The following is a 144,179-nucleotide window of genomic DNA, read 5'->3' as shown; positions in this document are numbered from 1 at the left end:
ATGGCTCTAACCAACACCGCAATGGATTGGAAATGAAGACAATGTGAACGTGTAGATAGATTTACATCTGTTTTTATACAAAGCTCCACTTTTAGAGATATTCAAGTACAAATGAAAAATCAGAATTCAAACGTTTACTTCTGAATACTACTTGGTTGCAAATCCTTAGCAGCCTGACGTCTGGAACGTGTAAACATCACCAGACACTGCATTTCATCCCTGTCAGGCCTCGACTGCGATCCTTTTGCTCTTGGGGCATTTTCCCTTCAGTTTTGTTTTATCCTCAGCACCAGTCTTTATAGTGGCACAGTCATGACTAAGAATTGTTGTATAGAGTCTCCGCGAGAATGTAAATTAAGCAAACGGAGCACATCCATAATAAAGCCTGAAAACATTACAGGCGTAACCTTAACCCTGCGACAAAATATAAAAGCCTCATAATGCCATCCATCTTAATGACTTTCACGCTAGAAGTATGTTATGCATTTGCTACTCTTAATAGATCCCACATGAGCCGATGCCCTCTGAGGAGCTAGCACTGCATCAACAATATCCAAAGGCCCACTTTCATGAGCACTTCTGCGGTCCACCATAAATCCTTAAGGACAAACCCTATAAACCTCTCCACCCTTGAATATTTAGGGATGCCTGATCCTTCTCTGGAGTGACATTTTCTGTCTGGAGTGCCGCAACCACAAAGACAATCATTTCTCTTCCAGAGGGGATGTGCTCTGTTACGGTTCTGATAGCTTGAGCATAGAGACAAGGCGTTAAGAAATAAAAAAATCTGTGTCATTGTTAAAAAAAAGATTATTGTTCTTCTTCTTCATAACCTGTTTCATAATTTCAAATTGACAAGGCGCAAGAGAGTTGTCAGAATCGATTACGTGCATGTTGAATTGAGGAAATACTGAGGAGGTAAAAATGCTGCAACTTGGAGACAAAAACAAGAAAAATAAAATCAAAATTCAAACCCAGATCTGTGATGCAATAAATAGTTGCGCATGTGTAATGATGTTTAAATCCATGCGTGTTGCATGCAAGGATGTTAGTTTTGTATGACTTAAAGGGGAAGTCAACAGCAGCATTTTCTTTACAATAATATGTTCTATGTGACCCACTAGTCCACAGGTGTCAAACTCAAGGCCCGGGGGCCAGATACGGCCCGCCACATCATTTTATGTGGCCCGCGAAGACAAATTGTGCATCAAATTTGTGTGTCATTACTAGAATTGCAAACTGTCTTCACTTTTAATAATATCTTTTTTTTTTTATTTGACCACTAAAAAAAACTTTTGTGGTTCACTCCCCCCTATAATGGTGTACTGTTTCCTATTGTGACCAAAATACTGTGAGGGCTCAATAAAGGCCTCTTATAATGCCATTTATATGAGAGCAAATACGTAATTCATCCGACACAAGACTGATTTTTTAATGAACTGGTTATAATTTGTAGTCTATATATTGAGAGTGAATAATGCAAGTGGTATATTTAATTGGAAAATGTACAAAAAATTAAGGAATATACTGCATAATGTTGGAAGCACACGAGCATAGTGGCTGTAAAAGGTGACCTAGATTTTGACAGGCGTTCAAATCCCATACTGCAAATACAATGATTTTCTTGTCCTCATTAAACTGTCATTTGCATTTCTTGCTTATTTCTCTTCAACGCGCATAAGTGTAGCAGGCTGTAAAGAGTTGATCAGCAGGTGGTTTGGCAGGCAATAATAATAATATCCTGCTCCACTAAGCGTGAGGTTTCCATTGACAAATGTGCTTGCAGCCTGCAACGACCTGCTGTTTTGGTATTCTGGCCCGTTGTGATATTAACCTTGTAAGACTGACATCGGTTTTCACAGAGTTTGGGAGTTTAGAATGTCCTTGTTGGTGTCATGTGGCGCAATTTCCCCACTTTGGACTGTCAGTGGTGACTAAAGAACGAAAATTAGTTCAGAAGTGACTCGTGTAATCTTAGTTCACTGCTTTGGTGCACTGGTGAGACATGAAATAGCATTTATTTTTTTGTCTCAACAGGCTATTGTTACACAAATTAATTAAAAAAGCACACGCCATAATAATAGTTGTAGTCTGTATTCCTTAAATCATTCCACATTAGCATGTGTAGATCAGTACAAAGACGACAATGGCAAAAGGAATCTTGCTTAAATGATAATAATTACAGAAAGAAAAAAAAACGAATGCAGTCCCTATTTAAGTCTAGTTTTGAAAAAGTCACAAAGTTCCATATCTAATTACTGAAGTTTTTGTCAACCTAACTTTCAAATGAGACAATATGGCAAATACAAGTCACACAACAACAAACAAACACCAAATAAAAGGCGTTCTGGCGGGATGCAGCTCTGACTCTCCTATTTTAGCACAAAGATACAGAAAAGATCAAACAGTGTCGAGTTTATTAGGACCCGAAGTATCTCTGCTAACAACCACACCATAAATAATTTAAAGCTTTTATCCGTCGCAGCTTCACCAAGATTGCAAAACAAGTTGGCTGGGATTTGTTTGTCTCTGAAACACGAGTGTTTACATGCACTGACAGAAACAAAATGAGTATGAGGAAAATTGAAAGGGGGTGGGGGTCCCTCTGTGCTCTTAAAGCTAGAAACACTTTTGGCTGTGGTGTACCTGTCACTTTGCGAGGAATTCATTAATCACTGATGCTGCCAGAACGCACCGGATGATTAGCAGAGGTTGCTTAGTGATCCCATCTTTTGCAGCTTTACAACGCTGCACACCAAACATGAAAAGCCAAGCGTTTGAGAGATAAAGGCTGGGTTGAAAAAAGAGAGCACTAATCTAATTAAGATCTTGAACACTCAATTAGCCTTGAGCACGAGAAACAAATGGCAAATAAATTATTTAATTACAACAACCAGCTTAACTGCTGCAAGAAGGAGCACTGTGTGTGTGGAGGAATTTGGAAGACCGATTGGAGGGGCAGGAGTTCAGTGATGAGTGTGCCTGCACTGAGCCTTGACTGTGTTTATGAGCGTGAAAGTGCATGAGTGCAATGGAGCAGCAGCCGGGTTTATCCATCCGCAAGGCCCCCACATGGTCAGGCCCAGAATCAAATAACTTTTTCTCATGAGAGCCATGTTCTGAATGAGGTCACCATTATTTATTTATTTTTTCTTAGAAGGAAAATTGTGGTTTACTATGTCTCACCAAAAGGCAGGCAGACAGACACTCATGGTTTCTATGAGGTTTGACTTGAGTACGCATTTAGTAGTGCGGTGATGGAGTTGGCCTGAGGTTCTCGTGACTGTTTTTCACTTTCTGTTGTGTGTCTACAGTGATCACTTCTTCTTGAGGTCAAAGTTGATTCATGTCCTCAAAAGCTGTTTGAGCCCTTTCTTTCTGGGGAAATCATTATTTGTCTACATTAGTAATACAACTTTTATATATTAGTAGAACAAGTATGTCATTAAATGATAGCCTATTAGTTCTACTAACATAGATTGTCCAGGTTGTCCTACTAGAGTGCAGAAATGTCATCCAGTAGTGAAAAATCCTACTGATGCGATTATTCGACTAGTGCACTAAATTGTAAGCAAAAGGGCATAGACCTTGAGATGCCTGTTGAGAACTTTGAAAAAAAAATGCTTTCCCTAACCCGTGATAGGCACAGCAAGTTACAATCACCAAAGTAGGGGCACTTGAAAAGTCTCCTGGTGTTATTATTGTACTTTCAATTGCCTGCATGAAACCAACTGTTTCATTTTCATGTGATCAATTTCCACATGAATAAGATTGGATCCATGAGGCTTCAGTCCATATTTGCTGAAAGTGTCCAAATCAAGACTGAATAGATAAGTCGGTGCTGCCCTCTAGCGGGGAGAATAGTTTGCACATGTGAATAGTCCCAGCACACCCATAATCCCAATGTGGACAGTGTTATGTTTTGGTTTTACTTTTGCTGTAAGTGCTGACTCGTGTTTCACAACAGTCTGTTATTTTCATTTTTCAGGTTATTTGCTAATTCTAGTTCTTGTCATAGAAAATGCCAGTTTTGTCATTATTGTTTTAATATTTTCTCATAGTAGTTCCCAGTGGTCATCTGATGTCAATTCAACATCAATATGACATCAAACTTCAGTGTTTGATGTCATATTGATATTGAATTGACGTCAGATGCTCACTGGGTTTGTTTGCATAGTCTTTCTATGGCCAGAAGCAATGCAATTCTTTCCCATTGTCAGAAGAAGTATTATTATTATATTAATGATGTAATCTGGTAGATAAAGTAAAACACGAAACTTTTCTGGTGTTGGGTCAAAAATAGAACCGGAGTTGTAAAACAAGGAATTCAAAAAAACGTTTTCAAGGGTTTAGATCAATTATTATTATTATCATTAGTAGTAAGTATTTGTAGTAATAGTAGTAAAAGTAATATTATTATTACTATTATTATTTTTACTGTCAGTTGTCAGACTACACAAAATTGTTAGTGTCCTATAGTGTGATGTTTGATCAAATTTGGATAATCCCAATGGTGCTTGACTTTGTTGTAAATGGGTTTTGCAGATTTGTTTTCAATATGGTAGTCAACCATTGTTAGACCATATGGATACAACGGAAAGAATGCACATATTTTCTAAACACGTTAAGCAAATAGTCACTTGTAATCGCATTCTAATTCCTCCCACATGCAAGATGGCCAGCAGCTACGTTTAACACACGCTCGCACGCACACCTCTGAGGCATTTGCGAGTCTAATAATGTATGCAATAGGCCAGCATTTCCACAAGCATTAGTGCAGATGGCTGCTATAATTAGCAAAGCCACAAGCGTATTTGAGAACATTTCCTCCAATGCTGATATAGTAAATGTCAAAATGTGTAATCATTGTCATGTTAATTATTATCAATCAATACATTTTCTATAGAGCTCCTGCTTGGGGTTATGGGTAAACTGGACCCAATCCAGTCTGATATATGGGTGAGAGGCGTCGTGCACATTGCCAGAGGGCGCTTGGTTGTCAACTGGTTTATTGAGTGCCGTTCATAACCTTTCATAGTTTAATGTCTGTATGGTTGAAAAACCAGGAGCTTGAGCCACTTGTAATTTCTTGATCCTCTCAGCAATCCTATTCTGGTCCCTCAACCTGATTTAAATGGAGACTCACTGGTTTAAATGACCAAAAATGTCTCCTTCAAGTCCAATTGTTAACATGCAATCTTTCAGTGAGCAGTGTAGCGCACACTCATGTGGCCATTTTCAGGTCACAGCACTGTGGATGAGAGGTCGTCAAAAGAACATAGAGATTTTCAGGTGTGTCAACAGGCCTACTTGGAGATTTATTTGCACAATTGTGGCAAGGGTGGAATAGCTATCACCTTGTGAGTCAGCTTCAATATTTGTTGTGCAAATGATTTCAAAATATTTCCTTTTGGTCATAGCCAGGGCAAGACATCTTTCTGCAACGAGGTCAAGCAAAGTCACATGACATTTTGAGGCACTACTCATACAGTGACCATTCTGAAAGATAAAATCATAATAATAATGCTCCAGATCAGTGACGTAGCTTTCCAGCAACTTGATCTGTTTCTACTTCTTTGCATTTTGCACCTTGAGGGATTTCACCTCATCCACAACCCATGGACGACTTTCTACTTTATTATGACTTCAGGGAGAAAATCCTTATTGCCTTCTCAGTTTTCAGTTAACTAAAATTGTTAGGCTGTACAAGTGCACCACCGGCAAACATGTAAATTTTTATATTAACAATTCGGTGTATGCATCCTTGGGCTCCTCACTTTACTGCCCTTCCTGATGTGCAAATTCCAGGTCAAAGCCAGGACAGCCGGTTTCAGTATGGCACCAATGACGGTAGACGAAGAAACAAAAGGAAAGGTGAGGAAGCGGGGAAAGAAACAGGAACCAGATGAGCCACAAAGTCAAAAAGATGATGGGAAGCCAAAGGAGCAGATTGTGGAAATGGGAACCATGTTGAAGACATTCACCTCAAATCAGCACCATGTGTCCTCCGGACCCTTATTATCCCATAAATGAACCTATGTGAAGCAACAAAGTGCTTTGGAACCCTGCAAAAACATTAAGGAGGCCTTGCTTGTCTCGGCCCCAATTCAAGATCGGTCTGCTTCCTCTGGGGACTAATGGAAATAAGAGAGCCCCTGGCCTGATGCCCTGCTGGTGTTGCCTGAGTAACCGACCATTAATGACCAAAAAAAACAGTTTGCAATTAGACAAGAAAAACAAATAAGGCACCGCCCTTATCACAGAGTTGATCATCAGAAATTACCTAGATGGAAAGATGGTTTGTAAAGGCCCATTGCTTACTGTATGTAATCGAGAGTAGTACTTCAACTTCAAAATTGTGTATAAACATACTTGTCACATTATCCTTATAATTCTGTTTTTGAAGCAGTTTCCTGACTTCCTTGTCATGCTGGATTGACCTTCCAAACAGCATAAGTGGGCATGACCTCCATGCTATTTCTTGAGCCTTGCCAAGCAACTACGACATGACCACAGGCTGGGCATGTGTGACACGACCAGGAAATGTGTGCAGCCATAAATCACACACTAAATATATTGTCTGTGAAACTAACAACATTACGCTTGAATTGGAAATTGGAATTCAAAAACAAAAACAGAAAATCAAGCAAGGGTTGGTTTCCCGTCCCTTTGATTCAGGTTCTTCTTAGAGTGGTTCCATGTACTTAACATGAAGAAGTGGGAATGAAAATGACTTGTAAGGAGTGTTGTGTTCTTCTCCAAAGTGTTCTTGAGAGCCAAAATGAGACAAAGTACTAATGAAAGAGCAGCACATTTAACAGGATGTTAGTGGTGGAAACTGCACAGGTTTAAACCAAGGCCACAAGACTAAATAGCACCAATAAGGATTAAAAATAAAGTTAAGTAAAAGCCAGGGAAAGTATTGCATCAAATAGACATTGTGTTGAGTGTCCAGATACGCTCCAGCTGATGAGTATGTACTGGTGCTGTCAGCAAGCTTGTTTTCAACTATTTGAAATAGTTTACAGAAATCGTTTTGATGTGATTGAATGATAGGAATTTGTTTGGAATAGCTTTGACCTCAGTTGAAGAAGGAACGTCGTGTATGCGTGCGCTTTGATGAAAATAGACTGAGATGAGATGGCGAGCATGCAGGAGACAAATCAATAAAAACACAAGTTGAAAGAGGAAAAAAGTTAGTGCCGCGTGCCAAAGAGCTACTCACTCTCATTCCTGGGTTGATTACATTTAAAGTGAAAACATATGAAACTATCTTCCCATGGACCTGTTTATGTGAATGTGCGTGTGCGTGTGTGTGTGCGCATCCCTGCTGGGATAGGAAGGACTATGGAAAATGGGTGGATGGAATAGAAATTTCCACCTGGATTTATTGAGGTGCAAATGTTCAAATTAATACTTCTGGTGATCAACTTGTCTGTGCGGAGGAACTGGCAATAAAAAATAAACCAAACACAAACATAGTTGCTATGTTAGGCACTTTTATTAATTATAGTCTTAATGACTCACAAACACAAATATTTGTATTATCTGCTTTACATAGTCTTGGTTGAAGCTTGAGGGACTAAAAGTCTATCCTAAAGATCTGAAGAAATCAGGCCAAAGTATAAAAACAGAGTTTAAGAGGGTTAGGCTCACAGGAAAAGACAGGAGTGCTTCAAATAACACATTTTTAGGAGGTTGACTAACCATATCTTAATGGATTTTGTTTGATTCTATTTGAAAATCATCCTATACGGTAAGTAACATCTGAGTTGTGCCTTTCTACTTCCAGACCTGCTGAACGTTGCAACTGTCACACTTTAGTAGAGTCATTAAAATAGTACAAAGCATTGAAAAAGTCAGTGAAAAGGCACAAGAGACTCGCTCAATCATGAAAAACAAAAAACACTACACCCTCAGGGGACACACGCGGCCGCTTCGGGGGAGGAAGGCGCTGCAGCCGTTGTCCTGGGGAGCTGCCGGAGTTTTCAATTTCCATTTTCTTATGGACAACTTTTCAATGTTTCTTATATAAGCAGCTCCCAAAGACGAAAGTGTGTCCACCTCCCACACACAGAAGTTAACATTTTATTAACTTGGCCTGCCAAGTCTGACCGCTAGAGGGCACTCAGGTTTCAACAAGGAGATAATCAGCCCAGGGATGAGAATGGCGAGTGTAAAAAAAACACTGAAAAGTAGCCAGGGGTCTGTGGGGGCCAACCGGGGGTCGGGGGGGGGGGGGGGGGTATGATGCTGTCGGCGGGCGGGTGAGTCGCCGAGGTTAACGTTGCCCGGCCAGCTGACCCTCGCCCTCCCCATATATATATAAAAAAAAAAAATCTCAATGGATTTACACGATTGACGAAAATGATACTTTCGACGGAAAAATCCCGGAAATCCGCGGATCCGCGGAAAATTCTCATCCCTGGCAGCCACCGCAATAACTACACAGCAAAAGAATCCATTTCTCATACACACACTCACACACATACACACACACACACACGCGCACACACACACAAACCGACGTGACTCAAATCTAACATTATCCACAACAACGAACCACTATAATTGCCAGATGATACCCTCTACAATATTGGTAGTAAAAGTAAAATTATTAAAGTAAAATAATAAGTAAAAGTCCAATTGACTGACAAACAATGGTCAAGATAACAATGGGCAGGGCCAACAATCCCAAATCTGTTCAACATTTCAATGGCACCGATATTGTCCAGCAGTAGAAACTCATAGAGAAGCAATTGCTTGTTTTTACCACAACAAAAACGACTGGAAGAGACTGCAATCATGATTATCAAATACCCCAAGTTAGCCTAGCTTCCATTTTTTCTACTGTTAGTTTCTAATTTCTAGAAGCCCCCTTGGCACATGTCAGCCTTGGTACTAAAACGGTATCTGGATTTGGCGCTGAGACTTGAGATTTTCGGTCGTGATATTGTTGTACTGGTTATCTCCTGAATAACACAATATGTAAGCACACCCTTTTGCCCTCTGATGAAATCACAATCAGGTTTACTTGGAAGCCAATGTGCCAATAGCTATACTTGACATGAAATGGGATTCAATAACAGTCCATTTGAAGAGCTATCATCTGTGTGACATAATGCAGTGTGAAGCATGGCGGTGTCGTGGAAGTGTGAGAATGTTGAATTTGAGTCTGCGGGCGGGAGCATAACATTACACTGAAGAAAGCTTTAACACACAAACTCCTGTCTCATGCGGATGATCTGTAGCAAGGCAGCTTGGACGTCCTCGTCCATGTGGCCCTACAAAGATAGAAAATACACTTACACAAGAATGTCTACATTGTGTAATCATTAATTGTGAATTTGAACCATTGGCTTTATGCAATGTATTTTTTATTTTTCTCTTTTTTTTTTGGGTAGAAAGGGTGTAAGAACTATTGTTTTCCCGTTACCACTCCTTTCCCCAACATCTTGCATTACAAACTTGAACATATCCCATCCTCAAACATGGACAAACAACCAAGAATCCAACAGTTTTCACCGGTCATGGAAAAATGCATTTAGAACTAAATGGAAAATAGTTCTGCCAGAATAGAAAATCAGGGTAAGAAGCTATGTATCAGATTACGATTTGAGTTGCATCATTAGGCTTGTTGTGCATGCGACATATTTTACATATGACTTATTTGTGTGTTACACAAGATAATCTTTCAAGGGGAAATTCAAGCTGCTCTGCTGTATATTTGTTTTGCACAGAGAACAGAGAACCAGGTTACACATGCAGGCATGCAAGGAGTGTGAGCTGTGCAAACCTCACTTTTAGGAAATGATACTAACCACAATGTTGTATGACAAATAGATAAATAAATAGGCACATAAATAAATAAATAAATAAATAAATAGGCACATAAATAAATACATAGGCATATAAATAAATAAAATAAATAAATGCCATTTGTTTGAATGCTGGTTTGTCTATATGCCCGCTGCAATTGACTGGCAATGAGACCGGGGTGTAATCTGCCTGCCTCCAGTCTGATAGTATCGGCTGCAACTAACCCATGACCCCAACTAGGCAATTTTGACTAAAAGCATTTTCTACATTTATATAATGTATTCAATGTTTAACGAAGTATATTTTTATTTCGTGACAACTAACCTGCGCTGCACTGAGGAGGTGTGTTCGATAAATGGAAACCACCTCTCGGTGTTGTCTCTCAGCATCCTAAATGAACAGAGACAAAACACAAGATTAGTACTGCCTCAACGGCTACATCACCCAATATTAACTTCAGCCAAACATTTGTTAGATAAGCATTGGCTGCCAATGTAGAGTATTTTTTACTGACAAATAAATATGTTCAAATATACTTGCTAATTTGCTTAAACGCACTTGGAGCTAATTTCTACAAGCATAGCATTTTTCCCGTAATGCTATGGGGTATTGACTTGTGCACGCGTGAGTTGAAAATCTATTTTGTTTTAAGCATTTGTCCTACATTATACCAATATGTTTAAAAATTAAGTAAGTAAAAGTGTTTATTTGAAATGTAATTTACTAAGGATCCAGTGCATGATTTTCGGGCAGCATTTTTTTTTTCCCATAATGCAACGGGCAATTTAGTTCCACATGCGCATGCCCAACCACAATATGGGGGAATGCAGAGTGAGAATCAAGCAATGCAGCCATTTTTGAACATATTGGCATAATGTAGCCCAAGTGCTTAAAACATAATAGCTTTTCTACTTGCATATACACAAGTCAATTCCGTATGACTTTACGAGAAAAAATGCTACGTTTGTAGCATTTAGCTCCAAGTGCATTCGAACAAGTACGTCTGAACGCATGTCAAAAAATGTTAGCAATGATGTACATGAGTTACTATCTATCAATGAGTCAAATACATGCCATGTCTTGTGTGTTTTGCTCATTGACTCACAGCCAGCTGTTGCTGTAGGTTCTTGATCTGGGCTTGGAGGGTGTCGATGAGCTGCATTTGCCTTTTGTTAGGGGCGTTGCTCGTGTAGGCCAGCTGGGACAAACCATTCAGTGCTTGCTTCAGCCGCTCCACGTCCATCAGCAACTCTGTGATCTGAGCCAAGCAGAAGCGTGAAGACAATGGATTCATTACACAACCACCCAACAGAAGGACAAAACATATGCAAGTCAATTTAAAAGATGGACGAAATAACGCGCTCTGATCCTTGATTCAACTGTTACCTTCTTGTCTTTGGCTTCGGTCAGCTGAGATGATGTCTGAATCCTTCTCTGAAGATCGCCAATGGTGCTGAGTGACTCATCATATCGTTCTTTCAGCTCCCTAATTTCTCGTTCAATGGCCTGTCCCTTCTCACGAACAGCATCCAACTCCCTCTTGGCCTTGCTTTCGCCCTCCCTTGCTTGAGTTGCCTCCCGGTGGACCGCTTTACATTCTTCTGTTAAACTCAACAGCTTGTTGGTCAAGTTGGTAGCTTCCTCCTCCAAATGCTGTTTCTCTTTCTTCATTTGGGTCATATGTTCTTCTTTGAAGCGAAGCTCTTCGAGAGCTTGAGTGGCTTGAAGAAGTTCAGATTGTAGGGCTGAAACGTCCTCGCCCCTCTGGCCGCTGTTCTCCTCCTCTTCTCGGAGCGCTATTCGAAGCGTCGAGACTTCAGTCGCCAGGGCTTCATTGGCCTTGCTGTGCTCCTGCAACAGAGAAGCCTGTTCTCTGTGGAGTTCCTGAATTTCCTTCTGCAGAGCGCAAACCTTCTGGGCCTCCAGCTGCTGAGCCTCTCGTGCTTTCTTGCAACCGGCTTGGGCATGCTGCATGGCGTCATGAAGGGCCTTCAGCTCAGTGTCATAGGTTGCGATCCGTGTTAGCTCCGATTTGAGACGGTCCTGAAGATTCTGGATTTGAGTGTTGCACAGGGCGTTCTGGTCTTCAAGCTCAGCCTTTTGACGATTTACCTCATTGTGCTTTTCTTCCAGACTGGTTAACTTGAGAGACACTGCCTCGTAGCGACCCTTGAACTCTACCTCGTATCCCTTGCGCTTCTCATCGGTGACAAGAGCAGTGTCAAGTTTTTGTTGAACAGATTCAATCTCAACTTTCAGTTTGTCTTTCTCCAGTTTGTTATTCTCTCTTTCAGACTTCTCTCTGTTGTACTTCTCCTCCATTTCCAACAGTTTGGCCTTCAACTCCTTGATTTGGGTGTTGTACGAGTTTTCTTTGTCCTCAACGGCTGCCAGTGGGACAAACTTGGACTGAATAGCCTCCATGAGAGTGTCGAGTTCTTTCTTTTGAGCTTGCAATTCTTCCGTCAGCTTCACATTGTCCTCCTGGGCCAGCACGTGTGTGTCTGACAGTTGGCTTGCTCTATTCTCTGCCAGTACAACAGCATCACCCAGCTTTTCTGTGATATTCCTGTGATCTTTCACGCTCACGTAGTCGGTTTTCATCTCTAACAGAACCTTTTCCAACTTTTCCTGTAACTTGGCGTTTCCTTCTTTCACATTCTTTAATTCCTCTCTACATTCTTTCCCTGCGGACTCCAAACTTAAATTCTCAGCCTTGACACTCTCGAGAGTAGCGGTTAGTTCTATCCTCAGTTGCTCATGCTGTCGTCTCGGCACATAGTCTCCCTCTAGGCTCTGTTTCAAAGTCCGGCTCTGTGCTGTCAGCTGTTCACACTGCTTGTCTCTGTCGTCGCAGCTCGTCTGTAATCGTTCAAATTTTCTCATCAGTTCGGCATTGTGAGTCTTCAGGGCTTCTATTTCACTCTCCCGTTTCTCATTGGTACTTTGCAGATTGTTAATATTCTCCTGGAGCATCAAGCTCTCGGTGTGAAGCAGTTGGACTTGGGCCTCTGCTTTGCCAAAACGTTCACTGGCTTCCACAAGTTTGTCCTCCAGCTCCTCCACAGCGGATGCCATCCTCATGCGAGCTTCATCGTGTTCCTTCATGGGGATGAAGTCCACCTCAAGCCTGCAATTCAGCTCCTCCAGCTTCTCTTGCAGTATCTCCCGCTCTTCCTCACTCTCCTCCATCTCGTGAATAAGTGCCTGGCTTTTTGCCGTTACATCATGTAGCTTTCTCTTCAGCGAGATATTCTGCTCTTCCAGGGCAGCCTGAATCCTTTGTTGCTCCTCAGTGGGCACCGCCCCTGCTCCCCCCTGGGTCGGATGATCCAACTTCCGATGGAGCTCCGCCACCTCCTCGAGGACACGATCATAGTCGTCTCTCAGCTCAGCAAGCTGTCGTTCCTTTTCATCTACTGCATTGGTCAGTAGGTTTTTCATGTTGTCAAATTTCTCGGCCGGCACCATGTTGCTCTGCTTGGATTGAGCTCCCTTCAACTGGGTCTCCATGGTGAGGACAGTTTCTGAAAGTTCATCTCTCTCTGCAGTCACAACTTCGAGCTGTTCGTTTAACCGTTCGGCTTCAGTTGCCAGCTGGCTTTCACTGTTCTTGTACTCTTCCAATGCCTTCTCACTCTGTATAAGACGATTCCGAACACGACCCACTTCAGCCGAAGCGCCTTCATACTTGGTTTTGACATCCTGAAGCTGAGCACGAAGCTCTTCTGTGGCCTGGCCTCCCAAGTGTTCCTTCACTGCAACCACATGGGCCTGCAGTTGCTTAACCTTGCATTCCGAATCAAGCATCCTCTTCTGGACATCCCCCAAGGCATCCTCGAGTTCTTTGACTTGCTGGTCACCTTGTCTCTTGATGAGATCGGTGTTCTGAACGAGTTCTTGGTACTCTCGATTTTTTCGGCTCAGAGCCGCGTGAAGTCGCATCCTTTCCTCCTCGGTTGTTTGCTGTTTCCTTTTTAGCATCTCAAGCTCATGTCGGAGAAGATCGCGCTCACCAGAAAGACCTTTCTCTAGTGGTCTACACAGTGAACGTGACGTTGCTGGTATCTGGAGTTTCTGCTAGGAGAATTGAAAGATGCATGTGAGACAAACTGACAACCCACATATGTATCAATTGTAAGTAACTTAGTTTACCTGATCCAAATCCAGGCTATAAGCTTGCTTGACCAAAATGTTCTCTTTTCCTGAAGGACAGTCCAAAAATTAATTAACACAATTTCAAGCAAGTTAATATCAACTAGAATTGCAATTTCGGAAGAAATTGCGTGTGAAGGCGAAGGCAGATGTTAATTTACAAACGTTAAGCGTTAAAAATGATGAGCGGGAAGAATAGAAAGGGAAAATAAATTATTGTGAAATGAATGGTAAAATGTTACAAATACATGTTACAAAAAGGTACAAATGATAAGGGTTAAAAATGAAATGTTACAAATGTTACAAAAAAGGTACAAATGATAAGGGGGAAGAATAAAGAGTAAAATAAGTTATGACGCCCAAAGTGGGAATCGAACCCACTACAGGAAACCGGCGCAGGTTGACATTGCCATTGTGTTTCCAACTGAGCTAATCAGGTTCCTACCTCAATGATGGTTGAATTTGGTTAATGTAATGAATGTGTTTGTTGAATGCGAATGCGTAATCAAAGTGGTGGAAATTTCTTAATGTAATGAATGTTGAATGCGAATGACAAAAGTTACAAATGATAACCGTTGAAAATGATAACCGGGAAGGATAAAGAGTAAAATAAATAATGACGCCCAATGTGGGAATCGAACTGACGCGGGTTTTGATACCACTCGGGAAAGATGCTCGTGTACTGGAATCACTTGTGTTTCCCACGAGCTAATTGAGTCCCTTTCTTTTAGTGGTTGAATTTGGTTAATGTAATGAATGTGTTTGTTGAATGCGAATACGTAATCAAAGTGGTGGAAATTGCTTAATGTAATGAATGTTGAATGCGAATGTTAGTTACAAATGATAAGCGTTGAAAATGATAAGCGGGAAGAATAAAGAGTAAAATAATTAATGACGCCCAATGTGGGAATCGAACCCACTACAGGAAACTGGCTCGGGTTGACATTGCCATTAAGAATGAATGGGGAAATAAATGCACAAATTTGCTAATTACTTAAAAACGGTAAATGTTATGAAGGGGAAAAAAGGTGGCAAGGTTGCCATGAATTTTTGGAACGTGTGAAAGTTTGAACGAGGTGAATTGGTTGAAGCATGTGGGAGTAGTTGGATGTCAAAAAAGTGGGAGGAATAAGTTGTTTAATAATAACTAGAATTGCAATTTCGGAAGAAATTGCGTGTGAAGGCGAAGGCAGATGTTAAGTTACAAACGTTAAGCGTTAAAAATGATGAGCGGGAAGAATACAAAGGGAAAATAGATAATTGTGAAATAAATGGGAAAATGTTACAAATACATGTTACAAAAAGGTACAAATGATAAGCGTTAAAAATGAAACGTTACAAATGTTACAAAAAAGGTACAAATGATAAGCGTTGAAAATCATAAGGGGGAAGAATAAAGAGTAAAATAATTTATGACTCCCAATGTGGGAATCGAACCCACTACAGGAAACTGGCTCGGGTTGACATTTCCATTGTGTTTCCGACTGAGCTAATGAGGATCCTTCCTTCTTGCTGGTTGAATTTGGTTAATGTAATGAATGTGTTTGTTGAATGCGAATGCGTAATCAAAGTGGTGGAAATTGCTTAATGTAATGAATGTTGAATGCGAATGACAAAAGTTACAAATGATAACCGTTGAAAATGATAACCGGGAAGGATAAAGAGTAAAATAAATAATGACGCCCAATGTGGGAATCGAACTGACGCGGGTTTTGATACCACTCGGGAATGATGCTCGTGTACTGGAATCACTTGTGTTTCCCACGAGCTAATTGAGTCCCTTACTATGTCGTGGTTGCAATTGGTTAATGTAATGAATGTGTTTGTTGAATGCGAATACGTAAGCAAAGTGGTGGAAATTGCTTAATGTAATGAATGTTGAATGCGAATGTTAGTTACAAATGATAAGCGTTGAAAATGATAAGCGGGAAGAATAAAGAGTAAAATAATTAATGACGCCCAATGTGGGAATCGAACCCACTACAGGAAACTGGCTCGGGTTGACATTGCCATTAAGAATGAATGGGGAAATAAAAGGCACAAATTTGCTAATTACTTAAAAACGGTAAATGTTATGAACGCGAAAAATACTGGCAAGCGTGCCATGAATTTTTGGAACGTGTGAAAGGTTGAACGAGGTGAATCGGTTGAAGCATATGGGAGTAGTTAGATGTCAAAAAAGTGGGAGGAATAAGTTGTTTAATAATAAAGTACAATATCAATGTGTGAAGGCCTTCGCCTTCACACAATAAAGTAGAATATCAATGTGTGAAGGCCTTCGCCTTCACACAATTACGTGATGTAGATTTCACGTGTTTTTGTTTGTCTAGCTTTATTTTCATGAAAGACGAGTAAGTCAAACCTTTGATCACTGACTGTCCAGAGTAATCCCCCTGCAAAAACAATACATTTGGAGTAAGTGAACAACACTTATATACTATATAAAAAAAACATCACACAATAAAAGAACAACTGAGGGAAATGCACTCCAACAGTTTCCTATCAAGAAATATCAAATGATCTGTATACATTCACAGACCATGGTGCTTTTGAGCTGGACCTTGACAGTCTCCAAGCCTCGTGACCCTTCTGGTTCGTTGGCATTAAGTAACGCCTTTAATTGCTCCTTCTGATACAATGAAAAAAAAACAAAAAAAGAACAAATAAGTTTAACAAAAACAAATCTTAATTGTCCTTTTAGAAGCCTGTGCTTTTCAAACAATTCTCAAAGGGAGAACAAAATTAGGATTACATCATACTTCATTATGGTCATCTCGGTGCTTTAATGGGTACTATTAGATGTTCTGCACTGGTTTTTAAGGGACACTGGTCGAATAGACATTTACAAAGAATTGATGTCATTTTTGGTTTTGCTGGTTTGCAATCGCCCCGTTGGTGGCAGGTTTCCATAATGCATAGTACGAACAATCGCTGTAGCCGCTGGCTCGATTCCGATGATGCGTCACTGGATTGTTCCTCAATCGAAGGAGGATAGTCCTATTTGTTTTGCGTTGGTCCACAGTGCTTGTGTCAAACACGTGAGGCCTCTACCCACATTCTCGAGTCACGTATTCGATGAACATAGGAGCATGCAGGACAGTTGTTAAGAAAATATATTTTAAACTATCAATGTGCATGAAAAAACTCTTCACAAAAAAAAATATATATCAGCCTCAACAACCATGAAAATGGAAATTTTTATTTGACATCGTACCTCTTTGTGAGTGTCTTCTACTGTCTTCTTTTCCTATAAATACAAGGAGAATTAGACAGAGCCAATGAAGGGCTGCTCTATTAAAACTGTAATTGTCTTACTACCACAGCAAGATATGATGAAAACATTGCCACAAAACAATCTTATTTCCTGATTGAAGCCTGGAAACTGCGGCTCTGTTTCTTCACACAAAATAAATATAGATGAAATGTTAAGGATATTCAGATTCTGGTTGAAAGTAAAGGATGAACTTTACTTTACTCTCTAAACTTTTGAACAGAAGCGCAATCCAGGTTCAGAAAAAAAAAAAAAAAAAAAAAGAAAAAACTGCACATGTAGCTAAAGCCAAAATGTGGCAGGGTTTTTACTTTTTGGACTGGATTTGACGGCTCTGCTTCTGAATGCATATCTAACAGATTGTTTCTGTACTTTTTGTGCATCCTGATGTTCTGTAACAAGGACACATAAGACCCAAAGCAAACTAGCAAAATTAGTATCCTTAGCTGCCAAGTGCTTATTGCGGTTAAAAGAAAAGGATTTCCAAATTGTTCGATTGCATTTTTGTATCACTCAACAGTACAACTTCAGTGAGGTTGAACTTAGTACTGTACATTAATTTATCCACACACTTTATTTTTGTTTTTCTGTGTCTGTCCTATGCAAGCAATGTGTCCATGTTACGACAAGCATTTACCTGTGTGAGCTGTTGTTGTAACAGGTTGACCTTATCAAACAAGGCCCTCTGCTCCAATTGTGACTTCCTGAGACTTTCCTGCAGGGACTCATTCAGCCTCTCCAGGTCCTGATATATAAAACCAGTAATAGAAATCGCTCACAACAACTTAAACCAAATCAAATATCAGTGGCTCAAAATTTAAAGAAAAACGACAAGAGTGACATCAGATACAACATATTGATTGGCTGCAGAATGAAGCAACATGAAAAAAGATTGTGCTTACGTGTATAATATGATCCTTTTTGTTAGCCTCCATGGTGTCTGTCACTGACTGCTGAGGAAAGAACAGTTATGATTATTACTATTTTTAAAACAGCAACATTCCTGTAACAATCGACACTCAAGCAGCATAAATGCGCACCAAGTCAGCTTGAAATTGAAAGTAGTTGGAGACTATTGCATGTGATCATAATAGGAATACTTGTAGTCTGCAAGCAAAAAAAGCCTTGAAGAGCTTTTGAAATGTCTGAGTGCTCTCTGTTAGGTCCCTATCACCAGCAATGTTCCCTCGAATTTTGCACGCGACTGGTAAACTACATAATTATAATGTTCCTACAAAAAATTCAAATATATAAAAATAGAGTTTATCGTTGGTTAGAGATTTGTATGACTCATCAAATGAGACAGAGTTTATGAGAATAAATTCAATGCCACTTCTTTTATTTCCTGAATTGGCCCAAATTAACTTAATCAAAGTAATCGTATATTTTTTTATTATCAAAATATATAATGTGAAAGTTGACAAGTATCGCTTTTCAATAACAACATGAGTATGAAAAAAGATTAAAAAGATAAACTACATTACAGCTCTGGACTGAGCCAGTCAAATGGCGCGTTCAGAAATTCATTTAGATAATTTGTACGGGGTGAATATGAAAAAGCAATCGCCAATACAACTCAGGTTTGAATTTTTTTGAATGCACTTTAATCTGTGCACTGAGAGAGTGAGAATAGTGTGCGATTTTTGCATGCATGCATCTTTGAGAGAACATTGACTATGGGTAAAATGTGTTTGTTTTTTAACGCCACATTACCTGTCTCCTCCATTGTTCTACTTTTGCTGCCTCTCTTCCTGTAGGGTGAAATAAATTTCAGAATTACTTTCTGTTAAGCCAAAAGGAAAAACATTGCAACCGTGAAACATTAAAACATACCACTGTTATGACATCACATTACATTTTTCAACATTGGTATGACTGTCCAGAAGAGAAACAAGGTGACTCTTACTCACATGACAACTTTTATCTTGCATTAATATGAACGATTTCAATAGTAAACCCCAAACTTCCCAATTACTATTTACTGTCTTCATATACAAAGCTATTTAGACCACTGTTTTAGTGAGAAAGTCTCTTTTATGCCCAGGACCTAATGTTAAGGCCAAGTAACCAAAATGAATGAATGTTTGAATCAGAAAATCATTTTTAGAGATTAAATTTGATTATAGATCACATTAATGTTGGGGTAAGAAAAAAAAAAAAAAAATCGCAAAAACCAACAACATTTGAACAGGGGTGTTTGTTTTCACATCGTTATGTCTTGATGGACATCGATGCTGTGCTTCTGCAGAGCTCCAATGACTCACACATTCTCACCTTTGTTGGCTCTCTCGAGGTAGCCTTTGACCAAAGTAACAAGCTCTGGATTCTTGCTGAGGCGAGCGTAGTGGAACGCATCATGACCCAAGCTATCCACGTCCTTCACATCAGCACCACTCTTCAACAACACCTCCACTGCGTCTTTGCAGCTATACTCACAACCCAGAATGAGTGCTGTTCTAAAGTTGACGAGTGGGGGGGGGGAAAAAAGGGCTTCAGCAACAACTAACTCAATATGACAAGCAATTTAATTACAAAATATGCATAAATATTAATTAACCTAACCATTTTGCTCGTCATAATTTGAAATTCTTTTGGCACAAAAAATGACTAGAAAATACGAGCAACATTTTAGCAATATTTTACTACGTCAGTAAAAGAAAAAGTGTCTATTCATGCAAGCAACATTGATTCCTACTTTTTTTGTTTGTCTCGCATAGCGATATCAGCCCCTCGTTCGACAAGGAGTTGACAGATGCGTGGATGACACATTTGGGTTGCAAGCACCAGAGGAGTCCTGCCATCCTAAAGAGATGAATGACAGACATGCCATATTTACACATGCACGCCCAGGAAGTGTTCCATTAATGTGTAGCAACAACAGTCTTTCACTTTGAAACACAAATGTTCATCAATCTGAGTGTGGTATTTCAAGAGACAAGTTACGTGCATTTGAAGATAGAATTAAGATTTCTGTATGTTCTTAATATTATACAGTTTTTGTATTCCATAGGTATGTTCGATCTAATTCATATTATAAAGAATATTTTGTTATGTCAGCCAGAAAGAATTGTAAATATTCTTTAACTGACGGACCGGACCGACCAACCAACTAGTAGGTAGCTCATTTGGACTTGGTCATTTCATAAGTAGTGTGGGCGGCCCTGCTGTTAGGTGTCAAATGATGTTTGGATTCTTACAAAATCACTGGCATTGACAGAAGCGCCACTGTCGCAGAGAAGTTTCACACTGGATGAGCAGCCTGCCATGACTGTGGAGAGAACAAAATAACCATCCAGTCAGTCAACTCAAAACGACTAACACATACTGTACATCAATTGCTATTAGCTCAAACGTTCAACAAATATACATTCCTTATAATGATGATTCCTTACCTTTGCTAAGTTACGATTGTGATACGTTTTGTTCTGAACAACTCATTATTATCAACTAGAATTGAATATTCTTACCAGCATCATGCAGAGCTGTTCTTCCTTGAAGGTCCACATTCCCAACTGGACAGTTATGCTATAAGAGTAAAACACAAGCTTACAAGAGCTGATAACAAATTACCACAGTAATATTTCATCTTGCACTTCAAAACTATGGTCAAGTGACATTAATGACCATCTTGTACAGGTTCACAGAGTAAAATTGAAATTTTCCTTTGATGAAAGTGAATTTAGGATATTATTGATAAACTCTCAAGAGGAAATTCATTTGACACTTTCACAGAGAACCCCAATTCATGCACGCAGAGTTGTCAGACTGAAAGGCCATGCAAATAGGGCAGCAACTCTTGAGGTGGCTGGGTCAGTGCCTTGCTCAAGAGCACGTACCACAGTGGTCAGGAAGCAGACTAGCATCTCTTCAACAACTATTGGCCTTTTTATTTTACTGTGGCAGAATGAATGAGAGCCATGAACCCACCATTCCAAAATCTTTTTTTCAACTAATGAACAATCACCAACAACATGCGATTTTGCGATGGGATGTTTTAACACTGAGAGAAGAACTACGTAAAACATGCAAATGTCAAATAAATGGAAATGATTGCCACCATCTTACGAAAAAGAATGAATACTGATATATATTCAAATTTACCAACTCAGTGTGAAATTGCAGCCTGTTTATTTAGTGTGAGACAGAACCATGATAGGGACATAAACAATACCGCAGAAAAGGCTCCTGATGCCATTACCACTTCTGTCTCTCTTATTGTACCATGTGCGAAAACACGCGGTCACAAAAACAAACACATAAAAGCTTCCATACTACTAACATTGTAACTGCATTCCATTGTCGTCGCTGTAGCAGAAAATGTGCCAAAGGTTCTATTTTGGGTGGGTGGCAGTGAAATGTGAGGCATCAAGCATGTCAAGTTAGGGCAAGTGGAACTGCGATACTATGCACTAAACATTTCAGCCAACAGATTTAGTCACCACAAGACATAGTGTTCCACTCCAGTGAAGAGGACCTGCTATGACAGCCATCAGATCAGAAGGAGGCCTGATGCTGCTGGGTAATTTGCCAGTCAACACGGACCCATACGCACTATAAAAATCCACTTCTCTCTGGCAACAAAGGCCAAAGTTGAGCATCGTGCTCAAATGACCACTCAGGGTAGGTAGTGGGGGTGAGCAGGTTTGCTGGGGGAGTTGATTTTAGAGCATCTAAGGGGGAGATCCTAAAAGACGATGACGAAGTTAGACTGAGGCAGTTGAGACTGAGATCGTGCGGCTATGTTTGGAACGATGACGGCACCCAGAATGGGCAGCAGGGCTTGTCAACACTTTGGAAATCAACAGACATGCCCTCTTAAATCACTAGCCATGAGGAAAAGGGACATTTAGGAGGTGGGGGCTCCATTTCAGTGAGGGAACAATATTGCAGCATACAGCAGGCAGCAGCTACAACTGCCAGTTTATTTTTGCATGAATTATTCAAATAAATTGAAAGGAAAAATGCGCTGACTGGAAGGTCTCACCATCAATAATACACATTATAAAATTCAAAACACACACACACACACACAAATGACCCTTAAAATAACACCAACATCACTCTACCTGCAGGAGTTTTTGCACACACAGCGAATGGCCATTTCTTGAAGCCAGATGAAGAGCGTTTTTACCTACAGAGTCAAATCACAAATAGGAAAAAAAAAACAGCATCAGGAATTGTTGGGAAATGGAAGTAGTCTATTTACAAAAGCATTTTCCGAGCAGTTATACTGTGTTTAAAAGCAAATTCAGTTCCAAAATACGAGCAGATATTCTCCCTCAATAATTTGAGGTTGCATGATCAGTAATATTGAGAAAAATAAGAATGAAGTCAAGTAAAATTATTAAACTGTTGCTATTCATCATTGGAGCATTCTATTAGAGGGCAAAATTATATACTGACTTGCCATTTCTTGAACCCCTTTATTGAAACCAACAGTGCCATATCGAGAAGTAAAAAAAAATACAACTGGTTCATGAAGCAAATTTGAAGCTTCATTTTCTTACTGGTGACTCACCAGTGGCATCAGTTGCAGTGATATCAGCACCGTGTGCCAAGATGAGATTGAGACAGTCCAAGTGTCCTCGTGTTGAAGCCAGATGAAACCTAGGAGGAGAGAGAAGAGGAAAAATATGATACGTGATGAAACCATGGCAGCAAAGAAGACTACATGAGAGCTGTCACGTTCAATGCGTGCACACTTTGTATAATCTCCTGACAAGGATTCCAAAACGATTATGGGAGATTGCAAAAGGATAATGAGATCAAATGCACAACATGTCTTTAATCACCACATTGGAGATTTAAGATTTGTGACTCTCTGCAGTGACTTAACCCAAAGCAGCAAAGTGACCATTGGCTGCTCAGAAAAACACCCGCACTGTGTAAACTGACCTCAGCCCATAACACATCAAGTCACATGAATCTGTTTATACACTAGCCCCAAGCTATCTGCCAAGGCGACAGCATGGCTGTCACCTCAACACCCATATGAGTATTAAAAGCAGTGAGGATGGCCCCCGGAGGACGGTTCTTGGGGGAGAACTGGAGGGTCCCTCCCTACCTCAATGAGTAAACACCTCCAAAGCAGAAACTAGTTTGAGGAGGGGGGGGGGGGGTATACAAGTCATTTGACCCCATACATAGAATGTTAAGACACCACAGTGCTGCCAAGCATGTTAATAATGGAACATAAAGATATACATAAAAGCTGAAATCAGATCCATGCAAGCGACCCAACAAACCGGCTTCATAAAAAAGCTAAATATAATTCTGAGCTTCAAGACCGCCCATTCAGTGATGTCATTTTGTCATCCTACATGTTATTTGGGCACCTTTAAGGTCTGCAGCCTAACAGGGTATGGTGGCTATTTTTAGACCGCCTGAGACATGTTAACCAGAGAAACTACTGGAAGTAACTCTCCCTTTAGGATGAGGACACTTCACCTTCAATAACCTGTCATGTACACCGACTTGAAAAATGTCTAAAAGTTGTGTATTGAAGTTGATTTGGTAACTCTCATATTCCTCTCACATTACCTGTGTCAAAAATAATTGAGTGACAACAAATTGCTTGTCAAATTAATCACCTTGTATTTTAATAACCAAGTAATTGTATAGAGCCATTGTTTAAATATATTGTCCAACTCCAAACCTGATTTCAGGCTTTCAAAAGAAATAATTCTCAGATTTCTCACGTTCTTCATGAAAGCAGGCTGATTCATCTTTTGTTTTTAATCAAAATAGGACATTTGCAAACGTCTTCTTTTACGTTGGAAATCGATGACTATGCATCCTTGTTCGATATTCCTTTTCTGCTGTTTAGTTGTAATTACTAAAAATACCAAATACAGCAAAATAATTGATAAATAAAAGTTTTTTTTTTTTTAATCTTTGATGAGCGGCCAACTGTTTTTGCCCCAATCCACGTCGGATTTGGAAGCATTGTGCCCTGTGCAGGCTGACTTTAGGACAAAATCTACGTACGCAATTCATCAAGCCAAATGCATGGACAGAAAAACACACAATGTAGTTAACGTACGCAAACACAACAAACACTTGTGTTGTATCACATTCATATTTAGATTTTTCTGTAAAAAAAAAAAATGCTTAGTTTTAGGTGAACCCAGAGTAACATTGTTATCACGTCGTTAGAGAAGAAATTACGAGATATGAAACTTTGTCCGTATTGCACAGCCCTTCTTTCACTTCAAAACCACGTTGTTGTAACACATACAGATTGTGGCTTGACATTGTTTTACTGAAATAAGCTGGGACGTCCGCAAAAAAGAGCATATGTTGCTCCAAAATCCATTTGTACGTTTTAGCGTCTATGGTGCCTTAACAGATGTGCAAATTACTGATGCCACAGACACTAAAGCACTTACCATCAAAAATGCTCTGACGCGTGACCAGCAGGTTGACCCAAAACGTCCGAGAACTTCCCATATGGCTTTCGCTTTGCATGGAAGAGTTTAACTGTCTTAACTGACAATGGCTTTCTAAAGTGTTCCTGAGTGCACGTGGCATTTCTCCAGATTTTCTGAATCTTTTGAGGACATTATTGATCGTAGATGATAGCACCCAATCCTTGCTTGTGAACGACTGAACCTTTCAGAGATGCTCCTTTAGTACCCAATCATGACATCCACAGGCGAATACAGTATGGCCCCAAGTCTTTATTTCAACATTGACAGTCATATATTGTAAAATAATAAAAAGAACGAATGCTAATCTTTGAATAACAATGGGACCACAGTCAAGTATGTGTGAAATTGAACAAGTGAGCTTCTCAAGAGCTATCAAATGCATTGTTGCAGATGACTCCTTGTTAGCATGCGGTCACATCTGCACTTTTTTAAGCCGGTGTGGGGAATTACACAACTAATGCCATGACAGGCATTAACCGTGTTTATTCAGATGGACACCTAAAGTGATTACAATGCTAATCCATCTTGCGAACATCCCTATTAATAACGAGTACAGACTGACAAACAAATTACGACAAATTGAATTAATGCATTAGCAGTTTGTGTTTCCCCCATAGAGAAGTCTTTAATAACCACTGGCGGTCACCATTCGGCATTCTTTCCTGGCTTTTGCAGCAGCCAGATTGCTATAGACACGTGTTTGCCTGTGTGTGGCACACTGTACTAAATGTAGACTTGCTGAGTAGCAGTTGTGGTTCATTTTTGTTTTAGGCAGACCAAGCAACAGGATGAGGTCCGGGTTACAGCATTCACTTCGAATACATTCGAGCACAATATTATGATAAATCTGAGATCAGGACTGAATGTTTTCTTGCTTTGTGCAACAGTGCTGAAAACCAATTTACACAGACTGGAAATATTTGTCGGATTAAAGGCTCTATAGTGATAAGCTATTAAAGTCATTTCTAAATTGACCCTAGAAGAGGCCAAAAATTGCAATATATTGGGTGGTCAAGTAGTAACTTCATTTCATGAAACGTGAAGGCTTTCTCTGCAGAAAATTGGAAGGCTCCATAACAAAAATGTAACTATGTAAATAAAACATGTCCATTCACGATGTCAACTGATGCCAAAAACAGATTTCATTTGAAGCAAAACATCTGTCTGACTTGATGTAGTGAACACCACAACAAAGCAAAGCTGAATTTTTAGTTCCTGTGAGAACTACCCAAAAAGCCCGTGGCCAGTGTGGTCAAGCCTCGAGAGGCCGCAAACATTCTTTTGACTAACTCCGACACTGACCTCCAGAGGCAGATGGTCATTTAATGGGACAAGTTGGATATATATAAAGCACTTTACTAGTGCCCAACAGTTAAGCAAAAATGTAAGGCAGTTGGATGAACTTTTAAAGTGAAACCTTCTCCATAACTGTCAGGCTTTTATTGCAATTTTGAGCGTGTCAGTCAGTAAGTGAGACCAAGTCTTGAGGTCATAAAGAAATATTTACGAGTAAACAGTTAAGACCTCAGCGAACAAAGATATGAGCAGGAGCAATTTGTTCTTAGTGTATTAGTAATGAATATTTGAAGTGTTTTGTAAAGGTCTCTACTTCTGTATGTCAACAGACGGTGACTGGGCGTGAGCTTGTCTGAGTATGGAAAAGTGCGTGTCTGTTTACTTACGCAGAGCGTCCCTCCACATCGAGCTTGGTTGGGATGATACCCTTCTTGCTCAGGACAGCAGCCGCCTTGTCCACTTCCCCTCGTTCCACTGCCTTCATCAGCCGATCATCATGCTTGTTCCAGTCTGTGTTCTGACAATAACAACACAGAGATGTAATCTTGGACAGTTGTTGATAGGAACATAGTTTAACAGTGTAAAGGAGATCGGTGATTAAGATCTGCAAATTTTTGGGGGGTTATTTTATGCAAATCAAAAGTGTTATATGAAGCCCCAGCACAAAGCCGGATTAAATCAGAAAATACGGTCATACGTTTTATGGTAAGTGCATTACGGCAAGCGAGAATGGCAACTTGTTTGCTGCTTTTGGCTGCCAACAAGCCACCAATCAAAGTTCAAATACCGTTTTGTCTAGCTCTATTTTTATTGGAAACGCATTGAATAAAATAAAAAACAGCATTTACTAGTTGCTCTTAGAAAGAAGTACCTACAAAGTGCATGGACGTGCATTTCAGCCAGCGGCTCATCTTGGGTGAGTGGAGCTGGTCCTTGCACCGCGCTACCGAAAAGGTTGCCAGCGTTCCGGTTTAAAAAAAACAAAAAACAATTAGAAGGGGGAAAAGGGAAGCTATTTTCCTATATGCACTCAACCAGTGAGTGCAAAAAAAGGGATCAAAATTGCAGCAGAGGTCCTCTCATAAAAGGCTCATCCTCTGGAGTGTTCTTCATTTGAGCATTCCTGGGTTTCTTACGGGCTCTGCCTGTAAGTTCAGCACTGCACAGCAGTCGATTCTTCAAGGGAGGATAAGGAAGAATGGAAGAGGAGGAAAGAAATGGAGGTGGAGAAGCAGTCGGGCCAGCCCCTGCCAGCCGTTGGGACCTGCCCCGGCCGGCAACTGCAACTCCTCCTCGGGGGGGAAAGTCAGCTCAGCTTGGCTTCTTCTCAACTCCACCAAATGTCTTCCGCTACGCTCGTCAAAACCTTACATGAGTTGCCTTACTCAGTTTTCTTTTTGACAGTCTTCCTTCTCCTCTCTGGACTGCTTTCAGGCAGCCTACAGTCACAGGGAGCAGGCTGCTTATCTACAAAGCCTCTCTCCTTCCCAGCTTCTTTTCACTGTCTGTGGTCTCATGCGTCTTAACCCCCAACAAATGGCAAGGTCAGTCAAGCTCAGTGGGGTAAATATGTGGGCTCTCCGGTTTAAAATATCACCCCCTCCCTGGTAAATAGCAGTGGTGTAGACAGCCTGTAGACTGGCTACCTCTTTTTTGGACTTGCAAACCTTTCTATAGTGACTGATTGGAATACAGGAGCCAAGAATACATTCTGCACATTACTGCACCATGAGTAATGGCTAAAGAGTCACCACGCCCAGCATGAAAGAAGTCCATCCAAAAGACACTGCGTACATGACCACCCCCCACCGTCTACCCCTTACTTGTTTCCATCTGAAAATATTAAGGCCAGAGGGGGATTAGTGTTTGCACATTTGAAAGGGTCCTGCCATTTACACACATAGCGTATTAGTTGGGCAAAGGCTACTGTTGACCCGTTCAGCTAAAGAAGAGAGAGCTGCTTTTACAAAGCCCCCTCATCCGAGTTCCACGATAGCAGGGTTAAGCGTCAGCCTTTTTACAACCATCCGTCTGAGACTGAAACGCAGTAGTACCACCACCGATGTAGAGCGGTGGAAAAAAAGTCAGTGAAAAGTCACGCTTAAAAATAAGCGTGAAAGAGATGAGTATTTAACTGAGACAATTTTCGGGTCAAAGTGGACTCGTGTTACTGGCCTCTCCTCAGGAGTGGTGTAAAAAGAGCGGCTCGGAGATCCAACAACACGCACAATTCGCCACATGACAGGTCATATTAAGAAGTGGGTGTCAATTTACGAAAGCTGCTCACCCTGGCATGGAGACCAAGGTGCCAAAATGGCACCTAGCCGCTCAGCATACTGTAGAGCACATCAAGTAAAGATCTCACATGAGTTGATTGTGTGTGTATTTGTTTGTCACTCTGTTTATGTACTAGGTAATAATAGAGCTGTTAGCAAGCAAAATACAACCCCAGAGTTAGTTGCTTTTGAGGAGAGCTGGCGATATAGAGGAATACAACACAGACTTTGAGAAATTGTGTATGATAAATCTAATAGACATGTCGTACTTAGACCCTCAGGTTTAATTTGTTCTATGACTAGATCGCAACACTGGTCATACTTTTGTGGGGACATCAGAGCGACAGCATATTGAGCACGTATTTCGGGAATTCCATTCGCCAACACTCAAATGTGTTCAACTTGCACAAGACACTATTAAACAATCCATTCCACAGAGCCATGCAAATTCCTATAGATTGCTGTGCCCGTCCGTCCCAAGTAAAAACATTTTAGCGTAAGACGGTGAAAGGATACTGCCTCCTCAATTGTGAGGCAGAAGCATGCGCTAGCATGATCACAATAAAAGTTAAAATAGTTAAATACGAATAACCTGTTTTGGCGGGACAACGCAATAATACACGTCTTGTTTACATGCATCTAAAGGTAGCATGTCAGCATATCAAGTTGCTATTTAAACACACTGACCTTTGCTGCATAACATCACCTGACACACCCAAGGTGTTTAACTATTCACACATTCTTTCTGCCTGAAAATATTTCAGCGTGAGGCTTCTGTCATCCTTTACTCGTGCTATTAAGCCCTCAATACAGGCTGTAACTCTTCACGACACCTTGGTTTCCTGCCTCTCTCCCAGCAAGACTGACGGGTCTCTAATGTCCTGAAGGATGAAATCACTGGCAGCAAATAGAAAACCAGTCATCTCATAACAGCCTCCTGCCAGGACACAAACATAAAACTGTAGGCTAATATGTAAATGGATACTCCCAAACTACTGATGTTACAGATGTGGTTTCACAAGGTTATGGAGATGGTGGTGAAAACCATCATCGTAGACGTACTGTATGTATCTATTTGTGATTCATGACGTGGTATGAAATGTCAAAGTTTGATCGAGAAAAGCTAGGCACCTTGTAGAAATATTAGTGATCATGCATTTTCAAATAAATGCGGTTTACATTATTAATCCACCACTATCAAACAGTTAGTTACTTTTGAACTCAACTACATGCACTAGGGTTGACCATAGTAATTAAGCATTCTGTGAAATCGAACGATTCATGCAAAATAATGTCACTACTCCAGTTTCCTCCCACAAAAACATGCATGGTAGGTTTATTGAAAACTCCAAATTGTCCGTGATTGGCTGAGCCAAATAAGACATCCGTAGTGTTTCCCACAAATGCATTGAGCTGAAGAGTTCCACCACAAATTAATTTTGGCCACAACCATATTCCAGGAGTACCATTTCCCATTTTTGTTGTGGTATGATACTGCAAATACCGCGCCTCAAGTATCAAACATATAGCTGGGTAAAGTTTGGTCGATTTAAGTGGTATCAGCTCAAACAGTTTTCCCATCACCTCAATGCAGCAGGTATAAGGGTTGTCTCATCAAAACATCAATTAACTTAAAAGTTATATGATTAAGAGAGTTGTAAAGATGATGTTGTTTCTATTCCTATTACAAGAATTCAGAATATTCCTACTAGAATATTTTCTGCTACGTGATTATTCAATAATCAAACAAACAAACACTATTCTCACTAATAAGAGAACACCTTAAAACAAGTTGCTTATCGATAGTCATGAATATTACATAGTCTAGTATACGGTAATGATTTTCAAAAATATGTTCAGTAAAACATAAATCGCATTGACTATTTAGAAAGATGAATAAAACTGGTACTGGTCAGTATCACAATAGGGTATAACATTACTCCACACTTGGTCTGTGATGATACCTAAATTAGACCCTAATCACCAGTTGCTACATTCTATCATCACTGGAACCAATGACATATTGCATTAACATAGCTTCAGGCTCATGAAAAAAACAGTGACATGCTGATTTATTGGTGCAATATACTGTGGCGGTAAGATCCCAAATCCCTGCCTATATCGCAGCTATAACGATAACATTATGAAACTAACTGTGTCATAGCAATATCCAGAAACTATGTGAGTCCAAGTAATTGCCAGGGTAGTCACGTATGCATGCTGTGAAATAAGTACTAAACAATATTATTTAATACAGAAATGAGACGATATATTCCACAGTGCGTCTCAGTAAATCTGCAACCAAAAATGTTCATGGTTTTAATGTCAAACGATAGTTATTTTGGTCTTGGAAGTTCAGATTAAACTATCTGAATTTAGGGTCTTAACTGTACTTGGTCACCAGGCTATAAAAACAAAATAGAATCATATCATCAAAATGTTATAAAAGCTTCTCAAACTGTAGCCCAAAATAGGTTTTGTATGAACGACTCTGCCCGGGTTAGAGCAGGGGGATAAATTTCACATTGCTTTTGTTGTTTTTACAGCTCGATCCAGGCGTCATCAGTACATTCCACTTGCATTCTTGTTAGGCTTTTGGTTAAATGTATCATTTTCATTATGACAGTGAGAGCAAGTTTCTGTTCATACAGTTCACAAAAACGTTTTTCTTACCCCAAATATTCTGCTTGTCATAAATCTGTTTGCACCTGCCTATTCCTAAAATCATAAATCAATCCATTTTCTGACCCACTTATCCTCACGAGGGTCACAGGCATTTTGGGTAAAAATGTTTATTATTTTAATTATGTTGGCTGCTCACTGTTTGAACTGCAATTCCCCAAGTCCAAAGACAGTGATTTAGTGGTAAAGTGAAATGCATTTTCATTTCAGAGTTGCCATGCAAAGTATTCATTGGGTGTATTTCAATTTTACACCCTCCTCTCCCTACACCATTGGGCAGCGACATCTACCTGGCAGTTTGAACTGTGCAGCTGTCTGGGCATGTAGCATGCAAAATTAACAAATCAAGGCAGGAGAATGTGAGGGTCAAGAGTAGGGCACAACCATTTTTGGAGCCCAATGCTGATATGGGGGGGGGGGGGGGGGGGGGGCTGATTACCGATTAATCGGCCGATCATTTTCTAAGAATACATGCAGAATCTTTTCATTTTTTTCCATAATTTCTAAAAATCTATGAATTAAAGCTACGTTTGGCTTTTTACAATACTTTCCTCCCCAGTATTTGTCTAATTTTTAAACCAAGGGAAATCTAGGAATACAAAAAACTATGTAGTGTAATTTCTCCACCAGAATACAAATCGCACTGGCTAGAATTAGGGGAAAATCCTGTTTTGTCCACACATAAGCCGCACAGGACTATAAGAAACAGGTGTTTTAAAGGAAATGTCCTCATCAACGTCTCATCAGCAAACTTGACAAGCTGGGCCTCAGTACCTATCTCTGCAACTGGCTACTGGACTTCCTCTGTCAGAGGCCACAGGTGGTACGTGTTGGCGACAAGATCACCGCCAGCATCACGCTGAGCACAGGGCCCCCCCAAGGCTGCGTGCTCAGTCCGCTACTTCTCACCCTCCTGACGCATGACTGCATTGCAACCCACAGCGACAACCGCATAGTGAAGTTTGCTGACGACACGACTCTGGTGGGTCTCATCACCAAGGGAGACGAGACTCAGGCTGGAGGTTGACCTTCTGACCACGTGGTGCAGGGACAACAACCTCCTGCTGAACGTCAACAAGACCAAGGAGGTTGTTGTTGACTTCCGGAAGGGTTTTTTTTTTTTTTTTTCTTTTTTTTTTTTTTCTTTCGGTATGGCGCCGTAAGTGGCTGCCTCCCAGCAGTGTTCTCTCTTTTCCTCTTTATTTCTTTCTTTTCTCCTTTTTCTTTCTGTCTTTTTGTCCATTCGGCGATGCTGGTGCCTTCTACCGCACCTCGGTATCTCTTCGGATCGGATATTTTGTATTATTTTTTTTTCTTCCTGGGACCGGGATCATCGGTCGAGACCGGCGTAACTCTACGGCGGCTTCCTGCTTATCCGGGCAGTGATGACCGGGTCCCTCGCCTTGGCCTTGCAGCCGCAACCCCTGTGGGGAGTCCGCTCCCTCGTGCTCGTCGGAACCAACGACTTTCGCCATGCTAGCCCCGTGGTGACCATCTGCACGTGCACCCGACTGGGTGCCCAGGACGCTGCTCACACGTTTGCCTGCTTTGTGATGTTTTTCACCGATTCACGACCACGGTCCATTGGGCGCCGTTGAACTGGACTGCCCCTACACCTGTCTATGGACCCCGTGGAGGCTATTTAGTGTGTTTTGGGGTGTTCTCTTGTATTGAGGGGTGCTGGTTGGCCAGAGTTACTTTTTTTCCTTTGTCTTTTATCTTTGTTTTGCTTTGATGGCTTTTATCTTGAGCACTTTCTGGCTTTCTTTGTGGCGCCGTTGTGTGGCAGCCTTATGAGAGCCTGTTGAGTTGCGCTCATGCCATTTGTGCGTCTTTTGTATACCCACTCTGTGGTATGAATACTGCTGGGGCCTGAATTTCCCCACCCCTGGGGATCAATAAATATTCAATCAATCAATCAATCAACACCTGCCGCTGACCATCGACGGTGCTGTGGTGGAGAGAGTGAGCAGCGCCAGGTTCCTGGGGGTGCACATCAATGAGGATCTCTCCTGGTCCACCAACATCGCATCACTGGCGAAGAAGGCACCATTGAGAGCGCCCTCTCCAGCTGTATTGCTGTTTGGGGTGGCAGCTGCACTGACTACAACTTGAAGGCCCTGCAGCCTATAGTGAACACGGCTGGTAAGATTATTGGTGCTTCACTCCCCTCCTTGAAAGACATTTACATCTCCCATCTCACCCGCAAGGCGACCACGATTGTGAGTGATGTGAGTCACCCCGCTCACTCTTTGTTTGAGCTTCTGCCCTCTGGGAAGAGGTATAGGAGCCTGCGCTCCCGCACCACCAGACTCAAAAACAGCTTCATACTCCAGGCTGTTAGGATCCTGAACTCGCTTCACCTTTCTGCGTAGGGTAAGCAGCAGGGTTCAAAGCTTGTGCAAAAAGTAGCGGCTTATCGTCCGGAAATTACGGTAAGTAATCATATTTTCTGGACTATAAATCGCACCGGAGTACAAGTCGCACCAGCATTAAAAAGCATATTAAAGAAGGAAAAGACATATGCAAGTCCCGCTGGAGTATAAATCGCATTTTGGGGGATTATTCTTTTTATAAAATCCAACGCACCAATAACAGACATGTCATCTGGAAAGGCAATTTAAAATAAAAATAGAATAAGAGGCTGAATAATTGAACAGTATGCTAACGTTACATGACATAAACGACCTAAGAACATGCCTGGTATGTTAACATAACATAGTAAGCGTTATTCAAATAACTATACCATAAATAACATGCTAACAAGTTTATCGAACCATCCATGTCACTCGAAATAATTAAATCCAACCAAATCTTCATCCTCTGTGTCACTCATAAACAACTCCGCTAACGCCGGAAGTTGAAGATTTGGCGCTTCCTCTTCTACGTCGTTGACGTCAGACTCAGCGTCAGTTGCAGTTCCAATTATTCCAGGGGCCGAGAGCGCCCTCTTGCGTTCTAGTGTGAAAATGCCATGTGAAATGATATGTGTTAATAATTCCACACAAGTCGCTCCTGAGTACAAGTCGCACCCCCGGCCAAACTATGAAAAGAACTGCGACTTATAGTCTGGAAAATATGGTTATTATTATCAATTGTTTAACTAAAATAAATCAAATTTTAAATGGGTTTTGAGATACCTCTGGTTGCTGTAAATTGGTGGTAGTTCATTGTGCAGGTGGAACAAGTTTAAAACCTTATCAATGCAAAGTAAGCAAAAGCTCGCCGAACGATGCACACGTTGTCAGGCACATATGACAGACAGTTCATCTAAAATGGGAACATGTTGAGTCACTGTTAATTGCACAAAATTACAGTGCCCTGTTGGAATGCTGCGTTCAGCCCATTACTGTAAACAGGTCTGGCTGTAGTTGTCTCTACTGAGAAGCATTGAGGGTTAAATGAAATCACAGCTCTACTTTAGTGGACAAACACTGTAAGGACATCGTTCATTCTGACAATTCTTTAAAATATTATGGTAACCTTATTTAGCTTTAATTTAAATCAATACACTGGGGGTACTATAGTTTTCACAATATCTTTCAAGAGAGAGAGTGTCAGCTACAGCTGTGTGACATACTATATACTGCATTATAGTGCCAAAACTCAACTCTTGGCAATTGATCACCCTACTCAAGTGCCAATGAAGAAGAACTAATTCAAGAACTAATGCAAAAAAGATATTTCAGGCAAGACTGTCGGTGGAACAGCACATCAATATCATGTAATAAAATAAAATGAAATAAAAATGCTGTTGTTTTTCGAAATAGTGGTTCAATAGTTCAGTAATTATTTCCCCATTTTTTCAAAATTGTAATTCTTGAAATATAGTGATATAGATTTGAAGTTACCACATAATTTTGTGTGCACACAGAATAATTGTGCTTGAATTTATACGTTCCTATTCCTCAGTCCAAATCTAATACTACGTGTTGAAATGCTCGTACGCATTCATTCCGCACACTTCTGCATGTTGATAAACGAGGCCCCAGGCTCCCTACGTTTTGGGACACACTATTGAGATTTGTGATTCTTTCTACGGTTCACACTGCCAGAGGGACTATCAGTCTTTCATTTGGCCAAGCCAAGTGAACTTTGCCCATGTCAGTGTTCCAATAGAGAGACTTAAGATGCCATAAAGTTATAATAACACAGTAGTGTAAAGGTGGAGATTAGAAAATCAGTTTAATCAGTCAAAATGGGCATAAACCTTGCTCATGATCACATATTGTGAGAATAGAGGACTATTGTTAAATCTGTACAAAAGCTACTATAATACCAAAATAATGTTATTAGCTAAATTTATCCCTAATGGATTAGCCAATTCACACCTTCTAGGCCTTAAAGCTTAGTGAAGAATAGTAATGACAGATAAATGTTTTATTTAGTTTTAGACCTATATGTTTTGTTCAGGGCCAATACAGAGACCAATTATTGGTATTGTATTTTTTAAGCATAAGTTTTACCGATCAAAAAATACACCATGAAGATTTTAAGTTTATCTGGAGTACAACTCGCATTTTTATGGAAAAAAAATATTGTACAAAAGGTCAAGCTTGGACTCATTTTTAAAATCCCTATTTTGTACATTACATTTTTCCCTTCATCTCTCCGATTTTCTTTAAATTTTGAGATGTGGCTGGAAATGGTGGAAGACGATCTGAACACACTTTTTTTTTTTTACTCCAAATCTCCCAATCGAAGAGATGAGACAACATGGAAATACGCACTTTAAAAACATCAGATTTAACGTCAGATTCAGAAGTAGAAGGCGATCGTTTTGGGCGTTCTCTTAGCTTTTCTAACCATGATTATTGATCTTCTTTCCAAATTTTATGAAAGTCGTATGCCTCCCCCACTGAGGGTGAAAAGATGAATCAATTGGTTCAGAGGATTTGCTAAATCAATATGGAATTGAAGGGGAAGTTGCTGATTCGATATTGAGCCATTATAAATGCACATACGTATTGTACATACCTACATACTTACTAATTGCTCAAATATGTTTTGCGTGCCTATTGCTATCTTCACCAATATACACACACACTCACATTCACACACACATATATATTCAAAGAGGCTAGCACATCGAACATAAAAAAAAAACAAGAAAAGACATTTGAGATGAGGGAGAGCCCTCGATTCCTATGTTCACACATTCTTTTGACAGCAGATAAAGATTAGTCGAGAACAAGCGTGTACAAACCTGCCTAACACATAACAAGGGACCTGTGAGTGACAAATAACATTTAAGAGCGATCTCCACCCAGTCTTGAGAAACATAACAGTACACACACATTGCCAAGTTGTTTGAGAAGCTATGTGGTACAATAAACATTCAGGCAATAAAAATAAACTCCACAAGGATTACAACGATCAGTGGGAACTTGACCTGTTTGATGGGTGAATGGTTTATTTTATTTGCGAGGGGAAAAAATGAGGGATATGGTCTGTAAACGACTGATTTGACATTTAGACCGAGCACAATTTCTGAAAAGCCATAAGATGTAATGATAAGGTTTAATGTTGCACATGGGATACAATTGCCTTGTTCTATCCCATCGTGCCAAGTTTAAAATAAAATTAAAGTCTTTGCAATACACATTCTGGCTGCATTGCAATTCCAAATAACATGCTACAGATTATATTCTAGTAAAACAAAAATTGCCCAGACAATGTTTTCAACACGCTACCACTTATTTTCTTCGTGTAGACCCGCAAAGATTTTCCCATGCCAAGAAGGAGCAGGAAACAAATTTGTCACAAGTGTCAGGTGAACGAAAAAACAAACACTTGTCCTGTAAATTTAATCCACCAAGACAGAAAAACAACAACGGCCATAGCACAGCTTGATGAGGCTTAGTCTGAGCCAAGTCACAACAGTTTGCTGCTCATCAGCAGAACTGGTTCCTGCCGCCACTGCTGCCGAGCAGGCCTAATACTCAACATATGGTATGTAGGCATCTGTGTGTGCATTGGTAGAGATGATATCGGCTGTGCCCTGACCAAAGTGGGTCAACGAGCTTCAGCCCTCTCGCATACCATCACCCATGAGCAGTGGTGGACTCTCAAATATTTGCTACTGCGTACAAACATCCACAGGACAAGACAAGATACATGCCTGGAATATTAAAACAACACAAATCTAATAAGTTGGGGTAAAAACACTACAAGCATACCATTGCCGGCCTGCACAGCATGGGAGCGCAGACGGGTAAAACCGGAGATGACCTCATGGCTGGCCCCCAAAGAGCCAGACAATAATCCTAAAAACACAGACTGGTCACCCTCCCACACATTCTATCGCCAACACGGCACCCTTAAACCACGGATGTTGTATGGGGCTTTAAAATGTACTTTGGATAAAGACACGTGAATTATCACTGCTTAACACTGATGTACTTATACATACGTCACTATGTATCGATCCATCAATCGATCAATCAATCAATCAATACACCATTTGCTTCAAACTAAATGCGTACAGCCACAGACAGTGAGACACACTGGCTTTTATCAGTTTACTTGAGACACTCGGACTAAAATATGTTTTGTTTTGCTTTTGTTTGTCTTAAAATGAACCTGCACCTCATATTAAGGCCATAGTAAATGTTATTAAATAGATTGTAATGTCACTGCAATATTACGCAATGCTATAGAAAGGCTATTTTTCAAAGTGTTTGGGTGGGGGGGCAACTTATACTCAAGAGCGACTTATATACATATATATGTTTTTTTTTTTTACTTTTTTGGGCATTTTATGGCTGGTGCGACTTATACTCCGGTGCGATTTATAGTCCGAAAATCACGGTACTTTTGCTCTGTCACACTAAGCATATCATCCATTTGTTTCGATTTGACAGAAATATTTCTGTCTGTCGGGTGAGTCTGTTTCACCAAGCCAACATACTATTAGCGACATCTAACTCCATTTCACCAAGATACAAAGTCATGGCAAAACAAAAAGTTCTGTGGTCCAACACAGAAGAAGTTTTCAGTGACTGCATTTATGTACTTGAAGCATGACAGAAACAAAGAAGAAAAAAATCACACGCTGTGCGACTTGCAGTCAGAGGCAGGCCAGCCCTAACACTCCATCTCATTTTACAGACCATGAAAACAAACAGCGAGTCAAGCACAGTCATCTGAAAAATGTCCGCATTCGACTAACCTTTCAAATAATATATTGGTTTATTTTTTTATTCAGCCTTTTCATTAAGGTGGAAGTCAACACCTAAATGTTCGTTGCGACTATGTTCTGTCTGCCCCAATGTTCTAATGCGCTAATGTTATATTAGTGGAATATGAATTAAACAGTCCAAATCCACATGTTTTTATCCATCTCAGAGGGTGGCCGTTTGGCCACTTGCCATCGACTTAAAATGACATCACAGTTGCCAGCTCTCGGGTCCCAACCGATCACGGCTCACCAATTTTCTGGAGCTGTGCAGTATCAAGCCGTTTATACATGTGCATTTTCTTCATTATAACCAGCCTGTGAAGGGTGAGCATAACTGCGATGAATGCCTATGATTTCATAACCCTGATTAAAGGGACTATGTCATGTAGTGGTGAACTAATAGAATGCAATGACCTGAGTTCGAAGCGCACGATTTGACTCATGCACACTACGATGCCAAAGAGAAACCACACGTTGCAAGCCTACCACCACATCCTTTAGCAGAGGTGCAAGAAAATGTCATTCATCACAAATGACTCCTCAAGTGGCAAAGTAAGTACATTGCATTTGTTGCACGTACTGTAGTCAGATTGTAGAGCAACTGTAGAGCATATTTACGATAGGGAAATGTTCTCCTTTGGGCATCCACAATAGAGAGATGGCGGTGAGACATGTCAGCGTCCTATATGGTGAGGTTTGACCCATGTAACATAAATTAGCAATTACTAGGCCTACAATTATCTATAAAAATGTACATGTGATATGACAGATTTTTTTTGCACATTATTGAAATTAATAGTGTTTTTAATGCCTTAACATTGGAAAAATCAAAACACCACTGGCAGGAGACCCCTGGGACGACCCAGGACGCGCTGGAGAGACCCCGCGACCCGACCCCGGAAAAGCGGCAGAAGATGGATGGATGGATGAGTTTTATTTTTCTTAGATTTTTCTACCAACTAATTATGGAGCCGCTGACTTCTATGTTGAAGGTTTCAATGTAGTTCACTCAACCGATCAGTGGATATAGAGGCATGAAGATAGATGGTTAGATATAAACACTTTAATAATTATGATTCATTTTAAAAAGTCATCCAGCAAAAAATGCTAGCTGTTTTTCAACAGTATCTTGTATAGGAGCGTATCTGAGTTTTGAACGTGATCAACAGTGTCTTCTTGTCCACATTGATAAACAACATTTTTATCAGCCAGGTTTAGGATTTATTCAATACATTTATTTTATAATGCAAGTTGTATACCGTCATTTCCGATCGGGTAATATTGGTACTGAACAGATGCACCGTCCTGGCAGAACATTGAATCAGGCCGGCACAGCTTGACATTATGCGAATTAAAGCTTCAGTGTATAAATCGGTCTAGCGTGTACCCGGGGAAACAGAAAAGAAAAAAACTAAACAAAATAGGCGCTTGGAATCCACGTAGATATAGAAAGCACCGGTCAGTCAAGTTTGGTTGTGTATTTGGAGCTGGCGTAGTACATACAACAAGTGGCTGGCTCATAACAACTGCAGGTGCTCTCCAAAGGCTCGCTAGTTTGCAAAAGAACACGGTGGGAACGAGGTCGACGTAGAGTGGAAGAAGAAGTCTAAACTACACTCTAAATCCTTGTGGTGAACTTCGTTCACGATCACACAGCTAAAGCTAAATCGACAATCACAAACAAAGTCGATCGCAATCATCAGGAAAAGACAAAAGTCCACTTACATTGATGTTAACTTCGTGCTTTTTCAGACGATACTTGAGACTCTTCATTTCGACTTGACGGTTTGTCAAATTCCTTCTTTCTTTAATAAAAGCATCAACGATGCAAGGGAGAGAAAAAAACAACTTCCCGTGGATGAATACGAAGTTTTATCCAGTTCTCCCACGGGGTGAGTTCCACCTGACTCCTAACCGCAAAGCCAGATCAGAAGAGAGGAAGGATCCCCTGCAGCCAATCAGAGGCGAGTATTAGCAGGCTGGCTCATTTGTAATCCAATCAGTTGCGTTATAGGGCGGGACTTCCTTGTGGTATCGCTGGGAAAAGTTGGAGACATCCTGGGACAAGGGGGGGTGACGTCAGGGTTACCTGAAACCGAAACACCTGAAATAAAAAACACAAACACCATAAAGCTTTTTGTATAATACATGTTTGATATGGATATCTCAGCATGAAGTGAATGTAGTAGATGAGATATAATATTTGTATGGTGTCACAACTGACTCATGTCAGGCAGAGGCGGGGTGCGCAAAGTACGTATTTCATAATTTAAAAAAAAAAAAAAAAAATCCTCAAGATAATTACTTTCGAATGACGCAAGTTAAAGTTAAAAAGAAAAAGTCCTCTAAATAATTGGATATCATAAATATTCAGTGACAAAACTACTCAAGTACTCAATTGGCGTGTACACTTCTAATTTATTTTTAATGCATGGATGTCAAATAAAGAATACATTAATAGCAATTTAACATTAAAGCAATATTTTTTAACATTAAACAGGGCAATTTCCACACAAATAAATACAATATATATATACAAAAATATAATAAAATTGACAAGTGGATTCACCCACATTTATTGGCTAAGAGATGCTGAGACAGTATCTTGTATGTGTCTCTAGTTCAAAGTTGGGTTCTTGTGGGCTGAAACATCAATATTTTAGCCACATATGAGAGTGCTTAATAAAGCTGGTCTCTGTCATTGCCTATCTATTTTCTGTCATATCCTCAATTAAGCTGTAGACTATATGGTAAAAAATGGATGTTTTCCCTTGCTTCATGTGAACAAGTCACGTTGATAACTTTGGTTCTTTGTGGGGCTGTCTGCGCTCATATGACTACCTGTCTCAGTCTGGTTGGTCAGATGGAGTAAAACGTTCCTGGTCCTTACATTAGATAGAAAAAACGAAAATATCTTGACCAAAGTCTCTCTGATTAACCAAAATAAAATGTACAAGCAATAATAAATACCTGTAGATAAAGATGCACAAGTAGCATGCACAATGTAGCTCAATGCAAAGAAGATAAAGTTTTCTTTCTTTCTTCATAAAAACACCCAAGTAAACTGAGAAAGTCATCGAATTAACCGAAGCAACACATTTTAGTGATGTGGAAGGGAAATCAATACTAGGATGGGGAGAACGTGCAAACTCCAGGCAGAGACTTTCCAATGCAGGTCCAAACTCAGATCACCTGATTTACTGTATTCCATCATACTGCCATTGTGATCAATATTTATGATTATTTCTGGTCAAAGACAGTATTTAACAGAGACAAAATGCATACTGACGTTACTCAGTAGCTAATTGTGACCAGCCAGATTGGAATCTGTAATGATGTTTGCTGTTGTATTTGGTCGTGGATATTTTAATTGTAAGAAAAAATATTTTGACTTTCATACATTAAATACAAACTGGTTTTGCATATACATCGCAGTTATTGTTTACGTCGCAATCTGGACGTGACATGGATGCGTGCTGTTGTTTCTACGAGTCAGTGATCTGTTAGCAGAGATGAGATCCTTTTCTTAACTTTCTTTCTTATGGAGCCATAGAAAGCTGATTGAAAATTAGTAAATTAAAAACACAGTTGGCATTTTGACTATTTGTTTCTGATGCTAGTCCTAGTTCACAGCAGTCTTTTGTTGTTGTTGTTCATTTTCTGAACTTGTCCTCACAAGGGACCTGGGCGTGCTGAAGCCTATCCAAGCAGCTTCTGGGCAGTAGGCCGGGGACACCATGAACTGGTTGCCAGCCAATTGCAGGACACGCATAGACGGACAAATATTCACGCTCAGAACCACTCCTACAGGCCATTTGGAGTGCTCAATTGGCCTAGCAGGTATTTTTGGTGGATGTGGAAGAAAATGGGAGTCCTCTGAGGAAACCTGCACAGGCACAAGGAGAACATGGAAACCCCACACAGGAAGGCCGGAATCGAACCTGCAACCTCTGCATTGTGATGTGTACCCGCTAGTTATTATTTTCTATCCATCCATTTTCAACTGTTCAAAGGGTGCTGGAGCCTATCCCAGCTGACCACGAGCAAAAGGCAGACTACACTTGAACTGTCGGCAAACATATAGAGACGGAAAAAAAGTCACACCCACATGGACAAGTCAGGCGAGTGTACTTACACTATCAGCGACTCGTTATTATTATAATTATTATTATTATTTTTATTGTTATTATTATTATTATTTGAGGGCATCAATGTGGTTTGCAACCATATCATGTCATCATCCAGAATGCACTGCGCGTGCGAAAACATGGGAGCCACTTTGTATAAAAGTATGTTGTAAACAAAATTATTAACTTGCAAGAAATTATTATTGTATGTATTTCTAATCGTGTGTTTTGATAGTAGAGCTTTGTCATTGTATTTTTAAGATTCATTTGTCGTTTTGGTCAGGGTTCCTTTTAAAAATGCTGCCAGCTGCGAAATGTGTTTCTCAGTGACTCCATGGCAACACAGTAGTTACCATGGAAACAAAGCTAGAGGCATAGGATTTGTGATGCAGAGTAACAATGCCCTGCCCCTGATTTTTGGATTGTGTAAATCACAGACGCAACAGCCCAACATTATTGAGCGAGCCAAAGCCCTTGTATCTACATCGCTTATAAAGTGTTGTCCCCATAACTGAAACATTAAAATAAACACAATGTGCAAAATGGTGCATCCAACAGCAGTAACTTTATGTGAACTTGATGCCACTATAATAGTTTTGTTTTAATTTAGGAACAACAACACTAAGACATCAAACAACATTGTGTACATTTGTTTATGAAGTATACAGTTTGAAAAAATGAAAGCAATATAAACTGTACAACGAAGAGTGAGTGCAGCTTTCGAATCAGAAGTCTTTTTAGTGTGCTTTTTAAAGAGAACCAGAAAAAGGAAATCCACAGTGAGGCATAACCTTTTAGCTTTAAAAGAGTCCCTCATTAATCTCTTTAGACCTTTGCCCAAGTGAAAATGTCATCCAAGTGTGCACTCAGGAGCGTGGTAATGGTAATAATGTAGGTGGCCTGGGAGACGGGAGAATGTGTCCAGTTCTCATACAGTCTTGCCGTGGTACTTTGGGGACGCCATCTCATAGTCGCTTGCATTAAAGACTGTGGATGCATTATTAACTAGATAGCTGTCGTCAGATATGATGTGAATTGACAGTGATGGTGTTATCCACAAACTATTAAAAGGTCAAAAGACCCTTAACACAAGTAGAATCCTTTCCACTTATCCAAGGAATACTTGTCTGAAAATATGTCGTCATACTGCAATATTGTATGGAAAAAAGTCCACACCCATTTCCATATGCCAGGACTTTGTGTTATTAAAAAAATTAGACCAAGATAAATCATTGATTTCTTTTCCTTAATTGATGACCTATATAATCTGTCCGTCCATCCATCCATCCATCCACCCACCCATCCATCCATCCATCCATCCATCCATCCATCCATCCATCCATCCATCCATCCATCCATCCATCCATCCATCCATCCATCCATCCATCCATCCATCCATCCATCCATCCATCCATCCATCCAAACACGGTGGCCCTATAGGCAAGCACACACAAAACATTTCCATATGTGACATTTTTTAACTAGGAGCTATAATAGAAGATTTGAGCGCATTTAAGCTGTAGACATGTGGTTAAGTTTGTCACCTGCCGCCATGAGCACCCCAATTCAAGACTGCCTATCCCTGGAGCGCAGAGCTGTTAAAACAGTGAGTGCACTGTATAAATTCAGAGTGTCCACTTTACTGCCCAAAATCAGTTCTGTTTGGAGAACATGGAACAGGACTGACTGTACTAATGTGGATCTGAATGAAACATGACAGTAGAGAGTCCCACCAGCATTAAAACATTACTTGAGGAAATCCTGGAGGTAACCAAGGTGCAAAACCAGACTTTTCTCATCAAGTGGAGTACCAGCCAGCTTGGCTTCAAATCAAACTAGAAGGGAGATAAAAGTAAACAGAGATGAAATTAGATGGCATTTGAAGATTTGTACATGCAAGCATGTCTAGTTTGGAAGCTTGCCGCAGTGACAGTTTTGAGTTAGCATTAGGGGAGCTGTGTGGATGGCATTTGACAGGTAAAGTACAAAGCCAAGAAGATTAATAGTGGAGTTCAAATGTGGTCCCTTTGTTGGCTAACCCATGTGTGAAAATGATGTATTATGTTCACTCAATCACTTCTATTTTAGCACATCTTGACTATTAAGGAGATATTTGCCATAAGCCCTTAACGACAATACCTAACAATAAAACTCATAACCTCCCGGGGTTGTTGAAATATAGTAATTTACAGTGCTAAAAAGATTTGGGCCTCCTAATCTTTAGGTTTTTTTTACCTGCTGTTTTTTTGTCTTGAGTGCTTATCAATGTGTAGGTCAAACTATGCATATTGAAAGGAATAATAAAACAATTTGGAAGAAGATGAAATAAAAACAAAATTAAAACCAATGTAACAGTTTTACTGTGCATTTCCCCTAATTTTACTCTTAATTTCACAACTACTTAATTTCACTATCGTCTACATTAAAAAAAGGCATGGTGCCCAAGAAGAGTAAAGAGTATATGTTTTTACAAGTATTTGTTTTTCTATTTATAGTTTATAGTTTCATAGTAGTGCAACTCCAAATAATGCATCGTGCACTTTAAAATGCACTAACCTTTATATCTAAAAATTTTAAATAGCCGACTCACTACAACTTTGAGGACTCTGGTGATGCCAAAAAGAGGACACACTTTTTTATTTTTTAAATTAATGTCTTCATAGCGCACCGTAGTTTCATGTAATGTTGCAGAGAAATGTAAGGTTTTCGTAAATCGCCATAATTTGGTAATGCATTACTCCCAACACTGCCAGCAAAACCCAAATAGCCTAAAGAGTTTTTTTGACCACAATTTAAGTGAAGTAATCTGAAGGCAGCGTAACACTCAGCGAATTGATTGCCGACTTTACAACTATGCCGCAATAATAATTAACTGTGGAAACATTTCTCCATGTAAAAAGTGTCAGTGACCAGAGATTGCCTTCTGTCAAGGCTGATCACATGTTCTGTCTCTTCTACTCTGTCTGTTCCTTCAGTTCCAAGGTATTGTCAAAACTCTTTTTGTTTTGCAAGGTTGCCGTTCGCTATTTGAGAACTCTATTTTCATCCCAACTGAAAGACAAGAATGGTAGATACACCTGCAAGGTTCAGTACTCTAACAGCCCACACAGAGAAATAGCTTTTTATTCTATCTGACGTAATAGTGAAGTTCTTGATCTGCTTTTCCATGATGCAGATCTTGACACATTGTAAAGGCAAACACACGATTTGATGAACTTTGCGTCTTATAATAACCGGATGGGGCCTGTTGTCACGTGACAGGTAGGTATGTTTCTTTCTGTTACATCAGTTTGTTGATCACTACTTTAAGCTACAGAACTCCATTAAATCCTTTGTGTCTGGATAAACGTGTGTTGCTGTTCGTCGTCAAAGCCTTTGAACCGAAGCCATGAATTGGAAATTATCACCGGGAAAATCATGAAAGATCTTCAGCAGACCAAAGCCCCCAAACTCAATCCCACACAAATTGCACTGCCTCATATTAGTTGCATTACTACTTTGGTTTGTAGCAAAGGAGTGTTCCCACACCAGGTCTGAAACCGGTCCAAAACAGAGTTGACTTTGGCTGTGTGTGAAGTTGTTTGTGGTCTGAGAGACTCAGGTTCCAAATCCGGAATGGGAACGCACGTTTGCTTGATTGTTTTCTGAGTTTGAACAACACATGTATCCATTTAATTTTGTATGGCATGAAATAACTGCAGCAGACTGAGCACAATAAATAGATCAGTGCATTACAAATACATTGCATTAGAAATACTAAAACTTGGCTAAATATTTGAAGATTTGTTGGACACAATCTTCTAATTCCCATGTTTTCAACAGCCCTTGAAGAACTTCTTCCAAAAGGGTTTTCTGTACTGACACCTGTACAGGAACCACTAGTTTTATCATGCCAGGTTTTGGTCACTGTAGCCATTTTGTGAAAAACAATTTTAAACCATGATATGGGGCGGGCGAGAGAAAGGGGTGGGGTCAACACAACAACCTAGCGTGTCCATACATGTTCTGAGCCAAGATAAGAATTGTTTTCTATTTTTTTTCCTGTGGCTTGTTTCACTCATTTATCCATTTTAAAATCAATGCAAATCTTGATTGTACATGTTTGCCATTTTCTGCTTTGTATTTAGAGCCAGGGGAGAGAAAATCGGTTGAAAAACTTTTATCTCCATAGGTGGTTGGGAGTCATTCGATCGATTAAGTCAGTGGGGAGGCTTTGCAAATAGCCCCCCTGTCCAGCAAAATCTGTGACATGAGCAAAACAAAAAGTCCCCGGACAAGAAATTTTGACCCCCAGCACCCAGTCTGTGGTTTTTGGCAGTTCTCCCCCCACTGATCTAAACATGTCACTGAGTCCACGAAAGCACAGGACTCGTCACTAAAAACAGCTCGCTAAAATGCATGTAATTACGCGCTGACCCAAAGTTTAAAGGGCAAGTCAATCCCAAAATCTTCTCTGTAGAATTATGTTCTGTGCAGCTGAACTCGAGTTCTGATTGTTTTATTTGTGGAATATGAATTAAACAGGCACAATCCTCCTGTTTTTATTCATCTCAATGGTGGCCATTTGCTGCCAACCGAAAATGATATCACAGTTGACAGGTCTCAGGTCACAACCAATCATGGCTAACCAGTTTTCACATATTGAAGCGTGATTGATTGTGACCTGACACCGGGCGAGTGCGATGTAATTTTCAATCAAAAGCAAGTGACAAAATGGCCACCGCCTCAGATGACTAAAAAAGGGGTGAATTTTGCTGCATAACGCAATATTAATCAGAATACCGTTTTTAGACTAGTGGGCTATACTTATCCTCAAGAAAATGTTGGGGGTGACTTTCCCGTTTACAACAAATAAACATAAAAACAAACAAACAAGATTAATAAATAGATAAATAAATAATTGAACTAAATATCGGACACATGTCTGTGGATAAGAAGCCTAAGCTTAGTCCTGAAGTTGGGCCTCATGAGGCAATATATGACTGGGTTCAGACAGCTGTTGGCGTGGGCCAAACACACGGTGAGCGGGAAGACGTACGTGTGCGCCATATAGTAGCTTCTGTCCCAGTTGGCCACATTTAGCTTGACCAGAACACTCCACAGGGTGATGGCATGGTTGGGCATCCAGCAGAGGAAGAAGGAGAGCACAATGATAGTGACAGACTTGGTGACCCGCGATATGCTTTTGGGGTTACTCGTCTTCATACTCCTGGTGCGGATCACGCGCAGAAGCTTGATGTAGCTGACAGACACCACGGAAATGGGCACCAAGAAGCCGACGAGGATCTTTTGAATGTGGTAAGCCGCCAGCCAGTCCTGTCCGCCGGGGAACTTGAGCAAACACAGGTTTTCTCCGCTCACGTGGCTGACGGTGGAGTAAATCGAGGTGGGTAAAGTGACTACGGTGGCGAGGATCCAGATGGCGCCGCAGGTCCACTTGTCGGAATGGAGGCTTTGCGCGTCCGTGCGCTTGAGAGCCGACCTGAGCGATAAGTATCTGGTGACGCTCATGGCCGTGAGGAAAAAGACGCTGGCGTACATGTTCATCACAGTGACGGACAGCACCATTTTGCACATGGTGCTGCCGAAGGGCCAGCTGAAGTCCAGCACCGTGTCCACGGCCCAGAAGGGCAGAGTCAGCACAAACTGCAGGTCCGTCAGCGCCAAGTTAAGCACGAAAAAGTTCATCCGGGACGCCTTACGCTCTTGTCTGGTCCCCAAGAGAAGGAAGACCAGAAGGTTGCCCACAAGACCCGCGGCGCAGACCAGCATATAAACCGAGCAGATGAAAACTCTGAGAACGGGGCTTTTGTCCGCAGAGACGTCAATGTCATCCAGGTTAAGAAAAGTGGAGCTGTTGGACCAAACGGTGTATTTGTCTTCGCTCATGGCTCGACCGGCTCCGCTGCAGTCATGAGCCGCTCTCATATGCAGCCCCGACTTCTCAGCCCTTTTCACTCACATCCCCCCTCCCCTCTACCACAAACATCATCATCACGACTCTCACACTACTAACACAGCAGCAGAGGCACCTTCTCTTAAACATTGGGTCCGTGACCAAGCATTTAGTCCAACTAAGTGTACTTAAGTGTTTCTATTGTTGCATATTTTTAATAAAGATGGAAATGACAGCATAAGAAAAAAAATGGTTTCTATTAAACAGTGGATTTTTTTTTCTTGAAATAGATTTTAGGAAATCAAATAAAATGCTGCGGGGGCTTAAAACTGGGGCTACACCGATTTCTGATAGGGGCGCTTTTATACATTTTTTGATGCCTATTTTACCTGTTCCATGTAGTCATAGGGAAATGAAGCTTTGAATTTGCTTCATAAACCCGTTGTATTTTTTGACTCCGCTGGATGGCGCTGTGTTCAACATTGGTCTAAAAGTACCTTGACTTGCCATTGTTTTAACCCAATTATTTAAAATAACAGTGCCATCTAAAGGAGTCATAAATACACGACTCTTTCATGTAGGTAATTTGCCAAGCCAACACGCTAACCTCAATTTCGAGTTTGCACGTAGAAAAAAATGTGTGTTTAGACATGCTATATATTGTTATAATTTAGAAAATAGACATTTGAATCAAAATTATTATACTTAGTACAACTAACTCATATTAGCCTGATGTAGACAAGGCTCCAAAATATAGTTACGTGGGAAGTATATTATTGACAGTGATGTATAATTATATATTTATGGCTTCTTATAATCGCAAGTAGTTTTTGTGACTGTAGATTTGTGTACGTATTATCAAGCCAAATCTTCTTGGCCTTCTTCGTTCCACTACGCAGGAAATGAAATAATGTTGCTAACACTGCTGTTGCAATAGCTTCTCTGCATATCAAACATATAGCCGTTGATCTGGCTTCTGTGAAATAAATATGATCATTGTCTACTGTTTATTAAATATTCACTGTCTAGTTTGTGATCTGATCCGGTCAAACAAACACAGTGAATTAGCAGAATGCACTTTTAATACATCTAAACTTTTCTACATCAACAGTTAACATTCAAGAAGTAAACAATTTATTCCAATGCATGTAATAAATATTTTCTTCCACTTGGTACATTTGTACAAACTGACAAGGGTTTACTGTAGTCGATACAGTTCTCTTTAAAAGCCTCGTGTGGTTTTGGAGTTGGAGCCATGAAACCAAACCTGTGCATGTTTTAAGGCAGTGAGTGCGGGGGTTGACTATTACAGATCGACGACACTCTTTATTGGCCACAGTCCTTTCTTCGATAGTTAGCTACGGCTTCCGTTCTCTTAAAAATATATATAAATTACTTCGCGCGGCTCTGAATCGACACAAAAAGTGTACAAATGGACATCAAACACATTTGGATCTGAATATTCAGGAACCCATACAGGCAGAATACACACATTGTTGAAGTTTCCCTTTTGATCATTAGGACACATAAGCGTTTTTTTTTTTTTTTTCTGCGGAGTGGCCTCATTTCATCCATTGGATTGAAAGTAGGCTTGGCTCCAGCACGCTCATGCCGACCTCACAGGGTAGATAATGGACAAGCCACAACGTGCACGTGTGCAGACGTGCGCTTATCCTTCCCTGCATGCTGTCAGGCTCAGCTGTCCTCTCACACAAGTCAGTCATTTTAAAGGAGAGATAAATACGGTAGCTTAATATCTGTAGTGAACCAGGGCAGCGCTGTAGACAATCGGGACATTTTGAGATACCTTTTGTCTATCCAGGGCACTTGAGCGGGAACACATCCAACATGGCCTGCATCGCCCGCTACACCCATATTGTGTAGTCTGATACAAGTTCCAGTACATTGAATTCACTCCAATAGTTGGGAGTGGCTACTCAATCTTAGTTTGACCTTCTCCATACGTCAAATGCTTTTATACGTTCACGCTTAAACATTTTGGGTGGGGTCAAATCATTAATAAATGCTCCAATGACTTAACATCAAATATTTTTTTTCTGCACATTGCGTAATTATGAATTGATCCATTAAGTTAGCTCATAATGACTTAAGGACAGGAAGGCATGCTACATCCATTAAGTCATTGTCTTTTGCATGAGCAGGCTAAGATTCTTACGCCATTAAAGCTCTCAAGAGAATGGAATGAACATGTCTCGTTCAGAACTTAATTGTACCTTACAATTAGTTAGAGTTAAATACAAAAGGGAATTCAACACAACGCAAATAATGAATACTCATGCATTCTCCCACAGAAATCAATTGCTCAAAACACAAATAAATAAAATACTGCACAACACAGGAAAGACACGAGAGCTTACTCCCAAAAATGATTGAGTGAGTTTGATAGACTGGGTTGGTTCTTGTGAAAAGATGAAAAGATCAGTTTGATGGATTCCTTCTTGAACAAACGTCATTAGAGGAAAATGGAGTCTGTTCTTATGGTTGATTCATTAAAAAGGGAGCCTAGTACTTTCTCTGGCACACTTCAGGTCTAATGGGAACTCAATTAATGCCGGGTACCCCATAAGTCACGATACACTTCCTGTGAAAATCTGATCAATGGAGACAAGGCAAAGTTAATTGTTTGTTACAAAAGCTCCTCTAACAAGCAAACGTCTCCAGGGGCCATTCACAAAAAATGCTGACTAATAGCTAAGACTTCATTTGGACTCCTCGACAGGTGCCAAGAGTGAAATAAAAGTGGGTCACCTGGCTATGGGAGCGTGCGCGGCAAAAAACGCTGCTTGTTGTCAGCAGTGACACTTGGGAATGTGCTGTCTGACTGCACACGTCTGGGAGTGGAATCTTGAAAGATTTTAAGACATGCAGGCAAAACGAACGGCGAGCCTGACAGGGGCCGAGGCGAATGTGAGCAGACGACTGCAACCTGCCCATCAACCAAAGATGCTCTAAATGACTAGATAGAACGTGGTCATTTTCTTCACTGCCCATCCCTAACTGTACAGCATTCAAACTCTAAGAGTCCACTGCAAGCTAAACCTCCAGGAGACATATGAAGACATCCTTTTTTGACTCAGGAGAAATCTTCATCACTGACAAGCAGTGACGCATTTGCGCAAATAGGCACAAGTTGAAACTCAAGTCCGCCGTGGATTGAATCCTTAAAATGGGCTGCTGTTTGAATTCCAACTGCATTGTTCATTTATTCCCAATGGTTGAGTGAGAATGTCGCAATGAATGCGTTTTAAGTGTCCAAAGAAAGAAAAGAAAAAAAAAAAAGAACACTTCATCTTTTAAGCGCTCCGACTGCACTCTGATCATCGTCAAGGTACCTTGTTACTTTTTGGCATAAGCGAAACAAAAAAAAGAAATAAAAAATTCTTTCCTTTTCATGATTTACATATAGAAATACTGTGAAGCTCTGAGAACAGTCTAAATGCTGGATGTTGATGGAATCTTTAAAAGGAGTGAACATGATAAAGCAAATGTGGCTGCTTCGCCTATCACACAACCGGTCAGGGTAACCTGAAAACGTGAAAAGGAATGCATATTGTGTAAAAGCAGAATTCATAACCATAAGACAGAAATGACTTTAAGAGGAGGATGAGGACTTCAAAACCAGGTTAGCAAGTACATGGCAGGAGCCAAACTCAAACATGGTCAGAAACCGCAGTTGAAGCAGCTCACGAGCCTGGACGTGTCCCCGTTGACCGTACAAAAGTCAAAGAAGAAAATAGATTTTGTTCTCTGTACACAATGCCTCTCTTAGAGTTTGTAAAAAAAAAAGAGAGAGCTGTCCTCCGTTGAGTTTTTGCTGTTTGTGCCAGGTTGAGAGCTGTAAAGCCATAACGCCGGCCACTAAAAACGTCAATGTGCCCAGCTGACCTTCACGACAGTTTAAGGCAACATTGCCTGGTGCTCCTCTTAGGCGGCGACTCCACAGAGGAGTCGCACGATTCTAGTCTGGTTTGCGAGTCATTTCTCTACCCTGCAGCCAAATTGATCTCTGGATCCGGCCCGACTCTTTGTGAGTCAGTCCAACGATATAACATCAGGAATGCCTCCGTAAATAGCTGCCACGGCTGCTTCTGCGGCACCCCGGCCGGCCAGCACCCCGCCATGCGAGTGTGAGGATAAGGAGTGAGGATCCCGGAGGCCGCCGGACGACACCAGGCTGCTGCTGCTGCTGCTGCCGGACCCGCCGGCCCCGTTGGAGGGCGGCGTCAGTAAAGATGCCGAGGAGCCAGAGGTGCTGTAGGGCAGGAAGCGGTTGAGCAGAAGCTCGTGGTCATCCGAGGCGGAGGCGGCCGCCGCCATCACCATGTTGTAATGCTGACAGAGAAGATGTGATGCTCGGTCAATCACTTTATACTTTTAACACCACGGAGTGAGCAATACCTTGCTACCGGACTTTGCAGGTGCATCTGGACCCAAACTTCAACAATCAAAAGTCTTTTTTCAGATACAAATTAGGTAGGTTTTCCACAAATAGATTTGCGGCAAGCACTTCACTGTTGACAATCGGACTTCCAGATTACTGATTTAAAATGTGACATATTTTCCAAATGAATCTTTATGGAATTTGTGAAAAGTCTACAATCCAGAAATTAAGTTCAACGTTAGACTTTGAATCACACCACTATGGTGGTTCTGTAGAAATATTGAGGTTATGCAGGGCGAGCAAAAAAATATTTCTGCATGCATCCTGGTGAAATTTGCAAAGGAGGCATAATCACCATCCAGAAAGCTGACGACAAGTAGCACATGGCCCATGATAATCATGAAAGTGCTCTCATTTTCCTTTCTTTGCATTGTCTTTTGCCAATAGCTTCCGTTGCCAAGGCGATGTGCTATTTTCTTTTCAATCAAATCGTGCTGGTTGTGGCTCAATATAATTATGCGGTGCCACTTCAAAATGTTGCTTTCTAAATGCCAATGCCAGGGGTTGCATTTTGTTCTTGCAGTGAGGACTTTACTGTGACACATACCTGATGATTGTCACCTTGCAGGAACGAGAAGAAGTTCAAATCTGTAAATCGGAGAGAAATAGGAGAGACTGGTAAAGTGGAGGACACACAACAATTCATTTGATTATCTATCTATCTATCTATCTATCTATCTATCTATCTATCTATCTATCTATCTATCTATCTATCTATCTATCTATCTATCTATCTATCTATCTATCTATCTATCTATCTATCAACATTGAATTAAACTGGTCTTCATCATTACCTGGAAGGTCATTGGTGGTGTGGTAGTAGGGTCTATAGTCCTGGATGAGTGGCGGGACAGGAGGCATGTAGCTGGTGTCCATAGCTGGCATGCTGGATGCACGACTCACCGGGGAGGCCTGATGGTGCAGGTTCAACACCCTGAGGTAGGTGGGGACATTTCATCAGTGAAGTCAATGTGTTTTTGCACTTCCAATGAGCCAAAGTTGTGAAAAATGTCATATGGTTGACATGAGCACGTTTGAATGTAAGACCATTTAAGCTTAGCTTGGAAACAGTGATTTTAGAACATCGTGTATGTTTATCAAATCCATTTTTGCGAGAATTCACATGATGCAGTCAACATGAAAGATTTTTTTAAGAACATCAATCTAATTGTACCAAACCAAGTTAGTCGTATTCACTAAATGACTACTTAAGAGACTGCTTTTCATGTCTATTACTCCAGGAAAAATCTCCAGTAGGCGTTGTGACTGTCACAAGAGATTTGAAGTACAAATGTTACACAGACACAACCTTTTATGTGGTTGTTCAAGCAAAATGGTAAAACCCTACTCGGGCATTCAAGTGTACACCTCATGAATCATTCAATTATCTACATGCTTCGCTTCCCATGTGAGCTTTTTCCACATCTGATGATTCCCAACCTATGAGAGCAGACAAAATCACAACCGGTGCTCCGGGTCTGACTGACCCTTTGTTGAGGATGGGCGGCGATGTTGGGGAAATGGAAGGACAGGATCGTTTGGCGGGAGGAGGCAATGAAGGTAGAGGCGGCGGCGGCAGTGGCGGCGGAGTGTCCTGCTCGTCATCTTCTGAGGAGCTGTCTAACGTCAAGTCGATCACCGCCATTTTCTTGCTGCTGCTGTCATTACTGCCACTGCTGTGGTTGGCTGACAAGGAGATCTGCTGATCTGAGCCAGCAGACATCGGACACAGACCTGGAGAGCGCCATTGAGAGTAGATGTCAAAATTAATGGACAATTCATTGGACTTCAAATTAATTGACAACTATTTTGATCAACAACTACTCATTTATTATTTGTTTAAAACCATTGATTATATTAAAAGTGTCCAAATCCTGATATCAGACTAACAAAAGAAAGAATGCTCTGATTTCTGTAGCTCTTCATGGAACCAAACCGATTATTGTTTGTGCTTATTCCGTATAAGACAATTGCAACATTAAATAAATAATAAAAATCAGAAAATTCCAAATGGTGTAATCCATAACAAAAATTAGGAAATAGATGACTTTGCGAATGCCAAGCTGCTAATATGCCCACGGATAACATTCAAGCATCTTCATCATCATCATCACATGTGTTTCCCTAGTTTCTGTATCCTTACACTCAGTTCTTGTATCATTTATTTAATGACTTAATTAACAGTCCTTCTTATTTGCTGCTTACTAAACCCTGCCACCATTTCGTTTCTTACCATTCAGGCTGCTGCTTAAAGCAGCACAGGAGACTTCCTGTAAGTCCTTTTTTGTCCTCATGGGGGCCCAGTTCCCATCTTCCTTGAATTGGATCTCATCGCAATCCACACAGCTGTTCAGGATCTCCACAAAAAGCCTGAGTGATTTAACAGTGAGATGAAGAATAACAGATATGCAAGTCAAATTCAAGTGGTGCAAACCTGATTTATTTCAGTTATTCATTCAATCGCATCTGGATTAAAACGGAGACTATTGTGTTCCGATTCAGGGTGATCAGATAATTGGTATAAGGTTTAAATAATCATGATGATGCTGTTTTATCAATTAAAATAAACCTTACTTGATCGTACTGCTGTCATGTATATATTCTAAAAATACTTTTCCAAGATTAGATCGAATACAAATAAAACAGACCATCCCATAAAAAAAACATTGCATTGCTCTGCCACGGGATGAGAAGCAGCGGAATTTACCCATCAATGATGAGGAGTTCATAAGGGGCTTTCTTGTCACAAACAGGACAAACCCAGGTGGGCTTCTTCTCGTTCATTTGAATATACAGTGTGGCGTCAAAGCACTGCAGGTGGGAGCATGTCAGCGCCCGGCATGGAATCATCAGCCGCATTTTTCCGAGCTGAAAAGGGTGCAAGGATATGTCTTAAGGCAATAGAGAGGTCCCTCGCATAGCAGGGGTATAAGGTACTGTCTATGGGTAGCATCAAAAACACGTGGAAGCATGTGGAAAAGGTGCACACTAGCGATCGAGAAGAGACTGACAGGTCTATATAGAAGAAGAATTTTTTTTTTAATAGAATGAACACAATAATTCCGCACAATAATTTTGGTAATGTGTCTTCATGCTATGAAACATCTGCAGATTGCCTTCAAATGAAAGAAGCAGGCTTACCGGGCAGAGCAAAGACACACGAAGGCTAGTTGTTGCTATCTCACTGTCTGGGTCTGCTGTTAGCTTCTCTTTGACTGTAGGCAAATGGGGAGAATAATAAATACCAACGTCAAAGTGTACTAAAGACTAAAGATTAGTCAGATTGCTGTAAATTTAATATCTTATGCATTTTGCAGACTACAGTCACATTGCACCCTGCCATACTGTTGTAAAAATAAATATACATATCCGTCCATTATAGAACAGATATTTGTCACTGGAGGTCGCAAAGAATAGATAATTAGTGGGTATCTCGAAATTGGCACACCATAATTGGACCTGAGCTTTACTAAACACAAAGAGTTCAGAGAGGCCTTACTGAGTGCTCTGGAGTGGTCTGGATTCCTTATGCCTTTAGCTCGAAGCCTCTGTAAAAGCACCGTGGAGGACTGCTGCTTCACTAAGTACACTGCCATAGAGTAATTCTGTGGAGGTGAAAAACAACATGGAACCATATTAAATCAAAGCGTACCAAATAGACGCCTGCTTTCCTAAGACAAGTGTAATACTGCCATCTATTGTATTTCTCTAGAATTGCAGAAAAAGGTAGACCTTGAAAGAGTTTGGAGGTCATTTACTCAAGGCATCTGTGTGCAACCCCCCCAAAAAAAATTGATTGTTCACCCAAACGTATGTGGAAGCTGATTTACTCACTGGGGCACCCAGAATTGTGTCGGTCTAACAAGCTAAATTGCTGCACTGGTAATTTTGGCCATTCTGAGGAGTACCTCTCTAGGCTATATACATATAGCAAATAGATCAATTTAGCATGGTTCAATGTTATTTAGGAAACCAAAGAGGAATTGCATTGGCTGATTTCACATCTTTAAGTAGCCCATCTGAAATACAGGGGCAGACGGCAACACTGTGTGTAACCATGACGAATAGATGCAAAATGAGAGATGGTGGGCAGAAAAGCTCTTTTCTGCTTCTGTCAACATTTTTCGAAATCCATAAACAAAAAAACAAGCATAGTGTTGTTAGTTGTCTATTCAGCACTGCAATTTTAAAGCTTGTGGATGGTGTCAAACTCAAGGCTCAAGGCATCATTTTATAAGGCCCGCGTAATGTTTCTTGCTTAAATCTGTACCAAAATGATACATTTCGTCATTTCCCTTCATGCTTCAGACCAATTAAATTCATTTACTGAGCACGTTAAAAACAATAGAATTGACTTTTTTGCAATAAAAAAATTTTTTTTAAAGAGTCATTAAGATTTGGCCAAATTAAATATGATCTGTGAAAAAAATTCAATTGTTGCTAGCTTCATGTTATGCATCAAATTTGATTTAACAGAAACAATAGCTACTAAGTAAAAAAAAGAAACAAGGGGGGGGGGAAAAAACACTCAGAGACCGACGGCGCAACTTACAAGGTGTCTATCATTTGGCGTACACTGGCGGGTACACAGCCTCGCTCTGACCTGATAGCACCGTGTCACCACAGAAAATCACCCTATTCGCAATGAAGTATAACTTTAACACTAAATGTCGTTTTTGGGGAGGCAGGGTGGACAGCTGATGTTTGTCTTCCACTACCACATCACCATACCTTCAAATTGTATTTTTCCCACTCCCAATTCTCCAATGAAGAATGTCATCAAAGTACAAAAGCCTCAAAATGTGACAGTCGCCTACAGCCAAACTTATTAAATGTGGCGCAACATGGGAAACCAACAGCGCATACAAGTCTGGGAGAGGGAACACCCATTTTCATGCCTTCTATATGGGATTTTAGTAAATCCATCCCTCTGTCGCTCACCCTTCCAATCTCAGCAGTCCAGGACACCACAATGGTATTAGGGACTGTCGTGGACAATCTCACCAGTGAGGTAATGTTGATGGGTCGGCTGGGCCGCTTGGGCTCAACACCGTTTTTGGTCGGAGGAAGATAACCCTGTGATATTAAATGGCAAAAACACGATTATTGCGTATTGTATCGAGATCCAACTCAAAACATGGTATTAGGCTGCTTGTGCACAGCATGCGTTTGTGTTTCTCACCGGCAGGTTACATGGCTTGCCGTTTACTTTCACACACAAACTGGGTGGAAAATGATCTTCCTGAGGACAGCTTGTCTCTGACAGGCAAAACCGCAATTGGACTTGAACTGAGAAATCACATTTGGTCCCCGAGATGTCCCTTAATGCACAAAAAGCAGATATGAACCAAGCAGCCTGATAATTCACAGTCTGGCTGGGACGAAAATGGCGTTTCATTTGTATTACATTGAACTGCTGATCTGCTGGACTTGCTGTGGCGTTAATGCAAAGGCAAAACATGTCTCCTGGAATCTCTGGCTGTTGTCCGAAGCTGCAGAAAAACAAGAAGCCATAACATGAAGCTAGACAGAATAATTCACAATTTAAGCATGTTTTTTTTTTTTTTTTTTTTAAACCATTCGTGTTTGGCAACAGCAGGATAGTCATTTTTTATTTTAAAATCAAGAATTAGTGTACAATTGAAGCAAAACAAAAAATTCTAGTTTGATACTAGTTAGAACACTTTTGAAAACACATGGATATTACTTATGGTAGTTAATCTATTTAAGATAATCAGTCGTGGTCATTAGGTATTGTGAATATTTCATTTCCTTGGCACACCCTTAAAATTGCTGGGTTAAAATCAACCCGATTTGGGTTAAAAAAAAATCGGACCGACCCAGGAAGTTGAGCCAAATGTTAAAACAAACAAAACATTTTCGGTCCAAAACAATTTTTTGCAAAACAAATCAAAGTTGGGTCAAATTGACCCTACTTTCTGGGTCAGTCTCATTTCCAAGCTAGCAGTATTAAGGGTGTAATTACCACCCACTCTGTAAATGGCATATTATACATTCATTGTACCGTCTCTTTTCTTTCATGCATTTTGCAGCCCGTCTGTGCCACAGAATAATATTACATGTCATGTGCTTTCAGACTTTTCCTCATTCGGGCAACTGAAGCTAAAAATAGATCTCGATCACTCTAGCTCCATCACTCCCTTTCTCCCTCTCCCTCCCCCCTTCTCACTCTGTCCTTGCTTGCTTTTTCTCACTCCCCGTGGCCGCTCCATTATAAGTCAGTCACTCTCACCACAAAACTGAATTTGTTCTCATGTTGCAGTGTGGCTAAAAGACATGGAAAAGGTGACAACTCCCATCTACTTTAAATCTACAATCATGCAACTGCCACTTTTTGGAAGTTGCATAAAGAGGATATAAAATATATCAAGACAGAGCTCTGAAGTCGATCAAAGAGCTTAAAGACGAACTACTCCCATATGATTTTTGTATGCCCATAATATTTTTCTTAATCATCAAGCATAACCCTTAGCTGACACAAAGCTTTTAATAAAGGCAGTACAGTTCACATGAGAGAAGCAAATGAAAAGACTGGTGACACATCCGAATTGTTGTGCTAATATCATCTTAGACTTGCTCAAACGCTTAGATTATATTTCTGCAAAGGTTTTTATCTGCAAATACTATGTCATCCGCAAAGAAAACCCATCACATATGAATGCAGTGAGGCTGGAACACCAGGTAATTCTGTATATTTAATCTATACACTTGTACTGTAGGTATTTTGCTGTAAGATACATATGAGTCATCATCATGAGGAGAGAACGCTTCTGGTACTTCATTTCATTATATTCTTGCCGGGTGGTGATTATGACGCTGTGGAACGGAAAGTAACGTGGAAAGACAAACTGTGTGAATAAAAATGACCAATTGAGGTAGAAATGATGACAAGCAAACATAACGGGACGATGATGTTCTTTATAAGAGATATTCAAATCAATTTCATGTTCGGTGGGTGAGGTTTGGACAAACAGACCAAGCACGCACAACTACATAATTCAACCATGGCATGTTTGAATGTCATCTGAATATTTGGGGGCGTATTCCGATAAGCCTGACTTAAAGTGCAGTCTAATCGCAAAACACATATCAAGTGTGCGAATGGGTGCAGTTTTCTTCCATTTGCTATTTTGCTAGACTTGGCTGTGGTAGAATTGGTCTTAACTGGCATACAGAGGGATAGTTGTTATGTTTGCATTGTTGCTAATGTTTTATGTTTTTTTAATCATTTTTAATTATTTAATTTCTGGCACCGGGGAAGCGGCAGCCTCTTAGAGCATATCCATTGTTTTTTAACTCCTCTTCCCTGCTGTATACTGGAATTTCCCCATGTAGGATTGGTAATGGGATGTCAAATCATATTAGAATCCATTCAATTAAAGATTCAGAGTTATTGTCCCACGTTGATGTCATATTTATTAATGAAATGACGTCAAACCCGCCGAGTGCCAATTTGTCGGTCAATGCTTCGATTGAATGCGCCAAAATTGCGTTAGACTGCCTGCGTCTGTAATTAGACCAGCTTTTCCCCGGTCTAAAATGTATTCAAAGTTTTGTAACAAAATTTGCACATGAGCTTGTGGGGGAAGCAGAAACCCCCAGTGATGTTTACAGGGTCTACCAAATTCACAAACACACCAAACTAAACCATTGCCCAAGCACAAAAATAATGACTATCGTAACTTCCACAGGGTTCAAAGCTTGTGCAAAAAGTGCGGCTTATCTATGGACTTTTCATAACTGTTATGATATGTAAAATGATTTGTTCTCTTACTCCCCCCTCCCACTCACCATCCCCCACCGCCCCCCGTCTCTCAAGTGCTTACTCATACAGCAAGTCGCCACATTTTCAAAGGAAAGCACTTAAAATTAATTTCACATTTTGCATTCATTCTTATGAGAAATATTGCTTCTACTCATAAAGGTTTCTACCTACGAATCCGATCACGGAACCAATTAAGGTCGTAAATAGAGGTTTCACACTAATCTGGAAATTATGGGACTTTCTGCCACCAATCTATCAAGTGCGTCAGGAGGCTGATTTGCGTGCCGGCACACCCAGATGAGCGCAGCACGGCTCCAAACACGCTCGACTGGACTTGCACTGGCACGAAAACGCCCGAGCGCACTGGTGCCAGTTTACCAAAATAGGGCCCTAATGTTTAGTTGGCTTGGCTGATTCTTCCCTAATTTGATTTTCCATGCACCTCGAAAGTAGCGAACTGAGACAACACTTAACCTCAGGCCCTCATTAGGCGGCCAGCGGGGCCGGATGTACAGTATTTGAGGCCCCCCGAGCTGTTAATTTCTTCAATGTGTATTTTGGCTGGGTCCACACATGTATCGTGGAATGTGTCTCCATGCCAACGATTCACAGACACCCTGTAGAAAAGGCCTCTAAATCATTCATTGTAAGCGAAAATATGTTCAGATCTATAACTTGATGCATAACAGATTTTTTGGGAGGGGGTTGTAAAATGAATCTGTTTTGTGGCACCAAAATTAGGTAGTGTAAAAGCAATATGTAGTCCAACTGTTCTGCTGTTATTTAAAATAAATAAATAAATAAAACAAAACATAAAAATAAATGATCGAAGTAGACCAACTGTTGTGATGTCATGTCTACCTAAAAAGATGGTTTTAAAAAAAACAAGTAAAATTGTATAGTACTGTAGGAGGAGGAGGGGTATTCAACACAAGTTGGGGTAATATCTTTTACTGTTATCCCAAGATCCTTGGATTGTTTTTAAAGATAACAGGAGGTATTCTTTCTTTTGAAATAACATGCATGGATAACATACCAAGTGGTTTGAAAATGGTGCAATATGGTAATAGTGTTGATTATGGCCCTAAAGTAAAAAAAAAAGAAAATTGCTTAAGGTCTGTTCTTAGGTATGAGAGATAGAGAGCATTTACTCGACTCAATCTGCCTAATAAGCACAAAAAAAAAAAAAAAACAGCTGGATCTTGTTAGCTTGGTCAGGCCTTTGCTACTTTTTCCATTAATTTAGTAGGTCACAGCAAACAGACTCACAAGCAGATAAACACAAAAGACAGCTCCATTCTCAGAAAACCAAGAACAACAACATGAAAAGGACAAAATTGCAAGAACAATGTAGATCACTTCTAGAATTTACAATCCAACCTGTATAACTTCTTCCTTCCTCAGTAACAAAAGGGACTGTGAGAACTGAATGGGGTTGTTCTCCAGCACTGTATATGGTTACTGGGCTCATTAAGGCATTCCAGTGGGCACATATAGAAACGCTTAGATCAGTCTGGCAGTTGCTCCTGCTATTCTCATCAATGCAAATAGGACACATTTTACACATCTGCAAACATGCATAGGAAGAGTCAAAATTCAAGCACAATTTAGTTGGTCATGTGCTCCTTTCTCTCTTCTTTATCACTACAGTATTGAGTTTGTTCATTTGTTTTATCAGAGAAAAAACAAACAGGATAAATCGTTCAACATTTAAGTCATTTTCTGTGTATCTTTTGTAAAAATATCAGACTCACTGAAGGGAGGGCTGCTGGAACATAATTCATTGGCTATAAACCTGTTCACATTAATGTATCGTGCCCTAACTGAAACCCTTTCAGCGATGATCAATCGGAATTAAGAAGAGTATCGTTTTATCATTTTATGACACACATGGCAATCAATACTCAATGTATGAATAAATGCAGCAGAAGGAGTGGGGGGTAGGGATTCTGTAAGAATTATATTGTGAATGAGGCAAGAAGGGATGCTGGAAAGGAACAATTGCGGGAGTTGCATGAATCGGGCTCATCGGATCTGAGTGAGGCAAATGTGCAGAATGAAATGGTAACAGGAGTCTCTACCTTATAATTAGGTTAAATATAGTGATCACATAGAAACTGAAGATGAGCAGTCTTTCAGAACCATATATTCAGCCTGGTGAAATCATGTGCACCATATTCTGCAGTTTGTTTTTTTCTCACTGTTGAGCAAACACATATATTATTAATATAGAAGTAGGTCTAGTTTTGGAAGGAAACATGTGCAGAGACATCAACGTCGTGCAATTCAGATTCAAATAAAAGGGCCAATGTATTCTACAGGCACAGTTGTGTGCCTGCACAATTTTATCACTTTGAATGCAAATGTTTGCGTGCAAAGCGGATAATGGCAGGCAGAGTGGTGAAAGAAAACAAATGAAGGGGAAGGACTCATTTAGGACAATGTACAGGAGGAGAAATGCTGTGATGAGAGAGTTGCGGCCACCATGGATTGGCAAGAAAATAAATGACATGATCCTTTCTTATGCTATTAAAATGGTAATGAAGAACGTCACAGACATATTCCCATTATTTAGTAATATCTTACAAAGCCAGAGCATTTAAATTCAATACGACAGTATATGAAAGGTGGATACTGGAGGAGCACTCGAGACAATGATAGATCTCACCAGGGTTGGAATCGAACCTGGCCAAACTAGAGAATTCATCATCCACTCTAAAATAGGCATGATTAAAAATGTTCACTGAAGCACCTATCCTACTGAGCTGCAAACAATTGCAAGTGGCACGTTCTCGTCTGAGTTTGTTGTGGTTCGTTCAAGGTCACAAGTGTTCGCGAAACGTTCACCAGATGTTCGGCAACAGACGGAAAAAACGTAGGTTGACCGTTTGAATATTTGCAACCTTTTACAAAGCCTGCCGAGAACGCAACACCTCTCAGTGCGATAGAGGATTAAGACAAGACTAGATAACATTTTCTGTGTTGTCACGTGTTTGGCCTTATCCTTGTTGTAAAATCCCATTCTCGAATCCTAATTTGACAGCTGTCAACATTTAATTTGGCATTGGAATGTCAATTTGGGATAAAAAGGCATTTAAGATGGCACCAATTCACACTCTAATTTAAAATATAAAACAATATAGTATTTTGAAAGAATAAAAAATGGGCTATTGTAAATTTGAATAATTTGAAAAGGCAAATTATTATTATTATTATAATAACCAGTAGTGAACACTTCATGAATAATTGCTAAAGATTTTTGTGCCTTTCTTAAAAATAATGCCAAGATGGAAAACAAAAGCTCAAGTACTGACATACTGCCAATCGTACAATCTGCAAAGTTCAAACAAGACTTAAATGAAAAATATGAGCCAAATTACACACAACTTTTGGAGTTTTCACCATCATCTAAAGTGGTTACAGAAAAAGCCAACAAACAAAGGCAACAGTCGATAGGGATGGGTACCGAGCCCCGGTAATAAACCGGCCCCGGAGCTGAATTATTAAAGACCGGAGCATCGTTACGCTTCACCCTTAGCAGTTTCGTTAACGGTCCATTAAAGAGAGAAATTACTGAAATTAATTTTTGATTTATTTAGTCTATATGAACGCTATTTTACACATTTTACCTCTGATCTCATTCCGAACTAGCAATGAAATTAATATATTCATCTTTGAAGCATTTTACAATCCCTCCACTCCGGCGTCATGCACTACACAGGCACAGGAACTTTCTGTGCCAGTGCAGTATAAAATAACAGCATAACAGGCTGCCACCGCATCACTGCCCCACTTTGAAAGAGGAGCAGCGGTAGGCGGACTACACCCTGAACTGGTTGCCACCCAATCGCAGGTGGTTAACATTAAAATAGTGATTTGTTCTATCCATTAATTTTTAGGTACATTTTGTTTTATTTTAAATGTATGTCGTTGTAGTTGCAGGGACAGGTTGTATTAGTAGTTATACTGAAAATAATATTAGTAAAGCAGCATTCTAATATTTATTTTTCTAAACAATCAAAAAATACGATTAAGTAAGAATACTGGACCAGATTGATAAGCGCTAGCATATGCATAGGGTTGAGCAATATGGCCTAAAATTCATATAATAGTACCAATTCTATCCCATCACGATAATGGTCTATCACGAATCCCTTCACAATAATAGTCTGTATCACGAATCTCACTGTATAAAATTATGGGTAAATTATTCATGATAATTTCTGAAGAGGTTAATTCCATAGTCAAGTAGAGATGCTAAAATGATGAAATAAAAAGTGATTAAACAAAAATGAATTAACCTATAGACATGCTTCTGCATTTTCTGTAACTAAGAAATCATTGTTACCCCCACAATGCAAACGGTTGAGCCGTGTATATGAGAATGCAACGGCAGAGCGTATTTAACTTAGTCAAAGTGTGTGTCAAACTCAAGGCCCGGGGGCCAGATCCGGCCCAACGCATCATTTTATGTGGCCTACAAAGCCAAATTATGTGTCAACTGAATGTTTGAAATACCAAAACTGTAAATTGCATTTCCTATAAATAACAGTGACATATTGTAATGATTCAAAAATAAGTTTGACACCCTTGGTCTAATCAAACGAAAGGCCCAGCTGATATTTTGGAATTTTCACCTCTATGCGTCCTCTTAGAAACAGGCCCCGAGTGAAGACGTAAACTCCATGGCTATGATTTTCATCAGTGAGCTGGCAGACATAAGTCACACAAGATAGTGTTAACTGTGTGTGGTATGTTTTAATATTGTTTATTACTTGGTGGTTGATTTAATATAGTAATAAGTAAATGCAAACAATTAGATGCAAGAGAACCATTATGGACACGATTTCAAACTTGACCTTTCTAATGTAATAAATTGACGCATGGAGACAGTTCTGAGTCTAGAATAAAATATTCCATGTCATTGTGAAGAGAAGGTGGCAAAGTCAATAAGAGAACATGAGAACGGCTCCGAAGACAAGCCACTAGTTTCCATGCAAAATATTAATTTTGATGGGAACACAGCGACGCACAAGCGCTTATTTTGAGCCTCCCATACATAGTAAACATAACTAAACCACCTCACATATGAAAAACATTGAAATGGTCTCACCTAGACTGGTTGGCTTGATGAGCTCATCAAGCATGTCATAGAATGGCAACCTCTGGAGCTTCACATCTGGATGGACGGGGTGTAGCGGGACTGCAGCGGACAGGTGGTGTGTCAACCCGGTGAACTCGTGCTTTCCGGGGCCGAGTAGCGAGAGGGGTAGTAAGGCGGCTGGTGACGGGGTTCCACCGTGACCTGCGTGGCCTTCGTACGCCAGCTGTGTCAGGCCACTAGGCAAAGCGGCTCCGCCTCCTCCAACCACCCCCGCTGTGGCTGGGTGATGCGGTCCGGGCAAGGAGAGCTCGGAGTGAGACACCATTTTTGCAGGGAAGCGTCTGCGGTACAGCTCCTTGATCTTCATATGCACGGCGGGGCTCGAGCCTGCCTTTACCAGATGCAACGCCTTGGTTAGAAGCTCGTGCTTACGTCCGTGCTTGTTGCGCCCGGCGTAGCCCAATAGCACCTGGAGCTCAGACACCCGCAGGCTCATCACCATTTGCTAATGGAGAGAAACAGAAGAACGAAAATATTGCAATCATGTCAATGCAATCAGCTTGCATTCAAACACAAATGTAATTGAGGGAATGGCTAAGATGTCAGATCTTTTGATCAAAAAGAGAAAAAGCTAAATCCCACAGACATTGTAGAGAGTTGTATTGTAACTTAACTTTATTGAAACTATGGCATTGAAATAAAAGGCATCAGGAACAAATTGTGTGCGTTTGTGCAAGTTGGTGCTATTACAATATAAAAGGAAGGAAACATCATGAGCTCCAGAGATCCAATGCTGAGGTCACCAAACCGTAAATGCAGACCAAAGTCTGGCATCGATAATACAGGGACCAAACAGCCCTTATCAGTTGGTTCAGCACCCCATACTCCCGTGGCACTCCCCACAGAATTTCCTGAGGGACACGCTTCTCCTGGTCCACAAAACACATGTGAGCGAACTTCCATGCACCCTCGAAGATCCTGCCGAGGGTATAGCGCTGGTTCACTGTTCCACGGCCGGGACAAAAACCACACTGCTCCTCCTGAATCTGAGATTCGACCTCCTGGCGGATCCTCCTCTCCAGCACCCCTGAATAGACCTTACCAGGGAGGCTGAGGAGTGTGATTCCGCTGTAGTTGGAACACACCCTCCGGTCCCCCTTTTTAAAAAGGGGGACCACCACGCCAGTCTGCCAATCCAGAGGCACTGTCCACGCAATGTGGTAGCGGCGTGTCAGCCAGGACAGCCCCACAACATCCAGAACTCCGGGCAGATCTCATCCACCCCTGGGGCCTTGCCTACCTCCGTGAATTCGACCCCAGAGATTGGAGAGTCCACCACAGATTCTCTAGGCCCTGCTTCCACAATGGAGGGTGTGTCGGTGGAATTGAGGAGGTCTTCAAAATATTCTCCCCACCGACTCATGACGTCCCGAGTCGAGGTCAGCAGCACACCGTCTAACAACAGAATGTGCCCAAAAAAAATTAAATAAAGATTTCTAGAAAAATAAGCGTTTTGTCACAATGTTAATAATTAAACCAATAATTATTTAGTGTAAAAGACAAGCAGTGTTGAGAATCAAGGCTGGTACATGCAGTTGGGCTGGAAAAAGCACATCTGTGAGGAGAGATGCACAGTTCCTGTTTGTTTAGCTTGCTTGTGTTTCTCGCTGACATTTTAATGATTGATTGCACGTGTGGCAACATGCATTGCCACCATCAACCTTAGAAAAATGAAACCACACTTTTGACAGTTTCAATCTCTCCCCTAGGATTGCCACTCACTTGGGTCGCCGACGTTGCGGTCAGCGGTGATGGGCTGAATGAGAGCGTGTGTAAACTTCTTATCCCTACCATCCATTGAAAAATTCTAGTAGTCGCCTGATGGCAAAAAGTATTCTAGTTGGCAAAAGAATAGATGATTCATTCGTCCATCCCTCTCCAAGCATGGGCAATTAAACTAAGAACCAAACTTTTACATTTGCCTAATGGTTGCATTGAGTGTAATTTAGTTTGTCATACTAAGAGAAAGAAAAGCTAATATGCGTGTAGCAACAGAGCTATCCCAATGTGTAAAACCTCACCCCTTAAAGTGGAAGTCAACCCCAAAATATTCTTTGTAATAAGATGTTCTGTGCAGCCCAACTACCGTATTTTCCAGACTATAACTCGCACCTTTTTTCAGTTTGGCCGGGTGTGCGTCTTATACTCTGGCGCAACTTATGTGTGAAATTACTAACACATTAATATATCATTTCACATGTTATTTTCATACTCGGCGCTCGAGGCCAGTGGAATAATTGGAACTGGACCACAACGCAATAGGAGAATCATTCGCAACCAGGACTCACTTTGGTTTTGCTATGCATGATGTCCCCCAATTTAGTGTAATGTGGTAATTCTCAAGGTGGACAGACACTCTGCATTGTTTGGCAAGAAAACCTCTCTTCTAAATGACTTGCTCTACACCCAAGCCCTCTAGCAGCCAACAAGCAACACTACATATTGGATATTTCTATACAATGGTGTTTAAAATTCTCATGAATACATACCATAACTACTTTGCAAATTTTCGATTATCACTGTATACCTGTTGTACAATGGTCTATTCTATTCTATTCTATTCTATTCTATTCTATTCTATTCTATTCTATTCTATTCTATTCTATTCTATTCTATGAGCACTTCCTTACAGTCCGATCGATCACCATGTACTGCACCTACATCAAATCTAGACACTGCTTGCAGTCATGCCTTAGCTCTCTCTCCTTTGTATCAACAAATAAACACTGCACCTCACTGGAAGCACACATTATGTAAATGTAATTCTGAGGGTCTGGATGTGAATAACAGTGCAATTCTAAAAACACATCATTCAAACACAGATGGCTCTGACAGCAAGACAAGGAGCTTCAATCACAGCAGCAGCATGCGAGTAGCAGCTGTCCATCTGTGGATTTGTACTAGAATGACTCGCTAACTTGATGTTATTCTGTTTCATATCCCCTTTCCGCAAACACACATGCTGCCAAGGAACTGCCCTGCTGGTGACATAAATGACCAGCTCCATGAAATATGCATGTGGCGGAATGGCAAAGATGAAGTTGGGGTGGTTTAGCCAAATGATGACACTGGCAGGCCACTACTTCAAACACACTTCTCTAGTATATTTCTATAACACAAACACATACAAAGCATACCACTCACTCTCATTCCAAAGCAAACACGCACATAAAACAGAGAAAACAGCAAAAACACGCAAACCTTCACCATCCACCACACTGTGGATGTGTAACATTCCTAAGCCAGACCGATAGAAAAATATAGAGGAAGACAAATACAGGAGAAAACGATAGCACAATAGGCTATAGGTCACCATACCTTCCCTATCATTTGATTTTCTAAGATCTTGAGTCTCGACAGTACAGCCGGAGAGGTACTGTAGCTTTTCCAGTTGGAGACTTTGATGGAATTTTTCAACTGATGGCCACGTAGATATCGTCATATAAGTATGTGGTCAAAACAGACACACAGGTGTGAAAGAATGGTACAGTTTACTGATAAGACATTTCAAATGATTAGTATGATCATTTTGTAACGTTACTACCCAATTTAGCACATAATACACTTACATTTTGATTTTACACGGACTTTGGGGTCCAGAATTTGGGAATCGCGTTAACCCCGAAAATGCGTTGTATAGAAAGTCTTGTTTTTTTTTAAAAAAAAAAACATGTTTTTAGGGAGCTTTGGGTCCTTTGTTACATTACCGTATTTTCCGCACTATAAGGCACACCTAAAAACTTCTAATTTTCTCAAAAGCCGACAGTGCGCCTTATAATCCGGTGCGCCTTATATATAGACCAATATGGATTTGTGGATGAGGACTAATTTATTAAAGTAAGCTTTACGTGTTTATTGTATGTGTTGTGTGATATTAACGTTTGAGCAACGTTGAGTTATTGATATATTGTTATTGTTTTCACTATTTCGAGTGTTACTATATTGTGGTTGCATTAACGTTTGAGCAACATTGAGTTATTTATTCTATGTGCTTTATAATCCGGTGCGCGTTATATATGAACAAAGTTTTAAAATGGGCCATTCATTGAAAGTCTGCCTTATAATCCGGTGCGCCTTATAGTGCGGAAAATACGGTAATTTAGGCCAGGCATGTTGGTGGGCAGCCAAAGTGGTCCGTTTGCCGTCCGTCTCCACACACGTCAAAGTCTGTTGACATTTTATTAAAAGAGAAGCAATACGCAGATGAGACTATCAGGCGGATTGAGTACGTCACTTTGATGCTACGTGAATAGGGTTGGCAGATGAACGCTCTACCATTGAACCAGGAAATGAGTATCCTCAAATTTAAAGCTTAAAATGAAAACAATTGGATCTTCAGTTTATTTTTGATTTGTTGTAATGGTACACAAGGTTAATTTAATCATCATTTTTTAATTTGGTCTCAATTTTAGTCCACTTTCAATCATGATTGTTAGTTTTAGCATATTCAGTCAACCTCATCCCATTTCTTAAAAATCAAAGTTGGAAAACTTTGCAGCAATTTTATATGTGTGGAAAAAAAGTCTGATCCTGTGTATGAAGCCGACTTATACTTCCAGAAAGTGCTGATACATGTAACCTGCTTATACCAAACAAAGAGGATTGTGAACCGGATGTGCACCTCCCTTGAAACATTGCAGCATTGCAGAACTGGTGCAGACCACAAAAACTGGAAATCACATGTTCTACTTCCCATTTCAGCATCGCACCTCAAACACCGGTCTTAAATTTTGCTTCATGGAATGTAACATTTAAAACAAAAGAATAACATTTTCCATGCTAGTTGTGCTCACAGAGGGTAATACTTATTCCCAGAAGTCCCAAAAAGTGGAAATCTGTTCGACTCACGATTCAAAGTAACATGTATCTATGGAGACATGATATAATTAATAGCATCTGTGTACTATCTCAAATTACCCCTGGCAGCATACCATTAATTCTAAATTCTCAATATTATTCAAAACGATCGCTGGTGGACAGACAGAATGATGTGTAGGATGATAATTGCAAGTGGAAATAAGGCATGGTAGGATGAAGTAAAGGGGGGATGGAGAGGGTGGGAGAGAGCAGTCTTCTGCTCTCTCCCACCCTCTCCATCCAAACCAAATGAAATTCTCCACACTTTCAGTAGACAAGAAAGTGGAAGCTCAGGAAGGAGGACTTGTAGCCTTGGAATGTGCCGCTAAAATTAATACGCGAGGCAAAAACAGACAAAATTGGTCTCAATTTAAAGGAAAGCTTACCTTATATATCTGCTTGCTAGCTCCACTTGCAATTCATAGTTTTTGGAACTCTGCAAGCTTCCAAGGTCCATCATTTTTCAATTGGAACAAGCTGTTTGTTTACAGGCAGTCAATATTCGGGTTATTCAGATTTAATTCAGATTTCTGTAACAATTTTGCGAATGTGTAGGGTGTGCAATGAGTATTGCAAACTGGAAACTCAAGAAACCACACACACACACACACCTGGCATTTATGCATGCATGCCCAAAGCCGACATTTCACAATTATCATGCAACGTTTCAGCTTAACTCAGCACACACGCAGAGGGCAGTCACAAAGACAAAGTGCATGCGTGCCACCAATCTGGCACACATAAAGATTGGCATGCGAGGGACACCCACAAAGCACCAGAGATCATCAAGCTCACACTGATTTCCAAATGGCTGGTGTGGTGCACAAAGCCTTAAAGGCATCAATCTGTTTCATGACCACACTTGAGGAATACGCTCTATATATAAAATTCTGAGGAAGGAAGAATCACGTACACGTTTGGACAAAGTTGTACCCTTCCGTTAAAACAGAAAAGCCCGCAAAAGTCACTGAAATGATTGACAAAATAATTATATAATATAATCACTTCGCCTGAGCCCACGTCGATGACCGCTTACTACCCAAAATGCATTGCGGAATTGACCAAAATAACGCAAAACGGGAGACATTGGGTAAAACTCTTGTTCCTGTGCTGACAGTCTTTTCAATTGTTAATATCGAATATGCCACGTATTACGACACTTTTTTTTTATAATTATATTATTTTTACAATTTAATTGAACCTAAGTATCTTTAAGTGACCTATACATTTTCTCCTAGTGTATTTGCCATACATGAACCTGAGTTTTTACTTTACTACTACTACTACTACTACTGCAACTAAGTCCAAAGCAAATAGTGAATGTATAATCATGACCACAATTCCCATCAATGCTGTGTGGAGGTATACAACACAAGACCATATCACAGGCAAAAGCCTTTGTCTTTGGCAAGAGATAAATTAATGACCTGCCATTATGTTGTTGTTTTTTTGTAGACGTACTGCAGAACTATCCAAATAATGGTAGCCAAAGGTGGATCTTGTATACCCTTTGTCAGCATGTATACAGATTTAGAGTTTGACCTTTTGTAGGTCTCCAATGGTACCAACACCGGTGTGTGGAGAATCATTGTCAAATTCATTATCTTGAGCAACAAAACACATACAGACGTGCAAAATCTGCCAAGTGCTTAGTTAATGTTGATTTGTTTGATTAGTGCAAATCTATAGTCACACATCTGGATGTCTCTTTTGCACAGATAACAGTTTTCAGCATTTACTCAGAAAGAATGACCATGTTGTTATCAAAAAACGGTTATTCTTTAGTGTTTGCATCTCGGAGCTACAAAACACACAGACGCATTCCAAACAGCTTTCAAAGGAAAACAATGTCACGTAAACAACTGTTTCCTTCCAGGGGAGAGAAAATTCTATAGGATACGTTTTAAGCTCCTGACATTGTTTTTGCACAGTGACTCCACAATGTTTTCACACAGTAATAAAACTATGCTGCACGTGGTTAAGAAAAGCTGTAAAATAAGGCTGTTCTTACAAGTCCCAGGAGACTGGAAGATGGTGAGGGTAATAGCATTGTGTGTGTGGAATGTGTGTTTGTGTATGTGGGTGTTAAACAGTTGTGTAGGCATGGGGGTGGAATCCTGCACACTACCTGGCCATTATATAAAGCTCCCACTCTCTGCAAAAGGACTCTGTACTGAGTGTTGGATCCCTCCCTATCCTCTTCTCCTCTGTGCTCCCATCCCCCCACCTCTTAGCCTTCCAGCTTCTCTGACTCTGAAATACCTCCGCCTGTTGTTTTATCTTCCTCCGGCCTCTATAGGATCCAAAATCGCGGCTCATATCATAGCACAAAAAGGGACTGGATTTGAGAGCACAAACACATCCCGTAAGCACGAGCTTCTACCGAGCTGTACGGTTTAGTCCAGTTTACCAAAGTCGTTTAAAATGATAAACCCTAATCTGGATTGGATTTACACCACAGGGTGTGTATGTTGGGTTGGTTTGCGTGACACACTGTAACCTGCAAATTATTTCAGGGATACAACAGAAGATAGTGCCGTAAGCCAACAAGAAAGCCTCAGCCCCTCTTTCACAGCCTTTCAGTTAAATTGGTGCATCACAAGCATAACCACCCAGCATTTATTTGTCAGTGCATTTCAGGCGGAACTCACGGAAGCGGGATAATCCTGTAGCCGTAATGTGCAGTCAGATAATTTGACATCAGCAACGGCATCTACAACAGTGGCAATTACTCAGTCAGGATTTAGGGGTATCCAGTCAGATATTAAACTTGTCACTTTGGTCACAGTGCCTGATATTCCCTTCATGCGAAGCAAGCGTGTAATTTGTATGTGATTTTGCCATCCCTGAGTCAAGATTTAAAAAAAAAAAAAAAAAAAGTATGTTCTATGGGCCCTAACTAATCCAAAAAAACGGTTTTTGATTAATATTGCATTTTACGACTACAAAAGGAAGCATCTTTTTAATATCACATGACTAAGAAGTTTCTAGATACCTAAGAAAATAGTTTGCCGCTATACTATACAATGAGGATATAAGATAAAGAACAGTATATATGTATACAGTAATCCCTCGCTACATCGCGGTTCATTTATCCCATCTTCAGTGGATTACGAATTTCCCATTTTTGTTGTTGTTTAATGAAACCCTTGTTTCTGGTCCCTAGTTTTACCAGCAGAAAAATGCTTCTCAAAATTAGAAAGTTAGTCCTCAAATGAAGTCATTGATTTGAAAAACTGCTTTGCAGTGAAAAAAAAAAAATGAAGAAATGTCTGTAACGATCAATCTCTGCCTAAATAACAAAAGCAAATTTTCAGCTGTCAGCCAACCCATCGGGAGGGTAGTCAATGAAATGTCTTTCTCTTCCAGTTGGAAGCACACACTTGCGCTCCAAACTGTTATCTAGCCATGTCCATCTCAAATGTGACAGGTTTCCATAGCAACAGAACTGCTTAACAAAATCACCACAGAAGTCAACAAGAGCTCCCTCCTTCCTAAATCGTTCCAGACGTCAATGGCTGCTGACAATTTCGAGGCACAGTATAAGCCAGTGCCTGAGCTAGGCTGTAGAAAGCATGCAACTGTTATGCAAAGGGCAAATAAAAAATAGGCTTGGCAGTGTTATTCATGCCTTATGACAAAAAATAAGCAATTTGTATTGGTCAGATTGCTGAGAAATGCATCTAACGAGCTAAAATGCCTTTTTTTTAATTAATTGAGAAATTTAACAGTATTTACACAAAATTTGCACAACAGAGACATAACGCAGGAGGCATCTCTTATGATGTATTACTTCCTGCTAATTATTATAAGATAATTATTAGATGCATGCTGAAGACTATGCCGACAATTGGTGTGATGGTACTTAAGGGACAGCGACAATTGCGGTAAAAGCAAGTCGGCCATTCCATTACATATCGCTTTTTTCAACCATTTGCTACATACAGTAAATCACTCGCACAGCCAAAAGTGCTACAACAATGAATGCACATTTACAATGAGTTCCACAACCACGTCATGCAGGGCAATTTTCGGACTATAAGTCGCGGTTTTTTTCATAGTTTGGGTGGGGGCGCGACTTATACTCAGGAGCGACTTATATGTTTTTTTTCACTTTTTTGGGCATTTTATGGCTGGTGCGACTTATACTCCGGTGCGACTTATAGTCAGAGAATTACGGTATTCCAAATTTAAAATGTGACTTGCGTTTATTTGTCAGTGGGTGCAGCACTGAAGAAGGAGACAACTTCCGATGTCAGTGACGCGAGCAAGCGCCTCAGCTTTCTGTGACGTGGCTGTGGACGTACGGGACTGAGTGTGTTATTCAAGTGGAGGATGTGTGAATTGATTTGTGGGTGATAAGACATCGGGTTAATGCAAAAATCAACAGGCATCGTCATGATCTAATGCAACAAACAAAACTTGAATTACTAAAACTATTGTGATGATTTTGCCAATGATTTGAAGACTTAAAACATCTTTGTTAGCAAACAAAGTTAATGGCGTTCGATGGGTCTCTAATTTATTTTACTCATCATAATATGGGTCATTACATATATGGATAAAAGGAAGGAGAAAGAAATCTATACAAAAAATACAAGGAATAAATTGATTCAACATCCCTCCACAATCTATACTCGAATTGTAATTAAACTATATTGCTTGAAAATTCCCACCCGCGGTGTGAATGCTTAGCCTGCACACAAAGGCAGAAAAGACAAGAACTCAGGTAGGAGAGAAAAGCAGAGGGCCTGTATCATTAGGGATTAACCTAGCCACAGGCTCTACAAATAGACTGTCTCCTCATATAAGCTGCCAGAGCCCAGATGCTTATTTGTATTGCCATGTTGCTGCTGGAGAAAAGAGAGAAGCAAGACAGTTCAAAGAAGCAGCGGCGGGCCGGGTCTCCTTTGAAACTCAATTAAATGCAACAGGACATATTTCAGAGCCTGCATGGTGATCGTACACTTATACACTTTGTATTATTATGAATTCACAGAGCAAAAAAAAATAAATAAATAAAAAGGTTCAACAATGGCAAAATAATTTGTTACAGCGATTATAATATTACTTGCCCATCTCAATGACAGTATAATTGGCTAAACTGATGAGAGCTTCCCAAATTAAAAATATAATCTTTGGGATTGAGACTGTGGGTAAACAACATAATTTCAGTCCTTTTGCAATTGCTTGAAAAAATATATAGAAATAAGACTATTTCAAATTAATTTGATTTGATTTGTCAGACTGATATAGGACTATCTAAAATTAATTTGATTTGATTTGTCAGACTGATATTTTTCAAGCAGTTTTTTTTTTTTGTTCAAATCAGTTTCCGTGTGTCCCCACTGATGTGTGCCACCTCCACTAACAGCGTGTCTCCCAGCAAAGGAGAGCTAGTTTAAAAAGCACAATTTGTAGCTTTGCTATGTTTACGACAAAATTGGTGGAATCACTTTGACATTGTTTTGACGTTGTATAATAAAAAGGGGACCCCAATGAAAGGCAGTCACAGAATTACTCACACAACACAACTGCCAAAAACATGGTGCCCGTCTACACATACGGAGCAAGCAGTTATTCAACATGTTTGTTTTTTTACCTGAAATATAGTATATACTTGCAAGGTAATATCTTTGCCAAACTAGCCTTTTTTATGTGGAAGTTGATGTTAGTTAATGCTCAGGAGGGGAAAATTAACAGTTTCAGAGATTGGATAGTATTTGGAGAAATAAAACACTAATGTCCAGTGGAAATGACAAAAAGAAAAACCTGATTTGGATTTAGAGAAGAAAGAGAAGAAGAAGAATTATTAAAAGGAAAAATAGAGATTTTATTTATAGCCACATAACCCAGCCCTAAGTACAAATGGCAGGCAACTTCTAATTTCCTCCAAATCAAATCAAATCAAATCATGTTACAGCAAAGCATTAAAAAATGACCTAGTTTATATTTCAACAAGGTCCTTTTCTCCCAATTAATATATCTTGGTATGACACCATTTTTCTTATTACATTAACAAAGACACAAGTGAGTATATTCTATTGATCTTTATACAGCAGCGTCTTGTAATTTAGCTTGTCAAACAAAACCACCAATCATAATACCGTTTCACTTCAAATGTGTTGATAGAGGAATGATTTTTCTGAAGTAAATCGGTCTCTCGACCTGCAACATTGAGAGTGCTACATTCTCAGAATTTCTCACGAAAGCCTCCAGAATCTAAATCGAGCTTTCCTGGTTCTTCTGTTTGTGTTGTGTGAAAACTGGTTTAATTTTCACTGCATCGAGGGAAAGACTAACATTTCTGTTTTTTGGTAGGGGGGAAAAAAAAAAGCCACACTTATTTACACTTTAACATACAATGTCGTCTTTGTTTGTCTTAGCAAACGAGAAAAGGGAACATAGACATTATTACCAAGATGTGTTGTCAAGATATTGGAATTTCAATCATCCCAAAAATGCTTGCGTGACCCAGCCCAGTGGCACCGGTGGTGACTTCAAACCCAACATGGAAAGCACCAAGTGTTGTATTCTCATGTACAATGCGTAAGTCAAGTAAATGTAAACAGAGAACACACACAGGCACCCCTTCAGCATCTTGAACAATGTAAACTGTTTGGACAGACTCTTCGTTTTATAGCAGGAGGTTGTAGGAACATCAACTCGGATTTGAACCACCATCAACTGGTTCCAAAAACCTATCGAGTGATCTTGACACCAGGCTTGTTGGCATGGTAACCGGATCACGTGTACAACTGTCATTATGGCAAAACAGTAGTAAAAAGTGCTATTCATTTGCTATTCCATATATGCTCAAATCAAATACCGTATTTTCCGCACCATAAGGCGCACTTAAAAGCCTTTTCTCCAAAAACAAAGGAGCGCCTTTTAATAAAAGGTAAAAAAAAATGTGTGTGGCTTCCGTAATATACAGGCGTAATATGTAGACCCGATGAACCAATCAGAAGACATTACGTTTTACATAGATCCGGGCGATAAACCAATCAGAGGACTATACGCAACACGTAGAGTACGTACCTCTGCCGCCATTGAAAAATAAATATTATCGTTTGTGCAAAGCATTAGGACCCTCTAAAATGGCATAGACAAAGAGACAATTAGAGAAATCTGGAAAGCCAGGATCATCGCAGAAGAGCAACGTGACAACGACGAGAAGGAACTTGGCATGTTTAATGGCGAACTTGCCAAAATGTTTAATTTGGACACAGAAGATGAGGATTTTGATGGATTTGCGTATTACTATCGATTAACAATGTGAGTAAAATACAGAACATGATTAAATAGTAGAATAAAGTACAATGGAACTGACTGCCTTGCTTCTGTGATGTTTCTTTTTTTTTTTTACCGTAAGTCATGGCATGCATGTGCCTTATAATGCGGTGTGTCCTATGTGTGGATTAAGTACAGAAAAACCCATGCTGGTTAAATCTGGGAAAATTGTGTCAATGAGTGTGGGAGCTCAACCCAGAGATTACCTCATTTTTGGAGCTACTTGAGAAAGTCGATGATGACTCCTCAGCGGAGTGACACAGATTGGCTTTGTGATTTAGCATTTGCTGTGGACATACTGACATATATGAACGAGCTGAAGCTGAAGCTACAATGGAAAGACCAATTTGTGAATGAAATGTACACAAACATCAGAGTGTTCAAAACCAAGCTCACCTTATTCTCAAAGCAAATGGCAAACAAGTCATTGGCTCATTTACCCACAACAGCGACACTGAAAGAGGTCCCTCGACATGTGAAAAGATACAGTGCATGCAGAATTCCGCCGTCAGTTCTCTGAGTTTGGAAAAATAGACATGTCACTTCAGCTGGTTTCATGTCCCTTCGCACAAGAACCTGAAACAGTGCCAGAAGAGTTGCAACTGGAACAGATTGATCCCCAATGTAACACTGTCATGAAGCTTTATACATGTTTACAACATTTAAGTGACTAACAACATTCAGGTTAAATCTAGATGTGCCTGAATGTTCTGTAACTCGACTGAATAAGAGCCCAAAAATATGGATATAATGAGGAGCATCAACACACCCAGGTCAAACTTGATATCATGATATATCGCTGTGTTATGAATATGAATCTCTCAGTGTTCTGACCCACCCCGAACACTTTGATATGCAAGACTTTTTTGCCCCTAATATATATTATTATAATGATTATTAAAATACATGTCAATGGACATAACAACTGTACACTTGAGTGTATTTTCATGGGTACCTTACAATATATTAATTTCCCCACAGCCAAGGAATAGTAACACTATGGCTATTCTTGCAAAATATTATGACTTACTCACCCGACCTTGTTTCCTCCACTAGCCTCTATGTAGGCCAAATGCGGTCATATTTTGTAGATATCTGAAAGTCCTTCACACTAATCTCACAGCTATAAATAAAGATTAAATGGAAAACTATCAACATCAAAACAGTCAGCACCGAGAGAAGAAGAAGAGAGAAGAGTAACTTCAGAGTACATTTCAATGTGGTTCATCTGTTAATTGTGTTATTTGTTTATTATTTATTCATCACTCATTTTTTATTTATTATTTATTGTTTGTGCCTTCTTGTTTTTATTTTGTGTCGTCTACTTGTATGTCTATCGTGTACTATGTCTCGTCACCGTGGGATAGAGGAAACGGAATTTCGGTTTCTTTGTGTGTCTTGATTTACGAAGGGATTGACAATAAAGCAGATTTAGACTTTTTTAATTTAATCCCAAGGAAGCAAGTGCATACTGTGTGCTTTGCACCACTCAGCCAAAGTTACATTTCTTATCAGCACGCTACAAAACTGTCTTCTTTAGACTTTTGTGAATGATCACTCAACGCAAGAACCCTGTTTTATATTCGTAAGAAAGGAAATGGCTATAGATCAAATCAAATTCATCTAAGATTTCTCTTCGCTCCAGCAAAATGAAACACTGAGATGCACATCACACATCCTCAAAGCCTCCAAATATTATGACTCAAACAATCATGGCCTGGAGGAAGCCAGTGACTAATTTATCAGAGCATCAATTATAAGAGAAAGCTTTTGTGGATGTTTTTTATAACCATACAAGTTCCATCCATCTTTGTCTTGCTAGCACATTATTCTATTTATTTTTCAGATGAGCTTTTGGAGCCAACATTGTTTGTGTTAGGACCAACCGTCTTATTTTTTCTGCTTTCCTCTTCAATCGCACCATTTTGGTGAGATGAGAACAATGAGAACAGCAACTGGCAAAAAGAAGTAACAACCAAAGCATTGGTAGGCAACCTATGAATTTTTACTGTGCAGAAATTACAGTTGAGAGGAATTGTGAAAATATTTAACGCTCATAATATAAAATACCAGACATTTGTTTGAGCCATCCATTTTCTGTTGAGCGAGTCACCAGAGTAACAAGGGAGCTCCAACCTATCAGCTGACATTGCAGGAGCGGCTGGGTACACCCTTGACTGGCAACCTGCCAATTATAGGGCACGTTGAGAAATAAAAGGCCACTAACACGCACGACTATGGGCTATTAGGGTGTTTTCCGTTAATCCAACATGCATGTCTTTGGAATGTGGGGGAAAGTCAGAGTACCTGGAGAAAACCCATACAGGCAACACTTCAAACGGGAAAGCAGCCAAGAACTGGGATTCAAAACCAAAATCTCCGAACTGTTAGGCAGACATGACGTAGACAATCAGAGTCTTTACTGTCGTGTTGAACAGGAAGTCCTGCGATGATTTCTTTGCTGAAGCCCCGATAATAAATTGACACGTGACTCGTATCATAGCTGCATGTCTAATGTTTGTAACAACCGACTCCGGGTCAAAATCGCTGAAGAATTCAATGAGTTATAATGAACGGAGCCAAACACAAGCACTCGAGATGTTGTATATCTATGGTCTCGACAACGAACTCCCAAGAAGACATTAAGCCATCTAGTGTTTGCAGGGAGAAATATTTATCACTATTTTGCAACACTAACGTGTGCAATAACCAAACCCGATTCTACCATTGGCCACAATGCAATGAAAGATTCTATTTTAGGCAAGTCAGTAGGAACTGAAGAAAAAAAAAATCTGTAGTTAAAACAAATCAGCAGCAATGTGTCTGGTTAATACATGAAACTTTTAATCTCATTCATATGCAGCAACTGCATAAATATGCTGTATAGGAAATGTATACACAAAAGAGTATGCATAGTGTGCAAACATATCAATCTCAGGCATTAATCTAATTATTTAAATAAGAGTAAGCATTCTTAACACCAGAATGGGCTGCATATCAGGCCCTGAAAATGACCTGCTCAATATTGTATTTTTGTGTTCAATAGTGGTTTAAGTGTGATAATGTGCTAAGTGTTTATATTTCAAATGTTATTTTCTGATTAAGCATATCCTAATATTTTGAGTAAATAATAAAAGAAATAATCAAGTTCTTTTGTCAGCTTTATTTTTGCAGCTTAAAAAAAAAAAAAAAAAAAACTTTTTGTCGAGGTAGCGTTTCATTACTGGCATTCAGGTCATTTATGCAGGTACAGTATGAAAGTCAAAATGTTGGTACTACTAGTGACTAAAAGCAAATGCACAAGTTCATACACATATGAGAAATCTATTTAAGAACGGCAATGAAGTCTCTCATGCTCAACTTGTGCACAAGGTGCATGGAAAGTGTATTTGGAGTGCATAACGGTTCAGGAGGCGCTAAAGCACGGCTGCTGTCATCAACAGGTAAAGTCACATATGAACGGGACAGGTAAGCAACTACGGCTGCAAGAGCTTGGACTCTTAAATATAAAATATGTAAAATATATGGACAATAAGCGGCGAGCGTGAGATGATTTTGCAGCGTCAATTGCGCGCACGACACACACGAACCCGCTGTCATGTTCGTGCCCTGTGTGACAGCCTTGACAGTCAGTCGGCGAGACAAAACGCTCGCTTGCCGACATCTGCAAACCTGCTTCCAAAATGCATATTTTAACCCCTCTCATGGGAGCTTCTGGGGTGCCGTTTAAACGTGAAACATTGATGCCCGCCCATTCAGCAGCCGCTCAACTGGACTGAGAGGGGGAAAGGGTCCGTGCAGTTCTGCCAAACCTGCGAGTCTCCATATCAACATAAACACGCTCGCGCGTGCACTCAATAAAGTTGCCAGACTGTTTGCATTGTCACCGTCATCTCGGACGAAAACGCAACACACTGACGCTTAAACCGGCAGCGCCACGACCGACTTGACAAGTGAACCCTCGACCAGCGCGGAAAACCAACCCGATTTTAGGCTGCGCCTTACCTTCAGTTCCGCACTCTCCGCCATCTTGTATTTCTCTGCGCAGGCGTGGTGAGGAATCCTGCCAACGGGCACGCGTATGTCCTTTCGTGAACGCGCTCATATCCACCGGGTTTCTGTTTTGTTTTTGTTGTTTTGTTTTGCTTAATTTATTTACTATAAGCGCCTCACAAGTTCACGAGGTGTGCTTTTGCCGGTTGTATAATCAAGCACCAGAAGAAATATAAATATTTTTTATCTTTAAATCATTTTTCTCCTATACCCTCCATGATCACACAATTCATTCACTCAGAAAACTAAATAGATATGAAAACATTCAAGGCAAAGAATATTATTGAATTTTATATGCAATGTTATATCTATTAATATCTGGTTAATTAATTCAGTTTGACGGATACAGAACTTGAACCATGCATAAATATTAATTCTTCATAAACTGAAGTCGCAGTTTTCAATAAATGCATTTCCTCTTTTAGGCAGTAGGGGGCGCTTTTGTACAACAAATAAAGACCCAAAAAACTTGAGCATTAAGGTCACCATCCTTGTTTGTTTTCGCCAATCATCTCTTTCCTTTGTATTTGCAATAGTTTGTTATGTCTTCCCTTTGCAACCTAATGTTTGTACACAGCAAAAGCACAAAAAGTAATTTGCTTTTGGGCTTTCATCTATTATCACACTGAGATTCAGCCACAAAAGATTCAATAGTGAAACAAGTCATACCGTTTAGTATGGAAAAGGTTTTATCTCAACAGTATGTACAGTATGTCCGCCATCTGGTGCATTGTTAACAGTCATAGATGCGACAGGTGTATGTGACCACACATGTTTATACAAGTTTTAAATAATCCCAGCAAATACAGTCAGACAATGTCACCAGTGGTTAACACGTGAGAGCTGAGGCTGAATGCTGTTTTAAAATTGGCTGTGCAAATGCAGTCTAACTAAATGAAAGGCACATTGGATAAACAGAAATCAAGACACGCTCACAGTAATAGTACAAACAATAAATAATGTGGCCAGAATTAAATGATATGCAGGGCCCATTTATCTAATATGCAGTCAGTTTATAATATTACCACTGGCAAAAGGTTGGCAATCTGAATTCAGGCTCAAACTACCCACCCTTAAATTTTGTAACATTCAAAGGGATCACTGCTGAAGCCATGCTAAGTTTATTCATCACACATGAAAACTTTTTTTAACAGTCATACAAGGAAAAAAAAATTCATTCTGTATAAGGCTCACAAGGGAGCTGGAGCCTATCCAGCTCTGACTTTGGATGAGAAGTGGATTCACCATGACAATTTATAGTCTTTGATTAACCGAACATGCATGTTTTTGTGAGGAAGCTAGAGTTACGGGAAAAATCCCACACAAGCATATGGAGAATGTGCAAACTCCATGCCCAGAGTTGAACCCAGAACCTTTGGAATGTGAGTCAGACATACTAACCACTGAGTAAATGTGTTGCTCATGAAAACTATATAAAACAGCATGTCCATAAATATGCTTAGCATTTTAAATTGGAATTGCTCTTTGTCATCACTGTGAGTCTTCTCTGGCGTTATGACAAAAAAAATGCTAATAAAAAGCTAACTACTATCTGTACTCAATGAGCTGAAATCTCCAAATATCTTTTATTATGATGAAATGATCTGTGAACAAATGATCATGAGTGATTTTCTGAGGTTTCTTTCAACTCCCACCAAATGACCTTTAAGAGTTTTTGTGCTAAATAAAATATGCAATAAAGCAAGCAATTCAGTAGGACGTTTTAGTATGCATACAGAAAAATGCAAGCATTCACAATCACAGAAAATTAACATTCATTGTGTGTCAGTTCACTGACTTTATGTCTCAGCATGAAGCGTCCGGGGACTCGCAGCGGCACAATCAATATCTATTAGGACTCCCTTCAGAAGAATTAGATTTCACTATTAGACCAGCCTGCTCCCCTGACACCGTGTCAAACATTGTAAGTTGACTTGCTGATGTCCGTGCCAAATGAAAGCGATCACAGTGAAGTCAAATATACCGAGACAATAAGATCATTCTGTATGTCTCCAGTAGGTGGCAGGCTAAGACTACTGGCAAAAAAAAAGGCGCAGAACGTTCAGTGTATGAAGGCATCATGACACATGAGAGACAACCTTTTATTGCATGATCTCAAACAAACATTATGATCTCAGTTACTTTTAAAGTAAGTGCTTCCTTTTCAACATAAACATCCTTCTTTTTTTCTGATATGACCATTTGGTATATAAAGGACGACAAAAGCAGAGATGTTGCCCATTTAAAGTGCTTTACAACACATATGGTGATACAAATAATCTGAAAGAGAAATGAAGATGAATACAGAACTGAAGTGATTCAAACAAGCAATAAAAAGCTAAAGTATGACATAGGTTTCAACTTATCACAATTAGACATGCCATTGCACATTGTCACATGGTATATATTGTATTAGTGCTTTGCCACCATTTTTCAGAATCGTTAAATAGCAGGTGGATTCTTGGTATGAGCGTTCATATCAGACCACTGGACTCTCAACATAAAACAGTGTTGGAATAAATCCTGCTTTTTCTGAATGTTCGCTCAAGTGCTTCATCATCGATAGGAGTGTTTTTGTGTGTGTTGGGGGTTAAGGGTGGGTAAAGGGGTTGTGCCGGAATTTAAGGAGGCAGTAGAGGAGGTTTAAAGGCGCAGGCTCCAGTACACTGGCGAGGGGTCAACATCTTGCAGGAGAAATGGTGAAGGGCGTCGTGAGCTTCTAAGGAGGAACGGGCCCATCAGTAAGAACATGTCCACTCACATTCATATTACTTGCTTACTTTTCACCCGAAATATTGACATTGATCAGTTATTTATTGGTGTAGTGATTTAAAACAAAAAAGTAGCACATTGAATTGTTATTATGGTATTGTATTGAAAAGGCTTTTCGCTCTTGGTCCAAACACAAAGTATCTATTAGAATAAAATGAATACAAAAATTAGGGAGGAGGGTTTGAGTACGAACATGCTGTTTGCCCTCATCATATTTACTGTGACCCTGCTCTGTGTACTTAAACAAGTGTAACACGAAGCCAATCCTTTAGCGGGTAGCTTTAGTTGCCGTCTAGCCCATGTAACTGATACAGCATCACATCAATGGGTATTCAATTTTCCAGGCGACGATTTAAGAGAAAATAACCTTGACAAACAAAACAGCATGGTTTCAGTTTCACTTTTTGTTTTTTGGAGCCTTGTTATTCTAATCAGCTACAGTAGAGGAAAAAAAACATGAGGTGGAAGGACATATTAGGTCAAAAAGTCTTAGCACAATAACAATAGTCTTGAATTTTGCCTTTCAAAAGCCTGCATTTTTAAAAGCTAATTATTTTTTGACAATTGGTATAATATGTAAATATAACCCCAACTTTTATGACCTGGGTGAAACTTGTTTTGTCAAACACAATTGAGATAGTCAGCATCATAATTTCCAAAAACCTAAATACCATATCTTTTTGTCACATTAGGATTGTGACAATCAAAATCTATTGTGGTCGTGGACTAAAGTCTTTAAATCCAGCCAATATGTCCATTCAGGACCTAACTGAATTGTCATTTTTTTAAACATATAAAAGTGTCCGTTTTTCATTTTGATTTGAGTTATAGATTCAAAATAAATATGGCTCCGAGTTGTTTCCATTAGATTAAAGAGCACTCATCTACTTCTGCTTCAAAGTTGTGTCTATTGATGCATAAAGCGGAGAGACACCCACCTCGAACAATCTGCAGCTGCTGGACCATTTCCTCTCTGTAGGACAGCTCGCGCTTCATTTGATCCTGAAAATTATCTGAGGAATACCAGATATTGTGGAGACTCGTTCATAATGCTTGAAACAAGATAACGGTTAAACATGAGAAAATTACCTTTCAAATGTTGAAATTCTCTCTCTAGCTTTTTCCTCAGCTCCATCTGCTCCAGGAGCTGCTTCTGCAACTCCTCTGTGAAGCCAAACAATACAAAAATATTGGCTAACATACATTCTGGAAACACCCGTAGAATGCATTATGCTTAATTTTCATGAACAATACTTTAACTGTATATTTGATGCACTGCAGTGTCTAATGTTTTGACTGACCCGTGTAGCTAAATAAAATATAAGATATGTAGGCGACCGCCATTGCCAGAACCGCAACAAAAAATACATTTGTGACGGAGCCAAGCGAAATTAAAGCAGATTGTGCATGCGTACCGCGTGCATAATGAGGCAATCTTCTCTTCAATTTTCCCATCACTCTCTTGGAATAATATGTATTGAATATATGCACGTGAAAACGTGAGCATGTAGTAGACCGCGACATGAGGGGCATTTACGACATGCGTCGCCTGTCGGACTCGTGTATGTGTGTGTGCGCGCGCTACATAATTGTCGCACAGCACCCGCAGGCTACGCGAGGCCATGATATTTGGGTCTAGGGGTTTTTCCAAGCGTTCAAAAATAATTAGCTGCCACGCCTCGGGGTTGTGGCTCTGTTCGTTAAAATATTAATAGCCTCTAAACGATTTCCTCTTACAATAATAAGTCCAAACGACCATGTCTTGTGATTTAGTCCGCAACACCTATGGGAACGGTTTGGCCTCATAAGATGCAAATTCGCATGTGTAATGTGCCACATTATATTTAGCAGGACAGATGCGTGCATTTAAAACGTGTGGGGGTTACGGGGTTCATAAATCAAGAATCAGCAACAGAATGATCGTTTTCGTACAGAAGTCAAAACAAAAAATGCATTGAATTTAATATTTTAATTCTGAATTGCATAAATCCCCATAAATATACTGAAAGTGGGCCCTCTTTTTTCCTGCATCCAATAATAATTTAAAAGCATCTATTTTCTAAATATTTTACCTTTCGCCATGTTCTCCAGATTTCGTTCATGTACACTGATGTCAATGCGTAAAGCTCCTTCAGCTGTAAAATAAATAAATAAATAAATAAATAATAAATAAATCGAAAGTTTGGTTAGTTACAACAGAGTATATTGTGCATTTAAATAAAAACACAACATAAAATGGATTGGCTTAATGCAAATATTTTAAGAGCATATTTATCATGTGAAAATCCCTTCAAATGTAAAAATACCTTGTTTGTCCATCTGTTCCTGATTGGATGTTATATTTTGTTGGCCGTGATGCGCACCTGAAAATGGAAAAAAAAAGAAAGAGAAAAGAAAAAAAAACTATTTAAAAAGGAGGACGAACAGGTTCATACGCACACGCACGAAAGGTAAATGACCCAAATAATCACCGTTTGATCTGCAGGGGCTGCTCGGCGACTCGAACGTCTCGTCCACTTGCACTTGGCAGTCCTTTTCATCCGCATACACCTGCAAAAATTGCGCAGACGCACACGCACATTTACTGTCATTTCAACTTTACAATGGAGGCCTCGATTCCTGCAAATGACAGGCACCCTGCGAATAAATCAGAAAGCCACGGATTCAAATTGTCTATTAATGTGATCAAATTAAGTATAATTAAAGGATAGGACGAAACGTAGGCTACAATAGAATTGATTATCTGGGTAAAATAATAGCATTTAAAGCAGTTTTTTTTCCAGAGCCTTTTTTTTTTAACAGTTTACCTTCATTTATTTAAAATGTTACACACGCAGTCACTGATTTGCATGCAAGCAGTGCTATTTTTATTTGATTTTGAACAACCGATTCAAGGGTTGAAATATCCGTCCAAATACGACTTGACCTCATTTTAGAGTTGAATGTCATCTTACGTGATGAATAGGTGAGCCATCCCGGATGAGCCTGCCTTCATCGGAAGAGCCAGTGTGCGCCGAGTCCGCAGGTGACGCTCCAGCGGGGCTGCAAGGTGCACCCTTCCCCTGGCTCTCTTCAGGCGCCTCGGGCGGAGGAGACTCGTGGCGGTTCCCTCTCGGCGAGATCCGGATCGGCTCTTCATCCTCTGCTCCTCTGCTCGACTCCACATCAACGTCGGGGTCCTCGTCGTCGTCGTCGTCTTCCACGGTGTCTCTGTCCGGGGACATGGATCTATAGCTGGACGTTTCGCTAACAAAGTCCGGGGAGAGGTAGCCAGCCCGCACATTGAAGCCCTCCCGGGCCCCGTACAACTTGGCGATGGTCTCCGCGTCTTTGACGACAGGTCTAAAGGCGGAGATGTAGCTGATCTTCCGATGTGAAGTCGTCTCGTCCCCGGACCTGTCATCGTCGTTCCTGCAGTTGCTGGACGAACTGGGGCGTCGCTCTCCCGCATCCTGCTGCTGGTGGCCGTCTTTGGGGGTGTTCACACCCCTTTCGCTTTGGTCTGATAAGTCGAGGTCGGCCTGGCGAACCCCGGGCAGCTCCGGAGGTTTGGCCTGGTAGGGCGGCATGGGGAGGCTGCTAGCCGAGGGCCAAAAGACGGGGAAAGCGGGGTAAATTGCGTCCTTGGTAGTCGGCCAAAACACGCCGGGGACGTTGCTTTTAGTCACATCTGGCACGCTGTCACTTTTTTTCGGACACAAGCCGTAGCTAGCGAAACCATACGGGTGATGCGGGAATAAGGGTGGGGGGATTTTTTGGAGCATGCCAAAGTTTTTACTGGGGACCGGGATGAGTGGATAGCTCCTCGCACTGCTCGCCAAAGTGATGTTATTACTCCCCTGATCCTCGTCGCACCGTAAAGTTTTGCGCGGGACTTCCGGGGAAACGGTGCGGTTGAGTGCGGAGGAAGCTTGCGCTTTCATGGGGGACTGCTCCCGCGAGCTCCCCATAGGAAGCGTCCTCTTTCTGCTGCCCCCGTTAAACATGGCCTTGACATCCTCCCACGCGTGGTTGATCTCGTCCGAGGGCTTCTTCTCCGTCAGTTTCAGGTGGCGCCTCCACGAGTTGAAGTTGGCCGCGTCCGGCTGCAGGTACTTGGACTCAGGGGTGCGATGCGAGTGGAAAATGAATTTATTCGGGGAGAAATACATGTTGCAAAAGGTGCACTTGATGCACTTGGCCCGGGAGCTGTTGTATCGGGCCGGGATGAAGCTTCCCCTGCAACCCCACGCACACTCGTGAGACACATCGAATGCGAAATTCTCGGGCAGCTTTGGGGGGCTGTGCGCCCCAAGGAAGGACTTGCAGAGCCGCTCGGCCTCCCGCTTGGTGATCATGCCGCAGCGTCTGGACGAGATGGGCATGGCGCCGGCGCGTCGCAGGAGCTCCAGCTGCACGGGGGTGCACTGCACACAGGTGATGCCCAATGCCACCCTGCGGTTGTGAATCTCGTTGTAGCTGTAGTTCTTCAGGAGGGTGTTGGAGATCTGGGCCAGGCACAGTCGTTCTCTCCCGTCGATGACAAGGGAGACGATGGGCACCCCGTACAGGGAGGTCTCGCTCACTTGGTTCGGTTTGAGGGGGCCGGAAAGGCCCTGGGTGTCCCGTTTGGGACTTGGGGTGGAGCTGGCTTCTCTTCCAGGCTCTCGAAGCTGTCCGGCTATTGACTCCATCCCTGGAAGCCTGTCATTCACATGGAAAACTGGATTGACGCTGGACACAAAATATGCGAAAAGGAAAAAAGAGTCATCCTAGTGCGTCAACGAAATAAATTATACAGTACCAAACCCTTTCTTAAGTTCCTATACATTATAAAGTGAACTTTTGTCTTAATTCCTCCTGCATGCGTGTATGTAATATCCCTCCTGTGCTGAAGAGTGGATGAGCTGCTCCTCTTATCTTCCGATCGGATCAGCACTTATGAGGCAACTACTTAAAGACCCACATAAGACCTTTGGAGGCTGATAAGGACAGGATGAAAATGCAGCCTTAGCTGCACAAATGCGCTTAGCGGGGAGGAAAAGAACACGTGTAAGCTCCTTTGCTGGTAATTACACAGATCCAAACGTGCGTATTCGTATTGTTAATAAAAGACCAATCCTATTTATAATTAAAGCATCGGCGCGGATTAACCTCAAACTGCCAGGAAGCAGGTCCACCTCGTCTACACTTACACATATTTACGCTTTTCCGAGCTTTTACGTGGCTCCACGAGGAAAAACGAAAACGTGTTAAAAAAAAAAAAAACATTCTTCAAAATTCGGATTAAGCGCGCAAAAACACAAAATTAATAATTACTTTAATAAATAATAAAATTCTTACCTGTTCAAAAAGACGACCCTCCCCCCCCAAATTGGGCACAACACTATAATAATAATTAATAGAAATACAAACAATGCTACAACTAGGACAGTATAAAATGTGCTGGATGCGTTATTCGACTAATATGCACACATGGTGCAGCAGACAAGGTGCCTCCATCCTGTCGGCCAGCAGGGAGGTAAATAGCGGGTAGACAGCCAACACACGGCACCTCTCGATCGCCCTCTCTCTTTTGCTCACCCACCTCCCCTCTCTCTCTTTCTCAAAATAAAGCTCTTCTCGCCGTCTCGCTTGCAGACGCGATGAACAGCAAAACCCCGGTTAGGATCATTGTGCGGCAATGACGCACCACACGATAAAACATTCTAGGCCATAGCTGCTCTAATAGTTTTGGGGTCCTTTGGATGAGATATGTGTGAGGCAAGTCTATGTTGTATAATTTAGGGGTGCTGAGCCAGCAGTCACTAAGCATACTGCTACCAAAATAAAAGAAAAAACAATGGCATCCATTTTAATTACATCACATGCATGGGTGTATTATTTCCCATAGTAAAATAGAAAGTGGAACTTTTCAAATCAATCTATAATGTCTCATTTGTCTCTTAACATTTCTATAAGTTTATATTTGAAAATAGCTGCATGATTCATGATAATAGAGTACTCTGGGCTCCTTACATTGCAGAAAGGGCCTTACCGCAAAACTCATTTTGTTTCATGAATATTATTTAGAGGCGTATTATGATGCTGATGTTCCATTAAATTCAACCAGTCATTTACACCAAAGCGGCAAGTGAAAATCGGAGTATTTTAACCCCAAAATTGCCCATTCCTACATCCGGCAAGCACATTGATGGCCACAAGGGTCTCATAAAGTGTCATTTTAGATTGGACTACAGCCAGTGTTTTCACAGAGGAAACAGACTGAGCTAGCTGCTCCACAGTGCACCGCGACAGACAATTGGCTCAGCTCATTTATCAAGTTACAACACCATCTGCTTGGCTTCCACGGTCACGCAAATCAATGTGAGGCCTCAGCAATGAAGGGAAATGTGACAGAAAGAGGGAGGGCTAAGGGATGACGTTTAAAAAAAATGTATTAGCCCAAAGGGGGGTGGGGGGGGGGTATGCAAGACATTGTAAATATTGTGGATATACCTGCAGCAGGTGCACAGAGTCAAGAGATGATATTTACCTAATGATGGCAAAGAAAGGCTGAAGCTAATCTGGTTGCATTTCAAAATGTAGTGCATGACAATAATAATCCTGATATAATAATATTAATAATAAATCATATTAAAGAACATTACAAGTAATTGTGTTGCAATCAACTCTTTTTTTAAGGTGTCATAATGGTTAAAGGCAGCCTTGCATTTGACAGTGGCAGGTGAGGGACACACTTACCAAAATGTTGTTTTGGGGTGATGGTGGGTGGGGGGGCTCGAAACGTCGCAGCTGCAGGCCTACACACACACACGCACACGCACGCATACGTACACAAAGGACAGCCTGCAGGCCATGCAGCCTTGAGACAGTTGTGGTCTACAACATGGGGGAGGATAATTTGCAGGAATTGACAAGAGGGTGCACATGGCATACGTTTAGTTAACAAAACATCCTGTTTGGCACCACACAGACAATTGGCTTCTCAGAATTACATGATGAAATATCAAGAAAAAAAGAAACACCAATTGATGGAGTCACTGTACTAATTTTAATTTATGAATCAATGGGCACAACTATAGAGCCAAAAAAAATCATTCATATGGTATTTTGATGGCTCTTGGCAACAATTGTGAGACATTTCTGAGTTGTTTGTGGTACTTGAGGAAGACTGTGCGGTAGTGATACAGTTTGCTCTACTGACGCAAGATGTGTCCTCATCCTCTCTACAATATTGATGCTAAACATGATCCTCGATCTCGTCTTTCACCATCAAGAGGCTTTCCTGCCGCCCCCAGCAATAATTACAATTTTACACTGTAATTATTCCTCTCCTCTTAATTATTTACACGGGCCAGCTCAGTGAAGCCGTTGTGGCTGCTTATTCCGCGAGAAACGTGAGCTGACGCGGACGACATTTAAGCAGTCGTTTTCGGCGAGCTCCTTATTATTTCCGTTGGATACAAACGAGCAGGGCCTAGTAGACAGGCGGCCGATTGTTCAAACAAACTTGTAACGTGAAATATTCATGCGTGCATGCGTGGTTTAACGACGGAAGCATGCAGGCTGATAAGGGTTTACTTTACGCGGGGCGGATGAAGCGAGCGCATTTTACTCACCTCACCCGTTTTGAGATTATTCCAGTAACTTTTTCTTTAAAGATGACTTCAAGAACAATCTAGTTATTATCATTAATCATTATTTATGTAGGCTACAAGCAATAAAAATAAAATTAATATGTAAATTTGCATTGAATAACCTTTTATCATTTAATTGTGCAATGGCTTTCATAAAATTCTAAACACGTCAACATCAGCAGAAGTATTGTGTTTCTTTGTGATCAACGAGCCCCGGCTTCTCCAGGTACAACTTGGACATCTCCGTTATTTTTAGAGCCGATATCAGATTGCAAGCGATTATTAAAATCAATGGGACATTAGTGGGCGTGGTCATTCATAGTGTACTTCTACAAGTACGCATACCAGAGTAAAAAGGTAAATCAGATGGGGCAGCTTTAATAAGAGTAGCAACTGGGCCAAACGTTTTATAATTAACAGTTGTATCAGCACTCTATAAAAGCGTGAGCCAATAAATCCCATTTTAGAGCCCAATCAATCCTCCTCTTGGACTAAAGGCCCTATTGATCCCTCACTGCTCAGACTTTTTTTTTCCAGTGAAAAGAGCATTTCGATTGCACTTTTTCTTTTTTTTTATTGGAGCAAAGATTCCGCCGAGAGCAACGCGATGGCTCGAAAATTAAACGGTGACATTTTAATTACAGGGCATTGATAAAGGGATGTGGCTAATGGGAGGACGCGGGACACCCACGCATTGTCGCGCCTGACGTGCTAATCAAGCCGGACTGACGCGCGGAAAGGAGGAAGGGGTGGAAAAGGTCACCGTCCCATTGAAAGGAGATCGCTGGGAATTTGGGAATATGAGCCAAATGAAGACGCATCTTCAAACAATGCGCGCTCAATATCACCAGATGAGATCGCGTGGCGCATCCACATTCTCATTGAGACATGTTTAGCACTATAGGTCACTTGAAGCAGACCCATAGATCATCTGTTGAGGGAAATTACGCGTGGCAGATGGAGTTGGCACATACACGCACCCGCAGCGCGCGCACGTTTGCAGCCTGCTTAAAATCACACCAGTGATTTATACTTCAGCCCCAAGACCACTTGTAGAGGCAAGCGCACTGTGCACCATTTGAGATTTCAAGTTGACTTGAACTTCATATTTACATACTGGACTATCAAAATGATCCAATCTTGCATCTGCAACTCATAAATTAGATTAAACAGACAGATACGAAACTTCTCACAAACCAGCGGTATCGCAAATATGGCTGTGGGCCACTAATGATCCACATGAGCATTTGATCCAGCCAATTGCAATTGAAAAAAAAAAAAAAGTTCAGGAACAGTTTTGAAAATACATTGATTAGTCTTGATACTTAAAAATGTTGCTGGCATTGGGCCAAAACTATGTACCTCCAAAATCATTTGTTCAACCATCATCATTGCATCGGCAAAGAGAGCAAACCATTTTCAACACTTTAGAATGGTCAATAATTGAAAAAAGAAAAGAGTAAAATGTGGACTCTCCAATTGAAAGTCCATGGATTATTTCTTTGTAGTAATAATCTTGGCAATACATTTTTAATTTAAAGGAGCCTTTTCATTTATCTTTTGGATGGGTGAAGTTTGGAAAGACAAGACAAATAGTCTCATCACATTAATTTAACGATCATGAGCTTCAGTGGTGTGTAGATTTGGTAAATCTTTCATGGGACATACATTTTAGTGCATTGCAGCAAAGAAATAACACCCGTACACAAACATCATTATGCTACATTTTTTAATCAGAGAATTTGGAGATAGTAACATGAAGGGTAGACCCATCAAAACAAGCAATTTGTCCTTCTCCATGCTGAGGAACTTGATTAAAAGCCTAAAATACATGTAATACAAGTCAATGAGCAATGAGTGACTCCATGCGGCTGGTGCACGTGTCAGGGTCTTCGAGAACCGCCACGGAGCACGCAGCTGTATAATAACTTGGTTACGGAACAAAGAAGATTCACGCATGTATTCAGACATCTACTTGAATAAATAAACTGTCCAAGGTCAGTGGTGACAAGGCAGTGTTTTGCTTGCAGAAAGTAAAACAAAGATGGCATTTGAAAGTCCACATGGAAACCAAAATAAAACAATGACATCTGTTAATTGAATGTTATAGCAGTGACAAAACAAATTGGTGAACTTGACATCCTCGAAAAAAGAGAAAATAGATATTTGGATGAAAAACAGTGAGCACAGACATGAATCATTTGTCTCCTATAATTAAGCTTCTAAAAGGTCATAGTGTTAAAGCTACATCAGAATAAATGCTTAATTCAAGCCTTTCATTTAGAGCTTACAAAAGGCATCGCCAGCCACCTTCAAAAGTGTCGGCAGAGTAAGGCCAGTTTCGTAATTTTTGCTGGATATTTAGAAGATGAATATGAGACGTTTCAGCTTGTATTTCCAGCTATTCAAATATGGATGATAAACACAGTAAAAAAAGTTTTAGAATGGCAAGGTCAATCTTATTATGTATGGATGTACTGTATACTGAAGACATGTTTGGTTTTAGATCATAAGATGACTGAGACCAAAGTTTAGAAGGCCAGCCTGGTATTTACATCTAGATGTGTTGAACAGAGCACATTTGGTTTGAACCCACCCACTCAAATGAATGGAACACTCATCAAATTACTATTTAATATTTAGTAATGACAATAATGCATTGGATTTATATATCTTTTCTATAGAAGTGAACAGTCAAAAGTGCTTACAGTAGAGGATGTAATAGAATAACCCCCCCCCCCCCCACACACATCTGGACTCATCTAATCTATGACATTTGTGGTTTAAGCACCTCTTCCCAGGTTAATGAAAACAATTACCTACCAAAAAGGCTGCTTCTAACTAAAGGTTGACTCAGATTAATTACAAAATGCAAATTAAAGGTGAATTTCAGCCTGCAAGGTGCATACAGGTTTGGGTGACTATGGCGCAATATGCAAATATCATCTGGGGTATGAAGCTATGAGGTTGCAACCCTGAACGCATTAAACAACTTTTAACATAACTTAAAAAAAAAAAAAAAAAATAGGAACCCTTCTCTCTACCATTTACAATCCAGAGCACATTTTATTTCTTTCATATGTTTTTGAGGTAAATACAAAATGCTTCATGATAATGCTCACCAGCTCCTAAGGACTCATTGGCTGCCAGTACAACAAACAAGGTCCTTTCACATTGGTGACTCAGTGGAAGAAGCACACAAGACACAACCCCACTTTCCCATTGACCTCCATAAATCTTCAAAGTAAGTATAAATTTTTTTGTCTATATTTTTTTAAAGTATAATTTGCCCCACTTTACATACTTTCATAATTTTTGGTGAGAATGTGTTTCAATTGAATTATTCGCTTCACCGCAAACGTTTTACCTCTGCTGCATTTATGAGACATTTTTAAGTAATGAAATGCAAACAACAGTTCCAGTCAAAGTGTAATTCTCTCTTAAAAGAGGGTTGAATTAGATTTTTGATTGGCAAATGCTAAACATTACACAGTCATTTATGAATTGTAGACGGATCAATATCAAACTACTGACTGATTTTTTTAAACAATTAAGAGCACTATGAAAATTTTGATGTGACAGCACAGATCTGGCATAGCGTCATCTTTTTAGGGGATGACATAAAAAATACCAAGACGTTGACAAATTTCAGACATTGTTTCAACTGTGCAAGACAAGAAATTCAGTAGACTTTAGTCAGAACCCAAACTCATAACAAAATCTATGTGCTACTGTTCCACATTTCTTACCTTGTCTTCAGGCAGTGAAGGCATCTTAAATCATATAGACCTTGTCAGAAATCACATCTGTTTTTTTCAAATTGTGGGTTTTTTTTTAAATGGGAAAATCCATATCACTGTTCTCAAAGGGAAGTACCAGTATAGTACACTTGCATTAATGTCCTCCATGAACATTATGTATGATCACATTACAACTTTATTTTTAGACAGTGGATGACACACCACAGAACAAAGCAGTGTCTTGAATGTAACAATGTTTGGTTTATAAGAGGGGGAATGTTTTGTTTTCCCACTCCATGCATGTGTGCACCAAAAGCAAAAAAACCAAAAAAAAACAGAGATTGGTCTTTCTTTTGAGAATAGCATTTCTGTCATGGGCTTTGCACATTTTAGGAAAAGAAGCTAGCCAAACCGAATTAAAGCCAGTTTTTTTTATAAAGGCGTACATCATTCTTAAAACATGCCTGGTGAATGATCAACCACTCTGAAAATGAGGAATCGAGACACCATCCATTGGCAACATGGCGATGTGCACTAAAAGAATACATTTTGCAAATACAAGACATAAAAATGGGGACACCGGATATTGACCAAACTTTACAATATTGCTCCCTTTCCCCATCAAGACCTCAATGTGGGATCTCCGGAGATACACTTCTAGTGGCTCAACGATTGTCAGAACAAAAAGTTATTTATTGATTGTCAAGTACGTATGTGGACATATTCATGGCAAAGGGTGTTTTGATTTGTGCTGCAATCATAAATTCATAGAGTAGTTTACCATCAGTTAATCTGATTAAGATAAGTACGTTCAATACTTAAGGTGCAATAATTCTTTACTGGGAGGAGTCACATTTCCTACGTGTCTAGAGCTGAAATAGTTTAGCGCACACGGATTCTTGTCAGTATCAAGGAATTGGGACACCAGTGGCTGATGTTCTCCTCAAGCCGTTATAAATTGATATATTTTGCCAGGAATGATTACCATTGTGGAGAACCACTATGGCTGCTGAAGCGATAAATGATACCACTGGGAAGAGGAGCATACACATGGTAAACGGGTAGTACTGTATAGTGCTTTTTGACCTTTTGGTACTCAAAGGGCTTCACGCTGCTTTCTCATTCATCTACTGATGACATGCCATCAGGAGCAACTGGGGGTTCAGTGTCTTGCTCAAGGACACTTGGGCATGGTCACAGTGGCTGGGGATTGAACCTCCAACCTCCGGGTTGGGAGACAACCACTCAACCACTGAGCCGTGACCCCCCCTACCACAGGCAGACACCTTAGCAGGGTGCCAGAACCACCATCACTCGCACAATATTGCAATCTTAAACGTTGAGGTCGTACAAGCATTAATCACCTTTTCAACTTTGTTCATCTGGTTGGACAGCAGAGGACGATCGGCACCAGAGGGTTCTTCATAATGAATGCAAAGCTTAAGAGTGTGTCCAAAGAAAGTGAGCTCCTGTCACCGCACAAAAGTGATGGGAATTGGCTCAAACGTTTCGTGATTGACAACCTTCACCGATGACTCAGGTGGACATACAGTACATGACCTTGAAGCGGTGCAGCGGTCAAGGCATTGGCTCAGAATATCATGGTCCATCAAGGCGTAAGTTACGACCTTGAACCTGCTGCGTTCGTCTCGCTTCCAAACAGCGACAAACCCACATGGACACGACCTCGGCATTTCCGTCATTGTATTGTACAATGAAGGAATGATCCTAAAACAGGATGAAGCAAAAGAGATGAATGAATAGGATGGCTATATACTGCAACTAGACTTATGAGTTACAGTGCATTCAGAAAGTATTCAGCTGATTTCATTAGAACACAGCTAATTATTCAATCCACAGATATATATATATACACACACATCTATCCATTTTTTTTCTTTCTACAATATTTTTGCTCAAACTCTGGTGGCAGTTATTTCTCCCCATAAATAAATTACAATACTTCTTCCTGGTGGTGACAGAATAATACAATGATGCTTAAATGAACAGGAGGAACAATAAAAATACACTTTTTTTTCTTTCCGATGTTGTTTCACTCCCAATGTGCAATATATTTTATGATCATTTTTACTATTAACAGCTTGTAAGTGCACATAATAATAAAAATAAGCCTCAATAAATCAAAGTGGAAGATGACAAGATGCTGTTAAATATTTAAGACCAACAGATTACACTTTATTATCATAATGTCTTGTCGGGACGTTTGTGATTATTGGCTTTATTGATCTGCTTGACAGGCGGTGAAATAGTTTAGTAACAGCACATAATTGGAAAATGTCTATATCTTTGGTACATCTTCACATGCTGCAACAGTGTTGACCTCCACAATTGCAAAAGTTCAAACACAGATGTGGTATGTGATGTCTCAATGACAACAATCACCACTCTCATCTGAAGGACTACACAGTTCTTGTTAAGGGTGGTCAGAGGTCAAAAGTTAACAAAGGATGAGTTTGTAAATGACAGCAAGTGAATCGAAGCCGCCCATTCATTTTGCATGGGCCCTCTGGTTGTACAATTAGAAAAAAAACAACCATGTGGCTGGTCAGTTTAAACACACGCTAACAAAATAAAATCATAAAAGCTGAAACATTATCTCTTTAGTCTGACTTTGGCACAATTGGCCTTGGCTGAGATCCATATTAAATGTCTCAATACAGACTGTTGGGAAATGTGTTTTATATCTCTCGTTTTAGATGTCAAAGTGTGGATCTATGAAACGCTCCACTGCTATACCAGCGTTTGCGATCAAATATCGAGGCAAGTATAACAAAAGACTCATCTTTGCCTCATTGGAATAGATTTGAAAGGTAACTCAACACAGATGAGGGTGATGAAACTGAGGGATAGAAATTCCCTTGCACTAAATCTGTAGATCTCCGGTTAAAAGGAATAGAACTTGGGCAATGATTTTTACAATTCCAACAGTAATCTCTCTAAAGTGCAAAGAGAAAGCAGTAATGACTGTTTTTGTATCAGTTGGTTTGCAAGCAAGGAAATGAGACACACTTTCTAGTGCTACTGAATAAGAAGCTATGTCAAAATATTTGGTAGTGTACGTACGTTATACAGAATCAGAAGTGTTTTCATGCAAATATTTACTGTAATCACACCATAACTTTGCCTGTCAATAGAGATGACGGTGTCTTCCCACTAACGTGCAAAATCAAGTTTCATCCGAGTTGTATATAACTAAAAGAAAACTGTTGGCTTCAGACAACTATGGAGAAAAGTTGACTGGCAATGGGACTCGACTGACGCTCCAATGGCGTGACCAACTATGCACGAGTGCCACAGTGCAGCACACCAGTATGTGTGAATGGGATATTTGTCAACAAAACCCCATGGGTCAAACGTGAAAGCATTTTGGAGTAAAGGTGCTGACAGGAAAGTTCAGGATTGAAAACATTCGACAACACACATGAGGAACCCAAATTAGGTGCAATGATATGCTGACCTCAGATGCAGGTAATATGGCATTACACGATGTACTAAATATTTTGTTGTTTAAACATTACATGATTAACTTAAAGTGTACCTCCAGAGATCCCCACATTGAGAGGTTGATTATGCGCCACGTAAAAAAATAAAAGCGATCTGGCATATCACTCAATAGCAAGTGGTGTGATATCACTCCCTTTCTCCATCAAGACCTCAATGTGGGATCTCTGGAGGTACATTTTAAATAGACTGCTATGTGAGGAATAGTTTCATAACAGGTTTTACGCAGACAGATAACTAAGGCAAAATTAGAGTTCAGTTGATTTAAAAAATACAGTTGAGAAAAGGAGATATATTGGACTGTACCGTATTTTATGTCTGCATATATGTGTTAATTTGGAGACAGAGCGACATCGGAGGGATTCTTTTGTGGAAACTAGAGGGGCTCATCTGGTGTCTCTGAGGTTGAATGTGTCTGCACGGCTTTGAATAGAGAAGCAGAATAGGGGGGCTGCATTGACAAGGGTGCTAAAAGGCTGTGTGAAGGCTACTGGCTAGGGAATTAGGGATGATGAGGCTGAGCGGGGGGATGACATGTCAATCAAATCCCAATCAAATAATGTAACTGTGTTGAATGCTTGCACTTGTTTTTTCTGGCCTTCATGGACAAAAAAAATGCACATAGACAAAATATTCAGACCACTGAAGTCTGATAAATGTGAAATAAGATAATTTTAAAATGTGGATTTTTTTTTTTAAGCAAAAGAGGCAGGGGGAAATATGGAAGCCCTGAAGTGCAAAACACAACAAATAATTACCTTAATAAAAAAGAACAAATGAAAATAACAACTAAACAAAACTACAAAGAGTTAAATGCAGTAACATAAAACACTTCCAGTAGGTTAATTATATAGGTTAGTAGGTTCATTTTTATATAGTTCTTTCTTTTTTTTATTTCTAAATCTTTGTTTAATTATTTGTTTTGTTTTATATTTGCTGTTTTGTTTTCTTGTATTGTTTATGTATTTTGTGATTTTCATTTGCTGTTTTGTTGAGTTTTTGTTATTTTCATTTCCTGTTGCATTTTGATTTTTGATGTTCTGTGTAATTATTTGTTGCTCTGTTTATTTCTGTTTGAATTATTTGTCACATATGTTTTGCACTTTTGGACCAACATAGGATAGTCTGTTTAGGAGCAAAAGCAAGAAATGTCATACAGGATAGGTGATCATTAAATCCTACCAGCTAAGCTGCTGGAGTGAGGCCAGTGGAAAGTCTCCTCAACTGAGCAACGTCATTAACTTATGACGACAGTATAGTGTGTCCACAATAAAAAATGCATTAGAATAAGGAGAGAAAAACACTCACTTTCATTGTAGATGGCTCACTACAAAAGCTTAAGACTTGTACAAATACTAGGTAGAATTAGTTATCTTTCAAACCAGAAAAATGACGACTGCTTCAATTTGATCGAGTTGACCTAATTCAGCGCTTTAAACCTATGGTCAAGAAAAAGACAATATTTTCACTGTCCAACTTCAGTCTATAAGTTACAAGTTCACGAGGAACACAAAAGCAGTCAGTCTCTTTTCAGAGCAAAACTGCAAAACCTGGTCCTCAGAGCTGAAATGCTATAATTCCTACAAGCATGTTGATTAGCTCAGCATATCTACCTGTGTTATTATTTGGTACATTTGCCTTCCAGTAGAAAGGAGTAGCTAAGATAAAAACTAAAGGCAAACGGCAGCACAAGCAAAACAGGTCGATGCCGTTTGGCACATTAACATACAGATAGAATAGGTAAAAGAGTTTTAATGGACTCAGGAGGCTGGCGGAATGGGGAAGCAGAGTAAGAAGTGTGCAAGAAAGGGGGAATGAGGCAGAAGAGAGAAGAAGACGGAGATAATCAGCAGGCTGGCATTACAAAGGCAGGCATCCATGACCTTACATCTCTTGGCTCATAGCGGGGAGAATGAAAGAACAGGCCTCAAGGAAGACAAAAATACAGGTAAGGGGAAAAGTAGATGATATGGAGACAGCTGACAGGGCAAAAGCCAACAACAAAAGAATTAGGTACATTTCTAAATGTGCAAGGTGTTATTAATGATGCTGTCCATCTATCCATTTACTTCCACTTATCAGAAGACAGGACAAGCGGGCAGTAGCTTTAGCAGAGAAGCACAGACTTCCCTTTCTCTATTTACTTTGTGCAGATCTTCCAGGGCGATCCCTGAGGCATTCCCAGGCTTGCCAGGAGACATTGCCTCTCCAGCGTGTCTTGGTTTGTCCCAGGGGCCTGCTAGCAGCTCACCAGGGAGGCGTCTAAGACTCATCCTAAAAGGATGCCCGAGCCACTTCATCAAGTTCCTCTCAAGGCAGAGGAGCAGAGTAAATTCAGAGCTTTACCTTTTGGCTCAACACAAGCTGATTCAACTTGTTTTGAATGAAGTGATGTCGATAGAGGTATTATTTGTTCAAATGATGATCAAGCTGCCACAAAAACTAGTACATCCAAAACCTAACATCTGCCTAAGAAGAGCTGCTAAGAACACCCTCTTTGTCATGAAACATTCACTTCCAATGAGTGCCAGACCATGGTTTCCATTTAGCCCTCTATGGTGTCAGACTGCAAACTTGCTATCTGTTAGCAGCTCCACATTTACACCCTTCGATGCTCTGTTCTCACAACGTAAAACTTCACCCCAAAACTCTCTGAGGACCTAACTGTCGCTTGTCCTTGGCCTAAAAACAGAGAGGAAAATGTCTCTCCGCTTTAAAAGGTGCTCAGTACAAATAACAGTCTTGCGGCGCAGAGAACGCCATGCATAGAAGTGTCATACATTAGAGACTAGGCTGTGAAACAACTTTGGGAAGCAAGGGGAAAGATGAACATATTTCCAAAGATAATATGAAGTACTGAATGCTTTTGGGGATATAAATAAATGTAATCACATCTACACTTGTATCAATTAAGAAAGAAACTATTTGTTTAATATAATAACATGTAGTATGTTAAACATATTCCATCTATTTTTTAGGGCACTCATCATCTGCGCGTGCAGGGATGACAATTGTGTTGTTTCAGCCAGCAAAACCGCTACTGTGGTTCTGACATCACTTTGTCTGAATATTGAATGAAGCATCATGTAAGTATGAACAATACTACTTTGGGGTAGCATCTTCCGCAAATAAGCATTTATAGTGCACTGCTAGAGGCGCAACTTTGCCCATTGAACTACAATGGACACAAAAATGGATGTTTTTATTATTTTAAATAGGCAAAAAAATATATATATATATCAATATTTCCAGTCATATCACCCAGCCTTATTACTTTAATAATAATTATGTTTAAAAACGTGTCAACTTCATTTGACTTTTTCATGGTTGCGTTGATTTCGAAACAATAAGTGTTCAAATGAAACATCCCAAATTCAGCCTTTTTATTCCAGTGCTATATAATATAGAAAAAAAATTAAACATTTCAACATATATTGATATTGACCAATAAGAAATACCAGTACTTGCACCTGTATATATTTTGTGATATACTTTTTGGTTATATCGCCTAGCCCCTATGAAGCATAATCCTCAAATACAAACAGGCACAGACGTTTGTATGCTAAAAATGGTCACAATAGATTTGATTAACTCTTGAACAGTACTTAGCTGGAATCAACAAAGTGCCAATTTAATGAATTACTGCAGAAGTGCACCTTCAACCAGTCTCAAGGTTTTCCACAGATCTTTGTGGCTTTTTTTCATTACATGAAAGTTCATTCACGTTATTTTTACTCATTAGTAGAATTTTAAATGTGCTTGACCGCGAACTCTGCAACTTTACAAAAAGTACAACTGTAGACAAAAGCTACGCAGATCAAACTTCATTTAACTGCAATGCGCAAGAATTCAATGACACTGTATACACAGATTCTCAATGTGATTATTTTGAAGGTTACAACTGCTTGAACAAATTGGTTTTACTTACCATTAGGTTATTGGGGGCAGGTCTCTCTTTGGGTTGTCGTTTCATACTGAAAGAGCAGAGAGTCAAAATGTACTCAATAGAAGATATGTACTGTATTGCTTTTGCTAAAATCCATAAAAAAAAGTCCATTCAGTCAGTTGCAAGGCTAAGTTGATACGACAATAGTTAGTTATTTGGATAAAACAAATTAATACGTATCCTCAAAGACAAAATAAGTCCCTCAGGGCAATGTTGTGTGGACAGTGAAAATATTTATGAGATTGTGAAGTAGAGGTGAATCCATTTAGATGACAACAATGACATCTTGTTAAAAACTAGACTTACCACTGAGTAACGAAGTGAACAAAAATCTCGCTGAACTGTCCTGCAGGAAGAACTGGAGGATCCTTTGAAGATATAAAGGTATACATGTGAAGATTAGGGGAGGTGTGTTCATTTTTATTTTTAGGTGGATGGATGGTTTGTAACAAACCAATCAACATCAAAATCGCTAAAGAATTCCACGAGTTTTAATGATCGGAGCCAAAAACAAACACTAGGTCTTGGGTTTTCTTTGCCGTTTATTTTCTGTTTTCTTCTTTGCTTTGTTCTACTTTGTCTTCTTTGCAGCAGCATATGAATACGGTTTCATCGTTTAATACATTTTCAAATAATAGAAAGTCTGCCGTTTTAAAATGTTTTTGGCAATGTATGGTGTGGATAAAGAGCTTTATAAGTCTTCTGCAATTACTAATCGTTGCAAATTGTATGTAACTTCTGGGAAATAGGTTTTGTGTCACATTCGTAGGTTATGAACTGTGTCATGTTCGCCAGCACTCCTTAACAGCCCCTTTATCTGGGCACCTCACAACATGTGCGTAATGAGGAAGGAGATCCCGGAATTTTTTATATTTAACTGAACAAATACATTGGTTCCATCTCATCCCACTGCACTTTGCAGTGCTGAACCCATAGTAATATTGTTATCGTATCGCTATCGAGATTTCCAGCAAGAATAATGAGATAAGAAAATGTGGTCATATCACACCACTCTCGAGTACACTCTTTTGAAGTGAGTGTACCAAATCAATATCAATATAAAAGAAATACATTTTGCTGTTAAAGTCCACCTATTTACTGGCACATGTACCTTTTTGCGGTATCAAAAAAACATGCATTCATGCATGTATTCATGTTTCCAGCTGAGAGGAAGACTGCTGTAGCTTTGATGTGGCAATAGGCTAAAGCACAAAAGACAAGCAGGCTGATGAAAGTGGCTCTTCTATGTGAATTATTCCTCTGGTTGTCAACCTGGTTCCACGATGTGAACAAGGGTACAAGGCTACGAGTAAATATACATGTCATTGCCATGAAGCAATTATGAGGCAAAATTAGATCAGTAATTACAGTCTTGGAAATAAAGTGGAGCTGCTTGCTTTTACCCAAACAGAGAAGCGGCACATTAATGAGAGCGGACAGTGGGCAGATGGTAGGACCAACTACAGAGAAGCCCTACTTCAAGGTATCAACTGAAAACAGTTAACAAATCACCATAACATGAAGGAGAGAACAATTTCTTTGAATGAGTTGTTTCATATTACATTAACAGGCGGGATTTTTATGCCTTAGAGTTAGTGTTGTAACAAAAGTAACAAGTTAGAGGAATGTATTGAGGGTATATAATGAGTCACTGAAGGCTCGAAATCGCCACCATTATGTTTGGTTTTTCATCGGCTGCTGTATGATCGTCACAAATGACTCTTTTTGTAATAATTATCCTACCGCTTATTCCATTGATTGCCTTTTGGTTTTCTTTTGTTCAGACAAATTATGTAAGTCTTACCTTAAGTTGCCACAGAAACTGTTGGAAAAGGGTTTTAAGGTAAAACCTACATAATTTGTCTGAACAAACGAAAACCAAAAGGCTATTAGTACTGGAGACATACTGAACACAATCCAAACTAGTCCATTGATTAATCTGGGAATACCCATCGCCCCTCCAAATAAGTACAACATAGTATGGATTCTACATACGTCACAGAATGTGGTCTAACTAGGGATAGCTTAGTATATTACATCTGCTAATAAATAACAAAACAAACTTTTATCCTACTGTCATGCAGTGGTGGACAGACGAATATTGTCGCAGCGACAATCGTTGGTTCTGAATACCCGCCAAATTATTAAAATATAATAATAATTAATAAGCCAAACATTTTGTTTCAACAAATTTTGTGGTTGATGGAATGGTCGACTTTCTTCCCCCCAACAAGAGTGTGCTTGTAAAAATTTGAACTGGTCGCGCAGCACAAGGGCATGTTTTAATGCTCCTACTTGTACATACAGCAAAGGCGTTTCAACTCTGTGTCCATCTTGTCAGACTACACACACAAGGAGGAATGCACATCAGGTTCAATCCTTCCTACATCAACCAAATACCAAATAAATAAATATCCAAGTCTGGATTTGTCCTTTGCCACTTGGACGGGCAGCAAACTTAACTAGCACTATTTGCTTGTGCAAGGGTTTCTGTTTCAAAATATTTTTTAATCTACTAGAATGCAAAACAGCAGTTGTGCATAACACTTAACGAACGAAGGGTCCGCCATACAGTACAAATGTATATATATTGTATTGTATAGCCTTAGGCGGTTGCTTTGGGTGAAAGGCTGAGCGAGCGGGGAGATAAGCTGCCCGAGTGGTTTGCTTCATTAGGAAACAAAATATAAGCTTTCTGGTCCATTAGGACTGACTTTAGATGCAAAAGCACGGAAAGACGACGACTCACCTCATCAACAATGCATTGCAGTAACTGAAGAGGCTGAAAGAGGAGATGAATTTCACGTTAGTTGATAGGGATTTTCAGGGCAATAAGGAAAGCCGTGTTGTGATTCGTCTTTGCAAATAAATCAAATGCAGGGAAGTCAGACAAAGCCACCCTTAAGCTCCTATATTATATATTTTTTCGTGAAAATATCAGCATTTTGAGCCTGAACAAATATTTTAATGCAACTCCTGTGAAATGTGAGAACATGAGACCAGACTAAGAGTTTGCAAAGTAAAACAGAAGTTACCATTAGTGATCCTTGGTTTTTCTGGATCTGTAACACAAACAAGAGATACGGCAATATGTAATTAGCATATCATAATCAAGACGATCCACTTGGACACATTATGATCACTAGGAGAAAATTATTGCTTTCCTGGTGGCAATTTGTGGGTATGCGTAACACCATTTACATAATGAAAACACACAATTGTTAATGGCCTCGCTCTCATTTGGGAGAATGGGCATAAAAGATCCACTAATGTGAATTCTCAGAGTAGCATTTTATTCTTGCCCTGCAGGTTATCTCGAGGTACTGAGATGTACAATAATTGCTACAATCGGCATGACCAGATGTCAAAGTGAGCAAGCACCAAGTTCCAATCTATAACACAGTGGAACTTGAAGTCGATTCAAGATGCTGGTCTCTGAATTGTCTGGAATCAGAATATATTTTTGCCAAAAGAAATAATGGGAAAAAAATATCCAGAGTAGCGAGTTGACCCTAAAATAAATTTAAAAAAAAAATAAAACGCCGAATTAATTCTTAAGAGTCAAGTCAGAGAGCACAAAAGATTCTCAATGTGGACGCTCAATGTTGTTGTGACTTTCGGTTTGTCCCATTAGTGGTCACCACAGTGAGTCACTCACAGGATTTGTTCGCTGCAATTTTCAACTCAGTCTTATTTTCTCAATCCAGGCTTCATTATTTAAATACTGTAAATGTTCAATCAACAAGAGTATCTTTATATCAGGTTGTCAGTGAAAGATGTAATAGAATCTTTTGGCATTCGCAAAGGAACGCCAAAAAGACAGGACATGTCAAACAGACGACACCATCAATTATTGAAACCCTAGAACAGCAAGATTCCAAAAGACAGCTCGAGTCTTTTATTGATTTGGCTTGAGCACACAACAGCGAGATTTTACAGTAAATACCTGAGGATCAGTTCCACAAAAACCTTTCTAGGAAAAAAGTTTAGATTTTGTTCTATCAATTGATGGCTGTTCCAACATCAAGGCTCTCCTAATGTGTGTCTAATCCAGTGCTTCTCAAATAGTGGGGCGCGCCCCCCAAGGGGGGCGCGGTGCTATTCCTGGGGGGGCGCGTGTGACCCTGGGGAACAGGCTTTTTTTTTTGGCAGTACTAGAATAAAGTGTAATTGCGCGTTTACTACAGCAGGGTGCAGTGGCGCTCTCATTGTTACTTCTGTCACGTTTGCGACAAGCAACATTTTACGACTTACAAGACAAGTTAGGATAGTCACGGTGGGGAGGGGGGGCGCGAATAGTTTTCTTCTTGCCAGGGGGGGGCGTAACAGAAAATAATTGAGAAGCACTGGTCTAATCTAATCACGTTTTCTAAAAAAAATGCTCATAATGCAACTTTTTTGACAGGATATTCCAGCACTTATTGATTCACTCAATTAAATACAGGTTCCCACACACTGTAACTATCAAGAGACTCTTAAACTGCCTCCATATCCACTTTTGCCTGATTCAGACACATTAAAGGCAACAATGTAAAAGTAATTTGCCCTGAAATAATTACTTGGACCAAATTGCATACTGCTTCAGAGGTTGAAATTGTATTGTGGAACACAAACCAATTCAAGCATAACCAAGCACTTATTTTTGTACGGGGAAGCCTAACCACGTATCAAAATTGATCTTCTGCATATCTTTCTTGACATGGAGTTTGCTTATCATTTGAATTTCAACATAAACGTTAAGTTGATCTAAACCAGGTCATTTTGCATTTTTGTCATGCTTAAATGTTTCAAACATTTCCTACGTCCCTGGGTGCTCTGTTTGTACACGGTCTTGTCTTCTATACGACTTTTCATACACACTACAGCATTATAGGACTATGATGAATTAAGACCTTGCTCTGGATAGCTGGAGCAAGTCAAAACGTTCACAAACACGACCTTGTGTTTTGCAGTAAAACAGCAAAACGAAAAATAAAAATCCCATTTAGCATACAAACAGACATGTCGGTCGGAACCAAATGTGCTGCTGGCACATCAGATCGAGTGTCTTCAAATACTTTTGGGCCATTGGAGAAAGACCTCAATTAACTCCTGACAAAGATCTTTGATCATGACAAACAAGTATTCACACATTACGATCTACTGTACGGCGACCTTCAGTGTCTTGAAAGGCGCCTTATAAATAAAATGTATTATTATTATTATTATTACTGTGAGCACAATAACATGCATCATGTTATCTTCCACTAGACTACAATACAGCCTAAAAAAAAATTCTATCCTAAATCTGTATTAAAATGCTTTCTGAGAAAGTGTAGTGGGGGGGATTTATAAACAGCTGTCCCAACGTCTGTAAAAATGACAGCTTAGGCCTGAGGACTTTGGCTATAGCTGTGCCTTGCTAGATCCAAGTCTTCTTGCCAGACCACTCGGCAACAGCCTGCAGGTGATCGGTCAGCAGTACCATATGGAGGCTGAGAAAAATTAAGAGATTAAAAGCTGCATGACACTAAGACACTAAGACTTTTGGGGCTTTTACGTATTGCTTCACTAAAAAAAAAAAAAAGACCAAGAACCAGAAATGACAAGGTCCGCACCATGGCTTTACAGTTAATAATAATAATAATAATAATAATAATAATAATAATAATAATAATAATAATAATAATAATAATAATAATAATAATAATAATTAAAACTCATCTATTTATTATATAGTGCTTTATAGTAAATAATAATAACAACTCATCTATATGTCTATTATAAAGGACTTTAAAAACATGTTTACAAAGTGAATTGAAGAAGCATGCAGTTTAAATGGACAACAGCTTTCATACGACCTACTGTGTAAAAATGAGCAAAGAACCAAGGCATTGCAGAAGAACAACAGGGTCCTTCCTTCCTTCCTTCCTTCCTTCCTTCCTTCCTTCCTTCCTTCCTTCCTTCCTTCCTTCCTTCCTTCCTTCCTTCCTTCCTTCCTTCCTTCCTTCCTTCCTTCCTTCCTTCCTTCCTTCCTTCCTTCCTTCCTTCCTTCCTTCCTTCCTTCCTTCCTTCACTTTCTTGCCTACCTCCTTCCTTCCTTCTCAAAAGCCAGTCTTAAAACTGAGTTCATCTTTCCACTGCATATTTTTTAAAGACCCTCAGCCTCGATCTGAAAGATATTGCGCTTGTATTGTTCCATAAACATTCAAATGACGGACCCGGAAGAGCCAAGTGAGAGGGGGTGGGTGGCGGGGCAGATCTTCCGTGAAAGGTCAATTGTGGTGATGTATTGTTGTCTGCGTGGGTCAGTGAGAAGCCTTGCAGCTCCATTCGGAACCAAGTTAAAAGATTAAAGATTAAAGTCCCAATGATCGTCACACACACACCTGGGTGTGGTGAAATTTGTCCTCTGCATTTAACCCATCCCCGTGTGATTTTAATCCATCCCCTGGGGGAGAGGGGAGCAGTGAGCAGCAGCGGTGCCGCGCTCGGGAATCAGTTGGTGATCTAACCCCCCAATTCCAACCCTTAATGCTGAGTGCCAAGCAGGGAGGCAATGGGTCCCATTTTTATAGTCTTTGGTATGACCCGGCCAGGGTTTGAACCCACAACCTTCCGGTCTCAGGGCGGACACTCTACCACTATGCCACTGAGCCGGTTAAGTGTAGGCAAATGAGTGATTTTTGATTTACCGAGGACAAGTGAGAGCAAATGGGCACAAGAATTATTTTGGAGTCAAACAGTGTATGATTAATATTAATATAACATAATAGAATATATATGAATATTTAGAAAAGCAAAAGCAAAGGTGAGAGGAAATGAGCACAACATTTTTTTGGGAGTCATTAATATTATAACATAATAAAATATATATATATATGAATATTAAGAAAAGCAAAAGCACTCAATGCAGGAAAAAAAAACGTCTTCCAAAAACTGCGTGACCTTGGGTGCCTTGAAAGGCCCTGAAAGTACGTAAACTCAAAGCATAGCTGAAACACTGCACTGTAGATAGAAACCACAAGCTCTCATTTCGTGCATAGGCCCAAGATGGAAGCTGAGGTAACCAGAATCAGATTGCTCAACTAGAGATTAGTGAGATAAACCCATTTGAAGGGCTAATTAAGACTTGATGAGATTGGGAAGTCACTTCTGTGGTCGGCAATTACATCTGAGCAGGATTTAAGGTAATGCAATGAGAGAAAATGCTGCACTCAAATAAAAGATAGCGTGCATCAATTTAAAAAAAAAAAAAGCAACAAACAACAAGCCAAAACTAAAGAACAATCTAGTTGACACAAACCTCTTCATCCTGGCTTTCAAGAGGACATCTAATGAAACCTTGGAATCCTTTATTACTGGCTTTCAAGAGGACATCTAATGAAACCTTGGAATCCTTATTATTCCCTTGAAAAGTGACTAACAAAGTCAGTTTCATGCATTGTATATACAGAGTTCTGTTTTAAGATTAGTTTGACTGTCTTTGTATAATTTAGTACATTACCTGAAGACCATAAAAGCACAGTCAGGTAAGTCGATCATTTTAATATTAAATCTTTCCCTATTGAAGGATTTCAAACAACTGAATGTATGTGTGGATTAATACCAGTGTGCTTGTATTATGCTTGGAAGTATCAGAAACTGTACCTTTGTGGCATAAATACTGCACAATTACTTCTTAAAATACAAACTTTATCACAAGGACATGGAATTTAATACAAATACAAATTAAAACGGCTTTTATGTATTTTTACATATTTCATAACATACCGTGTATTATTCATGTATTTTTATTTATTTTGTACCTTTTTGACTAAAAATTAAAAATGAAATCGAAAACTTACCTGTGGATAGGGAAACATTCCGAGGGCCAGCTGTGTGGAAATGAGCACAAAATGTAAGTGAAAATATTTTAGTATTCAAAAGAAACCCCCCCAATACCCCCCCCTCCCCCTTGACCATGAACAGAATAAATGGGAAGGAGATGATGGATGGTTGGTTGAATGTTTGAACTGAAATTTTGGAAATGACATATGAATTCGATGCACAATTTCTTCACGGGCCACCTAAAATGATTTGGTGGGCCGTATCTGGCCCCCGGGCCTTGACTTTGACACATGTGTTGTAGGGGGATTTGTGACGGGTGTCACAACATTTGGCAAGTTACATGTTCAAAACGGGTTTTATTGATTGAAACATGATCATGATGGAGGAAGCTCAATCTAAATCGATTAGGCATGCAAGTCATTTCATGTCGCTCAATGCCTCGCGAAAATGAATTGAATAAAAGGAGACAGGTAAAACGGGGTTAAACAATCACAGAGAGTTCATGTCGATAATTTTAACTTGGCTCATTCTGTGTGAGCTGTCTTATTGTTTCACTTTTAATGATATTAAACAATATTGACACAAAAAGCTGAGGCAGAAGAGCAAATCATTTGTTCTACTGTAGCCAGAAACAGATTGAAAATCGATAGCCTGAGTGGGCAGGCAGGTGACAGGAGTGGGATACTAAAATTTAAATTATATTTGAAAACACATTGTCAATCGGGCACTTTAGCAAGACCCTCGGGAACAATGAACGCTGCTTCACTGCATCATCATCAGCTCTCACAAGACACACGCATGCACAAACAACACACACACACACCTATGAATCTAATCTCATAAAATCTGACAATTTATCATCATACCTCCATGAAAGAGATTCCAACACTCCAGACATCTGCATGGATACCGTACTGTTCCCCCGATATCCGTTCTGGCTGTGTAAGAAACAAAAATCTGTCATGGACATGCTTTCTCAGTCAGACAAAAGCCATGATACTTTATGTCCACTTACCGCCATGTATGCATTTGTTCCCACATATGTTTTGGCAATTGAATTCACCAACTGTAAAGAGTGAACGAGATACTGAATGAAATGCCTTATAGCTGTTATCCTTTTAGAGCACAGAGCAGTAAACAATGTTATTTTGTAGGTATATGATGTTGGAACCTTCGTTTGAGGTTAAAAAAGCAGTTTCAATCGTTTTTTTTGTCTATTAAAAAATATATAAATATTCCGGTTTGGTGTTCAGATGAATGTCCCAAATACTGCTATTACAAACACACATTGCAACATTCTTCAAACGCACATACTGAGAAGAAACACACAGACACAAACATGCACACAATGACAAGGGTATTGTCAGTCACCCACGCTTTCACTACCTCTTTTGAATGCATATCAATGAGGCTTTGCAGTTGTGGATGTGGTCATAATTATAACGAGGTATTTTTGAAGGGTGTACTGTAGAACAATGGCATGGGGGGTAATGTGAACGCATGAGAAAGACCCTTGGGAAAGCACTGGTTGTAAAGTGAATGCATTGATTGACAACTTGACCAAAGGCACAAAGCACTGCACACAGTATAAAAGTGTATCTTCCCTCTCTTCCAACCATCAACCTCCCTAACATTCAACAAACAAACGAGTTTACCTGAGTGCTGACACCGAAGTCGCATAGCTTGACTTGTCCTCGGGTGTTCACCAGCATATTGGAGGGCTTGACATCTGCAGAAACAAACTGCATGATACAACTGCAACATCAGCAATCTGACACTGATCTTTATCAACTTGGATTCTTTTACCAACACAAAGCCCAAACCAAGGTTCACTCACCTCTGTGAAGAATCTTTAAGCTCCACAGATATGTTAGGCCTTTCACAACCTGCCCAGAAAAAAGAAAAAGTTCCTAATTAAGAAATTTCAACGTCATTCAACTTCACTCATTTTCAAATAATCAAGTAATAAATTGCAATAGTGTATTCATTTTGTCAGCTATTCTATGAAATGCTTGTCAGTACAAGCTCATAAGTGGGATTGTTTTGATCTGTAGTCTCATCTCAAGTGAGTCCCTTTTGAAGACGGGGAATGTCATTAATTGGCCATGATGACAAGAGGACTTGTTATTCAGGCAGCCGATAAAAATAAGTCAATGATTCAAGCCAAAATGGCAGAAAAAAAGTTTTTCATTTATGTGTAGACCTTGCGATTACCATTCTTTCATTAGTCAAACTTTTGCCTCTGGAAACCTTGAATTAGTTACTACCCAAGTGCAGATACTGAGAATTAATTGAGCTGAATAGCGTCTCTCCTGAACGCCATTAAAAAGTGCAGTTAGTACAACGGCACAGAGTGGGAAAAGTACACTTGTAAAAAGTAATGCAACAACCAGCAGTGGGAGCTTTTTCTGAAGCTTTTTGACCATCCATAAAGTAAAAAAAAAAAAAAAAAGTGTCTTTGGTCAAGGAGCCTAAAGTGGTGAGAATGATGTTTAGAGCTTTACTTCGACCCGCTTAGATGCCTCTCACATGATAATTAAAGGTGATGGTAAACAGAAGGGAAAGTCGTAAATTACTGATTTAACACACTTAATAGATGTCATTGATTAAAGACCAAGTTTGAGGAGGGAGACAGAGTAGAGGATGAGCGACCAGAAAATGGTAATGATTTTTCAAAGAGGACATTCACATAACATCAAGCCATTACTATTAAAGGGTAAGGTACTGTATAATGGAGTATTAAAAGAAAGAAAAAAGAAGAGTTGATCCATCAGGCACATAGCCTGTGGTCAGGACTGCACTACATCGAGGCTAATTAATCTTTTCACACGTGTTTTCTTTCTTCTAATCTGCTTTTATCAAACAAATTTCATGTATTGAATCCCCATTTATCTTGTACATTTGGTAAAATAAATTGTGAGTCGGTCACCCCTTTCTATTCAAAAAGTAAATGCCAAGAACAACGTAAGAAGTTGACTACAATCAAAACATTCAGTGCCAAGGTCGCGTTATGCCGTTAGATGCATTTTCTTTCCATCAAGAGGGATTGATGCGCTGGCCCTTTAAATTTTGATCACTTTGAGGAGTGGTAATTCTAAATCGCCATCAAAAGGTAGCGGTGCACCATTTCAGGTTGGAAATCTCCTCTGTTGGCCAACTGTTTCCATATTGTGTGCTATAACTTACTGCCACAGCAATCCTTCCCAAGACATGCTCTGGAATCCTTTTATACACGTCAAGTGAACCACCTGTATTGGAAAAACAGTTATTTCATTTATCCAAAAACAATCACTTGATTATATTTAATTGATAAATTATGGAAACCTGGCTTTTTAATGTTTGCATACAAATGCCTTAGTTGTGTCTCTGGACTGCCCAGCCAAAAAGTGTAAAAGCACAATATATCTCTTTTAAGAGAATAAGCTTTTTACATTGACAAAAGTAAGATGCACTTTGAAGAGAATCACATTGCATGCAAACAACATATTTTCTGAATTTTCAACAATTAGTTTTTGATCACCCTGTCGTCATCCACAATGAATCAAAGGTCATTTACTGAAAGGTCATTTACTGCTTATTAAAAACAGCGACCTGTGGAAAATGAATAAATGTCTGACTGGGTCACAAATTTCCCCCCAAAATCACTCACAATTGTGTATTCAGTATACAAAAAGTTATTGAATTGCTTAAAAATCCAGTTTATTTTTCCATCTGAAAAATTAAAAATTGCCTATTTTTAAATAGAAACAAAAGACTCAGGGAATTAAAAAAGAAAACTAGCTGCTTTTTGAAGAGGGGAAACATATTAACTATCAAGGTTTAAAACAAATGCCAAGCTGTAGTCATACTTTGTTGACAGGTTGGCAAAAGTGTGAAACAGGGGATTCAATGCATTAACAGAGTTGACACACAACTACTAACACATCCCACACTGATTGAAACGGGACAGCGTGCGCGCAGACACCCACACAAAACAAACACACACACACACACACTTCAAATTCTACTCAAGTCAGATTTATTACACCCTTGTAGCTTTTAGCACACTGGCATGCTAAGAAGCTCACAACACCGTGACATACTTTTGATCAGCAGATGTGTAAATGGATACATGGGAGAGACATGGAGGACAGGTCAGAGCAACATCAGTCGCTGATGTCACAGAAAAACTCACCATCCATAAATTCCGTACATATGGATATCCTGTTCTCCACAAAAAAAGCACTGAAGAAAGTGATGATGTAGGGTGAGTCACACTGCAATAAAAAGAGAAGAAAAAAAAATTGCAGAGTGTAAAAAGAGTACTTCAAATTACCCAAATTATTAGAAGAGCTAAATTAAATTTAAAATATGATGTCGGTTTTCCTAGCCAAGTTTTTTTTGGGGTCTGGAAATGTTTCTATCTTTTATATATGCATTACTAATAAAAATATCAGACAAGTTTGATTGTTTCCCAGATTAGCCTAGTAATTAAGAGAATGTTTTCCAAAGAGGTTGCTTTTTATTATAACAATTTGTAGCTAATGTATCATGAGGGTGGAATGAAGGGTGTTTTGGCTGATAATAAGCACAGAATGGTCCAACGCCTTGCGAAAGGAATGAAAACACCAGACATTGGGGAAAAAAAAAAATCTCATACTGTAAAAGGACTCATGTCATGCCAAAACATATTCTTTTTTTTTTTTTTTTTAGCTTTTAGGCATGTTTTAATGCCAATTCTACACTAAGCGATGTTTTCTTTCGTTCCCTCATCTTGAAGCAATCCTACTCATTCCTCCTCTCTAAGGAGCAGCCCCACCAGATCTAAGAAAATGATCGGTTCTCACTGTGTGATGTCACAAAGTGAGACGCCACCCCCTTTCCGCCCTTGCAGATTAAACACATGCCCAGTTTCTCAAGAGTAGCTGTCCCTGCAATTTGAGTTGACATATGGCTGTTTTGATTTAGTTGCATTAATCAAATTATAAAATGTTTCCACATACATCTTGCAGTGTAATCAAGTATTCGCCATTGTTGTTTGGTGCATTAAATTATTTTTTTCTATGTAGTTCTGAGGCGACTTACTTTGTGAGCGGTCACGGAATGCACCTTGAGTTTACAGACGAACGCGAGTACAATGGAGGTGAGTTACATTTCAAGGACATTAAGTTATGTCCGGCTCGAAATCTAGCATAACAAAAACAAGACAAATTACCAATTAACCGTAAATGAGATTCATGTAGATTCTATTTTTAAATCTTTAAATAGTTTTAAAGCCTGTTTTTTTTTTAAATTTTCTTCAATTATATTATTATGGCTGCAGCATACTGGAACTATCCCGTGTGGAACAGTTAAAGAAATATCTTAAACAAAAAACGTTCTAGATGTACCTTTAATCTGGACATCAAATTGTTCAATAAAATGAATTACACAGAAACTGACCTTGTAGAGAATTTCTAACTCTGACATTATTTGCTTCTGTAGCTCCACAGTGATGTCAAGAGGAATCACCTATTAGAATAATGCAAAATAGAAATACCACAATTAAAAAGAGTTTATTCCACCCACCACATTTTAAATCAGTTCCCAGGTATCTTTTTTTTAAGATAAAGTCTTTGTCAAGGGTCCCCAAGTATCAAACATAGTCAGGGTTGATGTGGGAAAACATTTTACTTGATAAGTTATTTTTCCTCCGAGGTGGGCAATAGACAAACAAAAAGTAGGTATGACACAACACTTTGAGCTGTGTGCTTATGCCGATACTAATTAACAGGGGCAAAACGTTAGAGCACTTCGCGTTTGTACATGGCACAAATAAAAACCCAAAGGATTCCTGCAAATTGTTCTACGGATGGTTTCCCACCTTTCCAGTTTCATTGCGCAGACAAAAAAATTAAAACCGAAAAAAAAAAAAAAAAAAATTCATTCTGAACATCCTGAATCAGTTCTAATTTCTTTGGCTGCACGTGGATAATAAAATTCAGGTGGTCACTCTCACTATCGTATTGAGGTAAATAAAATGAAAAAAAAATCCCTTCAATAGTTACAATTACAATTAAGTTTGTTGACCTTTTTGCTCCTCTGAAGATATCTTTGAATTGAACATAAACTGAAATGCTCATTTAGCATTTTCATTCACTCGTCCAATTTTCAGGTCATGAGCATCTTCAATGCGCATTTCGCATTTTCCTTTAATCGTTCTATTTTAAGGTTCAATTTTAAGATACTTGACAAAGTCCACTGAAATGCTCATTTAACATTTTCCTTTACTCGTTCAATTTTAAGGTAGTGAGCATCTTCAATTTTAAGGTACTTGAAAAAGTCAATACTGAAAATCGCGTCAACCTCAAGAAAAAAATTATAAGGCGTATGAACGTCTCACCTTAACAGCTAAGACACGCTTGCCGAGTAGATGATACGCTCTAGAAGGACAAAAAAAAAAGAAAACCACATAAAAACTGCATGTCACATAAATGCTTGTGCTCTTCTTTTAAAGGAGCTTTAAAATAAGACAAGAGTGACAGTAAGACACAGCAAGGTCAAATTGGCTACACTGCAGCAATTGCAGACAGTTCCAAGGTTAGTATGTTGGCAAGAGAAGCACAGAAGCACAGCACTATTATGATTTAATGATTAAAGTCCTTAATACCAGAATACACGGTTAGTTACAGACTGCATGAATAGTTTACTAGTCACAATACTTAAATGGGAGCCAGGTGACGAGAGATGGTCTGGGTCCACATATCACATGGTTTACTTAAGCGTGTTACCTACCTGTAAACAGTGATCCAGACTAGTATCACATTGCTTCTTGGCTAGACACCTACAACTTGTGTGTGTTTGAATTCAAACTATTTCAAGTCAATAGGTGTCCTTTAGATGACTCATACACATAAATCAAAGTGGAATGGCTAAATATATGGACACAAAACTGACTTGAATGAATACACTGTTATTTCTTTTAGCCCCAAGAGTATTTTTGAACCGTAGTGTCATGTTCTCCATAAAAGAGCAATTTCACAAAAGGCTGATGTCCTTGTTTTCCCGTTGATGTCTCAGTGTTGTTCTAAACAACAATCAATATCAGCTAAGCATGACTGCTGCCTCGTAATTAAAACGAGGATGTTAATTGAGGCTAGATCGCAGGGGTAGAAAAGTTAATGCTGAATGAGCAGGTTGTGGAAGCCTAAAAAGCTATCAAACAAACTACCTGGAGTCCTCCCATTATTCGAGCCTGAGTTCCCAAGCATGTGGCTGAGCCGCTGTGTTCAAAATTTGTTCTAATTTTGCTTGAATCATGTCTTTAGAATGTTGATTGGTCTCTGAACAGACCAACCACATTATGACCACTTGCACTATATACTGCAATGGTTTCATTACAAGAGCTGTGTGAAATATTTTGTATTTACAACAATCTTTATATTTGACACACGATTTACTCTGTCAGGAGGATTTATGTTTAATAACGGCTATCATTGTGTTTGTATTTGGCTGAGGTATAAAATTATCATAGCGAGACATCTGGTTTGCCACGAAAGGAAAATAACACAAATATGAAAGACGTGTGTGTGTGTGTGTGTGTGTGTGTGTGTGCGTGCTCGCACGCGTGCGTGTACATATTTATATACCTACTATATAAAATGTTCACGTTTATTTTGCTTCCTCAATTACATTTTGGTTTTATGCAAGGACTTTGTCCGAAAACAAACAGGAAGCTTTGTTTTATTTGGAATAAAAGTCTGTTAGAATGAAATGCATCAAGCTACACGGAGAGTTTTCGCTTGAATCAGAGCTGACAGTAAATCAAACATTGCTTGGCGTGGAACAATTTGTTTGTCAAAACTGATACAGTAATAACTATATAAGGACGCTAGAATCGGAGTCTTAATTAAGAATGGTAAAAGAGACACATTGCATTTTTAAAAGTGTGGGGGGAGTTATATAGATAAACATATTGTACAGCTTGGTTAAAGAAGACTGTCCTTGACCACAGGCCTTAACGCTGCCGTTTGAGTTACAGTGACAAGCCTGTGACAGCGGGAGAGATGGGGACAAGGTTACATAGCAACCCCCATCACTTCCCCCTGATCCGACCCCAGTAAATGTGCCTCATTGTCTGGATCTTATTTACACTCTAGCTCCTGTGTAATAAAAGCTCCATCATGCAGTATTCATAGGCCCTCTCGCGATGTGTCTCAAGTAGGGGCTATATATGTTAGGAAGGCTGGCCTCCTGGATCAGGGCTAATGCAGTACTTGTACACTGCCACATGCTTGACAGGCCACCACTCTTTCTACCTGACAGCTATTATGGCGTCAGTTAAGACACAGAGGCCAAATCCTAAACACAAACAGAGATGCAATTACAATTTGTACTCAGAAATACTAAAAGGGCCTTCAGAACTCTGCAAAGAATCTCCCTAGCAACACACAAGTTAAAAAATGTATGAATAACAAACAAGAAATTCACCTAATAGTTTGGAGTCTTGCCCATGGAATCTAATCAAAACTGTGACAAAAGTAAATAAATTGAGAAAATGTAGAGGCTTCAAGACAAGTGTCGAAGCGTAGACGTCGCTAATTTCACAGCCATGCTAATGTGCTGGATTTAATTGCACTTCCGTATTGAGATGAGGCAGATGAGATGGACTCCTGAAAGTGCGTGTTTAAAAATAAAAATAATAATAATAGGCCGACACTGATGGATGGCCAGGTCACGTCTTGTGGCTTTAGAGAGTTGAGATGTTGGTAACATCCAATTGAGTCAAAATGGCTTTGGGTCATAAATGGGTCAAAGGGTTAAAGGCTGTGGGGGGGGCCTTTAGTGATGCCTTTACACTTGATAAGCACAACAAAAACAGGACCAGTGGATTAAGACTGAAGAGCACAAATAGACTACAGGAATAATCTTTTCAAGTATACATTTAATCAGAATTTAAATAGGAAACGTTTTTTGACTGAAATACAGTGAAGATTTTTTTAAACTTTTTTTTTTTTAATTCTTACAATTGTATAACACAGGGGTTTTCAACTGGTTTTGTCCAAGGGACTACCATTATAACCAAGAAGCAACTCAACTCTGCTTTGGAGGAACATTATTTTATTTTGTAGAGGACCATACTGTATTTTCCGGACTATTAGGCGCAGTTTTTTTTCAAAGTTTGGCCAGGGGTGCGAATTATACTCAGGAGCGACTTGTGTGAAATTATTAACACAGTAGATCATTTCACGTGTTATTTTCACACTAGACCGCTAGAGGGCGCTCTATGCCGGTGGAATAATTGGAACTGCAACTGACGATGAGTCTGACGTAAGCGACGAAGAAGAGGAAGTGCTGCATCTTCTACTTCTGGCGTTAGCGGAGCTGCTTAAAAGTGACACAGAAGATGAAGATTTCGTTGGATTTAGTAAATTGGAGTGATACGGATGGTTTGGTGAACTTATGTTATTTATGCTATAGTTATCTGAATAACTCTTACTATGTTATGTTAACATACCAGGCACGTTCTCAGTTTGTGTCATGTAACGTTAGCATACCGTACAATTACTCAGCCTGGTGTTGCCTATATTCTATTTTTATTTTAAAATGCCTTTCAAGATGACATGTCTGTTCTTGGTGTTGGATTTTATCAAATAAATTTCCCCCAAAAATGCAACTTATACGATTTGTATATATTTTTTCTTCTTTATTATGCATTCTATGGCTGGTGCGAGTTGTACTCCGGAAAATACGGTCATTTGAATGGGTAAATGATTCACAAAATTAGCTGGAAAATCATTCAAGTCTAAATAATAAATACATTTTATTTTTAAAAATGTTGCAATTATTTTCCATTTCTAATATTGTGGACCATCTGCAATACTGCCACGGACCACCGTTTGACAATCCCTGGTATAAAATATTAATTTCCACGTAATAGCATTTCAACCTCAACTTTATTGATGTTGTTTTTCTATACGAAGTGCTTACAGTATGAAAATGCCTTGCTTCTACTATTAAGTACTTTTATACCAAAACAATGCACAACAGCAAAACAAGTGAGACATGTATTATTTTCTCCCCTCTTCTCTCAACCATAAAATTTTCAGCACCAAATCATATGGATTTTCTGCTGAGCTAAATTGACTGAGAAGTTGTTGGATTTGCAATATTGGCCTTCGCAAGTGTACTGTAACCATTTGTACCACTAAACATCAACATTCAGTTTGTCCTACAACTATGAGAGATTGGACTTTAATGAAACAATCTCAAAGCAATAAAAGAGTCAAATTTGTTTGGACTGAGACAAGAGAAAATAAATAGACAGCTTTGTGGCCTTGCTCGATTGATAATTTACTGGGTTTGCTGTGGATGTGAGAGAACACTCGGCTGAGTCAAGGTTAGTTGGAGCAGTAATCAATACTTCAATCTCAATAAAACCGCTCAATGTAGGTGGATTGATAGAGAGAGGAAATAAGGGAGGAGGGGAGTAGGAAAGAGAGAAGCAACATTACTATCATAACTTTAGCTGCTAAAATATACATCCGTCTCACCAGTGAGGACAGAGCTGCAGATCATGGTTGTTAAATAAAGGCCAATTAAGTCAATCTCATTGCCTCAATCGAGTGCATATTGGTTAACTCTGCAACAAAATAAATAACTGACAACATAGGATAGCTTGATTGAAGACAAAAAAAAACGGGGCAATCAGCTGCAGACTGGAAGGTCCGAACTAGACAAGGAAATCACCTCTCGTCATCCCCAATCGTACCATGTCAGATCATCAGCATGTTCGGAGTAAATTCCCAACATTGTGTTTTGGTCTTGTAGTATCAATGCCATGTTACGTTAGCCAGGAAACACTTACTTGTAAACTGTGCCTCCATTTCCTTGTCCAAGCTGCTCTTGGTATTGGATATCTTGGGCATTTATCTGAAAAGTAACAAGAACAAGATATATCTTAATACAGTAGGTATCGACGCCAGAATAAAACGGAAGAAGCAACAAAAAAAAAATGTTCACTGTTGTAATACTATTGTTAATTATGTTGTTCCATTATGTCAACAAAATGGAGACTATGGTCTTATCGGTTTACTTCTAAACCCATCATCATTTGTCCACATATGCAGAGGAACCTAAAACAAAATAAATGAACCCATTGTTGTAATACCTGCCTGCTGAACCACCGCCAAGAATTGGGCGATATGGACAAAATTTCCTATCTTGATATTTTTGCCAAATATCTCCAAAATTCACAGTACGACAATATGACTATCGTGAGTTTCCTGTGTGGGTGGTGTGACTGAAGCAATATTTGTAGGAACATTTTGTTTCAATTTGTGAACTGGGTAATCACGAACTAAGTTTCCACTGTACAGAACTTGTAACATACATGTTAAGCAAAAGCCTTGCAGGTCTCTCTGGGACACAAAAAACAAAGCATTCACTTAAATCAAAACACACTGACCTGTCCGGTTGTCAAGATTCTCTTCAGCTCAGCAGATGATTTCTTTAAGCTGAATCACATTCAAAACAGTTGTATTGACACATGTTCTGCAATCTTCCTCTTTATTCCATCTTTCAAATGAACTTTTCCCTGAGCTTACCTGTTGTTGGCCATCGAGTCGGTGACAGTGACACCATGCGTGCAGTCATTGGCTGGATTAGGTCTAGTATTAACCTAATTTGAAAAGCAACAGAAGAAAATGGAGCGACAAACAGTTAATACAAAACTTGTGCATAGCCTGGCCAAGTTTAGAGTTTAAGTGAATCCATATTTTCGCTGGAACTCATAGAATTAAGTGGCAAAAGACAGTTAAGCGCAATGGTAGTAAAGAGAAATATATATATATATATATATATTACACATCACTTCAATTATTATTTCCATCTTGACAATAGGCCTCATGCCTTGTAAGTATTTTTATTCTAGGTTTTTTATACAGGCATTTCCACTGTTTTAAACGTTTGGAAATCACTCTCTGAATTAGAGGTCACCTACATGTTTGAAACTGAGAGGTACTTGGCGATTTAATTACTGATTTATCTGAGGAGTAACCAGTTTGATACACACCTCTGAAACAAAACATTTCTTCAAATCAACTTTAGTTGTTATGATTGATTGATTGATTGATTGATTGATTGATTGATTGATTGATTGATTGATTGATATCTTTATTTCGAACACATCCAAAACAAAAAAATGATTAACAATTTATGGTATTCATTTATGAGAAGATACTGATCATGATATTGTTTTTCACAATAATCAGGAAACAAAAATTAGCCAGAGGCTAAAATGAATTGTATCTCACCCGCTATGGACATTTCGTAAGGATTACTTTCACAACAGCCCTCCAAAATTACAAAGTCCCTCAAACACAATATCCTGTGGTGCATAATATTTTGAACAGGAGAATTTAGATAACTGAGGGATGGGTCTATGAAAAACGGTCTCTCATCACTGTTTACATTATTTTGAGCTAAAAGAAGGAGGATCCACTTTTACCCAAAGCAGTTCTCAAATGATGGTGCCTTCAAGGACATACAGTAAAAATCACATCAATAAGACTGAAGTACGATAAGAACGTTAGGACATTCAAAATGTCATGCTTCACTAGGGACATTGTTCCTCACATCTTTTCATGTGTATCCATGTTTACTCCAAAGACGTGAAAGAAAAGACAAGAGACTACTCAGGGAATACTTAAAATGACTCTTTTAATTGAGGTCAAAAGGCGGGTGTGTTGGGTCCACTAAAGCGAAGGACATTTTCTCTTTAATTAGTGCCCAGGAAGATCTCATCTAAACAGCACACACGACTCTACTCAGTCAATTACTTTTATATTAACATGAGACAAAAGAGGTGAACGTTTTCCAAAGGTTTGGGGGAAAACATCATCTTGTCATAACGGACCCTTGACCGTCGTAGTGCACTAGCCGGAGTCAAAGCGTTGCTGCAATAGCCCATGCATTCAAGGATGGGGGAAGGGGTTTTTATTTTTCAAATGAAAATGCCTATAATATTGATCATTTTGATTGAGGACATGCTATCAATCAACCAGTTGCATTTCCATTCAATAGCAACATGTGCCCAACAGGATTTTTAAGGGGTAGTGGAGTGCACTGACAGAAAACTCCTACTACAGCCCACTCCATACCAAAAGAAAAAAGTAGACATGAGTGAGACAGAAGGAAAGCCTTGACTGCAATTGACATTTCAATAAGTGGAACATGGTGTTACCAATCCATTCACTTCAATACCTCCTCCTCATTCTGTGTAAGGCAGCTGAAACAATTATTGAGATAGGTACCTTCAGGCCATGTATGTTCCGGATCCCCGGAGTCTTGCCGGCTGAAACAGTAATTGACTAGATTGAAGAACACATCACTGGGCCATTTACAAATGCATCACTTCAGTTTTGTAAAGGAAAAATAGATATGAAATGAGGGTGACTTGAAATTAGCTACAGACAAGAAAATGAGAGGGTTGCTGGCCTCTTGAGACGCCCCGGTGGCTTGGAGGAAGGGAAACAGTTCTGGGCATTGAAATGTACAAGAGAGAAATATGGATATCAAAGCACTGAAGGACACAATACAATTCTTTGTCACTAAGCCCTTGGGGCTTGCTTGCTTGGATGTATGTATGAGCAAACATGCAGATAGATTGGAAAAGCATTCATACTGAAATCATGATGGAAAATATGGAGAGGCACAGCATACCTTTCCGCTTAGCTATGTCTTTGGGAGTTCTGACTCGGATCAGCTAGCATCAGTTGGTGCACATACCGTATTTTTCGCACTATAAGGCGCACCTAAAAACCTCCAATTTTCTCAAAAGCCGACAGTGCACTTTATAATCCGGTGCGCCGTATAGATGTACCAATATTGGATTTTACGACAGGCATGTCCAAATATATGGATTTATACATTGACAAAGTTTTAAAATGGGCCAATCATTGAAGGTGCACCTTATAATCTGGTGCGCCTTATAGTGCGAAAAATACGGTAATTGAACAATTATTTTTCATTTTTAAAGATGTAATTTCAATAACCGTTTAGAATTTTGTTTGGAACGAGTATTTCTAAATTCTAACAATGCATACCTTATCTATAAATGTAGCAATCTATCATAACAAGACTAGACTTTTTCTACATTACAAAGTATAGACAAAGTTGAGGTTAGCATTTTGGTTTGGCCTTCGGCAAGCCTTCAAATTTCTCATGTAGCTCCTTTTCGCAATTAATGGGCCACCCCGGGATGAGAGGCTACATTGTTACCTCCAGCCACTTTCATCATTTTTTTGCATCGTACAAAACGCAGCCAGAGCTGAGAAGGTGTCCCATAGCTAACTCATCAATCATAAATATCTTCTTCAAATTCAAACTCATGATGAATAGCAATTACTTCATACCTCGTGGAAATATCTGAAGAGGCTCTGGAAGCTGTCCATTCATGCGTTGTTCATTCATTGTACAGCAGTACTAAAGGTGAAAATAAAACTCACTGTTACAAGCATTATCTTTCACCAAGAAGACTATCTCAAAGTGTGCTAAAATGACATGGACATTAAAAAAACGGGTAACATTCGCTTCAGTGGATTCAAATAATGCCAAAATGCTCAATCGCCAGCCAATGAGTTTCCAAAATGTGCACACGCTGTGTTGAAATCTGTTGCCGATGAGGACTAATGCCCCGTGGGCTTGTTGTGAAGGAGTGTAGTATTACCCTTTTCTCCTCCAGGTCAACAGCTCACCAAACACTCATATCCTACAGGACTAACACGTGTAGCCACACACGGGGGCCTCTCAGACACTTGCCAAGCCAATGCAATAATTGATGTTTCAGTTAACCAAACCATCTGTTAAAGTGCGGGTGTATGTTTTTGTGAGTTTGTCTGCATGTGTGTGCATCTTCCTCCTTTTTTGGAGGAGCCTTCAAATCAACAACAATTAACACGGTGACCTTGCCGCCGCTACGGTTGCAAAAACGTACAAATCGGTGTAGCTTTTACGTACAGGTGTTAATTGTATCTTTTCATTTACACTCCGGCATGACGCCTCAAGTCATTACGCAGATATGTAAATGCCTTCTCTCATTGCGGGGGAGGGATGGAGGACGATGGGCCCGGCCGGCTTGGGTAGAAATGGATCAGAATGGCTACCCAAGTGGCACAGCTGTTATTAAACGGCCTATTTATCACTGTCACATCCCTCCTCGCTTCGAGCTCTCCGCTGTTGCCCTCCGGCATTCTCACTCGTCCACTTCTGAACAATGGGCCTAATACCAAAAACATGTCGCACGTGTTGTGAGGGCGCTCTTCGCGTACCTTTAATTTTCCGCTCAGCTAGCTTATTGATTAAGCTGGCAATTACCGCCAAATCTGTGGAAGGTGTGTTATTAAAAGACATTCTCCATTGTTGGCCAATAACTAAACTGTGTCCAATCCCAAATACAATCGCTCAGCCTAAAGGGACAAGAGCAGGGAGAGGGTCTCATCATCATTAGCAGGCTGAGGGGCGATGGGAGCAGGAATGGTGGAATTAGAGCCATTACCTCCAGGGGGAGCTGATTGAGGAACAGATGAGGTCACATGTTTTTTTAGCACCTGACAGAGGCCAGTCTTTAACTTTGAACAGGGGCATCTGTCTTTCAAGGTGTCCAATAATGATTAGGGATGCCTGCAAGACTAGTGGGTCTCGTAGGAGCATGTAGCAATCAGTGTTTTCACTGATGGCCAGACTTTTCACAGTAAATGTCCTCTGCAGACTCGTGTTAATTAACTGCTGAATTTGAGCATTCATTTTATTCTGCAATGAGAGGAAGGGAATTATTAAGTAGAGACAAAAAGAATATGGTGAGATAAAGATTAGCGATGCATACAAACAAACTGATAAATTGAACTTTATGTCGAGGCATAAAATCGGCTGCCCACAATGAAATCAAATGAAATTAATAAATCCCAAAACAAATAGCAAGCGACTATGGCAAATCTCCAGGACTCACTCGAAAAAGACATGATGGGAATTCATGTAGTGTACATTCGACTTTCCAGGTGGTCAGCGGCTTTTCACAAACATGCTTGTCCCGATGGGACAAGGAAACCATTACGGAGCTGCTGTATTTGTTTGCGAAATATTTATTCTGCAAATGACTTGAATGTTGTGGACAAAGCAATGCTGGGATAGAGATTTCTAACGGTGAGTATAGCATTACACACTTTGGAATTAGATCTTCTGATCTAGTAACTTTTGTCAGCAGTATTGTCAAGAAACACCAGTAAGTCTGTTCAACTGCAGTTGTTGCCGTTATACATGTTTCTGCAGTGTGCTTTGCTTCATGACTTGTTCCTTACCCTCACCGTACATTACTCGTCCCATCTTCCTGAAACAAGTTGCGGAAATCTGAGTTGATGGGGGCGGTAAAAGACATCTACAGATGAACGCAGATTTGGAGCAGCCCGAGGGGGTGGGGGTTTCGTGTGTGCTTCTTAATGAGGCAAATCTTTAAGTACTGAATAATAAATAATCAAAAATCGACAGCCATTTATCTGTCAGTGTGTCCTCTTTGTAGCGCGACCCATCACACATCATTACACGTACTGTCCGCCTCATGAACACTAACCAGTGTGTGCGCATGTGCATGTGTTGTCGGATCATCGCATAAAAAAAAAAAAAAAAGACACTGTACACGACCAAAGAAATGTTGGACACTGATATTCGAGTAAACACAAACATGAGTAAAATAGACACACCTCTCTCTTAGCCGACATATGCACAATGGCTCTAAAATGTCTTTTTTACAAATGTGCCATGATACAGCGGCTTGCGTGTGTCTGTGGGAAACAAAACAACACTTAGTCTAGCCAGCCCATGCGTGTGATTGCCTTTCACTGTGTTGTTTTCATACTGAAAACAATGAGAAAATAATTCCAATCATGTCTGCTTTATAGCGGAACGTAAAACCGCTTGTCGTGATTTTGAAACATAGTGGTAAAAGTTGCTAACTTAATGACAGTGACTGTGCTTTTGTCTTCTCTATTTGCACTCACTTTGTAAAACAGAAGCCGCTTTTGAAAGGAATGCAAATTTATCAATATAATGTATTGATCAGCCCTAGATGAAATCACGCAATGAAGCCAGTATCAATGCCTAGCATGCTCACAGCCTCTTCAGAGAGGTACAATCGGTTGTGCAGACAAAAATTACATCAAGTGGTTATTGGTGAACAATGATGTCAAGTGGCAGCTAACAACCAGTTGACAAACCTTCCCATCTTTTTCTAGCAAGTTGCCAGGTGTTAGCACGAGATCTACAAGAATAAAACAACATAATGCCCCAGCGCTCCACAATTGGGTCACTTTGACATGCTGGTAATTCTGCTGAACTCATCTCAGGCATGGTTTAGAAGACAGCAACAATGCATATTTTGCTTCACTTTGACAGCGCCACACATTTAACGTCTTGTTTTCTGTGCGAACAATCTGTGAGAATGTAATTCTATTTCTAGTACCCAGTTATAAGAATCTGCATTACAATATGTGTTGTATGTTATGAAACGACTATTGTTATTATGTTTTTCCATAATTAAAAAAGATCTGAAAATACCTCATTATTTTGTGCCACAATGAGAAACAAACGGAAATCCAATCATTGCTGTACTTACATATGACAACATGGCTTTGAGCTCTTCATCACTTCTCACAGTGATTCTGTCACCAACTTCATCTTCATCTAAATGATCAATACACAGGTAGTTTAAACTTTTGAAAATAAAATTAATGAAAGATGCAACCAGATGTACACATCAACAAGACAGGAAGTGATCCGAGCATAATGAAAATGGAATTTGTATTGAGGGGGGCAACGCAGGAGAAAGCTCTCTGCTCTTAATATTAAAAACAACAGTACTCAAAAACACTGGTAAAGTTTCAAATACTGTACACTTACATTCAAACGCAGTGACGGTGGCTTCGGGCATAACATCCCTGATAGCGACCTATAACAGAATATACAATTGACCCTTAATGAAACAAACAACTAGCAATGATTTCACAGTTACTTATAGTAGCGGCAAAAGCATCGCTGGACTTACCAGCAAGTCACTGAAGTTTAGCAGTGATGGACAGTCGACGGAAGAATCCATGTCCCCTAACGGAGTTTTTATTCGGATTACAATTGCCTCGGCGTCCATTATGAAGATGCTACTAAAGCAGATTGTTAATAGAAGGACGAGAAAATAAGCTTCATAACAACATTTATCCAAGCTAACGAGCTAATTTCCTGTTGACGTATGCTAACACACGTTAGCATCCCTTTCAGTCCAATGCTTGTATTAAGTCATGCACACACTTAAAGGACAGTAACAGTAACTGTGTGAGAGTCAGAATCACGTCATAATTGTTTCACGACCCAAAAGAACTCCAAAAACCGTTCTGCTAAAGTTTTAGCGTGTTATATTGAGGATGCTTGGCTATGAATGTGTTTGAAAGGAAATCACAAGTGTCCCAGTAATAGCGCAGAATTGACATCCGTTCAGGTCGTTTCAAATGAAAAGAAATAGTAGACGCTAATCAAATATGCTTTTGGTCCTAAGCAGGTTCTTTAAATATTCAATTACTCTTTGAATTAGATTAGACAAATCCCTGCAGTCTCAATTAGCTGACTAAATGAATGCAATTGAACTATTGTATTTGCTGTGATAATATTAAGCATAGTGAAAAGAGTGCCTCAAAGCTTTCAAGGCGAATGTAAACAATAGCTGATTCCGATCAATTTTATTTTGTTTTAGGTCAGCATAACACATTTTGGCCTCCATCAAAACCTTCATCATAATTCCCTTGGTTTATATAAATAAATGAATATTTTATCTTCAAAGTATGTCATTCATTTCGCCAGATAACTTCATGTAGTCAGTAAATCACCTTGAGTTATGTGAAATTATTTTGAATAACTAAATCAATGTAATAGGCAAATAAATAAATAAATAAATAAATAAATAAATAAATAAATAAATAAATAAATAAATAAATAAATAAATAAATAAATAAATAAATAAATAAATAAATAAATAAATAAATAAATAAAGCTAGTATATATATGTTTTTAATCTTGTAAATGGTATTTTGCCATTCACAGTCTGTATAGCCATTGTCAAGTGCTGTGATACCGAAGTGTGTGTGTGTGTTCCATCAGCGCACAGGGCGTGTGATGCGTCAGTGCAGTAGTGTTGGAGTAGTAGTGCCTGTAGTTTGTGCATGCTGCATGCTGCCTCTGCTTGCCACTTTTCTGCTTTCAGCTACCGCCACCGGCTAGCCCTCTGTTTCCGGGGGTGAAAAGAGGAGCCGAGTGTGTAAGTCTCCTCAGCCGGTACACAGCCTCTCCATTGCCAAGACTTGCACACGCCTCCTCGTGGCCACACACGGTAACTGGCACCTTGCGGTCCCAGGCTAAGTTGTGCAGGATCTCGGAGCAGCAGTGGGCCCCAGAGATGTGGCATGTAGGCCCACCGGTGTGTGGACACGCCCTACTGCCCATCAACCACTGTCCCGGCTGTGGGTAAACAGCTCCAGCTATGGGTAAATAGTGAAGACCTCAACGGTGGACCAGGCGGAGGATGATGGCTGACCTGAGGGGTGGCGTCACAACGGCTGGGAAGGCGGATGAAGGCTGCAGCAGAAAAGGGTCACCAGTCGTCTTGGTCTCCTTGCCACTGGACTCTGACCCCGATCTGTCAAGGACAGTGTGGTGACTGTCTGTGCACCAGTCTCCCCACTTTAAACAAAGTCACGCACAGGCGTCTTTTTCAGGGACCACCCTGAAAAGAAGACCGTCATACCCGTTCCGAGTGACCGCCGATGATACCGAAGTCCATTGGTGAACATGTGGTTCTTTTTTCTTTTCAACTTTGCAACTCAGGGGCGTTCTCGTGCACTTTTACTTGTCGGAAGTCAGAAAAGTCTGAATCTCCAACCTCACATCATAATGTTGAATTATTGTCATGTGATCAGTGTGAATATTTATAAGGACTTTTTAATTTGATTCAACACAATAATTTCTTGAACATCATTTGGCGGACCACAACTTACGCCCCGTGGGTCACCGGGAGTCCGGAGACCCCAGTTTGAGAAGATACTGGACGTGGGACCAGGTGTCAGGTTCAACACCTGGCGTAGAAGCAATATGACCCAAGCATGGCTGTTGGGATTGGTTGCTGTGGAGGCGTCGGGTTGCTTCCACAGCTCTGCCAAGGTGCCCTTGAGCAGGGCTTGTTACCTTTCCTGCACGGAGCATCACTGTTTGTGACTTGGCCATTTGTGCATTGGTACAGTATTGTGTTTCCTGGGCCAACTTTCACGATGAAGGTCCATTGAGCATGCCAAAATTATTGCATGTCTAATTGCAGCATGAGTAAAACATGGGAGGCTCTCAAGTGCGCTGATTAGTGCCTCCACAAGCAGTGGCCTCAGATGAAGAGCAGAGGATCTATTTGGCCCATTTGTCAAACACGTTCTCCCAGGGCTTGACGTTAGGACCTTCTGCTTTTAGGGGCAAGCGGGATGACGCTCAGTCAGCAATCTACATTATCAGAAATCAAACTCCTGACTTTGCTTCGGTGAGAAAGTGGAAGAGGAAGGCCAGCATTCACTGTCTGGTAATTAAAAGTCATTTTATCAGACCTCCTCTCTTGGCTGTTACCTCTTTTCTTCGTATTGACAAGCTGCTTAGCACAACCAGAGCCCAGTTTGACTCTAAATATATGAGGCGGACTTTATTTAACCAGGATTCAGTGGAGACCAGAAGGGAATGTGCAGTATTGCGTACTACGCCTTGTTTTTAATTGTCTGCGCTTCCTTTTCTTGTTGATGTGATCATTATTTCATTAATCATGTGTATTTGTTGGATTGTTTTGTTCATCGATTGAAGAGCCAACTTGAGCTCTGTCTTCTTTCACTGCAATGCTGATCTAGGAGATCTCCAAACACTATTCATCTTCTGCTTTTAAGCACTGATTGCTCTTCCAGTTATTGACAGCTACATCAATCGGCTGTGTCCCTCAACATAAATATTAATTATTCAAAGTCAACATGCACGTGCGTGCTTGCGGTTACTTACCTCGTTGGCAGCAACAGTGAGGAAGTTGTCAGTGACTCAGAGGAAATGCTGTGAATTCAACAGCGCTAACTCTCTTGTCCAAACTCTGTGGTCCAGATGCGTACCCTCCTAAAATGGAGATGCGTCTCCTCAGCCTTGAAGCCCGAAGCATGTTGTTTATTGACGTTGTTTGAGCAGCCACTCAGATCGATACCATCTCCCTCAGATGGGCCTTCAACACGAACACTCCAAATTGAGGTCAGGGTATATAGAGGGTTATGGCACGCCGTCAGCCATGAATCGCCGCCGTGGCTGACATCATTTGTTACACCTTCCTGTAAAGTTCATCTCAAAGTTGACATGTGATGAACAGGGCTGGTTTTAATGATTTGAAGGCAATGCGCAAAGGCCATTTTCAGGTCCTTCTCTGTTTCACTTAAAATAATCCGAGTCACAAAATATATTCAGAGGCAGCTCCAACTACTAAATAAAAAGTCTAAATATACAGCACATTAGTCAATTGAAAGATAATATAGGGGAAAAAAATGATTGTATATTATCACATAACAGCAAAAAGATGTTAATGACCTTCAGGTCAAAAGCGGCATAAGCGAAAGTGTATCAGAGTGGGAAAGCCCCGATAAATGGAGCTGATGTTTAAAGAAATGATTGCGTAGAAGTATGCGTTAGCTGCTCTTACTCTTGTTTGAGATTCACCTCTTCGGCCCCCCTTTTACGGCTTCATGTTCTCTCTGTTGTTTCTAATAAAGAGGAAATATCGGTGCCTTTCTGACCTGCTCATAGGGGCCATAGCAAGATTTATGAGCTGTGTCCTCTCCATAGAGGCTGCTTTCCAACTGTGTCTAACATAAATAACAACACCACAGCTCCACTGGCTCTATTTTTTTTTTTTTTTGCCACTAAAGTGACTTTACTAAATGCTGAATGTGTGGTTTTCTCCACATGATACGATGACTGGAACAAATTGGTCAAAGGTATGAAAAGTATCAGATTGAGTCTTGGCTAGTGGTGGGCGATATTGACTATTTTGGTATCGATCCGACACGAGTAAATATTCCCCGATATCAATACTGATTAAGGTAGCAGCATCAAATTGTCAATTATTATTTTTGTGACGTTTGAATCATTAAACTGTTAAACGCTAAGGCATAAATCAGAATAAAGATTATTGGTTGATATAAAATTCTTCTACTATTTTATACTGGTCCGTGTCTGGACTTTTTTTCCTTAAATCAAGTGCTCAAAAGGATGAGTAGAAAACATTTTGCCTGGTATTGTCCAGTAACTTCATTAAAAAAAAAATTATCCCCTCAACTTTATTGCATTTCATATTGGCTAACCGTATTTTCCGCACTATAAGGCGCACCTTCAATGAATGGCCCATTTTAAAACTTCGGCCATATATAAGATATATACATTTGGCCCACGGGACGGACTTTGGACACGCCTGCTGTAGTGGCTCAATATTGGTCCATATATAAGGCGCACCTGATTATAAGGTGCACTGTCGGCTTTTGAGAAATTTTTAGGTTTTTAGGTGCGCCTTATAGTGCGGAAAATACTGTACATTAAATTACTCTTCTGCTAACTGTCTGAACAGAAAACAAACATTTCAATGTTTAACTTCATGACATAACAGAATTGAGCTGCAATAGTGTGAGTTGACAGTGAATGTGCAGTAAATGCACATCATGGGTGCAGCTTCTATTTCAGTGCACAGTGTCAGGTGACCGGTTTGTTAGCTGAAATATTCATTGAACACATCAACGGAAAGTCTGGCTGCCTTTACAGCAGACAACCGCATGTCAATAATTGATAGGGAATAAGGAACGGGTCACAGTGGTGGAGGTGGCTTGCTGGTCCTTCTCCTGCAGTAAGTGATGCTTTTGACCTTTGGTCAGTGTACCTTTTTCAATTTGGCCTGGTAATAAAGTTTAAGTAATGGTAAATGATATCAAAAACAGTAACTGCTTAGTCACGTCATTGGTCGAATTTTCCCTTTTAAAATATATATTTAGAAAGTGTGACAACATGATCATTACTGTTCTCTGATCATATTTCTATAAGCATGCTGAAATGCTTGCCAACATAAGAGGTTTATAATTCATATTCATGATTTTGTTTTGTGGCAAAATTCTCACGAGCCTAAACATGACTAAATAGCTTTTAAAAAAAATGATTAATTAAACAATATATAAAATGTATACACCCATTATTGTATTGTTATTTTCACCCAAAATACTATATTTATGTATGTTGAAACCTGCTAGACGGGTGATTTAACGCAAATGTCACATGAGGGAAGTTTTCAGATGTTTTACTTTGCAACAAACTCTTCAAGGACATGCCGAACTCTATTGTATTTGTGCTCTACACATTCAAGTTCATGATAGAGCTTTATTAATGTGTGATAAATAATCACAGAAATATTTGTCTGATTTAGCGTGTGTGCGTGTCTGCATGTGCGTTTGTGTGTGTGTGTGTCTGGTTCATTGTGGGACATAACAAAGCACTGCAAAGACAACCTCCAGGGGTCTACCTGGACGTGGCAGCCCCCGCTTTTTCATTAAAATCTGCCGTCGTGCAGCTGTGGCTCTGTTACACAATGTGACAGAACCACACAAGGGCACCCGTTTCAACCTGGACCCAACCTTCAAATTTTCTAGAACAGATCTTGTCCATCTCATGTTTGAATTCAAATAGATGCAGAGCATTTTTGTGTGCATGTGCGTGCGTGTGTGTGTGTGTGTGTGTGTGTGTGTGTGCGTGCGTGCGTTGGACAGTAGTGACCTTGCTGTGTTGTTTGCTTAAGCTAGCCTTGTTGAAGTGTCTTGGAATGAGAAGAAAAGTGTCACATTTGTTCAATTGTAAAATAAAAATCCAGAAAGCAATCACTAATTGTTCCACATTTCATGGGTAGTGCACATGGCGTAAAATCAGAATTAGTACATTCCCCGGGCAATCATTATTATTTTGTTAAGAACCTGAGCGCCGCAGAGGTACTGAGGTGAGGTCATTGAAGTGAATGAGAGCAGCCCGCACTGCTGAGACATGAGAGGAAAGTTGCTGCAATGTAATTACAGGTCATAAGTTGAACACCTCCAAACCACAGCAGTCACACTCAAAACATAAACTGTCAAACACTGTAACACACACACACACATACACATACTTTTGGTTGATGTTGGTCTGCAACATTTTAGATGTGACATAGTCTCGCCTACTATACTGTATTTCAGGTAGTCCATGAGACACTACCTCTTAATGGTAGCATATATAACTACAAAATAAATAATACGTAATTATGAAAGTTCAACTTGCAACTGCATTAAGATACTTTAGATATGTGTCATGGGTCAATTAATTTCTAGTTCCATGCCCAATATTTTTCAACTTTCATTTATTATTTAGAGATAACCTCTACCTGGTTAAGTGGTGTAATTGGTTCCAAATGATTGTGGCGTGGCAGCTGGCCCCCTTCGCTTGAGTCATTTGTTATTACCTCTTGGCTCTCCTGATGCACTGTGCAATTGTGGAGCTCCTCCGGGGTCGAGGGTCAAGCCTTTAAAAGGGAATTACTTCACTGTCACAATAAGACATGACAGTTTATTTGACGTCCTACCACCACTTCACTCCTTTCCTATATCTAGGCAGCAACTGCATCCCTAACTGCTCTCCTGGGAGCACTACGTGTGTCTATCAGATACATTCCGGTGTGTGTGTGTGTGTGTGTGTGTGTGCATGTGTGTATCAGTGTTAACGTTCATGTCTTTCTCATACACACTAAAAAATATTGGATTGTTTTCCTAAACTCAGATGTTGTGAGTAGGTTGAGTTACATTAAACTGAGGCTAGGCTAATTATTTGACAAATTTGTATAGATTGAACCAAAGAATGGATTTGGGCGGGATGAAAAGATGAAGCTGGTCGCCATTTTGGTGTTCACTGAAGTTGAAGTAAATTTAACATTAATAAATGGCTGAATAGTGGAAATCGCCGTCAGTGCAAACACAAGTATGATGTTGGGTCTCTTGGTCCCAAGCCTGAATTGAAAATATGGCAAATACGTATATTACAAGCTTAACAATGCTGGGTTAAATATTGTATCTACCACCTAACGGGTCAATTTGACCCAAATTGGGTTGTTTTTGACCCAGCAGTTTTAAGAGTGTGTGGTGACTCCTAGTTGTAGCTTCTTCTTAGATAATGTTGGTAGTAAAATTAGCATTGTTTTTAACCACAGCCAAAGGCTACTGACAACCTGGTAATCGATTTTTTGGTAGCTTCAATCCACCATTATTAGTACCATAATTTTCGGACTATAAGTCGCACCGGAGTATAAGTCGCACCAGCCATAAAATGCCCTAAAAAGTGAAAAAAAACCCCATATATATGTATATAAGTCGCTCCTGAGTATAAGTCGCCCCCCCACCCAAACTATGAAAAAAACTGCGACTTATAGTCCGAGAATTACGGTAGTTGGAACAGAATCGTGACTCAATGTGCTATGACAAATCTTCAAGCCAACACACTTTTCCACACACACACTACTCCACAAACGAAACATTAATCGTAACACTGTGTTTCGACTAGTGGCACTGTTTGTGTGCGTGTGTGTGTGTGTGTTTGGAATAAGGTGAGAGTGAATGATTGATACCCGGCATGTGTGTGTGTGTCATACCCAAGGGGATTCGGATAGGCCGCACAACCAGTTTGGCAGGTCATTATCACTGTGTGACACAGCAGCCGCATGACGACTTCTTCCTCTGAGACAAGAAACATAACATGCGCGTCTTTCCCTGGGTCATTGACGAATGCCTATCCGAGCCAATCAATTGAGCAATCAATTGAGGGCCAACTGGCAATTCCCTGCCATCAATATGGTCCTTGTTGCATGGCTCCAGAAGTGCCACAATGGCTGTGGCACTTAATGAAGTTGTTAATTGCTGTGTTAAGCATTCTGAGGTACCCTCCCAAGACAGTAATGGGGAGTGGCTGAACAATTTGGCCATCAGCAGCACTCTGCTGAATTTAATCATGAAGAAAGTGATCACAGTTGGCCATCGCGGTGACGGCAAAGGCCAAAATGTGCACAGCCTTTGTCCTTAGCCTTATATTGGTGTGTGTGTGCGTTCTTTGCGTGATTAGTTGTGTTGTGGTCCACATACTGCAGCTGACTTTTTCGATCAATTCAATGTTTTTGACTGTGAACCATTTGACACTGTTCCAGCCAGTACATTAAAAAGCGATGTTAGAGGGAATTTAACGACAGTAATAAAATCTTATTTTGTGAGCTGTTGAACAACAATTGAAAAGGAAAAATGTAAACTGTTAGACGTGTATAAGAAAATAATACTTTACGGAGCATACTGAGAGATATTTGCGCATTTGTCGCGCTCATGAATTGTATCAAGAAAATACCGTTCAGAATGATGAGTGCAATTATAGACCGCTACAAATAAATGACAGTAGTAAAGCGGAATTTTGAATACAGCACTTGTATTGGATCTCATTGCAGAAGTTTACGTCATTAAGTGCATCGACAACGTCTGAGCAATAACAATAATTGCCATTGTATGTTCCCATCACATCATTTGTTGATTAATCCCATTCAGTTTCCTTGAAAACTCAAAACCATGAATGGAAAAAGCGCTCTCTGCTTTGCCGCGTGATTACAGAGAGGCAATTAGAGGCCAAAATGATATCACGTCCAAGACCATTTAACTCACACATATGCAAATGTTGTCAAGGCACAAGCAATTCATCCCGAGAGCTGCAAAAGTAGCGCTGCTCGCAGTGCTTTGATAAGAAGTGTGATGGAGCAGGGAAAGTGGAAGTCAGACAAACAACCGCCACCGCTGCTCTAGGCACTGTGAACAGGCTTGCCAATGATTAAAACAGCAAGGTGTGCAATAAAGAGCGCGGCAAAGTGTTGCCTTCCATATGGGCCCGCGCACCCCAAGGCTGAGGCCACCTATTGAGCCCCTGTGTGTGCCACTGTCCCCCCTTTTTTTTGCCTCCCCTTCTTTTTCCCCTCCATCCCCAGATGGTAGAAACAATTCTCCAGCCCTCTGCCTCTTTCTGCCTCGACACACCACTCTGCAATCACAGTGGAGCCTGGCTCCAATTCAACCATTTACTCCAGTAATTAACAACACCCATACCCCCAACAATTCCAACCACAAGGCTGCCGCGCTCCAACACGAAGAAACACACTCGCACGGCTTTAACAACATTGTGAATGGATAGTAGGGCAAAAATGAAAAAAAAAAAAAAAGGAAAACATTATTAAGCGTAAAGGTGAGGACGATACGTTGGCACTGCAGCAATGATTATCTCATAATTAGAGGAGACAAAGCGCTCTCTCTATCTAGTGGCAAAACACTGTAATTACTGCGCTGACAGAAAATCAAAGGCTACTTTGTAAGCAGCGTGTAAAATTAACATTTTGGGCCCTCTAGCTGTATGTCCTGATTAGAAACATATTAAATCAATGCATGGCTAACTGCTGTGCATAAATACGTCCCCTCCTGAAGGAGGCTATAATTGCGAGAGTAGAAATATCGGGTTCCAATTTCACAAGGATATGGTTTTTATAGTAATTTATTGTAATGACACTATTAGGTACTAAATACACGCTTCTATTGTTATCAGCTAAGTGCGCTTTCGGATGGAATGATGATCAAAGCGTGTTTAGCTTGGACTGTTGGAGCATCCTTCACCTAATGAGTAACTCACAAGCAACCCTGTGCATTGGTGTCGCTAAATCCACTTATATTACAAACCATCTGCTTGCTTTACTGTCTGCTATTTTCATCACAGTAGGCATGAAGTGCACAGTGTTGGTCCAAGCCGTCTTCTGTTACTTTGTAAAGCACAACCTTTATTTCATTGATTGGACCGTAACACATTTTCCCAAATACTAAATGCCTAGGGGAGATTTTAAGCGTGTTTTCCCCTTTCTTTGTAAATTAGGGAAACATGATTATTGCTGCATGAGAAAGTACTTTCCAGAAATACTTGTACCTCCTTTGGAGTTGTTGTCGGCCTCACAGTTTTCTTATCGTCTTCAATTTTGCACGGGCATATACTTTTCTTGGTCAGGACGCATGACTTGACTTTTGTCGCTGTGTTCTGTATATATTCGTCTCTTGAATGACAAAGGAAAATAACATTGCTGTGATGCAGTGGACGCTCTTTGGGGACCTTGGCTTGAGTTGTCAAGGCTACAAGAATGGCTGAACCTTATTTGACTTTATTTAGAGGTGATTTAAATGCTGGAAAGGGTGTGCTGCCTAACATCTAACATGAGTTGGAATGTGATTTTTTCATTCTGAACACAGCCACTTATGGTTTTTATGTTATATTTGAGTGCTTTAAAACAGATGAAACAAATATTTCAAGTTAACCTTGTCCGTATTTACCTAACAAAACAGCATTGTGTGTAAATGTGAAATCTACATTTCCATTTTATGCAATACACTTAATTTTGAACTCTTCCTAGCAGCAAAACTGCATTGTAAATGTAAAATCCACGTTTGCTTTTTCTGTATTTCGTGGGTTACATTTTTTAACATGCTGAAATTCAGACCAGGAATCTCTTGTTCAAGTGTGTTATTTATTGCACACGCAAAGTCACGGCATAAATTAAAAAATGCGATTTAAGCACATAACTCAGTAAATGTATCAGTCTCAGTCAGACACAAATGGTTGAATTAAGGTTTAAGCACGGCGGTTTGACTTTGGGCCTCTGAGTGAGCTCAAATCGCGCAAGCGTAGCCTCTGGCGACCTCTGCTGTATAATAAGAGCGCTGCAGCAACCAACTTAGATTACTTGGTGACAAGACTATTAAAGTAAACCATTTTTTGTGTGAATAAAAAAACAAAAAAACATTCATGTATCACATATTCCATAAGTATGTCGAGCAAACTCTAGAAGGAAGATCACCGCATACATTGAATGGGAAAACGTTACACTTGCAATATGCTGAGTGAAGGATGTGTAAAAGCACCACTTGGACCCTCATTCATTTCAAGTAGGAGCTCGTAATCTCCCCCAAACGCTCCAGTTGGGGGTGCAGGGTGTAACGGCTGTTCCTCAACTTAGCGTCTCCCCGATGAGCCCTTAGGTAACAAAGCACCGAGGCATGATGCGCCACAGTAGTTACACAGTTTCCCTGCAGAAAGCCTCCAGCTGAACTCTCAGTAATGAACTATTTCTTGCCACCCCGAAGGCCCAAAGGCTGCAAGCAAAGTATTAATATAGCCGTATAGTTAATTTAAAACAAATTTACATCACTGTGTTAATTATTTAACGGCAACTTGGAAAAAACAAGACTCTAACTTCTTAATTATTCTTCTTCACACTGCATTTCCCATGCACATAGCCGCCTTAAGTGCAAATAAAGCCTTCCATCTGTTTGTAATTACAACTACATTATTTAAGACATTGTGGCTAATCATTTTGACTGCACATTCGATTAAAACTAGTAATGCTGTGATGGCCCAATTCTACAATTCTGTATGGACAAATGTGAGCAGGAAATACAATGAGCTGAGTCTGTATCTAAAAGAAAGTGTGAACAAGTACTAAAGCTCATGCAGGCAAACTGGCATAATAGCAGCTCCCAAACAGAGCTTCTCCTGCTTGCCGCAATGATGCTTTTTATTTGCCTAATCCCCAAATTCAATGATGTTTGACGCAAGAAATGTTAAACCGCCTGTCATCAAGCCTGCGTTCTCATCAGGCCTATTTTCCCTGTGGTGTCCACGGAATAAGACAAGCATGCTGCATGGCAGGCTGCTTCGATAAAGTAGTAAAGAGCCATCACGTAACGTGACTATCGTGCGCTTCTACGTAAGATAACGACAATATGAACCCCGGGGCAGTAGAGAAACCTAATGACGGGAGGATGATGGCAAAGCCATAGTGCCGTAGAAGCCAATTTCCAGATGTTTAACGTCTAAATGTGCACGGATCAGTGATGAGGTAGGCTTCAGAGATGTCCTCATTTACTTCAAAATAAAGCACTTTTTGACAATGTTCCACATTTACAGTCTAAATGGGCTATGAGTGAGGCATAAATGAAACCATTTAATTAATGAGCAGCAACACACAATGAATTCTAACTAAATTATCAACTATTGCCCAAAAAGACAAATATCATTATTTATTTATTTATTTATTTTTGAAAAAATAAAGCATGGTGTTTTAGTTTAAATATAGCCTGGTCAAGGTACTCTTCATGCAGACATCTGGCTTTATTTTCATAGACAGGCGAATATCCACTTGGCGTCAAAACTTTGTGTCTGGTTTACCGTGTTTGAGGGTTTGACTGTGCCACGCCATGCTGCAAGGCATTTTCTATTACACGGATGATCTCATCCCACGGTTTTTATTTACAAAACAAGATATATAATTGTCCCTCTTTCATTCTTTTTTTTTTTCCAGGTCAATGTTGTGTATAAACTGTATCAAGTCCATCCATTTTTGTAAGGTTTCAGTAAAGTATCTATTTTGCATGACATTTATGTAAAAGAGACTTTTAGAGGTCAAGTATCAGAACTTCATTTTCCAGACGCCTTTCAGCTCTTCCAACTCCTTCACTGGGATTCATTTTTCCCTGTCTAATGATTTCATTCGCGCTGGTAACTTTCTCAAAACAGATGAGCCCTTCAGGAATATTTTGACTCTTTTTTTATATTCTTACTTTCCAAATCAATTCAAATGTTTGAGCAAAGCTGATTTCCCCCACCAAACATGCGATAACAGAACCCTGCCAATAAACAGGAAATAAGCAATTAACCCAACTATCCCCCCAGAGGCATTAATCCAGTGTGGAACTAGCAGGTACCCAGTTTGCTGGCAGACATCCTCTTTTTTCTGGCAGCAGGGACTTTGGAGTGCAATGATGGAACATGTGGCAGAAGCCGGCAGAGGCTGGCACTACACGAGGGGAGAACAAGTGCCTGAAAGCTTCATTATGTCCCAGCTGTTGGACTCGCTGTCGCCTTCAGCAAAAGCAAAGATGATGGAATGATGTTATTGGCTAATACAACGTAGAGTCCATGAAAACAGACAGTTTGTTTGTGTTTTCCAGAGTTGGTTATTAACATGAGAAACACTCGCGAATCTCCGCATTTACGGGATGTGATTAAGCATTCACTTTACAATTTACATTCCTGGGGCACAACTAGCCAATACAAGAATTGTATAAATAAGATGGGACGAAAACTTTCTGTGAGACTGACCATCCGATTGACCTGTTCATTCATATTGTGAAATGACAAAATTTCAACCAAGCCTTATGAATCGTAATCCAATTGAATAAAGACAAAGCGAATTATTCCTCTTTAAAAGCAAAAAATATATATACCGTAATTTTCGGAGTATAAGTCGCACCGGAGTATAAGTCGCACCAGCCATAAAATGCCCAAAAAAGTGAAGAAAAACCATATATATGTATATAAGTCGCTCCTGAGTATAAGTCGCCCGCCCACCCAAACGATGAAAAAAACCGTGACTTATAGTCAGAAAATTACGGTATATATACACATATATTACATATATATTACAATAGCCTGATTTAGCATTGCTAATTTCAGGGTAAAAGAAACAAAGTAGGCAGATGCATGAAATGGAAATCTTGTCTCTGGATGGCTGTTTGTTTGTTCTCAACTTTTCTGATTTGCTCTTTTCTTCATGCCTGGTGTTGCGCTGGCAGCAGCCTAGACAGCTTGTTCAAGTTGGATGCTATTAGTTCTGGTTCAGTACGTGGCTCTCTCTACACCTCAACGACACCTTTCCACCAAGCACGGATTCCAAGCACCATTAATCAGAGTGCTGACAGCCCATGGATGTCAGTAAGTATATGTTTCCTTCGCTCCCACGTTATTTCTTCGGTTTTATCCCTCAATGTAATGCTCTCATGATGTGTTCTTCTCATGACAATTCAATGCTGATTTCTTGCTCTTATCTGCTTTATTGCAAGTCACTTAGAATAGGCTCCAGAAGAGCCGCAACCCTAATGAAGACAAGTGAAAAGAGAATCTAATTAGGTTTCAATATGTGCAAGTAGAGCACTGTAACTACAGCCAATCCCAAAAATTAGAAAATATTGTGAACTGTAGAGGATGAACAGTTTGCGACTTTGCAACATTAAAATCCAGCTTCATTTACAAATCTCATAAAGGGTTGATATGCATTACGTTACAAATGATTATGCATCTCGTGTGCTTATGAGTACACACTTCATTTCTATTGATTCAACAGACTGTTCAAAACATGTGATGCACATTTAGTCCCAATTAGTTGTAATCACAAGGATGCACACAAGACCCGCCTGTGATCATTTTTCAACGTTGCAGTGATAAATGATGGAGAGCGATGAAACGTTTGCCCTTTCTGGTTATTTCACTTGTAGTACGCAAGAATGTCTCGAATAAGTGTGTGACTGTCACAAGAAAATTGAATTGCACGCTCTAGTGACATGTTGCTGCATGTCCAAAAGGAGTATGTGAGGAAAAGTCTGACAAATCTTTTGTCATGAATGTGACCAAAAAGATCTTTCTGTTTGGACTGCAATGAAAATTAAACAAAACAAAAAATTAATAAATAAATAAATTTGGGGGGAGGTGTGATACAGTTTTCTTCCTTCCTGATTTTTTATTTTTGGCATGTTTTTTCTCAATGTTTGCCATCATTAGAGAAATTCAAATATTAATCAAAGACAATAAAAGAGAATGCAAAAGTACTTTATAAATGGTGGCTTTCATTATTAAGGAAGGAAAGCAAAACCTAACCTGGTCCTATGTGTTGTGTTTTTTTCTTCCTAAACCTAATAACTAATTGGGCCTCCGGTAGCAGCGGCATTGCATTTGGGCACACGCAGATTTATTTTTGCAGCCAGCAGAGGTCAGTGTAGCACTTACAAACATTCATTTAATAAGGTA

The 144,179-nt window shown here is 40.0% G+C and overlaps 5 protein-coding genes across 8 annotated transcripts; all 5 read right to left on the bottom strand.

Moving 5' to 3' along the window:
* Positions 1 to 7,482: 7,482 nt before the first annotated feature.
* Positions 7,483 to 40,043, bottom strand: uacab (uveal autoantigen with coiled-coil domains and ankyrin repeats b). Of its 2 annotated transcripts, none has more exons than XM_061275767.1 (19): positions 39,835 to 40,043; positions 26,358 to 26,488; positions 22,764 to 22,852; positions 22,312 to 22,376; positions 20,713 to 20,770; positions 20,443 to 20,513; positions 19,941 to 20,047; positions 19,520 to 19,701; positions 18,959 to 18,996; positions 18,148 to 18,198; positions 17,883 to 17,990; positions 17,189 to 17,221; positions 16,514 to 16,603; positions 16,337 to 16,367; positions 13,975 to 14,024; positions 11,206 to 13,899; positions 10,925 to 11,077; positions 10,144 to 10,209; positions 7,483 to 9,284 (listed from the first exon to the last, which is right to left on the bottom strand). In XM_061275767.1, the coding sequence occupies exons 1-19, from the start codon at positions 39,880 to 39,882 to the stop codon at positions 9,213 to 9,215; spliced, it is 4,137 nt and encodes a 1,378-aa protein (XP_061131751.1). In that variant the 5' UTR covers positions 39,883 to 40,043; the 3' UTR covers positions 7,483 to 9,212. The 2 variants fall into 2 exon arrangements, with proteins under 2 accessions (XP_061131751.1, XP_061131752.1); XM_061275768.1 differs by having other exon boundaries at positions 11,206 to 13,896.
* A 6,236-nt stretch (positions 40,044 to 46,279) lies between these two features.
* On the bottom strand, positions 46,280 to 48,127 carry LOC133152993 (relaxin-3 receptor 1-like). The gene has a single exon (XM_061277001.1). It carries the CDS (start codon positions 48,123 to 48,125, stop codon positions 47,142 to 47,144), a length of 984 nt encoding a protein of 327 aa, XP_061132985.1. The 5' UTR covers positions 48,126 to 48,127; the 3' UTR covers positions 46,280 to 47,141.
* Positions 48,128 to 51,847: 3,720 nt separating this feature from the next.
* LOC133152948 (E3 SUMO-protein ligase PIAS1-like) lies at positions 51,848 to 81,732 on the bottom strand. 2 transcript variants are annotated; one of them, XM_061276938.1, is made up of 13 exons: positions 81,700 to 81,732; positions 65,494 to 65,989; positions 58,002 to 58,086; positions 57,777 to 57,915; positions 57,536 to 57,670; positions 56,094 to 56,199; positions 55,736 to 55,809; positions 55,302 to 55,462; positions 54,828 to 54,964; positions 54,082 to 54,328; positions 53,389 to 53,528; positions 53,142 to 53,182; positions 51,848 to 52,485 (listed from the first exon to the last, which is right to left on the bottom strand). In XM_061276938.1, exons 1-13 carry the CDS (start codon positions 81,721 to 81,723, stop codon positions 52,186 to 52,188), a joined length of 2,085 nt encoding a protein of 694 aa, XP_061132922.1. In that variant the 5' UTR covers positions 81,724 to 81,732; the 3' UTR covers positions 51,848 to 52,185. The 2 variants fall into 2 exon arrangements, with proteins under 2 accessions (XP_061132922.1, XP_061132923.1); XM_061276939.1 differs by lacking the exon at positions 81,700 to 81,732 and adding an exon at positions 70,788 to 70,928.
* Positions 81,733 to 83,854: 2,122 nt separating this feature from the next.
* Positions 83,855 to 90,865, bottom strand: skor1a (SKI family transcriptional corepressor 1a). Of its 2 annotated transcripts, none has more exons than XM_061276835.1 (7): positions 87,474 to 90,865; positions 86,991 to 87,069; positions 86,826 to 86,882; positions 86,592 to 86,654; positions 85,609 to 85,683; positions 85,458 to 85,532; positions 83,855 to 84,466 (listed from the first exon to the last, which is right to left on the bottom strand). In XM_061276835.1, the coding sequence occupies exons 1-7, from the start codon at positions 89,190 to 89,192 to the stop codon at positions 84,369 to 84,371; spliced, it is 2,166 nt and encodes a 721-aa protein (XP_061132819.1). In that variant the 5' UTR covers positions 89,193 to 90,865; the 3' UTR covers positions 83,855 to 84,368. The 2 variants fall into 2 exon arrangements, with proteins under 2 accessions (XP_061132819.1, XP_061132820.1); XM_061276836.1 differs by having other exon boundaries at positions 83,855 to 84,463.
* A 2,985-nt stretch (positions 90,866 to 93,850) lies between these two features.
* Positions 93,851 to 129,639, bottom strand: map2k5 (mitogen-activated protein kinase kinase 5). Its single transcript, XM_061276586.1, has 22 exons — positions 129,208 to 129,639; positions 129,063 to 129,111; positions 128,779 to 128,846; positions 125,528 to 125,597; positions 124,427 to 124,467; positions 122,720 to 122,793; positions 122,581 to 122,629; positions 121,981 to 122,045; positions 117,517 to 117,556; positions 116,577 to 116,645; positions 115,330 to 115,411; positions 114,342 to 114,403; positions 112,993 to 113,041; positions 112,811 to 112,884; positions 112,171 to 112,221; positions 112,022 to 112,093; positions 111,173 to 111,202; positions 106,382 to 106,408; positions 106,096 to 106,128; positions 103,653 to 103,714; positions 103,329 to 103,374; positions 93,851 to 97,606 (listed from the first exon to the last, which is right to left on the bottom strand). The coding sequence occupies exons 1-22, from the start codon at positions 129,304 to 129,306 to the stop codon at positions 97,478 to 97,480; spliced, it is 1,341 nt and encodes a 446-aa protein (XP_061132570.1). The 5' UTR covers positions 129,307 to 129,639; the 3' UTR covers positions 93,851 to 97,477.
* Positions 129,640 to 144,179: the final 14,540 nt, after the last annotated feature.

The sequence above is a fragment of the Syngnathus typhle genome, linkage group LG4, assembly GCF_033458585.1.
Source record: "Syngnathus typhle isolate RoL2023-S1 ecotype Sweden linkage group LG4, RoL_Styp_1.0, whole genome shotgun sequence".
Classification (NCBI taxonomy): domain Eukaryota; kingdom Metazoa; phylum Chordata; class Actinopteri; order Syngnathiformes; family Syngnathidae; genus Syngnathus; species Syngnathus typhle.
This window is presented reverse-complemented; position numbering and strand designations above follow the sequence as displayed.

Bases quoted from the DNA above. Each gene is read 5' to 3' on its own strand.
- LOC133152948 (XM_061276938.1), bottom strand. From the start codon at position 81,723: ATGGCGGAGAGTGCGGAACTGAAG. The intron at 57,916-58,001 runs GTAATACAAATG...TTGTGCATTAAG, and splicing joins CAGCAGATCAGCAGTTCAAT to GGACATCTCGGGGACCAAAT. The intron at 53,183-53,388 runs GTAATGATGAAG...TCCGATTTACAG, and splicing joins CACCACCAATGACCTTCCAG to ATTTGAACTTCTTCTCGTTC.
- map2k5 (XM_061276586.1), bottom strand. From the start codon at position 129,306: ATGGACGCCGAGGCAATTGTAATCCGAATAAAAACTCCGTTAGGGGAC. The intron at 115,412-116,576 runs GTCAGTTTCTGT...TTTTTATTGCAG, and splicing joins AGTTAGAAATTCTCTACAAG to TGTGACTCACCCTACATCAT. The intron at 103,715-106,095 runs GTGAGTCGTCGT...ATATCTTCAAAG, and splicing joins TGCAATGCATTGTTGATGAG to GATCCTCCAGTTCTTCCTGC.
- LOC133152993 (XM_061277001.1), bottom strand. From the start codon at position 48,125: ATGAGCGAAGACAAATACACCGTTTGGTCCAACAGCTCCACTTTTCTT.
- uacab (XM_061275767.1), bottom strand. From the start codon at position 39,882: ATGAAGAGTCTCAAGTATCGTCTGAAAAAGCACGAAGTTAACATCAAT. The intron at 16,368-16,513 runs GTCTGTGAATGT...TTGTTTTTGCAG, and splicing joins TCCAGCTCAAAAGCACCATG to GGGGATTACTCTGGACAGTC. The intron at 11,078-11,205 runs GTAACAGTTGAA...TGCTTGGCTCAG, and splicing joins CCGAAGCCAAAGACAAGAAG to ATCACAGAGTTGCTGATGGA.
- skor1a (XM_061276835.1), bottom strand. From the start codon at position 89,192: ATGGAGTCAATAGCCGGACAGCTTCGAGAGCCTGGAAGAGAAGCCAGC. The intron at 87,070-87,473 runs GTAAGATGACAT...CAATTTTTGCAG, and splicing joins ATGGCTCACCTATTCATCAC to GTGTATGCGGATGAAAAGGA. The intron at 85,684-86,591 runs GTAAAATATTTA...TTGGCTTCACAG, and splicing joins TCTGGAGAACATGGCGAAAG to AGGAGTTGCAGAAGCAGCTC.